The 144,179-nt window shown below is 43.7% G+C and overlaps 3 protein-coding genes across 7 annotated transcripts; 2 read left to right on the top strand and 1 right to left on the bottom strand.

The window, feature by feature from the left end:
* Positions 1 to 25,431: 25,431 nt before the first annotated feature.
* Positions 25,432 to 50,751, bottom strand: bspry (B-box and SPRY domain containing). The gene is made up of 6 exons (XM_052036991.1): positions 49,986 to 50,751; positions 38,515 to 38,613; positions 37,084 to 37,314; positions 36,971 to 36,996; positions 33,585 to 33,709; positions 25,432 to 28,043 (listed from the first exon to the last, which is right to left on the bottom strand). Exons 1-6 carry the CDS (start codon positions 50,271 to 50,273, stop codon positions 27,520 to 27,522), a joined length of 1,293 nt encoding a protein of 430 aa, XP_051892951.1. The 5' UTR covers positions 50,274 to 50,751; the 3' UTR covers positions 25,432 to 27,519.
* A 14,600-nt stretch (positions 50,752 to 65,351) lies between these two features.
* LOC127582043 (ganglioside GM2 activator-like) lies at positions 65,352 to 79,880 on the top strand. The gene is made up of 4 exons (XM_052036992.1): positions 65,352 to 65,464; positions 67,889 to 68,044; positions 69,323 to 69,505; positions 77,302 to 79,880. The coding sequence occupies exons 1-4, from the start codon at positions 65,357 to 65,359 to the stop codon at positions 77,455 to 77,457; spliced, it is 603 nt and encodes a 200-aa protein (XP_051892952.1). The 5' UTR covers positions 65,352 to 65,356; the 3' UTR covers positions 77,458 to 79,880.
* A 6,502-nt stretch (positions 79,881 to 86,382) lies between these two features.
* wdr31 (WD repeat domain 31) lies at positions 86,383 to 120,573 on the top strand. Of its 5 annotated transcripts, none has more exons than XM_052037105.1 (10): positions 86,383 to 86,590; positions 87,878 to 88,009; positions 90,301 to 90,430; positions 90,833 to 90,907; positions 93,459 to 93,603; positions 94,795 to 94,895; positions 97,853 to 97,920; positions 104,766 to 104,907; positions 108,112 to 108,274; positions 120,474 to 120,573. In XM_052037105.1, the coding sequence occupies exons 2-10, from the start codon at positions 87,963 to 87,965 to the stop codon at positions 120,548 to 120,550; spliced, it is 948 nt and encodes a 315-aa protein (XP_051893065.1). In that variant the 5' UTR covers positions 86,383 to 86,590; positions 87,878 to 87,962; the 3' UTR covers positions 120,551 to 120,573. The 5 variants fall into 5 exon arrangements, with proteins under 5 accessions (XP_051893065.1, XP_051893061.1, XP_051893063.1 ...); XM_052037101.1 differs by lacking the exon at positions 120,474 to 120,573 and adding an exon at positions 112,593 to 114,567; XM_052037103.1 differs by lacking the exon at positions 120,474 to 120,573 and adding an exon at positions 112,593 to 114,567 and having other exon boundaries at positions 86,383 to 87,549.
* The last annotated feature ends 23,606 nt before the right edge of the window (positions 120,574 to 144,179 follow it).

The raw sequence follows: 144,179 nt of genomic DNA, 5'->3' as shown, positions 1-144,179 counted from the left end.
GGAGCAGGCTAAAATGATCATGTCTGATTATCCAAACTCAGAACCCTGTTCCAGCTTTCTTCACATATCACTTGATCCCTCAAGCCCTGTCAACAATGTAAATTTTTTGAACAAGAAATCAAACTTGTGGAGGAACTCAGAAGGTCAGGCAGCATCTATGGAGGCAAAGAAATGGTCGAATTTTCAGGTCAGGACCCTGCATCAGGACTGAAGGTGTAGAGGGGAGAGAGCCTGGACATGGAGGTGAGAGGGAGGGATGAGACAGAGGCTGGTAGGTGATAGGTAGAAGCAGGTGAGGTAGGGGAGGATGGACAGATGGAGCCAGGTAGGAGAAGGGGAGGTGGAAGATGATGAGTGGAGCCAGATAAGGGAGAGATGATGGTCAGAGGAGGCAGCTGATGGATCTAGGGAAGGGGTGGGGGGGGGGTGCGGGTGGGATGGTGGTCAGTAGCAAAGGTGATAAAATTGATGAGTTCCACATGAGTGCAGGAGACAGCACCAATACACTCCTCGATGTAGCGGAGAGAGAGTTGGGGAGGGGTACCAGAGTGGGTTTCGAACATAAACAGCTTTACGTAGCGAACAAAAAGACAGACGTAGCTGCGGCCCATGTGAATCCCAGTGGCAACACCTTTGATTTGCAGAAAGTGGGAGGAATCGAAAGAGACTCCAGATTCCAGCATCTGCAGTCTCTTGTGTCTCCAGTCAACTTCTTGAGTATATTTAATTTTTCTGTGGCAGATATGTTGATGACAGAGATGTCCAACGTTACAAAGGTGTCAGTACATGGTCTTTGTAATGGATGGGACACGGTATTGTAAGCTCAGGGTGAAGATCCATCTTTCTTGTTTCTTTTACAATATTTTTTATTCATTTCAGATAGAAAATACAAAGTACGTGAAACAAAGGAAAAGACAAAATGTTACAAAATACATTGTAATGAATCACACTTGGAATCACAATACCTCATATTGATATACAGAAATGATAACTAATTAATATTAATAAATTGGAATAATTTTATTATAAAAAAATCTAAACCCACTACCATGACCATAGCTGTTTGGTTAAAAAAGAGACAAAAAAAGAGCCCTGAAGTCATAATAGTATTAGCCAGTATCTGTACTTTATGCACCAAATGAATGGTTTTGAAAGTACTTCAAAAAAGGTCCCCACAATATTTGGAAGTCCAGATAAGATCCAGAAATTGATCAAAGGATCTTCTCTTAATTTAGATGTGACATAACATCCCGTCGCCTTTGATCATGAGTGGGGGGAGTAACTTCCTTCCATTTAAGCAACACAGCCCTCCTGGCTATTAGAGAAATAAAGGCCAATATGTGTAATTCGGAAGTCTCCAAAATTATACCTTTTTCTCCAACAATCCCAGATAATGTAGTTAAAGGATTAGGCTTAAAATTTATTTTAAAAAGCACAGAAAAAGTTTGAAATACCTCTGTCCAGTATTTTTGAAGACTCGGACATGACCAAAACATGTGAATTAAAGAAGCCTCTCCATTATTGTATTTGTCACGACAAGGAGATATGTCCGAATAAAAGCGGGATAACTTGTCTTTGGACAGGTGAGCTTCATGGACTACTTTAAATTGAAGGAGGGAGTGACGTGCACGTAGTGATGAAGTATTAACCAGTTTCAAAATTTCATTCCAAGTTTCCTCAGAAATTGAAATCTGCAAATCATGTTCCCAAGCATTTGTAATTTTGTCTAAAGGAGCCTTATTCGTTCCTGATAACCTACCATAAATCTTAGATACTGAACCATCATAAAAAGGTTTCAAAATAAAAATTGCATCTAGTAAGTCCTTATCAGGACTTATAGGGAATGTATGTACTTGAGATCGGAGAAAGTCTCTGATTTGCAAATATCAAAAAAAGTGAGTTTTTGGTAAATTATATTTAATTGACAATTGTTCAAATGTTGCAAAATTTCCTCCAACAGATAGATCCTGAAAACAAGTAATAGCCAATCTATCCCATTCTTTAAAAACCACGTCAGTCATAGAAGGTTTAAAAAAATGATTAGCAAACATGGAACTAGACAAAGAAAATCTCGATAAACCATAACATTTTCCAAATTGTAACCAAATCCCCAAAGCATGTTTAACTACCAAATTGGAAGTGAAGAGCCAAGCAAAGAGATAATAGAAATTTTTTTTACCAGAATGAGCTTCCAAAGAGACCCATACTGGACAAGCCTCATGATTAATATAATGTAAACAAAACGTAAGATTTCATATATTAACTGCCCAGTAATAAAACCTAAAGTTGGGTAAGGCAAAGCCTCCATTATTTTTAACTTTCTGAAAGTGAACTTTATTTAATCTAGGATGTTTGTTTTTCCATATGTAAGAAGATATAAAGAGAATCTAAAAAAGACTTAGGAATAAAAACAGGTAAAGCCTGAAATAGATACAGCACATAAATTTAGGTAAAATATTCATTTTAATAGAGTTAATGCGGCCAATCAACGATATAAGAGAGGGTTGACCGATTTAATAAGACCCTTTTCACATAATTCAATAAAGTAAGGAAGTTTTCTTTAAATAAATGTTTATAATTTTTAGTAATTGTTACACCCAAATAGGTAAAATGATTTCTTACAATTTTAAAGGGAAGGTTAGTATCGAATAACATCAGCTTGTTCAAAGGGAAAAGTTCGCTATTGTGTAAATTCAGCTTATATCCTGAAAATTGGCTAAAACAGGAAAGTAGAGAAAGCAGAGAAGGTAACAAGTTCTCAACATTGGAAATGAAAAGCAGTAAATCATCAGCATAGAGCGAAACTTTATGGATAATACCTCTCCTAAAGATACCAGTGATATCTGTAGATTCTCGAAAAGCAATAGCTAAAGGTTCTAAAGCCAGGTCAAATAGCAAAGGGCTCAAAGGGCATCCCTGTCTGGTCCTGTGTTGAAGTTTAAAAGGTTTAGAAAATTGAAAGTTAGTAAGAACACCGGCAGGAGATAAATAAATTAATTTAATCTATTGAATAAAATCGGGCCCAAAATTAAATTTCTCTAAAGTTTTAAATAAGTAACTCCATTCGACCCAGTCAAAGGCCTTCTCAGCATCTAGACAGATCACACATTCCGATATTTACTTAGAAGGAGAGTTGATAATATTCAGTAAACAACGAATATTAAAATAGGAAAAACGATTTTTGATAAACCCAGTCTGATCATCGGATCTAATTAATGGTAAAATATTTTCCAATCTACGAGCCAAAACTTTAGATAATATTTTAACATTGACATTAAGTAAAGAAATTGGTCTGTACAAAGAACATTCCATTGGGTTTTTATTTTTCTTAAGAATAAGTGAAATGGAAGCTTCATAAAAGGATTGTGGTAACCTTCCCAATTTAAAAGAATCCGAAAAAACAGAACTTAAGTAAGGTATAAGCAAAGAGGAGAAAGCCTTATAAAATTCTCCAGGAAATCCATCAGGACCCGGAGTCTTTCCAGAGTGCATTGACCGTATAACCTCGGCGATTTCCTCACAAGCAATAGATTTATCCAATTGTTTTCGGTTATCAGCAGAGAGTGCAGGAATATTTAATTGGTCGAAAAAGTTGTTCATTGCGGTATTGCCTTTAGGAGAATCAGAACTATAAAGTTTAGGATAAAATTCTCTAAAAGTATCATTTATTTCTAAATGATCCGTTGTCCTTTCCGCATTAGCTTTGCCAATTTCTTTAATTTGCCGTCCAGCTATAGAGGCTTTTAATTGGTTAGCCAATAATTTACCTGTTTTATCTCCATGAATATAAAATTGACTTTTATCTTTTAAGATTTGATTCTCAATTGGATATGTTAAAAGGAGATCATATTTAGTTTTAATTTCAACTCACCTTTTGTATAAAGTAGGATCTGGATCCAAGGCATATTTTTGGTCTAGAAGTTTCAATTGATTGGCTAAATCAATCCTCTCTGTGTTAGTTTTTTTCTTAACGCTTGCTGCGTAAGAGATAATTTGTCCTTTCATGAAGGCTTTAAAAGCATCCCATATAATAAGACTAGAAGTCTCTCCCGGCGTATTCTCTTTAAAAAAGAAAGTGATTTTTTTTCTCCAGAAATTTTAAAAAGTCTTTATCAGATAGCAAAGTTAGATTAAAGTGCCAGGATCTGTTTATTTGAGGGATTCCAGGGAGGTTTAAAGATAAAAACACAGGAGCATGATCTGAAAGAACAATCTCTTTATATTCACAGGATCAAACTGATGGAATCATTTGACTATCAATAAAAAAATAGTCAATCCTGGAATATGTATGGTGAACATGAGAGAAAAATGAATATTCCCTATCTTCTGGATGTAAAAAATGCCAAACATCAGTAATGCCAAATTTCATTAAAAACGATTGAAGAAATAAAGCTGATTTATTACGAGCTGCTGGTTTAGTAGATGACCTATCTAACCTTGAGTCTAACCAACAATTAAAGTCTCCTCCTAAAACCAGAGAGTAAAGATTCAAATCTGGCAAAAGCGCAAAAAATCGCTCAAAAAGTCCTGGTCCATCCGTATTCCGAGCATAAACATCGGCAAATACCATTAGTCTATTATCTAATTTTCCTGACACTACAACAAAATGACCATTAGTATCCGTTATTACCTTACGTTGAACAAATGAAACTGTATTACCTATAAAAATTGAGACGCCCCTACACTTAGCTCGGAAAGAGGAATGAAACTGCACCCCTTTCCATCGACTGAAAAAGCGTGGAATATCACAATTGCGTATATGAGTTTCTTGTACGAAGATAATTGGAGCCTTGAACTTTTTAATATAGGGAAAAACCTAATTTCGTTTCACAGGGTGATTTAACCCTTTTACGTTAAAACTAATTAAAATAATAACTCGATCCATTTTAATATTAGTTAAATGTGAGTAGTAAGAAGGATAATAAACAAGCCACACTGGAATGTAGATTCAAACTAAACAGTGAACTTTCCGATAAGGTAACTAAGCAACAGACTTGGCTGAAAGCTCAAAACAGCTTCCAAAGAGAGAACACAACCCGCCTCCCACCACCCAAAGACAGAAAGCCGACCAATAGAAAGCTGACAGCTCTAACTACAGACGGGGTTTACCCAAATAGTCCTGCTCCCTATGTTTCAAGGTTAGGTATCTCCAACCCAGTCAAAACAGTAACTTGAAAAAAAAACACTGTTTCAAAATCATAGAAGAACAAGTATTCTTGTTAGTTTATTAATTAAAAACCCCAAAAGAATATAAATGAAATAACATATCAAAAGAAAGATCAAAAATCAAAATACATAAACATTCAAAGTATTAATAAGCAGTTATCAAAAGTAAAGAAACAAATGTTCATGAAGAAAATTACAGAGTCGTTCAATCGTCAGATTCCAGAAAATCTTGAGCATCTCCAGGCGAGCTAAACCACTTGTGCGAGCCAATTTTTCAGAATAATTCTAAGCTTTGCAGGGTAATGGAGGGAAGACTTAAAACCTTTGTTGTAAAGCTGCGACATGACCTTTTTGAACTTAACACGTTCATTCATAACCTCGGGTGAGAAATCTTCAACAATTCTGACCTTGTAATCTTGGTAGTTAATCATTCCTCTTCGACGGGATTCACGAATTAGAAGGTCCTTAATTTGAAATTCATGCAGAGAGATAATGACTGACCTGGGTTTATCTTCCGTAGGAGGTTTGTACACCGGTGATCTATGTGCTGTATCAATTTAAGGCAAAGATTGTAAAATAAGAAATAATTGAGCCAAAAGGTTTGCAAAGAATTCCGTAGGCTGGTTACCTTCCATCAGCTCCTTGAGACCCAAAATACAAAGATTGTTTCTTCTACTTCTGTTTTCTAAGTCAATAATTTTCTGCTTTAATTTTTCCATTGGATTTAGTTTGCTTTTTACAAAGCTTTTACAAATCATCGATTTTCTCATCCAAAGCCGAGAGAGTTGCTTCATCCTCTTTAATCAGTTCATCGTGATCGTGTAAAGTTTCTTGGACAGAGTCCAATTTAGAATTAATCTGTTGAAGTTGCTTTTGAAATTGTTCCAATTTCTCGGAAGAATCATCTATATGTTTATGAAGCAATTGTAAAATAGATTCCAGAGATGCAGGAGGTTCATCTTCCTTAGTAGTTTTAGTACCTTTGGCACTCCTTGTAGTCATGGTAAAGTAATATTGCATTTGGAGGAAGAGTTTCAAACCGGGTTGAAAAGGTTAGATAAATAGGGGTAACGGCAAGTAGCTGTTACTCCATTAACGACCAGCAGGCTTCTCCCAAGATCCATCTAATCCACCCATCTTTAAGGGGGATGAAGGTTCTTCACGCTGTCAGTATTTAATTCCACCGTCAGTCCTTTCTGTGGCTCAGGCAGCTGAATGGGCCTCCTGCTCTACACACCACTTCTTCAAATCCTCAGGACTGTCACTGACTCTCGCAGAACCTCTCCTCCAGAGTGCATATTCCTGTTATTGTTGGCCTGCTTAAACCTCCATATGCTGTAGAGAGGGGGAGAAATTTGGATACTGCCTGTTGGTCCACTTTATCTCATGTGTATTTGAATGGCAATTTCCCCCTTAATAGAGAAAGAAATTGAGCTTTTAGAACAAGGCAGGAAGCTGACAATCTGTAATGAAGACCATAGTTAAGACTACATTTGGGCAAAAGATTTTATTATTCATTCCTGTGGGTGTTAATTGCAAACACAGCATTAATTGTGTCTCCCCGGATGCCCTGCTGAGTATTTTGCCAGGACGTTCCAATGTTGTATCAGGAATGACATCCTACACAGGCAGGACCAGCTAAGAACAGCAAACTCTCTTCTCTAAAAGACACTGCTGAACCCATTTTGCTTTCTGAGATTTCAGTGCTTCATCTTCATTTTTAATGAATCTTGTTATTTACCTCTGAATTGATGTTTGTAAACTGCTGTGGTGAATTCCAGTCTGGATTATTAGGCCAGGAGAAAATAAAGCACATCCCCAGTACTATTTGAAGGGCAGGGAATTTTCTGTGCCTTAGGCACCTTTCTTCCCAAGCACAACCACATGCAGGTTAGCTGGTCAATTCCCCAACAATTTGACATTTGTATTACACATTAAGTGCCTTACGAAGTCCACAGTAACTCAGTGCATTTTGTTAAGGTGGAACACAGGCATTTTTCAGAAGGCATTTTATTCACACATGTATTGTCCTACCACTCTTCCATTCCATCCTCTTCAGCATGGGTTTGCAAACTACAAGTTACTAAATGTTTCCAGGCAAAATTTGTTATCTCACGTTCTCTCTGCATCATTCCACAGAGTTAGATTGTACAGACACTGATCTGAAGTGCAATGTGAATAATAACATACTTTCACATAGAATATGAGAAACTGATTAAAGAAAGAACCATTTTCAGAAGTGCAGAATCTACCACAGCAGGATGTTAACCTCTGGACTCTTGATGATAAATGTGATCAACTGACGACAGATTGCCGGAAATTTGCAGACTTCCTACGCTATTTGCTTAGACAGAGAGCATCTACTGGGGCTGTAGACATGTCCGTCCGCACATTACTCCAGTTTGCACAAGCTCACACTGCTAATTCCCTCAGTTAGGAAATCCTACCTGAATCTTTCAATAACTGTCACAATTCTGAACATCAGGGATTGATCAGCTGATGGTCACAGTAAAAGTACCAAGTTTGGACATGCACACCGTTAGGCATTCATTTAATAAGAAAACACAACTGCTGCAAGGAGCGGAGGATGTGGGCCTTGGGCACCAGCCCCTTTGCACCAGAGGGTTCCTCTTGTCCTCTGCAGATTAGGTAGCTTTCCATTCCGATGGCCCTGGCTGCCAGATAATCCATCCGCACGTCATCTCCAATGTGCACGGCCTGGTTGGGCTCCACTTGGGCAAGGCTCAAAGCTGTATTGAAGATCCGTCGATCCGGCTTGGCAGCTCCAATATCTTCTGACATCAACACAAACTTGAAATACAGCAGAAATAAAGGACTGCAGATTCTGGAATCGAGATGAAAAATACTCTGATGCTGGGGGAACTCAGCAGGCCAGGCAGCATCCGTGGAGAAAAGCAGGTGGTCAACGTTTCGGGTCAGGACCCTTCTTCAGGACTGAAGATAGGAAAAGGGGAAGCCCAATATATAGGAGGGAAAAGCAGAGCAGTGATAGGTGGACAAAAGAGGGGAGGCGGGGTGGGCACAGGGTGGTGATTATCTAAAGTGGGAGAATTCAATATTCATGCCATTAGGCTGCAGAGTTCCAAGATGGAAAATGAGGTGCTGTTCCTCCAGTTTGTACTTGGAATTCTCCTGGCAGTGGAGGAGGCCGAGGACTGACATATCAGTGATAGTGTGGGAGGGGGAGTTGAAGTGACTGGCAACAGTAAGATGAAGGTCGCGGTTACGGACAAAGCGCAGTTGTTCAGCGAAATGGTCATCAAGTCTGCGTTTGATCTCAGCAATGCAGAAGAAGACATACTTGGAGCAGCGAATGCAGTAGATGATATGAAGGGAGGTGCAGGTGAATCTCTGTCTCACCTGAAAGGACTGTTTGGGTCCCTGGATGGAGGTGACGGAAGTGGTGTTGGGGCAGGTGTTGCACCGATGGCTGGGGCAGTGGAAAGTTCCTGAGGTGGGAGCAGGATGGGTGGGTGGGGGGAGGAGCGAATGAGGGAGTCGCGGAGAGAGTGGTCCCTGCGTAACGCAGAAAGGGGTAGGGAGCGGAAGGTACGCTTGCTGGTGGGGTCCCGTTGGAGACGGCGGAAGTGGCGGAGAAATACTGCCGCAGGTTACAATTGGCTAAAATCTGCTCCAGGTGGGGATGAAAGCTGGAAATCACTGCCGTGCTGATTCCGTCTTCCTGCAGTGACTCAGGGTGTCCTTCACATCACCAAACACCTGCCAGTTGCCAGCACTGAAGAACTGGCGATAAAGGTTCAGTGCCAGAAGGGACAGTACGCGCTCATCGCTCACTCCACAGAGACAGAAGGTCTTTGGAGATCCATCACTTCCCCCACCCCCTGCACCCCTCCCAAACTCAGATGCTTCCCTCTATTGTTGAAATGCAACTTTAAACAAACATTTGACCACCTGTGTCTTTGCCTCAGTGTCCGTACACATTCACAATGAGCATGTGCAACAATATATTTCATGAAAAGGAACTATGTTGAAGTTGCTGTCATAAGACGTTTCCTTGAGTGATCAATACAACAAGTCATTACCCAGTGTTGTTTCCTACTGCTCCTTGTTGAGGTAGTTTTATATCATAAGGTAGAAAATAGGAGCAGGCTAGTCAAATGATCATGTCTGATTATCCAAACTCAGAACCCTGTTCCAGCTTTCTTCACATATCACTTGATCCCTCAAGCCCTGTCAACAATGTAAATTTTTTGAACAAGAAATCAAACTTGTGGAGGAACTCAGAGGTTAGGCAGCATCTATGGAGGCAAAGAAATGGTCGAATTTTCAGGTCAGGACCCTGCATCAGGACTGAAGGTGTAGAGGGGAGAGAGCCTGGACATGGAGGTGAGAGGGAGGGATGAGACAGAGGCTGGTAGGTGATGGGTAGAAGCAGGTGAGGTGGGGGAGGATGGACAGATGGAGCCAGGTAGGAGAAGGGGAGGTGGAAGGTGACAAGCAAGGTATAGAGAGGAATTGACAGCAAAGATGATGGGAAGCTGTTTCTTCAGAATCTAAAACTAAGTTGTCCCAACATGAGTCATTACCCTTTTAGGACAGAGTTGAGAAACCAGAGCACCCAGAGGAACCCCACACAGTGACAGAGCGAACATGTAAACTCCAAAAGGACTGCAGCCAAGGTCAGGATTGATTCCAGGAGAAGAGAGAAAATGACTTGTACTCACTCAGTGCTGGTGCACGGCTTCATCTTCCAGTGATGATGATATCCTTGGTAGTATGTCCAGTGGTGATGGTGAGGGTGGTGGTAGTAACCGTGGTGATGGTGGTGGTGGTGGAGCCCTGATTTAAAAAGAAAGGAGAGAGAATTACATCTTTCTGCCATTTGTATTTTAGAATTTTTATTCCAAACTTGTGTTTCATCAATTCATGATCCATCACTTGCATCTCTGAAAACACCTTCTGTTACTCTCGACTACAAACACTGCCTTCACATTTCTGTGCAGAAATCAGTCTTGGACATTCCACTGTGGGAACCATATAAAAATGGAAAAGGCACTGTCGGTTTCACTGCTCTATTACCGGCGCTAAGAGTCAGTTGTTATGGGAAGAGGGAGACTATTCGATCTTTGGAATTCAAAAAGTCTCTTTGCAGAGAAATCTTGTCTGTCACATTCCCTTACATTTTCCTCATTGCCCTGTAAGTTATTTCCCTCCAAGGTCTACCTCTTCCTTTCTTGGAAGCTCTGGTCGGCTGTTTCCACTCACTTCCAGGCAGGGAGTTACAGATCATCACTGACCTCTGAGTAAGACAGCTCTTTCTCACATTCCCCTGTATCTTTTGCATCTTACTTTAAATCTCTATCCCCTAATCTGTGAGCTATGTGATGATGGGAGCAGCTTCTATTTATTGCATCGAAAACCATCGGCTTGTACAGCTCTATCAAATCTCCTCTCAACCTTCTGTCTTCCACGGGGAAAAACCAGATCTGTTCCAGACTAAACCTGTAGCTGGAATATCTCATCCCCGGAAACTCTCTCCTTGTTCTTTTCCCCTGCACTTGCTTTCTGGTGACCAGGATGAGACACAAACTCTGATAATTCTCTAAATTTTGTGAAAGTTCAAAATAACCTCCCAACCTTTGAAGTCCACGAATCCCAATATATCCCGTGCTTCACTAACTCCTCTCTCAACATGTTATCCCACTTTCAATACTTGTGCCTAGGACCCTTGTTCTTTCAGCTGATATGTAATGTATAAATGCTGGAACCATTCATCAGGTCAAGCAAAACAGTAAACAGTTCATGTTAATGAGGAACAATCATTGGTTAATTACGCAAGTGTCATATGGGGAGTCTGAAACAATTTTTTTTGCCACAAGCCAATCTTAAAGGAATTTAATTGCCTGAAGTATCAAAGGTTATGGGAGCAAGTGGGATCAGCCAGGGTCTCCTGTGGAGAAACAGATTATATCAACATTCTACCTCAAAGGTGCAGAGTTTTGGGTACAGCATCATTAGCACATTGAAAGGTAGGTTAGTGACTGTTCGCAGGAGAATTGTAAGAATAATTGGGTTATTTGTTGCATGAAAATATTATAAACATGTTGTACACATAACGGAGAAGATACTGTGATCAGGAGGCATTTCCCAAACATCCTTTGGGGCACCAGCCCTCAAACTGAGTCACATTCCATGGGTGGCAGAAATATCTGATCCCATTGTGACGCTGTCAATACTCCAATATTGTCCTTCTGACAGTCATTTCATTTATATTTTGGTTTATTCATTTCAAGGAAAAACTTACAATGGAAGAATCGTTTCTTCAAGTCCTCTGTAAACAGAATGAGAATAGTTCTGGTTAGTATATGGGACTCTCTGTTTTGTAAAGAATGATTTCCATTTCTACACCTTACACGTCGTTCCATAGCACCTCAGCTCCCCTTCCAGTAAATATCTATTTAAGCGCACACAGTTAGGATGCAGAAAACCTGCAGTAAGCTGCCCTGAGCGAGGTTTGACGGAAGTGTGATCATCACCAGGGCATTTATTTCTGGAAAGTTGTTTGAGGGATGAATATTGACTCAGATACTGAGGATAATTTCCCTGGGAGCAGATGGGTCACAGTTTACTGTCTCTGGCAAAAGACAAAGGTGCAATGTTCCTACAAGACTGCACTGGATTGTCAGCCAAGATCTTGCAATAAATCAATAAATAGAAGCTGTATCACAGTGCCAGAAACCCAGGTTCAATGCTGTCTGTGTGGAGTTTGTACTTTCTGCCTGTAACTGCGTGGGTTTTCTCCGGGTGCTCCGGTTTCCTCCCACATCACAAAGATGTGTGGGTCAGTAGGTTTATTGGCTACTGCAAATTTCCGTCGTCTGCAGGTGAATTGTAGGATCTGTGGGCAGTCGGTAGAATGTAAAGAGAATGGTATTAATGGAGGATGAGTGTGAATGGGTGGTTGATGATGGGTGCGGACTAGATGGGCCAAAGGGCCTGCTTCCATCCAATATCTCTCTGTAACTCCATGACGTGTCCATTAACTGCAGCGTAGAGTGTGGAAGATTTCCCTGCTCCAACACACGCACAATCCTTCAGCTAATGAAATCATGGAGAACCTTTCAATCTCTTCACTGGGCTTTCCTCAGCTTGGTGGGCCGAAGGGCCCGTTTCCAGCATCTTTCACCTGGGAGGGAAGCAAGTGATGAAGAAATTGGTCAGTGAGGCCTGACCTGAAGGAAACAACAGGCCTGCTGCTGAGAATCCCTCTCAACCCTGGGGATGAGTGGGTGCAGCAGAGGGGGCAGGCACATCATTGGATTATTATTCCATTGGAAACAGCTTTGTCCCGGGATATAAATCAGAATCCTGAAGATTCCTTCTTTTCAGTTGTTTACAATGGAAGCGCTCCCACTTCTCTCACTTGTACAGCAGTCTGCACCAGCAGTTGTTTATTAGTGAGCGACACCTCGACCGGCTGATGTTCCAAATGCTTATCTGCATCTTGATTCAATGAATCCAAGGGAGGAATCCTCTTTTCTGAAACAGAGAGACAGCGTTGTATGTCTGTGATGTTATCAGTACTGATGAGTTCCTCACATTGTCAATTTTACCCACAATTCCCCAAGATACAGAGAACAGAATGGGCATCTTTGTTGCTTCATCATTGGGGGCCATTCAGCCCACCTGCTCCAGATGGGTTCATGCTCCATGTATGTCCTGTGCAACCCTGCTTCACCAGGTTCCCCACTAATGGAAACCCCAGAAACTCTCAATTCTCAGCCCATTGAACACAGTGAATAGAGACGTGGCCCCACACTTCAACTTCAGTCCATCCCATTCCTTGCCTTCTCCACAAATATTATCCCAGGATGACACACGAAGCCTTGTCAGTATGTCAGGTGTTTCTGCATCCTAGCCCAGTGCTGAAGACACTGGGGGGCATTCACTGGCATTGGAACCCCAACCTCCAGAACCCAGCCTGGGACTGGGCAGAAAGTGATGTCAGGCTGTGGCAGTGGGGAGAGGGTCCCACCCAGGGTGCTGGCTCTGACAGGGTCCGTCAGTAGGGGAGGTCAGTGACTGAGATGAGAAATATGCTCAACCTGTCTTTTCCATATCGAGCTCTGCCCTCAAGTGTGGTTCCCAGAGTGAGAGCAGAGCCGGGGAAATGGTGGGAGGGGATCCTCACCCAAAAATGGTCAGTGCAGAGAGGTACAGAGTGAGGTGTGAACACTTACCCAGCTCTCGCATCTCGACCTCCGTCAGGGTGGCATCAGGAGCATCCTCCGCAAGTGGGACCCCCTCTGGAATAATACAATGGGCTGTAATGTATCCTGACCTCTCAGTGTAGCAGTACTGTTCTGGGGTTGGGTTGAGACCAGACTGCCAAGGAAGAGAATTAGTGTTGGAGTCACTCACCTGCCCCGGCAGAATGGAGGGCGACCACAGACAACACGGCCAACAGCCCGAGAAGAGAGAATGCCTTCATTTTTGCAAGCTGAGATGTCGAGTGGTGAGCTGCCGTTCCTCCTGCCCTTTAAATACCCTCTTATCATCACATCTCAGAGCTGCCCCCCCACCCCCCCCACCTCAGTTCCAGGAATACCTTTGTCTGTTGTCACTACGGTGATCACCATGTCGGTAATCGGGTTCCAGGTAATGACCAAAAAAACATCAGATATCAGACCTCACATTGTTAAAGCTTTTATTGTTCTTTCACTTCTTATTTCCATTCCTGTTATTCAAACGCAGAAAGCTGCTCATCTGAGAAAGTCAGGGTGAGACGTGCAGATCCGAGGGTGTGGAGTCGCTGAGGGCAGAGGGGGAGTCAGTGGTTAAAATAATCCCAGTCCAACACTGAGACCACCTCCACACCAGTTCCAGCAATGCTCCCTTTCCTCTCCCAGTGCTGCTGGATTCAGAAATGGATCCAGAGGACAGGAAAACCGCAAAGCTCACTCCACTCTTTGAGAAGGAAGTATGGCAAAAGAAATTCTGGGCCAGTTAGCCTGACTTCAGTGGTTGGTAAGATGAATCCATTATTAAGGATGAGGTATCAGGGTACTTGGAAGCACATGATAAAACAGGCCAAAGTCAGCATGGCTTCCTTAAGGGGAGATCTTGCTCAACAAATCTGTTGGAATTCTTTGAGGAAGTAACAGGCAGGATGGACAAAAGAGAGTCAGTGGATGTTGTTTACTTGGATTTTCTGAAGGGTTATGGCAAGGTGCCTCAGATGAGGCTGCTAAACAAGATAGGAGCCCATGGTATTACAGGAACAGTCCTAGCGTGGATAGAAGATTTGTTGACTGGCAGAAGGCAAAGAGAGGGAATAAACGATGCCTCTTCTGGTTGGCTGCTGGTGACTAGCGGTGTTCCGCAGGGATCGTTGTTGGGTCTGCTATTTTTATATGTTGTTATATGTTACTGATCTGGATGACGGAATTGATGGCTTTGTGGCCAAGTTTGCGGACAATACAAAGATAGGTGGAGGGGCAGGTGAGGTTGAGAAAGCAGGGAGTCTGAGGAAGAACTTGGACAGGTTGGGAGAATGGGCAAAGAAGTGGCAGGTGGAATACAGTGCATGGAAGTGTAGGGTCATGCACTTTGGTGGAAGGAATAAAGGCATGGACTATTTTATAAATGGGGAGTGAATTCAGAATTCGGAGGTAAAAGGGACTTGAGAATCCTAGTGCAGGATTCCCTAAAGTTTAACTTGCAGGTTGAGTCATTAGTAAGGAAGACAAGTGCAATGTTAGCACTCATTGCGAGAGGGCTTGAATATAAAAGCAAAGATGTAATGCTGAGGCTTTATAAGGAGATGGTCAGACCACATTTGGAGTATTGTGAGCAGTTTTGGGCCCCACATCTAAGGAAGGACGTGCTGGCATTGGAGAGGGTCCAGAGGATGTTTACAAGACTTATCCTCGGAACGACAGGGTTAACATATGAGGAGCGTTTGAAGGCTCTGGGCCTGTACTCACTGGAGATTAGAAGGATGAGCAGGGATCTCTTTGAAACCTGCCGAATATGGAACGGCCTGGATAGCGTGGATGTGGAGAGGATGTGTCCAGCAGTGGGAGAGTCTAGGACCAGAGGGCACAGCCCCAGTAGGACGTCCCTTTCGAACAGAGATGAGGAGGAATTTCTTTCGACAGAGAGTGGTGAATCTGTGGAATTCATTGCCACAAACATCTGTGGAGGCCAAGTCATTGCATACATTTAAAGCGGAGGGTGATGGGTTCTTGATCAGTAAGGCTGTCAAAGGTTATGGGGATAAGCAGGAGAATGGAGTTGAGAAGAAAAAATGAATCAGAATCAGACAAGATTGAATGGCAGAGCAGACTTGATGGGTCAAATGGCCTAACTCTGCTCCTATGTCTTATGGTCTTCCCCAGAACCATTCCCAGGTCCCCAGTTCCCCACAGCTTCTCACCATCCACCCCCGAGCCCACCACTGGAACCTGCTCAACTCTTGGCCATTCCGTGTTTGCTGCCTGGACCCTGCTCCTTCCATCACTGACAGCTCGCCGTACTGAAGGAAAGTGGTTTCTCAGCTCAAACCGAATCCTCACCTCTCCTCAGAACACCCTTGGCCAAATTGATTCTCTGCAACAAATCTCCTCACACGTCCTGCTCCTCACTTAGATCCTCAAGCGTAGCATCCCCCCACACCCATCCCCAGCCCATCCTATGCTCTCTCAGTGAGATCTGACGACCCATCCCACAGCACAAAGAGAGATCTGGACATATTTCCAAGTGTGTGCTCATTTTACAGAATCCCTTCTTGTCCAAGACCTTGATCCAATGAGACCCATCATCACCAGCTCCACTTCCTCCCCACTCCCCCCATCCCCAGTCTGCCCACATTCACACTGCACCAGGCCACGCAGAAGCTCGGGACCGTGTGTGACTCTGGACCAATCTTCAACTCCCAGTGATTTGAACTGCAGAGGCTGGAAATACTCAGTGGGTCAGGCAGCGTCTGTGGTGGGAGAGACACTGTTTCTGGGCTGTGATCTCACAACAGAATTCTACACACCAGACCCTTCCCACCTCCAGGACCAAGTATTTCCCCCCAACATTATCAGCAGCCCCACCTGCTCTTTAACTTCTGAAACGATTATTCCTGATCAATGTCTGTGCTTTTGTCTGGAGGAACCCAACCTCCACTTGAGGAATGTATCTTCCCGACCACTGTCCCACATATTTTGTAGTATTTTCTTAAAACATGGAAGGAGGCCATCGAATAAACGCCGGCTCTCATAGAAACCCCATCAAGCCCATTCTGCTGTAACCTCCTCTCTCAACTCTGCCAGATTCTCCTTCCACCCACTTACACCAGGGGTGATCTACAGGAAACGATTAACCTCCCAGCCTGCACATCTCTGGGATGTGGGAGGAAACCGGAGCACCCGGGGCAAACCCACACAGTCACAGGGGGAACATGCAAACCCCACACTGACAGCGCTGAGTGTCAGGATCGAACCCGTGTCCCTGGAGCTGTGAGGCAGCAGAACTAACTGCAGTCACTCTGCCCATCACTGCTTCCTGTTGGATTATATTCATTTGTATCAGATTTGAATCCCTGTGTTGGTCTTCAGCTCCCTGCTGGCTTCACCCACTCTGCCTCTACAACCTCCGACAGCCTTCACTTCCAACTCATCCTCAGCCCGGCAACTCTGGGCTGTGGGTTTTATTCATCGCTTCGTGGAAATCAAATCCCAGCCGCAAGGAGTCAAAACTCTCCCCAAAGCCCAGAGGAACCTTCTTCTGGCCCCGTGTTCTGGTGAGCAAAATCACTCTGTGAAGAAGACCAGAGTTTCCGTGTTTGACCCTGAAGTATGGAGGAACAGTGAGTGCACTGGATGGCTCACAATAACACACTCTGAACGATGCTGCTGGGCATTCATTCCTTGCAGGGCACTTTACATCGTGGGCGCCAAGGTCTTCTCATGTCCCCTTCTGGCTCTCCTAATCACTTTCTTAAGTTCCTTCCTTTTAGCCTTGTACTCTTCTAGATGTCTAACATTACCTAGCTCACTGTACCTTTTGTATGCTTTTCTTTTCCTTTTGACTAGATTTATTATAGCCTTCATACACCACGGTTCCTGTATCCTCTTGTGACTCCCCTGTCTCATCGGAACATGTCTATGCAGAACTCCACACAAGTACCCCCTGAATATTTGCCAAATATCTTCCGTACTTTTCCTAGAGAACATCTGTTCCCAGTTTAATCTTCCAATTTCCTGCCTGAGAGCCTCATAATTCCCTTTACTCCAAGTAAACGCCTTTTGGGTCTGTCTGTTCCTATCTCTCTCCAGTGCTAACGTAAAGGAGATAGAATTATGATCACTATCACCAAAATGTTCACCCACTGAGAGATCTGACACCTGACCAGGTTCATTTCCCAATATCAAATCAAGCACAGCCTCTCCTCTTGTAGGTCTATCTACATACTGTGTCAAGAACCCTTCCTGAACACACCTAACAAACTCCACATCTAAACCCCTCACTGTCTGGAGATGCCAGTCAATGTTTGGGAAATTAAAATCCCCCATCACAACAACTCTGTTATTCTCACACCTTTCTAGGATCTGCTTCCCTATCTGCTCCTCAATAACCCTGTCACTATTGGGCGGCCTATAAAAAACACCCAGTAAAGTTATCGACCCCTTCCTGTTCCTAACCTCCACCCAAAGAGACTCCGTAGACAATCCCTCCACAACGTCCACCTTTTCTGCAGCCGTGACACTATCTCTGATCAACAGTGCCACTCCCCCACCTCTTTTGCCTCCCTCCCTGTCCTTCCTGAAACATCTAAAACCTGGCACTTGAATCAACCATTCCAGCCCCGGAGCCATCCAAGTCTCCATAATGGCCACCACATCACAGCTCCAAGTATCGATCCAAGCTCTAAGCTCATCCGCCTTGTTCACAATACTCCTTGCATTAAAATAGACACATCTCAAGCCTGTCTGAACACTTCCCTTCTCTATCACCTGCCTGTGGTACTTACTCCTAGCTTCCTCTACTTGAGAGCCAAACACCTCTTCCCTAGTCTCCCCAGTACAGATCCCACCCCCCAACAATTCTAGTTTAAACTCTCCCCAGTAGCCTTGGCAAACTTCCCTGCCAGTATGTTGGTTCCCCTGGGATTCAAGTGCAACCCTTCCTCTTTGAACAGGTCATACCTGCCCCAAAAGAGGCCCCAATGATCCAGAAAACTGAATCCCTGCTCCTTACTCCAATCCCTCAACCACGCATTTAACCTCCACCTCATTCCGTTCCTATACCCACTGTTGCTTAGCACAGGCAGTAATCTGGAAATTACTACCTTTATGGAAGTTATGTTGATGCTGTGACAGAGATGTCCAACGTTACAAAGGTGTCAGTACATAGTCTTTGTAATGGATGGGACACAGTGTTGCAAACTCAGGGTGAAGATCCATCTAATCCACCCAACTTTAAGGGGGATGAAGGTTCTTCACGCTGTCAGTATTTAATTCCACTGTCAGTCCCTTCTGTGGCTCAGGCAGCTGAATGGACCCCCTGCTCTACACACCACTTCTTCAAATCCTCAGGACTGTCACTGACTCTTGCAGAACCTCTCCTCCAGAGTGCATTTTCCTGTTATTGTTGGCCTGCTTGAACCTCCATATGCTGTAGAGAGGGGGAAATGTGGAATAGTGCCTGTTGGTCCACTTTATCTCATTTGGGCAAACATTAAAGATTTTATTATTCATTCCTGAGGGTGTCAATTGCAAAGCTCGGCAACCCCTCCATGCAACACTCGAACTGGGCAAGCAATGGCTTGGCTCTTTATGAAACAAACTACAGAATCATCATTCACACAACTAGCATCTAAAGTCAGAATTAATATAATTAGCTTAATGTAAAATCACTTGCAAAGTAAAGAGAGAAAGGAAGATGTTTTAAAATGAGAAGCAAAGACTCAAAAGTCAAATCTCAAATTGTGTAGAAATTAGACTCAACACTTGTAGAAATAAACTTTTCATAGCCAGATACACTGTTTTGCACCTGCCCTAAATGTTCCCAGCATGTTATCTGGGTAACCACAAGTATTTACCTTCCTTGCATGGATTTCAATGCCGAATCTCAGGATGAGGAGCAGATGGAGGGAAGATTGTAAAGGAACACAGCAACATCTGGACTTCCTCTCTCAAATTCACATCTGCAACTCAGCCAACTGTAACCCTGGTGCTGGATTTGAGGTCTTCATCTTTGAACACATTTTTCTCAGGGCAAAAGATGTGCTCATCTATTGGAACTGGGAGTAATTCACATGAACCGGCATCTTGGAATGGACTTTGATTATCATGGGATGGTGTCGTGTGGCGTGGATGGGCTGATGGGTTTTGTCTTCTGACTGCTTCGTGGAAGACCCATCCTCTCACACAGTTCAGGGAAGGAATCAATGATAGTTTGCCGCTCAGTCACCAAGTGTACACATTTGCAAGAATTGCCTGCATGTTGGAACTCAATGACTAAAATTGGCATGATCTTAGTTCTGTTGGGGAAGTGATGAATGTAGAATGGTGCCTCTCATATTGTCGATCAAATACACTCCAATCAGTAAATATCATTGAGGAAAGGGTTGGTGTGATATCAGTGCCTTGCTAGACCACAGTCTGTAATGATCCCCACCCTCCTGTTTGCATCAGAAACTTGTACAACTTACAGCAGACACTATGGAGAACTACCTCCTGCAGAATGTTCCAATCGACTGACAAAATAGGCAACCGCTGTTACCATCATCTCCCTGGTCCCAGATCCACATCAACAGCAATGAGGCTCTGATCAGACTCACCCAGCATTGAGTCATACTCACCACCTTACTTTAGACATAAATGGAACAACATGTTTTGTATCATCACCAAACTTGGATATATTACACTTGATTGCCTCATGCAAATTACTGACAAAAATAGTAAACAGCTGGGTCCCTCCAGTGATCCCTGCAACACCTTCCTGGTCACAGCCTCCCAACCCAATAATGACCCATTAATTCCTGCTCCATTTACAGTCTGTTAGCTTATCCTCAATCTATGCCAATATATTACCCATAATACAAAGTACACCAATATTGTTGATTAACCTTGTGTAGACCCTTGTCTATGGCCTACTCAAAGTCCACATACACCACATCACATGGTTCATCCTTATCTTGATACACCCTCAAAAAAATTTCAACAGATTTGTTGAATGCAATTTCTCTCTCAAAAATCCATGTTGACTCTGCCCAATCCTGTTTATATTTTCCTCATGCCTTGTTAACTCTTCTTTAATAATAGATTCCAGCATTTTCCCCTCGATGGATGTCAGGCTGTCTGAACTACAGTTCCCTGTTTCCTCTCTCCCTCCTTTCTTCAACAGTGCAGTTACATTTGTTACCCTACATCTGTGGGAAACATCAACGCCTTGGTCCTCCTTTGCTGAGATCTGGAATTTTCCCGGTCTTCAGGATTACTGTGTTGTTTTGACAGTGTTAGCAGCCTTTTCCTTTGATCTAACACTACCTGTAATTTCTCAATAGCCATGGCTGGGGTGTTTTTCCTGTGTCCTTTTTTGCCTTCAAAGGGGATATTTAAACTGTGTATTAGTTCTTCCTAAGTCATTCTTCACTTGTTTATTGTCATACTTCCTAATGTCGTTTCCTAATCTACCATGGCCCTCTCACACCTCATGTCTTCCTCATTTGCTTTGTTTAGATACGAGGCCCTGATTTCAGATGGAACTGAATCTCTTTCAGTCTTTACATAAAAATCTGGAAAGTTGTGCACACTGTCCCCTGAATACTCCTTAACTAACAGATTATCATTAACCCTTTCTCCTTTACACAACTGTGGATCTAAAGTAACATGTTCCCTCATTTGCCCCTCAACACACTGAACTAGAAAATCATTTCTTTACCACTCCATGGATTGCATGGTTTTGCAGCAGTTAGTGCTGCTACTCACAGTTCCAAGGACCCAAGTTCAATCTTGAAATCGGCTGCTGTCTGTGTGGAACCTGCACGTTCACCCCATAGTGGCACGGGTTTCCCTGGGACGCTCTGGTTTCCTCCCACATCACAAAGAGTTGCTGGTTGGTTGGCAAGTATAATTACCCCTTAGTGTAGGTAAGTGGCAAAAGAATCAAAGGGCAGTTGATGGGCATGAGAGGGAATTACCTGCAGGATTACAGGGAAGTAAGGGGGGGGTGGGTGGGGGCAGGGTGGAATGGGATGGATGGCATCGCTCTTGTGGGAGCCAGCAGGGTTGAATGGTAGGCAATAGTAAGTAATTCCACACTATTACTCCTCATGTGATTCACTGTCTGTAAGTTGACTGAAGTCCCTCTTGATCACTGTATCACCCTTGTTACATTCACTTCCGATTCCCTGATTTCTACGTCTCCCTCTATTACTCTTAAAGTCTGGGGCCCATATACAAACTCCACCAATGTTCTACCCCTGGCTATTTCTCAGCTCCTTTCTGAGCTACAATCCTTCCTCCCTGCTGACTCTATCCCGATCTTCAATATCAGCGCTCCCCTGCCTCCTGGTCCATTTTGCCGATCTCTTCTAAAGGTTATACCTCCTGTATTGATATCGGTATTGGTTTATTATTGTCACTTGTATCGAGGTACAGTGAAAAACTTGTTTTGCATACTGATCGTACAGATCAATTCATTACACGGTGCAGTTACATTGGGTTAGTACAGAGTGCATTGAGATAGTACAGGTAAAAACAATAACAGTACAGAGTAAACTGTCACAGCTACAGAGAAAGTGCAGTGCAATAAGGTGCAAGGTCACAACAAGGTAGATCGTGAGGTCAGAGTCCATCTCATCATATAAGGGAACCATTCAATAGTTTTATCACAGTGGGGTAGAAGCTGTCCTTAAATCTGGTGGTACGTGCCCTCAGGCTCCTGTATCTTCTACCCGATGGAAGAGGAGACAAGAGAGACATTCAATCCCCAGCCTTGGTCACTTTGTAACTACCTCTCTGCAGTGGCCAGCACGGCAGTGTAGCGGTTAGCGTAACGCTATTACAGCGCCAGCGACGTGGGCTCAATTCTGGCTGCTGTCTGCAAGGAGTTTGTATGTTCTCCCCGTGTCTGCGTGAGTTTCTCCGGGTGCTCCGGTTTCCTCCCACATTCCAAAGATGTACTGGTTAGGAAGTTGAGGGCATGCTATGGTGGTGACATTTGCAGGCTGCCCCAGTACATTCTGCGAGAAAGATGCATTTCACTGTGTGTTTCAGTGTACATGTGACTAATAAAGATACCTTATCTTGTTTCTAGTTGTGCCATTAATTCACCTACCTTGTTCCGAATGTTGCTTCCAGTCAGATATTGGGCCTTTAATTGGTGCTCAATGGAAAATGAAACAGTGAATCCTAGACATCAAAATTAGGGTTAACATTGAGTCATGCCCAGTGAACAAAGGGTTAACACTGAGCCAGTGGGACCAGTAAATAAATGGTTAATACTGAGACAGTGGGGCGTGAACAAAGGGTTAACATTGAGTGCGGCCTAGTAAACAAAGGGTTAACACTGAGAAGGTGGGCACGGTGAACAAAGGGTTACCGTGGAAGACAGAGACGCCCGGTGGACGATTCGTCGCCCGGGAAACGCGCGGAGATTTTGTCCAATCCCCGCCTCGGCTGTCGTGACGTCCCCTCGCCAGGTGAAGGTCGGGGAACCATGCAGCGACGGACCTTCCGGTTTGTGTCCGCAGTCCGTCGGCCAAACACCTTCCCCACCCACCCACCCCCCCCCCCCCCCCCCACCCACCCCCACTCTTCCCCGGAGAGCTACTGCTCCCTCCTCGCTGTAATCGGTGTCCGGGGTGGCCGTGGATCTGGGGAAACGCGTGTGTTCACGGCGCCGGTGCCACTGAATCCATGAGGTGCTGGTTGTTGACACAGGGTCTCCCACTGGGGTCCCCGCAGTTCCAGGGGGCCGGGTCACACAGCTGCTGCTCCCCTTCCCCAGCCCACGGTCAGCAGTCCTCAGCCAAGAGGCTGCAGAGATTCTGCCCAGAAATGCACTTCTTAAATAGTATTTACTGCGATATGACACTGTACCTTCATACATTTTGGATGTATGAACAGCACCAACCTCCTGTCCTCAGGGGTGGACATTTCCAATTTTTGTTTAAACATTAATTTTTGTGGATCTTGACAAGGCCAGCATCTATTGCCCACCCCTAATTGCCCTTGAGAAGGTGAACCCGGCATTCCTTCTTATGTAAGTGCTTTCATAGTGCTGTTGGATGGGAAGTTCTGCAATTTAGACCCAGTGATGATGAGGAAGGGCTGGCGATATATTTCCAAGTCAAGATGGTGTGCTCATGTGCCCACTGACTTTATCCTTCTTGATGGTAGAGGTCATGGTTTATACTAGCCACTCCCAGGATATTTTTGCAGTTCATGTCTTCAATCTTCAATCCTTTAAGACTCCAAAATGCCTCTGGAGGATAGGCAACACTACATTTTAACACTTATGCATCCACCCCTCCACTCTGAATCTGGGGCGATTGTCCAGCACCAGTCCATTGTGATTACTGGCATGCTCGGGATAATCAAGAGAGTGCAACTGTCTCAGACAGTCCTGTCCCACTGACACACTTCATGTGAGTACACAAAATACACCTGCACTCTCACAATAGGTAGAAGCTGCCTTTGAGAGATGAAACATAAAATCAACTCTTCCTGGCTGTGAGGAAAATACAGTAGGCTTATTAAAATACACAAATTCAGAAACAATACATCTTTCATTTTAATTCTTTATTCTTAATGTGGTAAAGAGTAGGCAGTCAGCAATACTCAAAACCAGGTGTCTGAGGTGTACAAGGGCACAAGTTAGGTTGGTTAATGAATTGAATATTTCAGAGCAGCACAGCTCCAGAGACCCTGGTTCAATCCTGACCATGTGTGCTATGTGGAGTTTGAATGTTCTCCCGTGACTAGATGGGCTTCCCCTGATGCTCTGGTTTCCTCCCACACCCCATAGATGTGCTGGGAGGTTAATTGGCTGCTGTAAATTACCCCTCAGTGCAGGGAAATGGCGAAAGAATCAAAGGGAAGTTGATGGGCATGTGAGAGACAATAACTGCAGATCCACAGGGAAATGACAGGAGAATGGGACTGATGGGATAACTCCCCATCCAATGGGCTAGTGGTCTCTAAGATGCTTTGTTTCAACATCATTTGATTGCTACTAGATAGCTCATTGAAGAATGTACTTGAATGCCTCTAATTCACTGAACATACCGACAGCAGGAAGCTGGAAATGACACGATGCCTCTGCTTTCTGCTATTCCATGGTGAGTTGCCTTGGGTTGTTCAATGGGCAGCGCCTTTCATAAGTAGCAACCCTGTGAAAATTGCAGATTCTGTTCTATCACATTGCGACAGTGGCCCACCACACTGAGGCCATGGTCTCTGACCTCCCTCTCAACCACTTCCTCATAGAAAATGAATATTATTTCTCTAGTTTTGTCTGTCTTATCTGCAAGTCAGCTGCACCTTTTTTGAAGTTTCTACCACAACTTAGGTGAACTCTTATCAATTGCCAATCAGAAGCCACACACACCTTGATTTATGAAAGGGATGAGGGGTTATTCTAAAGAGAAAAACTGCTGAATAACTTCTCTCCGTGCCTCTCCCCTGCTCTTCCACATTTTGTCTCAGTTTCCTCGGAAGGAAGAACTTGGCATTGTGATGGGTGGGGTCAGAGAGCGCACAGGGCTGTAAAGGCTGGGGGAAGTATGGGAAGGACAAACTGGTTTTGAATGAAGTTATATTCCTATGTCAAAAGTACAAACATTAGATTAAATATTTTAGTTAATTACAGCAGACTATTGAATAAGTAATACATTCATCATTAAATATCAAGGTCTAGGCAAGATACACTTCCAGAAATTCAGCCTCGTGAACCTCTGAATAGCGATGCTGTAACAGGCTGAGGATGTGATCCAGCTTAGGATGTGTAACGGAGACACTCAGGTCAGGCACTGGAACAATACATGTCCGAAGCATATTACGGAGGTCAATGGGAACCAATAGAAGACCACTGGAGAGTTCAGAGAGTAATTTCAGGTAAACTGCTCCCTTTACTCTCTGACCCTTACTCCCTCTGTCCCCTTACTCTCTCCTCTGATCTACTCAGTTCCTCCTGCACCCACCCCAGCCCCCCCATTACCCCGTTTCTTTCCCCTCCTCCACCCACTCCATCACCCAGACACTCCTCCCACTGGGTCCCCAACCCCAACTGTTCCCACCTCCCATATTTGGTTCCGTGCTCCACCTTCCCCTCCTATCAGACTCCATCACCTTCAACCCTCTGTCACCTCCACCCATCACCTCCAAGCCTCTGTCACTATTTCCACCCTCCCCTCCTCCATCTGCCTGTCAGCCTTCCTCACCCGGATCCACCTATCACTTGCCAGCTCTTGCTCCACCTTTTCCCTCCACATTCTTATACTGACCCTCTCCCCTCTAGCTTTCGGTCCAGATGAAGCATCTACTGTCCGTTTCCCTCCACAGATGCTGCCTGGCCCACTGAGTTCCTCCAGCATCTTGTTTGTTGCTCCAGATTCCAGTGTCTGCAGTCTCTGGTGTCAGCATCAGAGAATGTTTCAGATGATGACATGAAAGGTGATGACAACTCTCCTGGGCATCCCCTGGCCACCCCTTTTATTCCCCTATATGTCCTGTGGTGGGTGACAATCTCTTTCAGTTATACAATCCGCCAGAACCTCGGTTAGCGTTCAGACTATCTGCCTAGTCCTGCCAACTCTATCCCACCTACGTGCACAGCATCCCACCACACCTCCCTGCTCCTGCTTCCTGCCTCTGCCCACCAGCCCCACTCACTGCCAGATTCTAATACTTTTACAACTAAGAAGTAAACCTGTTTAAAAATATATTTTAGCCGCTCCTACTAACTTTTCGCTTGAGTTGTGCATAGTATTACATTAATTCCTGGAGACTCCTGTTCAATCCCAGAAGGTTGGCCTCCTCTGGCCCCGTCCCTCTCTGAATTCCTTTAAAGGATCTGGCAGTGTGACAATAGCAAGAAGTGAAGGGAAAGAGAGAGGGGCAGAGAGGGAGGAGTGGGGAGACACGGAGGGGCAGATAGAGGTAGAGGTGAGAAAAGCAACAGAACACGAGTTCACATTGTAATTCTCTCTACAGGGGATCACCATGTCAGCCCCACTGACTTAGGGCATACACAAGAGAACAGGAGTAGGGACAGGTCGTTCATCTCTCTTGCCTCTTCACCTCAGTATCACGTGGTCACACTGTACAAGGAAATAAGACCCTCTGAACTCTGCACCACCTCAAAAGGGTTTGGAGATCCTGAGTTCTAGACTAACAGTGACCTTGTCTGAGTATCAGACACTGACTTTCCTAAACTGCCAACATTGAAAACTTCATGGCTATTGCCAGCCACAAGGTTCAGATTAACCATCTCCAGCAGTTACCAGGTGACACTAGTAGGGTTATCATTATCATGCCAAGGTCATTTTAGGAGGAATCAACTTTAATTGATGTCTGTTGTCCTTATCCAAAGACACCTCTTTCCCAGAAGTCCCTGACAGTGAAATGTCTTGCCAATATTTACCTTCAAAGATCTACCAATGTTACCACTGAGGCAGCGTAGTAGATATGTAACTGGATTAACTATCTCATGAACAAGTGCATTTCACATAATGGTGAACTAACTCCTCAAAGTTGGTCGTTTCTAAACCCTGAAAATAAAAAGCTGGTAACATAAAAATAGCTTTGGAAATACTGGAGTACAATAAAAATCCATCAGTTCACTGATGTCCTTTAGGGAAGGAAATCTGTTGTCCTTGTCTTGCCTGGCCTGGTGGTGGGAGGAGCTCCTGCCCACATCATCACTTGCTTCCATCCAACACCATTAGTTCAATAAAGCAGTCCACCACCACCTTCTCGGGGCAACCATGAATGAGGAGGACATCCTGTCCTGACCAGAGACGCCATGTGCCAAGAATGACTTTTATTAAAAATTACACTAACAAGTTCATCTTTTTCAAGAGGGAACATAAGATCAGAAAGCAGGTGAAGCAAAACCCACGTACCCAACCTTTCCATGGTTAACTACAATGTCAATTGACATTGTCAACATCTTATCCAAACTCTGATCCATGAATGAAACATCTGTATGTTGACAACTCATCTTGGTGGTCAGTTGAAACCAGTGTTGGTACAGTTGCTGACTTCCAGACTACTAGATTGGAGTGTCTTCAAGGAATAAGGGAATTCTAGAGCCAAAATATGAGGTGAGAATCAGAGATATCGCTCAATCCAATGATCCACCCACCTGCATTTACATGATTGTGATACTTTCATTTGCCACAGCCAATGCTGCATATATGGGTTGGGTGAACTTTGTTCTATAACAGTGCAGTATGGCACAGGTGTCAGGGTCATAGAAAAGGATTTCACCCCCTTCATAGTCTACAAGCACACCGATCACTGTCGGGTGCCTCAGCAGATCCAGGCTCTTCGTCTGCCCATCGTGGGCCACCGTGTATTGTTCATCATACCGGGAGAACACCCAGGAGGATGGGTTATATCCGAGTCGGCACTCATGGCCGGCACCTTTGCGTTGAAGACAGCCGTATGCCAGCCCCACCTTGTAGGCACCACTTTTCTCCACGTCCACCCTCCAGGTATGAAGTCCGCTTTGGATAGACTCTAGTCCCATGGCGTTGGGCCAGTGGTCAAAGCGCTCGGGACAGTCCGGGTACAAATGGACCTTCTTGCTTGCAAAGGTCAGCCTCTTTTTATCTTCCGACAGTGCCAAGGATGAATGCAATGTCTTCTCATCAATGTGAAAGCTTTTGGCACCTGAAACGGGATTTGGTTTTATTTCAACCAACTTTCAACATGGATTCATGAAAGGGAAATCATGCTTGACAAATCTATTGGGATTTTTAAGGATGTAACTACTGGAATTCATGAGGAAGAACTAATGAATCATACATATGATGTATACAATCGTACACCAAGGCATAGGATCATACAGCCAGGAAACAGGCCATTCGGCCCAATTCGTCCATGCTGACCAGTGGGCACTCTTCCATATTAATCGCTTTGCCCAGCACTTGGTCTATAGCCATCTATGCCTAAGCGATTTAAATGCTCATCTAGACAGCTTCAACCATTCTCTCAGACAGTGTATTCCAGGTACCTGCCACTCTCCGGGTGAAGAAGGTCTCCCTCATACCCCCTCTAATCTCTACCCCCTTACCCTAAATCTATGTCCTCCAGTTTTATCTATCTCTGATGTGGAGGAAAGTTTCCTGCAGTTTACCTATCTATATTTTTATACACCTCAATCATGTCTCCTTTTAACCTCCTCCACTCAGACTTAGTTTGTCCGTCTCTCCTCAGAAATGAACTGCTCCATCCCAGGCAACATCCTGATGAATCTCCTCTCCACCTTCTCCTGTGCTATCACATCCTTCCTACAGTGAGTCATGGAGTTACAGAGTTATACAGCACATAAACAGGCCCTTCGGCTCAACTGGTCCATGGCGACCAAGATGCCCATCCTAGCTAGTCCTATTTGCCAGTGTTCGGTCTATAACCTCCTAAACCTTTCCAATCCATGTACCTGTCCAACTGTCTTTTAGAAGTTGTTTTGTACCTGCCTCAACCACTTCCTCTGGCAGCTCATTCCACATAGACACCACTCTTTGGGTAAAAAAGTTGCCCCTCAAGTTCCCTTTAAATCTTTCCCCTCTCACCTTAAACCTGTGCCCTCTAGTTCTTGATTCTCAAACTCTGGGAAAAATCATCATTTTATACGCCTCTATAAGACCACCTCTCAGTCTCCTACATTCTAAGGAATAAAGTCCTAGCCTGTCCAACCTCTCCCTTTAAATCTGTCCCTCAAGTCCTGGCAGCACCCTTGTAGATCTTTTCTACACTCTTTCCAGTTTTATAACATCTTTTCTATAGCAAGGCGACCAAAACTGAACACAATACTCCAAGTGCAGCCTCACCAGCGTCCTGTACAACTGCACCCTGACCTCCCAGTTTTTATGCTCAGTGCCCTGACTTATGAAGACAAGCGTGCCAAAAGCCTTCTTCACCACCCTGTCTACCTGTGACTCCACTTTCAGTAAACCATGTACTTGTACGCCAAGGCCCCTCTGTTCTACATCACTCCCCAGGTCCCTGCCGTTCACAGTGAAAGTCCTGCCTGGATTTGACTTCCCAAAATGCAACGCCTCAAACTTTTCCAAATTAAACTCCATTTGCCATTCCTGGGCCCCTGTAATTTTTGATAACCTTCTTCACTGTACACTGTACCACCTAGTTTAGTGTCATCTGCAAACTTACTAACCATGCCCTGTACATTCATTGATATGGATGACAAACAACAATGGGCCCAGCACCGACCCCTGGGGAACACCACTAGTCACGGGCCTCCAGTCCAAGAAACAACCTTTCACCATCACCCTCTGCTTTCTACCATCAAGCCAATTGTGTATCCAATTAGCCAGCTCGCCCTGATCTAACCTTCCAGAGCAGCCTACCATGTAGAACTTTATCAAAGGCCTTACTGAAGTCTATATAAACCATGTCTACCACCCTGCCCTCAACAACTTTCTTGGTCACCTCATCAAAAAAGTAATCGTTCGTAAGGCATGATCTTCCATGGACAAAGCCATGCTGGCTACCCCTACTAAACCCTTATTTCCAGATGTACATATATCTTATCCCCCAGAATACTCTCCAGTAACTTACCTACCACAGATGTTAGATTTACTGGCCTATAGTTCCCAGGTTTTTCTTTGCTTCCCTTCTTAAATACGTTATAGGTAAAGTTAAATAACTTAAATAACACAACGTTCACTACCCTCCAGTCTACCGGCACCTCACCCGTGGCTAACGATGATGCAAATATCTCAACCAGGGCTCCCGCAACTTCTTCTCTAGCCTCCCACAGTGTTCTTGGATATGTTCCAGTCAGGCCCTGAAGATTTGTCTACCTTCATAACTTTTACGACATCCAGCACCTCCTCTACTATAATACAGACGATCCCCAAGACCTCCCCGTTTACTTTTCCTAGTTCTGAAGTCTTCATGTCTTTCTCTAAGGTAGAAAACAGAGGAGAAATATCCATTAAGGACCTTGTCCATCTCCTGCAGGCCACACAACAGTGTGCCCTTTGGTCTTTGAGAAGCTCTATTCTCTCTCTATTTACTCTTTTTCCCTTAATGTACTTAAAAAATCTTTGGATTTTCCTTAATCTTCTCTGCCAAAGTGGTGAACAGAACTGTATGCAGTACTCCAGCCAAGGTCTGAACAAGGTTTAATAAAGTTGAATTATAACCTACCTACTTCTGTATTCAATGCCCTGACTAATGAAGGCCCGTATCCTATATTCCTTCCTAACCACGTTATCTACCTGTGTTGCCACCTTCAAGGATCTATGGACTTGTATACTTAGGTCCCTTTGTTCCCCAGTGGTCCCTAGGACCCTACCATTCTTAGTGTATGTCCTAGCCTCACTGGTGCTCCCAAAATACGCCACCTCACATTTGTCTGGATTAAACTCCTTCTGCCATTTTTCAGCCTATTTCACTGACACACCAATTATCTCTCTGCAGTCTAAGACTACCTTCCATACTCACTGATTTTGCCTCACACATCCACATCCAAGTCATTCAAGTATATTACAAACAGCAAGGTTCCCAGCACTGATCCTTGTGGGACACCCCTAGTTACAGGCATCCAACTGCAAAAATAACCCTCTACCATCACCTTCTGTCTCCTATTGCCAAGCCAATTTTGGATCCAGTTTCCCAACTTGCCCTATGGGCCCCTAACCTTTTCAACCAGTCTCCCATGTGGGACCTTGTCAAACTAAAATTGCATCTACTGCCCTGCCTTCATTGATACACTTCAAAGAATTCAATCAAATTGGTCAGACAGGAACTGCCCTTGACAAAGCCATGTTGTGCCTCTGATTGGTCCCTGCCTTTCCAAGGGATCATTAATCCTCTCCCTCAGAAATGTTTCCAGTATCTTCCCCGCCAATGGCATTAGACTCACAGGCCCATGGCTGCCAGGCTTTACTCTGCTGCCTTTCTTGGAAAAGAGGACTACACTTGCTTGTCCTTCAGTCATCTGGCATCTCATTTGTATCCAACGAAGATTTAAAGGTCTCAGCCAGAGCCCCAGCGATCTCTTCCCTTGCCTCCCATATTTACCACCTTTGTGGCATCGAGTACCTTTATTTATGGAGACCCGCACTATACTTTCACCTACCCCTCAACTGAATTCTCCAACGACAAAGTCTGTTTCCTTTGTGAATACTGATGAAAAGTATTTACTTAGGACCTCAACCAAACTCACTGGCTACGCACAGTTGCCTAATGGTTATTTTCCCTGGTTATTCTTTTGCCCTGAATATACTTACAGAACTCCTTTCTATTTACCTTAATCCTGTCTGCCAATATTCTTCATGACCCATCTTAGCCTTTCTAATTTCTTTTTTAAGAGCTTCCCAACACTTTTTACATGGTTGACGGGCCTCCCCTGTCATTAGTTCCCTACACCTGCCATACGCTTCCTTTATTCCCTTTTTCCAATCCTCAATATCCCTCGATATCTAATGTTCCCTATACTTGCTACCCCTGGCTCTTAACCTTACAGGGAAATGTTGTCGTTGAAGTCTGGCTATTGCTCATTTGAATGCTCCCTACTGTGCAGATACAGATTTACCTGCAAGTAGATGCTCCCAATCTACCTTTGCCGGGCCTTCCCTTATGTTAATGAAATTGGCCTTACCCCAGTTTAAGATTATTACTGGTCTACCTCTATCCTTTTCCATAACCATATGAAAAGAAATGAAGTTATGGTCACTATCTCCAAAATGATCCCTCCACCTGACTGGCTACCTTCCACAAGATAAGGTCCAGTAATGCTCCTTCCTTCATTGGTCTATCTGCACACTGTGTCAAAAAGCTCTCCTGGACACACGTAGCCTTTAACGCTAGGGCAATCCCAGTTAATAATTGTGAAATTGAAATCTCCAGTATGATAACTCTATTTTTATTGCATCTCTCTGATATCTGCCTACATATCTGTTTCTCTATCTCCTGTTTACTGGTGGGAGGCTTATAATACACCTCCAGCAAAGCCACGATGCTCTTTTTGTTTCTAATCTCTATCCATATGGCCTTGTTTCAGGGACCTTCTTGGACATCCTCTCTCAATACTGAAGTAATGCAGTCTTTGACTCATAGTCCAATACCTCTTCCCCTTTTACTCCATCCTCTGTCTCACCTGAAAATTCTCTACCCTGGGATATTGACCATAAGATATAGGAGCAGAACTAGGCCATTCAGCCCATCGAGTTTGCTCCACCATTCAATCATGGCCGATTTATTTTTCCCTCTCAACCCCATTCTCCCCGTAACCTTTGACAACCTTACTAATCAAGAACCTATCAACCTGTGCTTTAAATATACCCAATGACTTGGCCTGCACAGCCGTTTGTGGCAATGAATTCCACAGATTCACCACCCTCTGGCTAAAGAAATTCCTCCTTATCTCTGTTCAAAAGGGACGTCCTTCTATTCTGAGACTGTGCCCTCTGGTCCTAGACTCTCTCACTACTGGAAACATCCTCTCCTACTCCACTCTATTCCAGGCCTTTCAATATTCGGCAGGTTTCAATTAGGTCTCCCCTCATCGTTCTAAACTCCAGCGAGTACAGGCCCAGAACAATCAGGGCTCTGATGGCTCTGGACCTGGAGTTACCTGTCCTGCCCATCCTTCAACCATGTCTCAGTGATGGCAATAATAGCATAGGCACCTGTGTTAATTAACTGAGCTAATCAGTTTTACTCATAAACATCCTCTGCACCCTCTCTAGTCCCATTGATCCCTTCCTATATTGTGTGACCAGAACCATCTGGAATCCTCCAGCTGTCACTTAACTAGTGTTTATGCATTGCTAGCTTGACTTTTCCACTCGTATTCTACGCCTCAGCTAACAAAGCAAAGTATCCCGTCTGTTCTGTTAACCTCCTCATCCACTAGTTCTATTAACTTTCAAGATCTCTGACACACACTCCAAGGGTCCTCTGTCCCTTTGCATTCTCAGTACTTGTCTAATATCAGTGTTAGTGACAATGGGACAACCAAATTATCATAAAATGCCACTACTGTTCTTCAGGAAAGGAAATTTGATGTCCTTATCTGGTCTGACCTATATACTACGAGAGACCCATCAAAGTGTAGTTGACTCTGACCTGTCCTTTGAAATAGTCCAGTGACTGCTCAGTTAAAGCAATTCACTTTGTTGGAAACAGCTGGCCTCCTATTCCGAGTTACCAATGTATTACTGTGGCTGAGCTATTACTGACCTGCGACACAGATCATGACTGCAGATGCCCATAGGCTACTAAGGAGGTCGCTATGAGCACAGGCAAGGTTGAAGTTCAGCTTGTTTGAGTCCTTGGGTTCCAGAATCCCCTCTGCTTCCTCCGCTCTGGAAGAAAAAAGAATCCCATTCAGAACAAGAGCAACAGAAAGAAGGACTTGCATTATTGGGTGGCTTAGAGGACATCCCAAAGAGCTCTACACCCAATGAAGCAACTTTGCAGTGCAGGTGGTGTTGTAATAGAGGACACAAGGCAACCAATTTGAGCACATGGTCTCATAAATACGGTGAGGGCCAGTTCACCCATTTAACCAATGTTGATTGAATGATGAAGATTGGCCAGAGCATCAGGAATGACTTTCCCTGCTCTGCATAGGATCTCGAGTTAATCTCTACAAAACAGCAACTCTGTTAACACGACATCTCCACCGTCTTTCGAGCAGGACTTTTAACTCATATTTGCCTGGCATGTCCCTACAATCTTTCTTGTTCAGCTCTTTACATTTACGGATACCACAGATACAAAGAGCCACTGCACTGGGGAGAACGTGATGATGAGGCAAGCTTGCTCTGTCTCATTCCAGCCTTGACTTGGAGAGTAAGAGGACGATGGTAAATACAACAATAATTGACAGGGAAGGCTGGGCCATACTGTGCAGCTTAAACTGCAGGAGGGAATTTTCAAAGGAATAATTCACAGGATTTGAACTGGCACCCCGAGGAAATACTTAGAATGTGTAATTTATTCAGTCAGGCTACAGACTCACAAATCTACATTCAAGTTTACTACATAGTTCAATGTAACGTGTTTTCTTTATTCATTCAGGGGATGTGACTGTTGTGGGCAAGGTCAGCATTAATTGCCCACCCTCAGTTGCCTTTGAACCTTTTAAGCCATTTCAGCAGGCAGCTGACAACCTCTTACAAGTTAGACCTGGTAAGGATAAGAGATTTCCTCTACAAAGGGTTTACTAATTAGGTCCAATTATTGTCAGGCACCTCCCTCTCCAGAGACTCTGCCGCGTATGGCTGTTTCCAGCATTTTCTGTTCTTTTTCCAGTTTCTAATTTCTGCAGTATTTTTGCTATGATCCCGGTGAATGCAGGGTTCAAACAAAGCACAACACTAACACGTGTGTTGATCAATGCGCTGCACCCCTCACGAGTTACTTAAAATTCAGTTATGGGGTGTGGGTGATGCGGGACAGTCAGAACGTTCCGTCCCTGAGGAGGTGGTCATCATCCACCTACTGAAAGGCCGCAGTCCTTCTGGTGAAGATGCCCCCACAGTGGTCTTGAGAAGGGAGTTCCATTAATGAAGGAACAGTGTTCTATTTTCAGGTCACACAATCGTGCACAGCTTGGAGGGTACCCACAGCTGGTGGTGCTCCAGTGCACCTCCTGCCCTGATCCTTTTTGGGAGGTGCTGTTGGAGTATCCCGGGCAAGTAACAGCAGGATACACAATGCAGAAACAGTGCTTTGGTAGTGGGGAGAATAAACACTTAAGTTGGTGTATATGAGGGTCAGTCACAGGCTGCTTTGTACTGGATGATGTCAAGTTTCTTGACTGCTGGAGCTTCACTTATCTGGGAGAGCACTCTATCGCAATCCTGATACGTGTTTTGTAGATGGTGGCAAGGCCTTGGGGTGTAAGGAGGTGAGAATTTCTCACTGTAGGATACCTACCCTCTGACCCCTCTGGAACTACAGTATTTATGTGGCTAGTTCCATTAATTTTCTGGTCAGTGGTGAGATCCCAAGATACCTATGGTTGGGGCAGCAATGGTAAGGGCACTGAATGTTGAAAGGGTAAGGGATTATACTCAAGCCTGTTGGAGACTGCTATTACCTAACACTTATGTAGTGCAAATATTATTTGCTACTTAATAGCCTAAGAGTCTAATCACTAACCCCCTCAATATTCAATGGCCTTACCATTGGTATTGCTGCCCCCACCATAAATATCATGTGAAGTCACCATTGACCAGAAAATTAATGGAACTTAATTAACAACACAGAATCAGTGTAGTTCCAAGTGCTGTCTAGGCACCGCTGCATCCAGGAGTGGACTGGTTCATTTGCTGAGGAGTGGAATTGATCATCAGACAAGATCTGATCTTATGATGGAAGGAAGGTCATTGGTGAAGCAGCTGAACGTGATTGGACCTATGACACTGCCTTGAGGAACTCCTCCAGCAAAGTCCTGGGGCTGGAATGATTAACCCCCCAATAACAAGTGTCTACCTTTGTGTGTGATGACTCCAGCCATTGGAGTCCTTCCCCCTTTGGTCACAGAGTGATACAGCTCAGCCAACAAGGCCACACCTACCATCCAGCACCCATTTACACTATTCCTAGACTACTGCCATTTTATTTGCCTCACATTCCCATCAACTAGACACTCAGGACAATTTATAGTGACCAATTAACCTACCGAACATCCCATCTTTGGGATGTGGAAGGAAACAAGAGCATCAGTGAAACCCATGCAGTCACAAGGAACACGTGCAAACTCCATGCAGACAGCACCTGAGGTCAGGATTGAATCCATATCACTGGAGCAGAAGCTCTGTCAGCTGTGCTGAGCTCTGATTTATCAGAACACCCTGATACCACACTCAGTCAAAAACTATCTTGATGTCAAAGGCCATCCCTCTCACCTCATCTTGGGAATCGAGACCTTTGGTTGACTTTTGAACCAAGGGTGTGATGAGATCTGGAGACAGGTGCTCTGAGGAAAAAATGACCTGGGTTCAATATTTTACAGCACTGTCAACACCCTCCATTACCTTACTGGTAATCGAGCAAATACCAACTGGCCAATAATTAACTACAATGTCTTTGTAATGGAGCCCAGTTCTGAGGAAGGGACACTGACCCAAAATATTGATTGGTTTCTCTTTCCACAGATGCTGTTTGTTTATCTGAGTTCTTCTGTATTCCTACTTTTGCTTCACAATGTGGTGGTCCCACTTTGTGGATGGGACTGACCTGGGCAATTTTCCACATTATCAGGAGATGACAATGTTGAGTTCAGACAACCCACAGCTCTAAGCTCAATGTAAGACAAGGCACAGCACAATTCAGGAGTTCAGTAAAGGTGTGGCATTGTTTGAGAGCTCAGACAGAGGGCGGTGTTAGTTGAGAGTTCAGATGAGGTCTGTTGTTATTAAAGAGAAGAGAGAAGGCAAAGCTGTATTCAAAAATTCTGACATGGAACAGCGCGACTTGAGAGTTTGGGCAAAGCACAACACTACCATTAGTTCAGACAAGGCACAACATCAGCTTCTGAGTCTGGAAGACATTCATAAACTGCACAAGAATTATTTGCAGGGTTAGTTGGGTTCATTGTTATTGGTCGGACGTACCTTTCAAATATTTCCTTCTGCTGTTTCTGCAGGGAAAGAAAGCGAATTCAGTTCATTTGAAATAGAAGCAAATCAGAAATCTGATTGGACAGTAATGGAAAACTTCCACTAACCATAAGCGCACCATCATCCATTTTGGTCAGTGTGTCCACCAAATAACTTTTAATGTCCACTAGCTTTTTGTGGGCCTCTGACCAGTAGGTATTTTGGGTTAAGATGCTCTGTTGGGCTCGCTCCTCTTCCTCATGGATGACATCCAGCAATCGCTGCTCCTCATTCTCACATACCTCACGTATAAAGTTCAAGCGCTGGATGATCACCTCCCTGGAACCGCTAGCATTTTCCTGTCAGCAGGGAGGAGTGAAGCTCTCAGTGAGGATAAGCTGTAACTGTTCTCATTAATTAAAGCAATGATAACCTTAATCACTGAAAGTCATCCAAAGCAAAACAAAAACATCATTGCAGCAACTTCAAAGCCGTTCGCCAATGTCCCGCTGGAGCACTTCCACACAAAATTGAAACAATTAGCTTGATAAGACATCATTGGGGTAGGTGACTTAAAATCTGGACAAAGGCTTTGGTTTTAAGGAGCTTTGTAAAGGGGATATGGAGATGAGAAGGGGCAATGTCAGAGAGTTTGAGCACAAGGATGGGAATTTTTAAATCTATGTGTTTTAGGAAGAACTGCCAATGCAGAAACCGATTGCAGTCACTGCAATAAGCAATAACAATGAAAAGCAGCTACTGAAATCAATGGAAGCCACAGTCATTGACAAAGAGAAGTGCCACATCCTCCTACCTGTGCTATTAATGTGGTGCTGGATATTCTAGCAGGTAAAGGCACGGGTCAGTGTTCTCATAAAGCACTGAAGAGTAGAGAAGCAGCCATCATGGTCTCAGGATAAGCAGCTGGATATTTAGAACTGTGATGAGGAGGGCTTTACTCACTCAAGTGGACGTGAATCTTTAGAATTCTGAAGTCCGAAGGTCTGAGGGTGTTCGTCCAATGAGCATCTTCAAGACAAAGACCAATAGATTTTTGTGCACTGGGGGAATAATGGAAATAGAGATTGGGCAGGAAAGTGAAGCTGAGTTGGAGGGTTAGCTAAGGTAGGTGATCTTACTGGAAGGGCAGAGAGGGTTCAAGGGGCTCAGATGAAAAATCATGGAAATATTGGGCAATTTTAAACTTTTCAACCTGTCAGGGGGAACTGGCTTTACCCTCTGCCTGCTGATGGAATTCCTTTAAATAACTGACCGGCATTGCACCCAATCACACAGTTTTCCTGCCCAGCGAGCTGGGTTAAATTGCCCGCACGGCACAAGAAGCCAGCGTGAGCGGGGCTCTTGAAAGAATTATCCACCAAGTCCCACTCCTGCTCTTTCTCATGTCTATTTTCAAATCCCCATCAGAGATCATCTATAAAAATCCCTTTAAAAGGTACGGAATAATTGCATTTTGGCTCGTGAAGGTAACATTCTCACTACCATGAAGAATTTTGCCCGCAACAAGAGCCAGGGTTTTGTTGAACAAAGGTACTCACCTTAACACTGTGGTCTTTACTCTTCAGAGTCTCTGCCATGAACCTCTGCACTGAAGCTATTCTCTGCTGCAGTTTTTCACAAACATCAACCAGCTTATTCTGTGGGCAAGGGAAGGCGATGTGGAAGTAACAAAAGGGAAAAGAAACCAATTATTCACCAAGTTCTACAGAAAAGGTGTTTAAACCACAAGGGAGAGGCTTGGCTTAATTCACCAAATGTCCTTTAATTTGTGGAATGGTACCTAATTTTGTTTAGCAGCATCTGTAAAGTGTTATTTTCCTCATTAAGATTTTAATTATGTCGTATAAAAGAAAGACGGTATAGTGGTTCAATCACCGTGCAAGTAATCCAAGTGCCTGGACAAATAATCCAGAGACCCAGGTTCAAATGTGGAATTTAAATCTAACTAATTAAGTAACCTGGATTAATGTCCCTCAGGTATTGGTTGATATTGGCATTGGTTTATTATTATTGTCACTTGTACTTCTTCAGTTAAACCAGGTACAAAATATTTGTTCCACTTCTCTGCCACTTCCTTACTCCTCAGTATATCTTCTGTCTCAATCTGTTTGGGACCCTGGTTATCTTCCTGTATGTCTACAGAAGTGTTTACAATTTGTTCTCACTGGCTTACTCCCATATTCTACTTTCCCTTTCCTTATCAGTGCTTCAGCCCGCCTTTGCTCTTTTCCAGAATTTTCTCAGTCCCAAGTTTACTGCATTTTTTGGCAACTGTTCATTTGATCTAAAACTCTCTTTTGATAGCCACAGTTGGACCATTTTTTCAGGGTTTTTTAAAAGAGATAAACCTGACCTCTGGACTCTGCATTATTTCTTTAAATGTTAGCCATTTCTTGCTTGTTGTCATACCTTTTAATATAGTTTCCCAACCTACTCTTGGCAATTCATGCTCCGTATCCTCACAGTTTGCTTTGTTTAAATTTGCTCTGATTTCAGGCTGCACTAAATCATTTTCAGTGTTTAAATATAACTCTACCATGTTATGATCACTGTTCCCTAAAAGCCCCTTAACCATCAGATCATCAAATGACATTGTTCCCATTGCATGAAACTGGATTTAAACTATCCTGATTCGCTTTGGTTCATCAGTGTACTGACATGGGAAACCGTCTCATATACACTCCATGAATTTGTCCTCTACACTAATACTGATTAATTGATTGAAGGTTGATTTTCTGAACAAAGATCCTTTCTCTTTACTACCTTTACCCCATCCTGTAATATCCAGGTTCCTCAGCCTCCAATTCCATTTTCCTACCTCTTCTAAATGTTAAGATTCCTGGAACATTTAATTCCCAAACTTGGTCACTTTGTAACTGCATCCTGTCACCCACTTAGTTCGATTTGTTCCATTAATCCACCATTGAAATGAATGTTGCATGCATTCAGATATATCTTTTTACCATCCGTCCTTGCTTGGACTAGTTCCAGGTATACTCTGCCCCTTGCTAATGGACTCAGGTTACTGTTATCCACTCTGCTGCCCTGCACTGTCACTTTGTCCTTTTGTTTAACCTTTCAAAATTTTCTCTCACAGGAGCCACCCACCAGTCCCATTTGGTTTAAATCCTTACCTACTGTGCTAGTTACTCAATCCCCTTGGTCACTGGTCAAAGGTCACTTCAAGTGAAGCCCATCTGAACAGCATTTCTTCCACACCAATCTTTGACCCAGCCATTCAAAGCCTCTGATCTCACTGACCACAGCTCAATTTGTACCTAATTCAGAGACTCATCCACAGTTTGCTGCTTTTTTTATTTGGACTCAGACTGTCCTCTCCGTGTCACTGGACTCTGACACCTGGATGCTTCCAGCCCCTCTCCAAGCCCCAAGGGGACACCCTCAAGCCTGGCATCAGGCAGACAATGTCATCTCTTGGACTCACACTCACAGCTACAGAAAGCAGTGTCTATCCCCCCCAACTCTACTGTCCCCCATTACCACTGCGTTCCTCCTCACTCTCTTAACCTGAACGGCCCACTGTACTGCGGAGCTCCAGTCAGTTTGCTCATCCACCCTGCAGTCTCTGCTCCCTCCCATCCACACAGGCTGCAAGAACCCGTTGGCCACAATGGAGGGTGGAGGTTCCTGCGACACCACCTTCTGGGTCCCCAGACTTGCCTCACTCATAGTCACCCCCGCCTGTCCTCCTTAACTGGCCAATCCAGTACTTATTGTGAGGGCTGTGACTGCCTCGTGGAACAAAGTATCCATCTCCCTAGTACATTGCAGTGTCTGTATCATAGCTGAAGCTGCAGAAACTTACTGTGGATACTGTATGCTCTCTGTGGACTTTAATGGTTTCCAGCAACTACAACACATGTTATGCCCTGCCATGCCTATTATATGCATTTAACTTGATCCATTTATTTAAATCTGTCTCCATTATCCTATCTTTGTCGAAGTTCTACGCAGCTGGGGCTTGCAGATTTGTCAAGAGGTAACAGTACTTGAGTCACCTGGCTTCAATTTTTTTATATTTTATTAACCAATTGTAGCTGGTTACCCAGTTTCCTGAAGGATACTAAAGGCTATTTGTTTTACCACTTTATATCGCTACAATTTGTATGAAGGATGCTTGATAATGATCAGGAACACAATGGGTGTCAGTAATTAAACAAAACTCCCCACCCCCACTCCCCGCCAGGTTGACTGTGGATAGGGAAGAATTCTCCCTATTTGTTTCTGTGTATTCCACAGCAAGTGGATATTTTGGATATAAATGTTTACTGTTTAAGGAAGTAGATCTTGAATTTGACCAACAGAATAAGAAGGAAGGTTGTTAATCGATAGATTGTTTTACATTTCTCTCAATTTTTATTCTATTAAGTCAATAAAGAGATACAAACTGGGCTACACGTCCGTGGTCACCTGCTTACACCACAGGACAGTCATGCATTGTTCCAGTGGCCTTGTAAACAGACCAGTGACTGCATTAGAAAGTGGTTCATTGATTGAGAAACATGTGAGCAGGCACTACATAAATCCTGCTCTCCCTTTGTTTCTAATGTTTTCCGAGTACTTTTCAAACCAGGGGAAATGACTGATAATCCTAGAGAAAGCAGATTGTATGGAGAAAGCCTGATAATGATAAGGAACACAATGGGTGCCAGCAATGTGAATAAAATTCCCTCCTCCAAGTTGGCTGTGGAGGGGAGAGGTGCTGGAGAGAGAATGTCTATTGTCTGAATAAATCTGTCTCCAATTTCCTGCTCTCTGGTATCATCTAGGCTGTACACAAACACACTGAACTATTGTATATCACTGTTAATGTGATAATGATTCAGATTTTCACACTGTACATGAGTGCACTTCCTCAACGAAATCTGGCTCATGTGACTTCTGTTATCTGCACATAGCTGACAACCTCTGACCCAGATTCCAAAGTCAAATTTGCCTGCTCACTATCCAACTAAATTATGTAGCCATGGCAACTAGTCTGAAACTAAACTTCTCAAGTACAGATATGGTAACCTTACACACTTGTGCTTTATCCATAACTAATTTTATTTGAATTATACTGTTTCAGAGTATGATGTGCAATTTACAGATTTCCTCTTCATTATGGGTTAGCAGTTCATTGGATACAGTCACATGGCCACAGTTGAACCACACCTTCTGCAAATTTATTCGGCCATCAAAAGCAGTGCAAGACATTCTCAATGTTTGCATTGGTGGCTCACGGTGAGATCTGGTATCCCATGGAGACAGAAGTGGGAGGGTCAATAGCTTCTTTCTGGTCATTCATAATTAGCGCAGTCCCGTCAACTCAAATCTTCTGCGTTGCAACTTGCTCGGAATATGAACCAATAATGGGGCAATGGGCATTAGGTGGATAAATAGTGGCAGTGTGGTGGTGAAAATGCTAAAATCTATCATTAAGAAGGTGGTAACATGACACTTAGAAAATAAATGATAGAACTGAGTAGAGTTAACATGGATTTATGAAGGAAAAGATATGTTTGACAAATCTGAGAGAGAGTTTTGAGGTTGTACTTAACAGATAAAGGTGAGCCAGTTGATGTGGTGTATTTGGACTTACAAAAAGCCTTCAATAAGGTGCCACATGAAAGATTATTAAACATAATTAATGCACATGGGATTGAGGGGAATATACTGGCATGGCCTAATTATTGGTTAACAGACAGAAAACAGATTAGGAATAAATGGGTCTCTTTCATGTTGGAAGGCTGTGACACCAGTAGTTCACTTCCTTGTACATGATCACTGGAAGTTAACATGGACATATAGAAAGCAAAGATGGTGTTGGCCTTTATGGCAAGAGGATTTGAGTACAAGGGTAAAGATGTTCTACTGTAATTATACAGAGTCCTGGTAAGACTGCATCTGGAATATTGTGAAATAAAAACATAAATGCTGGGAATATTCAAGAGATCAGACACCAGCCATGGAGAGAGAAACAGAGTTAACATTTCAGTTCAATGGCCTTGTAATTCAGATTTCTGGCATCTGCAGTTTTTTGCTTATTGTTCCTGGAATATGCAGGTCTGGTCTTCCAGCCTTATGAAGAATATCCTTGTAATTGAGGAATGCAACAAAGGTCCACCACATTGATTCTTAGGATTAGGCTATTGTTCAATGAGGAGTGACTATGTAAACTGGATCTACTTCTCCATAATTAAGGTCTGAACAATGATCTCATCGAAGCATACAAGTTCCCCATGCCATGTCAAATTCAACAATTTCAAATAACACACTTTTTCTGTTGTATCAACACTACCAGTTCTAGTATTAGGTTATTCAGGTTCAAAACTGCCTAATCTGCAGGTCATTTCCAGTGCCCTCCTTTTGATTTCTGCTCTCAGCAATGGACTACATTTCACAGCTTTAACATGTCCCTTTATTTGTTTTCTCTCTCTTTCCTACTACCCTTATTAATGAATTGACCAAATGTTTCCAAAATAACATCGAGATCATCTTGGTAAACCTGGCCTCACCCTACCACAAGTATTCCCTTTGTCCTATCCATCCCACCACCACCCTCTCTGCAAATTAAAACTAACTTCTTTTCTCCCTTTTCAGTTCAGATGGAGGGTCTTTGACCTGAAACGTTAACTCTGTTTCTCCTTCCACAGATGTTGCCTGACCTGCTGAGTGTTTCCAACAGTTTTTCCTGTCAAAGTACCTAACAGGATTATACATGCAGTAAGCTGTTTCCTCTGACTGTGGCATCTAGAACACGGACCTGCATTTTCAAAATCAAGGGCTATCCATTCAGGACCAGGATAAAAGGAAATTTCTTCACCCGGGGGTCTGACCCTTTGTAATTCTCTACTCAACCAGGCTTTGGAAACTCAGTTGCTGAGCATATTCATGACAGACAATAATGTAACGTTAGTTATTAAGGGAATCAAGAAATATGGGGTTAGTGTGGTTAAGTGATGCCGAGGTAAAATATCAGTGACAAGTGGTGAGTGGCCTACCCTTGCTTCTAGTTCTTTTCTTATGCAGATGATTTTGAAGTTCTCATAGAATTATTTTTTTAATAGATTACATTTTAGGAGTATTGCAGACTAAAAACAATGATAGCTGGCACCAGCTCATGCAAATCAATGTAATTTGTGCAAGTTTTAATGTTTAACTGAGCAACTCGTAACGAGCATCCTGTGGTGTGCTTTGTTGTAAAGACTTCTTAAGGCAGCCTTGAGCACAATTTTTTTCTGGGCCATAACTTACCGAGAGTGTGAATAGACTAAGGTGCAGCAAGGGCAAAATGACATCTGGAAACACCAGGACCAACAGTTTATTGCCTTAATCATTGTGAGTTCAGGATTGAAACACAGGTGAATAACTAAGAAGGAAAGTGAAGCAGAGTCAAATCATGTACAGAGGAGGAAAATCATGGGAGAAAAGAATCAGGAGGGAAGCAGAAGAAAAATATAAAACATACATTTTGGAATTTTTAGAACTGCTAAGAACAATTTATCGCCCCAACAACAATGTCCCAGGGCAGGGAAGCCTGACTTCTGACAACCACAACCAGCCTCCTTTGCACGAGATATGGCTCTAACCGTTGGAGTGTGTTCTCTTTGATTCCCGTCACTAGAGTGCCTTGATGCCAAGCTCCATCAAATGCTATCTTAATGCCAAGGCCAATCACTCTCACCTCAGCTCTGGAATCCAGTTCTTTGGTCAATGTTTAGACCAAAACTGTGGAGAGGTCTGGAGCCAAGTGGTCCTAGCGAAACCCAAAATGGGCAGCTGTAAGTTTTTCCTGATAGCACTGTCGATGAGACCTGCCATTACTTTGCTGCAACAGAACTTTGTCTGCATTCCTTTGTAATTGCCTTTGCTTAAGTTTAAGACGTTAGTTTTGGACTTAATTCTCACTCTTAAATTGAATGTGAAATTCTCTCACTTAATGATCATTTCTCCCCATAGGATCCTTCACTATGAGATAATTAATCCTACCTCCTTACGCATGATTGGATCTAACATGGTTGGCTCAATAACATATTGTTTTAAGAAACTTTCTCAAATATATAAACAATTTTGAACATCTTACTTTCAAACAATTCTGAAAGCTTAAAGGAGTCTTGTAAAGAATGGAAGAATCAGCTTCTGTAGCTTTTGACAACACATCTCAAAGCTCTTCACAGCTACACGGTAGTGTTGCGGTTAGCGTAACACTATTACAGCGCCAGCGACCTGGGTTCAATTCCGGCCACTGTCTGTAAGGAGTTTGTACGTTCTCCCCATATCTGCGTGGGTTTCCTCTGGGTGCTCCGATTTCTTCCCATATTCCAAAGACGTACGGGTTAGGAAGTTGTGGGCGTGCTATGTTGGCGCCGGAAGCGTGGCCACACTTGCGGGCTGCCCCCAGAACACTCTACGCAAAAGGTGCATCTCACTGTGTGTTTCGATGTACGTGATTAATAAAGAAATCTTATCTCTTGGTACTGAAATGTGGGAGGCACAAAGACTAACTTACACACAGCAAGATTCCACAAACTGCAATGTAGCAGTCACCAGGTAGTGATGCTGGTTGAATAATTAACAGTGTCCTGGATAGGGGAACACCACACTGCTGCTCGCTGGCTGATATTTACTGCTCCTTGAAGGTGTCATCAACCCAACCAGACATAAACAATTCCTTGTAACTTAAGGGAAAGGGTTATAACTTCCATATAAATGAAAACATTCACTTCTTTATCCATTTACAAAACAGGCATTTATAAAGCTACCACCCGCTGGTTGATAATGATACAAATATCAACATTCCTGATTCACTTGATAGCAATGCTCTGAATGAGTGCACTATGTAGAACAGGGCTAGTGATCTCCCTTGACCCGTCTATCACATGGTATTGCCATCCCACAGAACGGCTCCAAGCCAGACAGAAGGGAGGAGGCAGCATGCAATCAGATCCAAGAGAGTGAGGAACAAAAGATCAACGTGCAGCCCTGTAAATTGTAGGAAAGGCTGCAACTGGATTGGAACCATCTGTTACAACATAAGTTCCTCAACAGATTGGGGAGAGGAAACTCAGTGCCCTTTCCCGCTTGGTGTGGTGCCATAAGCTGTCTCTGACACATTAGCAGTATCAGCACTGTGAACGGGTAATCCATGCTTGCCAAATGGAGCTCTGCCAAAGCTACACGGTCAGAATACCATGTGCTTATATTGATTGACAACGCAGTTTATTTGGCTGCATTAATGATAGAACAAGGAAATCTACAGCACTGATGCCTGAGTGACTGCATCTGACAATACGGAGATGATGAGACCATGATACTTTGGAGACCGGCTGCTGGTCTGTGCCAACAAGGCTGCACCAGAATATTACTTTCCTCCTCTCACTGGGGAACTAAAACCCATCGTCCTGTGTGTGGACATCAGATCAACCTTAGCCGCAATCCACCCCTCTGCGGTAAAACAATCCACGATACTCAATGTCTAGGCTCACAGGAAGAATGGTGACTGGAGTTATCTTAGAAAATAAATCCATGCTGAGGCTCAGCTGTACGCCAGCAAAGACCAGAATGCTTCCAAGGAAGAAAATGACTACCAGCGATGAGGCAGCAAGAAGCTTACTGTATCCGATAAAAAGGGAAGATAGGGAAGGGTGAAAGGAATGAGAAAGTTTCTACATTTCCTGCCAGTCTCAAAGGTACTGGAGAAAATACCAAGAAGATTTGCAAGGACCCTGTTCCTGCTCAGCCCTCTCTCCGCTACTCCCATCTTCCCTGTCTCCTGCACCCACCTCCACCCCCCACACCCACTGCCTAGAATCACAAAATTATAACTATCATGATGCTCTTTCAAAAGGAAACAGTAGGCTGAAGGATGACCTCTAGATTTCAAGATCATGCGCTGTTCTACTAGGATGGTTCCCTGTCACCATTTTTCCTGTGTGGGGCTGGAAGCTGAGCACGACGGATTGTTTTACCGTGTTTCCCATTTGGGAGAGAAAAACCAGGAGTCATACATGAAGTGGAATGAGATGTTTACCAATAGCTCCAGTGAAGAGTTCCTGAAGAACCTCTTCAATTAGTGTGGCCAAAATGTATTTAGTGACAACATTAATAGGCATACAATTAGAGGGCGTTAATGCTAGACTGTGCACAATACAAGTTAGACCATTGAGTACAATTCTGATGACCACATTTCAGGAAAGACATGATTGCACTGGAGAGGGTGCGGAGACAAACAAAGATATTGCCAGGACTGGGAGATAGTGGCTATTAGGCAAGATTGGATGGGTTGGGGTTGTTGTCTTTGGATCAGAGGTGGCCGAGGAGAGACATAGATGAGCTGTTTAAAATTCTGAGGGACCTACATTGAGTATCTAGGCAGAACAAATTTCCTCTAGCTGGGTGGAGGAATAAGGATTAGAGTCATAGGGTCATACAACACAGAAGCAGGCCCTTCAGCCCAACTGGTCCACTGATTCCCATCTAAACTACTTGCAGAGAGTTGTGGACATAGCCCAGCATGTCATGGAAACCAGCCTCCCCTCCTTGGACTCTTTACCTCTTGCTGCCTTGGTGAAGCAGCCAGCATAATCGAAGACCCCACTCACCCAGGTCATTCTCTCTTCTCTCCTCTTCCATCAGGTAGAAGATACAGGAGCCTGAGGGCACATACCACCATTGAACAGTTCCCTTATGCAATGAGATAGACTCTGACCTCACCATCTACCTTGTTGTGACCTTGCACCTTATTGCACTGCACTTTCTCTGTAGCTGTGACACTTTACTCTGTACTGTTATTGTTTTTACCTGTACTAACTCAATGTAACTGTGCTGTGTAATGAATTGACCTGTACAATCAGTATGCAAGACAAGTTTTTCACTGTACCTTGGTACAAGTGACAATAATAAACCAATACCAATACAATTTGCTCGCATTTGCCCCATATCCCTCTAAACCTTTCCTATTCATGTACCTGTCCAAGTACCTTTTAAATGTCCTTATTGTTAGAGAAGATGAGGGAAAATATTTCCACTCAGAGGGTGGTCGGGGTCTTGAACCCTTTGCCTGATAGTGGTCAAGACAGAACCCTCTTATTTTCCCAAAATTAGTTTTATTTACATATTGACAATATCGACATTATTCTCAGTTCATTTTTTTTTTACAAATATATGTATCAAATTAAAACATCAAAACTAAAACATAATCATCCTTGTTCAGGATGCACTCCAGTCTCCGTGGTGCCCACTGGTCCTGGAAGGGCTCCAAGGAACCAGTGGACACCACGTCCTCCCTCTCCATGGACACCCAGAACATGGATATATCCTTGGAAGAGGGACGAGCAGTTGGCTTGGATGGAACTCCTGACAGCCCACTGCCTGGATCTGTGAATGGTCACCTTGGCCAGGCCCAGGAGCAAACCAATGAGTAGGTCCCCCAACTGACTCACCAAACCACCGCCCCCCCCCCCACACCGGGTGCCCAAAGATCAGGAGCGTGGGGCGGAAGTGCAACAAGAACTTGAGGAGCAGCCCCACAAACAGGGGCTGCAACCTCTCACACATGAAGGACAGACTCCTGTAGGCCGCAGAAATGGCAGGTGGCCTGGGAGTCCACGAACCACCTTAAAAACCTGATGCACGGCACAGCTCTGTGCATCAGTCTCCACCCGAGATCCTCAATGTAAAGGGGGAGGACTCCACGTAGAGAGACCTCCACTGGGGACCCTGCTCGCTGCCAGACCCCACATCACACTTAAACAGTACATGGATGTATACTTGAAGGGCAGTGACCTGCAGGACCACGGACCCAGTGCTGGAAGGTGGGACCAGGCCGTGGGCTCTTCCTCAACTATCACAGACGTGAGTTTCTGGAAGTGGTTGAGGCAAATAGCATGGAAATATTTAAGAGGAAGCTAAATAAACGTGAGATGGAAAGAAAGTAAAATGTAAACAAAAAGAGATGAAATAGATTGGGAGAACACTGGCACAGAACACACAGATTCTGTGTTACACGTCACACCTGTAGCCCATAAACGTCACTGCTGACAGCTCTCCTCCTCTGCTGGAATTGCAATATCAATCAGTTCAGGGCTCGGAACCAACTCACAGACTGAGCCCAGCACTGGGAGGGGAGGTGGAAGGAGGGGCAGGGTTAGCGAAAGGCAGTGGTTACCTGCAGAGTCATCAGCAACTCATGCATGCCCTGATTTAGGTTCTACGGGGACCAAAGGCACTGATCAATCTCAAAACAACTCTGGTCAATCCAGGATTCGCATTTCATACTCAGGATTTAACACATGATATTAACCTATTCCAGAGAACAAATTCAGGCCAGTATTGGTATTCCAAAATAGGCTGAGGCTGCCACAGGCTCCCTCTACATTGAGCCCTGTGTCTGATAACCTGGGCATTCTGCCTATGATGGCTCAACTCACCCTGACACTCCCCTGTATCTAATGCCCTGAAGCATATTCCTCCTGTACCTCATTCTCCTTGTACCCTATTCCCCTGTACGCTAATCCTTCTGTATCCAATCTCCCAGTACCACAATCCACCTGTACCCAATCCACCTGTACCACAATCCACCTGTACCACAATCCACCTGTAGCCCATTCCACCTGTACCCAAATCCACCTGTAGCCTAATTCACCTGTACTCAATCCACCTGTAGCCCAATCCACCTGTACCTGTACACCAATCCACCTGTACCCAATCCATCTGTACCCCAATCCACCTGTACTCAATCCACGTGTAGCCTAATCCACCCGTAGTCTAATCCACCTGTATCCAATCTACCTGTACCACAATCCATCTGTGATTCCCTGTACCTGATCCCCCGCCCCAATATTTGAACCCTATACCCCCTGTACCCCGTTCAGCCTGTACCCGCTGCCTGTACCCCACTGTCTCCGCAGCTGCTGCCTGTACCCCGCCTGCCCCGACACCATCCCCCCCTCCACCTACCGCCCACCGTAACCCATCGCCCTGCCCCCGACGCCCCCTCCCCACTCACCCTTATGCGGTTGGCCGCCTGTCCGATGCCTGTGCCCAGGTGGTCGCTGCAGGGCCCCGGGATGACACAGCGGGCGCACACCGCCTTGCCCTCGGTGAAGCAGAACCAGTCCGCCTGGGCTTGGTGAAGCGGGCACACTCCGCCGTCGGGCGGGGCGCCGGGCTCCGGGCTGCCAGCCGGCCGGCAGGTGCACGGTGGCCGGCCCGATCCCTGCGGCTGCTGCCCGGGGACCAAGCACCTGGGGCAGACGGGGGGAGCCGGCCGCTTCTCGGTGCCTGGCTGAGACATGGCCGGGTACAGGTGAACGCGGAAACAGTGATCGCTGCAGAGGTCACTGTGGAGGGAGGGGGCAGGCAGCCCAGGCAAGACAGGAAATACTGGAGCAGGCGCTCCCAACCTCACCTTCAGAGGTGGCTTTTTCCAAACATTTACAGGCAGATCCGTCCAGAGTTGACCCTTGGGAAGCGCAGGGCTTAAAAGTAATGGGAGAGGTAGCCAGGTGCTCGCCCTTAAAGCGGACAAATAAAGCAAGGATTTGTGCGGATAAGAATGAAAGAATTTGCATTTTAATAGCGCCTTTCAAGACCTGAGGACGTCCAAAGACACTTCACAGAGAATTGCGTGGCTGGGTTTCTCTGTAGCTGCAACACTATATTCTGCATTCTGTTTGCTTTTTACTACCTCGATGTACTTATGAACGGCATGGTCTGTCTGGCTGGCACGCAAAACAGAAGCTTTTCACTGTATCTCGGTACGTGTGACAATAATAAACCGATAACCGAAATATCACCTCACAAAGAAATCTGCTATTGAATCTTATCTTCACGGGCACAGCCGCTATATTTTTCCATGTTTTGGAACCGGACCTTCGTTCTTCCCGGGGCAAGTCATTGACGACAGGGACAGGGTGCAGGGAAAGGGGTGGAGAGGGGGTCAGGGTGTGGGGAATGGGGCTGGGATGGGGACAGGGGTGGGGGATGGGGCTGGGGTGGGGACAGGGGGTGGGGATGGGGCTGGGGTGGGGACAGGGGTGGGGAATGGGGCTGGGGTGGGGACTGGGGTGGGGAATGGGGCTGGGGTGGGGAATGGGGCTGGAATAGGGACAGTGGGTGGGGGATGGGGCTGGGGTGGGGACAGGGGGTGGGGGATGGGGCTGGGGTGGGGACAGGGGTGGGGAATGGGGCTGGGGTGGGGACAGTGGGTGGGGGCTGGGGTGGGGACAGGGGTGGGGAATGGGGCTGGGGTGGGGACAGGGGTGGGGAATGGGGCTGGAATAGGGACAGTGGGTGGGGAATGGGGCTGGGGTGGGGGGTGGGGACAGGGGTGGGGATGGGGCTGGGGTGGGGACAGGGGGTGGGGGATGGGGCTGGGGTGGGGACAGGGGTGGGGGATGGGGCTGGGATGGGGACAGGGGTGGGGAATGGGGCTGGGGTGGGGACAGGGGTGGGGATGAGGCTGGGGTGGGGACAGTGGGTGGGGGAACAGCCCTACATATTGACGGAAGGACCAGCTTTTGGAGGGTGAGTGGAAAACTCTCAGACTGGCAGCTCCTACCACAAACCATGACAATGTCCCCAACTTCCTGAGATGGTCCACCAATGTGAAAGCTTTTCCAGCGACCACCTCCAGCCATCTGGCCTTGGCATGCGATCACTGAGCCCCCCAACCATTAATGTCCTTGGTTCACCATTGGCTGGGAATTCAGCGGGACCAACCACATGAACGTGGTGGCCACAAGAGCAGATCAGAGGCTGGGTACTCTGCAATGAGTAGCTCACCTCCTGACACCACAGTCTTTCCATCTGCAAGGCACAGGTCAGGAATGTGACCGAATCTTCTCTACCTGCAGAGTGGCTGCAGTGTGAACCATCTGAAAAGGGCTGCTCCGGCAGAACCTCCCAAGCCCACGCCCTCCACCAAGAAAGGACAAAGGCAGCGGGTGCATGGCCACACCACCACCTGTAGATTCCCCTTCAAGTCCCGCATCTGTCTGATGTGGAGAAGTATCACAAGTCCTTCGTCGTCACTGGGTCTCAACCCTGGAGTCCTCACTCCCCAAAATCATTGAGGCACCACTTTCACCAGGAGCACTGGAACAAGAAAGCAGCTTCATGGGGAGAATCAGGGGTCAGCAATAATTGCTGACTTCAGCAGCAACACACAGATTCCAAAATATTAATAAATAAAAAGTTGGGTGCTAATCAGAAATGGAGCCTTGTATTTCCCAGACTCGTCCCAATTAAGGGATCTACCAGTTAGTTCCAGATCAGCACTGGTGAGAGCGTGGGAGTGGTTCAACCCCCTCCCCCCACCCCCCCTTCCCCCCTCCCCCCCCCCCCCGTCTCTAATCCATGCACAGAGCTTGTCAAGGCAAAACCAGGTTAATGTAAAAGCAGAGAAGTTTTTGGAAAATGAATTTTTAACTATGTTGAGGAGTACACGGGAGTTAAGATTTGACCATTTTTGGACCAAGACATAGTCAGCTCTTTTAATACGTGGAGACAAATCAGTAAACACCTTTACACCGTATATGTGTTTGCATATACGAGCAATATCTTAATGGATCAAATCTAGAGTCTGCTTACAAATATATTCAGTAAGACTAGGAAGCAACATCACAATATCCTTTAAAGTTTACCCAGATTTATTCTGTAAGAGGCATAAGCCAATTTTTTCATTTGATTCTCCAGGTTGTCAGAAACCTCAGAAAGACAATTCACACTGCTGTACCCCTTTGGTTTCCATGGGTCCCAAAACAAATTACAGTGGATGATTAGGAAAGCTTTAGTAGAAATTTAATCCATACTCCAAATTTAGGCAACAATCTAAGTTGACCTATTTCTTGGTTCTTTGTAAAGAGGTAATGCAACATGTCTTAGATGTCTTAGATTTCTGGGAATCCACGATATTTAATTATAGGCTTCATACGTTGGCCCTGTAAAAAAGCTCGCATTCTTTGGTTGTGTGTCTGAGTACTGTGTGCTTTCTGGAAATATACTTCTTAAACAAAATTACATCCTGTTCAGCACTCTATATTTTGGCAAGTATTTCACACATTCCCCTCATCACTCCTCAGTATTGCTCTGGAGTGCCTGCCTAGACAATGCAATCAAACTTCTGGAGTGGGGTGTCAACAAACACCCATAGAGACAAGCCTATTGCCACAGAATAGTAGCTGACAAATGAAGCCGTCACAGGTTTTTGCTTATTCCTTCTCCAGCTGGGAATTCACAAAAGCACTGGAAATAAAACCTAGTGCCAGAAATACTCAACAGATATAATTCAAGACTTATTTACTTTGGGCTTTATAAATGTTTCTGATTTGCTTCACATCCCAATACCGAGAGCTCTTGGCTTGCTCCAGTTCATTTACCTATCAGCTCATCCATTTTCAGGAATCTGCCCACTCAAGAGTAAATTGAGTCACATGGTAATTAATTATTTCAGCTTTCTTTTCTAATCTGTTACTGACGGTGATCTTCTTCAAGTGTTTTTTACAAAATTCATTGAGTGGAATCGAAAACAAAGTCAGAAACGGGCCTGTACCTGTGTGAGAGGAGCACTGAGCTGTAAACTTGCCCAGAAGGTTTGCCCTAAGACTCACAAGGGAATTAAATTAAAAACTCTTTAAGATTGTTCACACACTGTGGAGTCCAGATATTGAACTGAGTGCTGGGAAGCAGGTAGTTAAATTAGGCTTCCAAATATTGAATTTGCCATGGGATTATGCCATGGAATCATCACTCTGGCTTAAGTCCAAGGAAGAAGCATTTAGTTAACAGTAAACAAGTCACAACCGCTGAATGTATAGACTTAATGACACTGTGAATGCACAGAAAACCATGTTCTCTTTTATGTTTCTTATACTTATTCAATCTATTCTTGAAATAACACAAAAGCCCCTTGATCTGTGTGGATCCTTTTACAAGGTTGGGGGAGCTAATCTGGAGCTCCAGTCCTAACTGCTTGGGAAGTGATTGACACGGAGAGCTTCCACTGTGGGTGGATCATCAAAACGCTGAAACTTTTTCTACTTAGAAGACACCAGTATTCAAATTGGAACTAACTGTGAAATAGGACCAGGTACCACAGTCGTCTCGGCATTACAGCTGCCGACTTGCTCACAGTTTTGTTTCTGACTTGCAGCTATGATATGACTTGCACCTCTCGTTATAGTGAGTTGCAGAATTGCAATGGCATTGTGCGTACACACTGGGAGTAGGTGACGTCAATTCTGCTGCCATGCTGATGACGCCTGTCTGAACAAAGTGGGACACATCTATTCAGCCAACGCACGGTGTAAACCACACACAGGAAACCAAGTCTGCCTAACCATAGCTGCACCTTTCCACCCTTCCCCCTGCAATCTCTGGATACTCAAAGGGCTCCTAAGTACCCACCAGTTTGTTGGGTAATTGAGGAGGAAGTCAAGTAGCTGGAGGGAACTGTGTTGAGTAATCCAAGATGCAGAAGCCCCCTTGTTGACCCAAGAAAAGAGTCTGGTTTTAGCCCGACTGGCTGAGAGCAGGGCTCAAAGACAAGGGTACTTGCTAGAAAAAGCCAAAGGAGGGCCTATCCTACAAAAGTCTTTTGGGGACATCATCCTAGTTCCATCAGGTGGAGGGAGTATGAACGATATCTGGAATTTGTATCTGGAAACTAAGATCCTCTAAGTTGCTGGTCATTTGGATCTACACACACAAAATGCTGGAGAACAGTGTGTGTGTGTGTGTGTGTGTGTGTGTGTGTGTGTGTGTGTGTGTGTGTGTGTGTGTGTGTGTGTGTGTGTGTGTGTGTGTGTGTGTGTGTGTGTGTGTGTGTGTGTGTGTGTGTGTGTGTGTGTGTGTTGCTCCAGATTCCCGCATCTGCAGGGATCTGCAGAACCTGTTGTGTGGCGGTCATTTGGATCTGCCACCTTCTGCAGGAAGAGCTCCCACTAGAACCCATATCTCCACCATTATTCCTCTGGCAGCCAAGTCCATTGTCTCTGGCTCATTTCATATCACGAATGCTCTTCACTGAAGGAGAGGGAGCCTCATCCCCTTCCCCTTATCTAGGGAGCAGCATAAAGTAGCAGGACATGTATTATTTACTCCAATATAAGCTCCATACAGATACTCAGTCTGTTCAGGAACCAGTTGAGGTTTACTCCCTTAAAGTTCAATTATTTACAGCCATCAACAGAAAATAATGAAGCCCAATGGTATGCACCCAGGCAGCTTGCGTGAATATTTACTCTCGGGCATCCCTTGATTTGGTGAGGTTAAATGACTCAGCAGAATACAGGTGATCTAATTGAGGGTGAGTAAAGCAAATTCATTTTGATACAAGTTTGTAAGCACCAAACCGTGGCATTCCTTCCGACACCCACACTGGGAGGCAAGAAGATTCTTTAGTAAGGAGGAGACAGTTAAGGATTTGATTGAGTACCTGGCAAGTTCCAACAAACTTACACTGTCTTTCCCCACATCACACATTGACCTGGTTCATGATGAATGTGCTGGATATTTTTATATGTAATATTTCTACATTTGATTGACTATAAATGAGTGCCAGCAATCCAGGTTTGCCCTGAAGTCTCTATTAATTAACAGTAATCTAAAAGACAATGGTATAAGCAGTACAGGAAAAAATATTGGGCCATTATTTTCATTCTATTTTCTTTGAATATCTTTGCCTATGAATTAAACGCTGGAGTTTATACTAATGATAGATGAAGGAAATGAGTCGGCTGTACCCACGTTTGCTGAAGATACAAAGTTAGATGGGAAGGTAAGTTGTGAGAAGAACACACAGAATATAGAGTCATAGACTCATACAGTGTGGAAACAGGCTCTTCAGCCCAACTGGTCCATGCCGACCAAGATTCCCATCTAAGCTAGTCCCACTTGTCCATGTTTGGGCCATATCCCCCTAAACCTTTCCTATCCATGCGCCTGTCCAAGTGTCTTTTAAGTGTTAATCTACCTGCCTCAACCACTTCCTCCGGCAGCTCATTCCATATACGGACCACACTCTGGGTGAAAAAGTAGCCCCTCAGGCTCCTATTAAATCTCTCCCCTCTCACCTTAAACCTATGCCCTCTGGTTCTTAATTCCCCCGTTCTGGGAAGAAGACTGTGTGCATTCACCCTGTCTATGCCCCTTATGATTTAGCTAAAGTCAGTGGGCAAAATATGGCAGGTGGAGTAAATGTGGGGAAATGGGAGATTATTCTTTTTGTAAGAATAGGAAAACGGTGTGAATGTAATGAATGTTGACATTCAGAGAGCTCTGGGTGCCCTTGTCCAAGAAACACTGAGAATTAGCTTGAAAGAAAAGCAAGTAATCGGGAAGGTTATGGAATGTTGGCATTTGTTACAGAAGTGGGGAAGTCTTGACACAACTTAACAAGACATTGGTGAGACAACTGCTGGAGTGCTGTGCACAGTTTTAGTCTCTTTATTTATGGAAAGATATATCTGCCTCAGAGAATGCAGAGGAGGTTTTCTAGATTAATTCCTGGGATGAAGAGGGCTGATATTCTTTGGTTTAGAAGAATAAAAAGTGATCTTATTGAAACATGATATTCTGAGGTGGCTTTGCAGAGTAGATTCTGTGAGGACTGTTGGTGAGTGTAATCTAGAACTGGGAGAGGGGGCATGTATACTTTGATGGCCTTTGGGAAGTTGGTGCAGCTGGTAAAATATATTGCAAAAGAAATGTCCCTGTTCTATCAAACAATTACAGAAGCCAGATCTGACTTCAGCTGGAAGGCTAAGGACTTAATTGACCTGCTGGCTCAAGATGGGATGTTTTCTAGCTCAAAGGGGGCAACAAGCTGATTTCTAAAGTCATTAACCTCTGTAGGAATGAGAGAGAATTGATGGCTTTAGTTACCAGTATATGGTTACTAATAAAATAATATTTACAAATGAACCTTGAAAAGACGTAACATTGATTGGTTGCAAGGTAGTAGCTAAATTCTGAAAATTGGTCAAAGATTGCCTGATCCATTATGTGTAACAGAATTGGATGATAAAAGTCACATGTAACCAAGCAAAGGGGATAATAATCACTGTACAGGTTGTACATACTGGAACTCTGAGTGACTTCCTTGAAATGTGCACGAACAAATCAATGAATAAAGGAACTTTAGTTGTGAGTGTTTGTTGCAGGGTTAGAGGAGGATTGAGCTCCTAAAACTGGATGCATAGTCTCAAATAAATGGACTGTCATTAAAGACTGAGGTGAGCATGAATTTCTTTTCTTAAATGTTTGCAACCTTAGGAATCCTCTATTCAGAAACCTAAAGGCACTAATTATTTAGTATATGCAAAGACTGAGGTAGGTGGATTTTTGGACTCAGGGGAATTCAATAGTTATGGTGATCAGATCAGAAGGTGGAGTCGAAGCCAAGATCAGCTAAACCATGAAGAGACAAAGGGACTGCGGTTGCTGGAATCTGGAGCAACACACAAGATGTCGGAGGGACTCAGCGGGTCAAGCAGCACCTATGGAGGGAAATGGACAGTTGATGTTTCAGGTCAAGACCCTTCATCGGGACTGAAGGATAGGAGAGATAGCCGGTATAAAGAGATGAGGGAAAGGGGTGGAGCAAGAGATGGCAAGGGCTAGGTGGATCCGGGTGAGGGGGGGGTGATAGGCAGATGGAGGAGGGAAGAGTAAATTTCGCGACAGAGGCTGGGAGGTGACAGGTGGAGGAGACAAAAGGCTGCAGATGGCTGGAATCTGATAGAAAAGGAAAGTAGAGCATGGAACCTAATAAGGAAGGTGGGGAGGGCAGATGGGAGCAGTGGGGAGAGGGGAACAAGTGGGAGGAGGTGGGCACATGGAGTGGGTGGAAGAGGGGAAAGAAACTGGGTGGTGGGAGGGGGTGTAGGAGGAACTGGGTAGATCAGGAGGAGAAAGAAAAGGGACGGAGGGGGAGCAGTTTACCTGAACCATGATCTTACCAAACAGTGGAGCGGGCTCGAGGGGCTGTAGGACCTGCTCCTGTCCTGGGGTCTTAACTGGGATTGGAACAGGGCAACTTAACAGTCAAGAATCACCAATTGATGTCACAAGATGGTGAACCCTGAGGATGGGTAAACTGGATTACCAACAGTGAAGCTGAAGAATGGCGGGGAGTTATAAGTGGGACATGGTGTGAAAAAAACACAGGAAAAGCCAGTTTAGTGAGAAATGACATCTGGCATACAAACAGTTAACTCCCTGGTGTAGACACAAGAATTTCTGCAGATGCTAGAATCTTGAAGCAATACACAAACAATGCTGGAGTAACTCAGCAGATCAGGGAGCATCCATGGAGGGAAATAAACAGTCGACGTTTCGGGCCGAGACCCTTCATCAGGACTGGAAAGGAAGAGGGCAGAAGCCAGAATAAGAAGGTGGGGGGGAGGGGGAGGAGCACACACAAGCAGGTGATGGGTGAGATCAGGTGACAGGCGAGTCCAGGTGAGAGGGGGAAGGTAGGTGGGTGGGGTGGGGGAGGAGATGTAATAAGCTGAGAGGTGATAGGTAGAAGAGGCAAAGAAGGAATCTGGTAGGGGAGGGCAGTGGACCCTGGAATAAAGAATGGAGGAGAGGAGGCGTGTAATGCCAGAGGCCTTCATTAATTATGCAAAGCGGAGGTTGGAATGTAAAGTCTCAAATAAATTGGTAAACCTGCTGATCCAGTGTCTTCTTAATAGGGAGACATGTTAGAACCAACCTCTCCCACAACTTGTCGCAGGAATCCCTTAAACTGCTGATGAAGCTTAACCTTGCAGCCTAAAGGCAAAGGAGGGGCAACCCAAGAGTGAAAGAACAGAAATCCAGTGGGTGAGGCAGAGGCACAAAGAAGCAAAGGTAAACAATCAGAATCAGAATTGGAATCAGGTTTATTATCAGACTTTTATATTGTGAAATTTGACAGTTTAGCAACACTATGACCACTCTGATCACTTTGCACTGAAATAGACTTTGTTTTTTTTGTTCTAATTGTGTTTAGTTTCTAGTGAAAATTGTGTATAATTTATGTTTAATTTATGTTTTTCTTGTGAATGCTGCTTGTATGCTGCTATGTGCCTGTGATGCTGCTGCAAGTAAGATTATAACTGAGGAATTTAATACTGTTCATGCAAACATCCTTGTCTCCAGCCTGTCTAACCTTGACAGAATTTTGTAAATTTCCATTAAATTCCCTCTCATTCTTCTAAACAGTAGTGAATACAAACCTAGTTGACCTTTGCTCACACAACACCACTTTTCTCCAGAATAGGCCAGAAGCCTTGAACCAGTCTGGTTAAAGGGAGGAATATTCCTTTGCTATGTAATAGGGCAGTACTAGAACCACTTAATGTATCTTAATGACTTGGATTTGTGCATAGAAAGAAAAACTACTAAATCTGCAGAGGACAAAATTAGGAGCTGCAATGAACTGTGAAGTGGATAATAAGAGACTTTAAGGAGATATAGACAGGCGGGTGGAGAGAGCTGATATACAGTGGATGAAATTTAATGTTGAATAATCCCAGGTGTTACACCTTGGTAGAAAGAATGGGAAGAGGCCATTTAAACTAGAGATCACAATTCCAAAACATCCACATGAACAGAGAGACCTTGTGGTACATGTGTAGAGTTTGTTGAAAGCGTATGTGATCCTGGGTTTTATAAATGAAGGCACAGAGTACATGAGCAAGGAGGTCACATTGAGCCTTTCAAATATTGGTTGAGCCACAACTGGAATATTGCGTCCCCTCCTGGGTGACCCACTTTAGGGGAGAGGTAGATTCTGCAGAGAGTGCAGAAGAGATTTACCAAAATTACTTCAGGGAGAAGGAGCTTTAGTTATGTGGATGGACTGGAGAAACTGGGGTTGTTCTCCCTGGAGCAGAGGTTGTGAGAAGATCTGATGGACGTATTTTAAATCATGATCGGTACAGGCAGAGCAGATAGAGACGAACTGTTCCCATTGGAAGGATCAAGAGCCAGAGAACATCGGATGAAGGAAAGTGGCAATAGAACCAAAGGTGACATAGGGAAAACATTGTTATGTAGCAAGTGGTGAGGGTCTGGAATGCACTGGAAACAGATTCAAATGAAGTGTTCAAAAAGGAGCTGGATAACTACCTGACAGGGCTGCTGGGAGAGGACATGAGACCAGGACCAGCTGGATTCCCTCCTATATAGACCTAGCACAGATTCAACGGGCTGAATAGCCTCCTCGCATGCTATAAATATTCCACGATTCTGTGACAAGAAAAAGAAGACCAACTTTGTCTGAGACTAGCACAATATTGTAGTTCCTGAAAATCTGAAATAAAAACAGAAAATGCTGGAAATATTCGGCAGCTCGATGCTACCGAGCTCTCCTCAGCAGCTCGGTGGCATCTGTGGAGAGAGACGCAGAGTTAACTTTTCAGGTTAGTGACCTTTCATCAGAATATTAAAAATATTGATTGGGTCACAGCAGATCTGAATGCACCACTACAGGAAAGACATTTGAGCCATGTTAAAAAATCCAGTTAAACTTTGCATTAGAATTTGCATTAGAACTCAAGGTTGAGAGTGATATATGTATATCCTAAATAAGGGAACTTAATTAATGCCAGTCACAAGGTTACGAGTACAGAATGGTTGATGCAGATTAGGAAATTTGATTAAAAATAATAGCCACATTCAAAGAAAATATTCATAATTCATAGCAGATGAATATTCAATTGAGAAAACTCCAGAGGTAAAATAATCCATCCATGGCTAACTAGAGGATTGTATTAGATTGAAGGAAGAACCTTCTAATATTGGTGACAGTAGTAGCAAACTTTGGATTTGGGAGATTTTTAAAAACTAGCAATAGGGGGATAGACCAATCACAGACTACCTCATCAGGCGCCAGAAGCGTGGTGACACTTGCGGGCTGCCCAAGAACATTCTATTGCAAAAGATGCATTTCACTGTGTGTTTTGATGTACATGTGACTAAATAAAGATATCTTATCTAAGTGGCTCCTGGGCTTGGCCGCTGTGGGCTCAGGTGACGGATATCGCACATTTTCAGGAGGGTGGGGAGTGGAGGTGTGTCCATGAGTCATACCCATTTCTGAAGCCCTGCTTGTGCCCAAGTATTTCTGGAGATAGCACGCCACGTCCACTGGTACTTGTGAAGCTTTCGACAACTAGTGGGCGCAGGAGGGATCACAATAAATCCTCGAGTATGAGGACATTTTAATTTAAGTATGTTTCCTTTATTTTGTTCCTTCATTTTTTACTTTTTTTTCTCTCTGGGAGTAGGGAACATGTCCAGCTGACCTATTGGGCATGTCCTCCTGCTCTGCATCTTGCAACTCCCACATTCTTTTGGCTCTGTTCCTTTGTCTATGTTCTCACCCTCTAACTGCTCCCGTTCACTCATTCACCAGATAACCTCGTTCACAGCTTATCCCCATGGTCACCACGTTTTACTGTATCAGAAACATCCCCTCTCTCACTCTCCCTGCAACTTTACAAGCTTCTTTTGTCCCCTTTTCAGTTCTGACGATGGATCCCCAACCTGAAACATTGATTCTGTTTCCCTTCCCACAGATGCTGCCTGACTAGCTGAGTATTTCTGGCATTTTCTGTTTTTGTTTCATGTTTCCTTTACATGTCCTTGGTTTGGTGTTAAATAAAGAAGTTGCACAACTGTGAGCTCCAACTATTCACCGAGTTTATGAATGACTTAGAAAGCCATGCATTTAATGATACAAGGTTAGGGACCATTTAAGCAGTTATGGGTGGAAACAACAAGTTAGAAAAAAGATACTAACAGATTGAATGAATGGCAAAACTCTGGCAGATGGGATAACTTGAGTAAAGTTTTCAAGATGTTAAGGGGAACTGATAAAGATGCTCAATTTCCACTCATTGAAGAGTGAAGGACTGGGATGGTCTAAAAATTAGATCCAGGCTCGTCGGGTATGATTAGGAAACAGCTCCACATGCAGAAGGTGGTAAAGAATTTGAACTCTCTTCCAAAAATGCCCACATTTTCGGTCTTAAGATTTACTTAGGCAGCTTGGTGTCAAGGCCTTGTCAATAGGCTTGTAAGTGCTTTGAATGATTCACTGTTCTAATGACACTATACACATGCATGTTGCTGTTATTCCAAGCTCCAAACCCCACGCGTTCTTCCTCCATTCTCAGAAAAAATCTAAATATTCTTTTTAAATCTTGTAACTCAGAACTTAATGTCTGAATTTTATAGTTGCTTTCTCTGTAGGTCTCCACAACTTCAACATTTTTATGAAGGGTTGTTCCAGAGCCTTTCATATTCTGAGTATTAAGTGTTTTACACTCAATGATTAAAGACAGGATATATAAATTTTATTTTTCTTTGAATTCATTTTTCAGAAATCTAAATTTAAATTCTTATCTGAGACAGTCACTGCCTGGCACTTGTATGTTGCAAGAGTTACTGGATACTTGTTCACACATGCCTGAATATTGTCCAGCAAGGATTGAAGTGTGGGCTGCTTCATTGCTTCATTTGCTGAGCAGTTGCCAATGGAATTGAACATTGTACAATCATTAACAAACATCACTACTTTTGACCTTATGATGGAAGGAAGGTCATTGCTGATGCAGCTGAAAATGGTTGTGCACAAGACCATTGCTCTGAGGAACTCCTACAGTGATGTCCTGGAGCTGGGATGATTGACCTCCCAAGTTTTTTTTGTCTGAGGTATTTCTCTAACCATTGAAGTGCTTCCCCTTTATGCCAATTGACTTCAGTGTAACCAGGAATCCTTAATGCCACACTCAATGAAATGCTACCTTAATGTCAAGGACAAACACTCTCATCTCACCTCTGGAATTCAGCTCTTTTATCCATGTTTGGATGAAGTCTGAGGCCAAGTGGTCCTTGCTAAACCCAAACTCGGTATCAGTGTACAGGCTAGTTGAGTGAAGAGCTGCTTGACAGCACTGTTAATGATGGCTTCCATCACTTTGTTGATGATTGAGAGTAAACTGATTGGGCAATAGTTAGCCAGATTGGATTTGTTCTGCTTTTTTTTGTGAGCAGGACATACCTGGGCAAGATTCCACATTGTTAGTGTTAGATCTGGAGATGATATTGTCCAGAAGGTTCTTTGGAAGACAAGAATGAGGCACAAATCTTGTGGTCACAGCCATTTTATTGGATGTTCATAACAAAGAAACAGCAGTAAAGAACTGTGAGCAAGTAACACGAACTCTAACTGTAACTAACTCACTAACACACTCTAACTCATACTAACAGTAACTGAACAAAGAACCTGCCTCGTGGTCTTTCTTTATAATGAAAACTGGTTCAGGCTGGATAGATAAGGAAGTCTTCCCTGATAAGAACAGCCTGTGAGACAACAAGGACAGTCTTGATTTACGCTGCCATGACATCTCAGGCTTACAGACAAAGAAACTACAGAAGTATAGAACCAACCGTACTACAAGTTACTGAAAATCCACTAAACATTTACAAACAGGTGATTATACAAACATATAAGCAAGCATAAAGAAAAGTTGAACTACAAGAAAAATAACAATTTAGATCCTAATCCAACATTAGATAGATGCCAGTGTTGTAATATACTGAGGCAGCCTGGCTAGAGGCACAGCTAGTTCTGGACTGCAAGTCTTCAGTACTGTGGGTGGATGTTGTCTGGTCCCATAGACAATGCTGTATCAGTGCTCTCAGCCTTTTGCTGATATCAAATGGAGTGAATCGAATTGGGGAAGACTGGCATTTGTGATGATAGGGATCGCAGGAGGAAGCTGAGACGGATTATACACTTAGCACTTCCAGCTGAGACTAAGACTCAATATTGAATTCTCCAGCTTTACATGACTCACTACTTCTTTCCGTTTGCATCAGAACTGGCCATTTCTGCCTGCAATCATTTTGGCTCAGTTTTACTTTTTCTTGGTATAGTTTGGCCTTCTGGGCATGTCCTTCAACCTTACCATTAGCAACACTTTACACATTAGAGACAAAGAAGCTTAATCTGACTTTAACTGCCCCTTGACAGCAGTATTAGATCATCTGGTTTCACGCTGTCAGAACTATTCCTTTTGTTCCACCCATCCCCTTCTCCCACCTTCTCTTCTGTATAAACTTATTTAACTTGTTTTCTCTCTTTCCCAGTCCTGATGAAGCATCCCTGACCTGAAACATTAACTATTTCTCTTTCCATAGATGCTGCCTGACCTGCTGAGTGTTTCCAGCATTTTCTGATTTTATTTCAGGACCTCTATTAACTCTTGCCTCAACCTTCTCTGCTCTGAGGAAAACGATCTAGGTTGCTCTCCTAACTCTTGCTCAGCTCTACAGTGAATCTCTTCTGCATCCTCCTCAAGACTCAGTGTTGATCCTGAAGTGCAGTGACCAGAACTGCATACAATGGGCCATGTCGTGCCTTGATCTTGGTTGCACCCACATTATCTCCCCGTCACACTTCCTTTTGCAACGCTGAGGGTGCTGATGTACAGGAGGCCTCACTGCTGCAGCTCCCCACAGTGAAGTGGACAGGCCACAGGAGACATCTGGGTTGTATGTAGGGGCCACCCCTTCTGGGACTGCCCTGATGGTTTCTATCTCATCTTACTGCTGTCAGATATCTTTGAACTGCTTTTAAATGTCTCTAATAAGCAGAGAGATTTTAAAAAACTATTCAAAATGATTTAAATCACAGAAAAACTATTTTAAACACCATTCAGGCCTAGAAATTAATTTGAAAAACACACTTACCTGCACATACCTTTCCATTCTAGGTCATCAACACCATTTGGCCACAAATGGCAGCCATCCCTGGCCGAAAGCTGAAGGATCAGGCAAAACAAAGCTGGCCCCTCAGTGTAGCACATTTGTGCTCCGGCCCAGGTCTCAGTGCCAGGTCCAGCAGCAGAGTGGAAGGTCAGGTGTGCCAACATCTGACTTCCGCTTCACTCCTAAGGTCCACAGTGCAGGGTACAGTGTCAGTGAGAGCACTCCTGCACTGCAGCTCCCCATCACTGAGTACATTCCAACCTGCTGAGTCTTGCCAGTATTGCACATGGCCATCCAGCCCACAGAGGGCGAGGAAGTGTTTCTGCTCAAGTCCTAACCAGGGAAGTGCCGCATCTTGTATCACTCCCTGCTGTCCTTGTTTGTGATTATCTGCAGCCGCTGCCGGACCTGGTCGACAGGCTGCAGACACCAGCCCGCTTGTAGTGCAAGGATTGCCGAGAACCCGCTCCCTCTCTCAGCCCGAACAAAGTCTGCAAGTATCTTTTGTATTTTGTTTCAAAAAAAAAGAATTACAGGGATATTGATGTAGCCCAGTCTTTTATTTTCTCTTTCACTCTTTGCACCTTTCCCACCACAGGATTCGCTGCAATGAAGGTCTTCTTTGCATTCCTCCTTTGTTTGAGATATGGCTCGTCTCAAGCGGGCAATGGAAGAAAATTGCACCTTCAAAGTCTGAGTGGTGAGGACTGGGCGCTGGTACGTCTTCCCCTCTCAGGGCAGCCCGGCACTTTGTAAACAGCCACAAACTTTATATAATACCTGTTACTTAATAAAACTATTACCAGACAACACGTCACATAACTAGGAAAGAAGATATCTGGAGAGGTGACCAAAACTTCCATTAAATAGGTATTTTTTTACGGAACGTGTTAAGGGAGGAAGATGAGATAGAGAAGTGAGCAGGGGCGGAGAGGAGGTTCCAGCAGTCAGCTGAGGAAACTGCACCTATAGCCCCCACTAGTGAAAACATGAAAATCAAACCCAAAGCCGGAATTAGAGGAGCAAAGAAATCCCCAAGGGTGGCGGGGCTGAAGAGAGAGAGGGGGAGGGGATGAGGCCTTGGAGGGCTTTAAGTTTCAGAGAAGCAGAATTTTACAGTGAATGTATTGTCAGACAGGGAGTCAGTGTAGGTTGGCGAACACAGGGTGGTGAGACTTTTTTTTGGTTCGTGCTTTCGAGCTGACACCAGTTTGGTGTGTTACATTTAAAAAGCAAGGCAGTTCCAATGGTGGCGGCAGGGAGTGAACACAAGGCTGCAGCGATGAACAGGGGTGCTGCGCAACCCAAGAGATTATTACATTGTCGGGGTGGCATCTTCCAGATGAAAGTTCAAACAGCCCAGGGGAGAATGTACACATACTGCAAGACTGCTTGGGTTCCTTAGAAGTAACATAGTGGGTTGAGAAAGTGGTTAAAAAGGGTATATGTAATAATGGGCTTTATTTATAAGATATAGAGGTGTGAAGTGTAAGAGCAGGGAAATCTTGATGTGCTCACCCATATTTATTCCAAAAGGAACATTGAAATGTCTAGACTATTTGTGTTTATCTTGCTTTTGTGGGAGCTTTCTGTTCCTATACTGGCTGCCTTGTTTTCCTATGTTTTTGAAGTGGTGATACCTCTAACAAGTTGTTCATTGACTTCCTTAAGCTGTAGAAGGTGTTGAACAAATGTTAAGCTTTTTATTTCTATGTTAATAACACGGTTTTGGCTGCACTGCTTCTGTCCTCTCAAAAGAAAGTGCAAAGTCCAAACAAGGACAGATATCCCTTAACTCCTGAGGTTTATTTTGCCTCAAGGAGACCTACACGCACTGTGCTGGGTGCCAACAAGTCAGTTACAGCTCTTGTGAAATCAAAAGCCTTATTCAGCAATTCATTCTGTTCTTGCAGCGGAAAAGTAGCAGTTATTCTCGTTTGTTCTGTTTGATGGTATCAAGGTTCAGTAAGGTTCTGATAAAATGGAAATGACATTTCAGAGCAGAGAATGATTACAAAATATCCAAGTTTGTAGATGGCACAAAACTAGAAGTGTGGTGAATCCTGAGGCAGATGATAATAGATAATAGAGAATGGGTGATGCTGAAAAATGGAATTTGGATATTTTGGTAATCATTCTCTGATCTGAAATGCCATTTCCATTTTATCAGAACCTTACTAAATCTTGAAGCCATTCGGACAGAACCAGTTGGAGAATAACTGCTACTTCTCCACCACAAGCACAGAATCGGAATTACGGAATAAGACTTTTGATTTCACGGTAGCTGTAACTGACTTGTTGGCAACCAGCACAGTGTGTGTGGACCACCTTTTGTGACACAAGTAAACCTCCGGAAAGGATAAGATAAGGCAATATAAACCATAGGACTCAATTCTAAAAGGCCTACAAAAACAGAGAAACCTGGTGGAACACGTGTGTATTTCATTGAAAGCAGCAGGGCAGGTTTAGAAAGTAGCTAAGAAAAGCATATGGCAGACTGGCTTCATAAACAGAGACATTGAGGACAAACGCAGGGAAGTCATGATGAACATTTATAAAACATTGGTACCACCATAAACTGGAGTACTGTGTTCAGGTCTGAGTACCACACTTTAGTAAAGGTGTGAAGGCATTGGAGAGGTTGCAGAAAAGATATACCAAAATGATTCAGGGATGACGGGCTTTAGAATAGAGAAGCTAGGGTTATTCTTCTTGGAGTAGATCAGATAGAGAAATTTAAAATCTTGAACTGTATAGACAGAGTAGACATATAGAAACTGTTATCACCAGCAGCGGGGTCAAGAACCAGGGGTCGCAGAATAAAGGTGATTGTCAAAAAAACCATAACTGACGCAAGGAAACACTTCTTTACACAATGAGTGATTAGGGTGTGGAATGCACTGCCAGGATAGTGGTGCAGGCAGATTTAACCACAAAGTTCAAAAAGAAGGAATTTGCTGGGCTACAGGGAGAGGGCAAGGGAGTGCTCTTACATAGAGGCAATACAGACTCAATAGGCCAAATGGTCTTCTCCAGGTTCTGATGATTCTGCAAAACATGCTCTTTAAAGTTTGTTGGGGAGATCAAGTTCACATTCAGTAGATATTTGTTCACTCCTCTTTCACTGATTTCCTTATTCAGAATCATGCCACCTTTTCCTGGGCTAATTGTGGGAGTGAGAAGAACCCCGCAGTCCTTGAGGCTCTTTCAATTCAACCGGATCCAATCACTCTTCCTGGGTACCTTCAAGCCAGTGCAACAGGTTCCTCCAATGTTACCCTTGAAGCACCTTTAACGGTAAGAGTCAATCCTCTGCCCTGCACCCAGCCTGCTCAGTTCCAAAATGGACCCTTTGCACTGCACCAGCAGAGATACAAGTCAGTATGGCATGGGACTTGGTGTGGAACCCAGATGTGATAGGGTTCCTGTCCATCTGTTGACTTTGCCTTTCTACAAGATGCAGCTCCTGGGTTCGTGGGATGCTGCCAATGAACCCTGTTGTTGTAGTAGTTCCTGTTGTCAGGACACACTACAGCCAGGGTATGCAGATAGTAGCATAAGGTAGTTGATGGGCTAACAATGAAGCAGCCTGCTTTGTCCTGGATTGTAGTGAGCTTCAAGTGTTGGCCCTGCACTGTTACGGGCAAGTGGAGACAACTCCACTACACTCCTGACTAGCTGCAGAATATCCAGCTTCTGATTTGCTCTAATTGTCATGTTATTTATATTGCTGGATAATGGTGACTGCCAGGAATGTTACTGGTGTGGGAGGTTGTTGCATTCTGTCCGTGTAGCAGTGATCCAGACGCAGATATTTGCTGAATCATTAGTTATGCTTACTTGTTCCACTTCGATCTCTAGTGTCAGCTGATCTGTTGCTGAAGCCCTCATCCAAGCCGTTGTTACCTCCAGCCGATACTATTTCCAATACTTTCCCAACTGCCACCCTCCATAAACGTGAGTGCATCAAAACAGTGATATTCATAACCTTACTGGCAACCCCATTCACCCATCACCCAATTCGGAGCAATCTACCTTTGCTCCTTATCTGATTTCACCCTTCTTCAAATGCCTCCAGAATCTGCTCTACCCACCCCTCACACAACCCCACTCTCCAAATTCTGTAACTTCTTTCAGCTCTACACCCTTCTATGTTGCTCCAGTCTTGGCCTCTTGTGCATCCCTCATTTTTAAAATCACTCCACCACAGTTGGCTGTGCCTTCAGCCGCCAAGGCCATAGACTTGAATTCCCTCCTTGAACTTCGCCACCCTATGAAACTCCTTCAGACATGCCTCTATTTTTGTCATCTTCCTAATTCCTCCTTAGCTGGAGACACAAGAGACTGCAGATGCTGGAATCTGGAGTAAAGAACAAACTGCTGGAAGAAATCAGTGGTTCGACCATCCCTCTGCCTCCACAGACACTTCCTGAGCCGCTGAGTTCCTCCAGCAGTTTGTTTTTGTTTTGCTTCTTACTTGGATTGATGCCACTTTTTGTCTGAAAGACAACTGTGAAGCCTCTGTGGATATTTTATGTTGCAGTTGTTATATAAATTCAAGTTTTTGTTTGACAGGTTAATTTATCGTTGTACAAGGAAGAAGCTGGAATCTGGTTAAAAATTCCATGTGTGGCTGACATTGGAAGCTGCGTTTACAATGATGTCTGTGCACTGCTGAATATGCTCATCCCACCTGGACAAAGCTGCCCAGAGCCGTTGTTTACATACGGACTCCCATGTCACTGTCCTTTTAAAGCGGTAAGATACCCTTCACTTTTCCTGCAGTGCGGTCACGTTTCAGATTTACAACCAGATCAGCCACACAAATGCAGGAGCTGGGATAATTTACACAGCTGTAATTGCTCCATCACCTGCGCAGTTAGAAAACAATTCATTTCATCCATCACCAGCTCCTGAACTTACTTTAGCTTGGGTCCTATTGGTTCATCACAAAGCACTCTAGAGGTAATTAGATGCTTCTGAAGTGTTGTCACGAGAGTGTAACATACCTGTCAGTTTCCACATATCCAGCTCCCACAAATGACAAACTGATAATACGTGTTCGATGATAAGACCATCAGACACAGGAGCAGGGTTAGGCCTTCGGCCTTTCAAGTCTTCTCCGCCATTCGATCATGGCTGACTCATTTTTCCCTCTCGACCCCATTCTCCTGCCTTCTCCCAGTAACTTTTGACGCCCTTACTAATCAAGAACCTGTCAACCTCTGCTCTAAATATACCCAATGACTTGGCCTCCACAGCCGTCTGTGGCAATGAATTCCACAGATTCACCACCCTCTAAAGAAATTCCTCCTCACCTCTGTTCTAAAGGGACATCCTTCTATTCTGAGGCTGTGCCCTTTGGTCCTAGACTCTCCCACTACTGGAAACATCCTCTCCACATCTGCTCTATCCAGGCCTTACAATATTTGGTAGGATTCAATGAGATTCCCCCTCTCATCCTAATAAACTCCAGCGAGTACAGGCCCAGAGCCATCAAAAGTTCCTCATACATTAACCCTCACTCCCAGGATCATTCTGGACCCTCTCCAATGCCAGCACATCCTTCCTTAGATATGGGGCCCAAAACTACTCACAATGCTCCAAATGTGGTCTGACCATCTCCTTATAAAGCCTCAGCATTACATCCTTGCTTTTATATTCTAGTCCTCTTGAAATGAGTGCTAACATTGCATTTGCCTTCCTTACTACCGACTCAACCTGCAATTTAACCTTTAGGGAATCCTGCACTAGGATTCTCAAGTCCCTTTGCACCTCTGATTTCTGAATTCACTCCCCATTTAGAAAATAGTCTATGCCTTTATTCCTTCTACCAAAGTGCATGACCCTACATTTCCCTACGCTGTATTCCATCTGCCACTTTGCCCATTCTCCCAACCTGTCCATGTTCTTCTGCAGACTCCCTGCTTCCTCAACACTACCTGCCCCTCCACCTATCTTTGTATCGTCTGCAAACTTGGCCACAAAGCCCTCAATTCCGTCATCCAGATCATTAACATGTAACGTGAAAACTAGCGGACTCAACACCGACTCCTGCAGAACACCACTAGTCACCGGCAGCCAACCAGAAAAGGCATCGTTTATTCCCACTCTTTGCCTTCTGCCAGTCAGCCACTCTTCTATCCATGCTAGGACCATTCCTGTAAGTACCATGGACTCCTAACTTGTTTCGCAGCCTCATGTGCAGCACCTTGCCAAAGGCCTTCTGAAAATCCAAGTAAACATCCACTAACTCCTTTGTCTATCCTGCCTGTTACTTCCTCAAAGAATTCCAACAGATTTGTCTGGCAAGAATTCCCCTTAAGGAAGCCGTACTGACGTTGGCCTATTTTATTATGAGTTTCCAAGTACCCCAAAACCTCATCCTTAATAATGGACTCATCTTACCAACCACTGAAGTCAGGCTAACTGGCCTATAAGTTCCTGTCTTTTGCCTCCCTCCCGTCTTTAAAGAGTGGAGTGACATTTGCAATTTTCCAGTCCTCCAGAACTATTCCTGACTCTAGTAATTCTTGAAAGATCACTAATAATGCCTCCACAATCTCTTCAGCTACCTCCTTCAGAATCCTAGGGTGTAGTCCATCTGGTCCAGGTGACTTATCTGCCTTCAGACCATTCAGCTTCACAAGCACCTTCTCCTTAGTAATAGCAACTACACTCATTCCTGCCCCCTGACTCTCTTGAATTTCTGGCATGTTGCTGGTGCCTTCCACAGTGAAGACTGATACAAAATTATTATTCAGTTCGTCTGCCATTTCTTTGTTCCCCATTACTACCTCTCCATCATCATTTTCCAGTGGTCTGATGTCCACTCTTGCCTCTCTTTTACACTTTACATATTTGAAAAAAACTTTTTGGATCCTCTTTTATATTATTGGCTAGCTTACCTTCATATTCCATCTTTTCTCCCGTTATTGCTTTTTTAATTGCTTTCTGTTAGTTTTTACAAGCTTCCCAATCCTCTAGCTTCCCACTAATTTTTACAATATTGTATGCCCTCTCTTTTGCTTTTATGTTGTCTTTGACTTCCCCTGTCAGCCACGGTTGCTTCATCCTCCCTTTAGAATGCTGCTGCTGCTTTGGGATGGAATGATCCTGCGTCTTCCGAATTACTCCCAGAAACTCCTGCCATTGCTGCTCTACCGTCATCCCTACTTGGGTCCCCTTCCAACCAACTTTGGCCAGCTCCTCTCTCATGCCTCTGTAGTTACCTTTACTCAACTGTAATACCAATACATCCAATTTCAGCTTCTCCCTCTCAAACTGCAGGGTGAATTCTATCATATTATGATCACTGCCTCCTAAGCTCCCTCATCAAATCTGGTTCATTGCACAACAGCAGATCCAGAATTGCCTTTTCCCTCGTGGGCTCGACCACAAGCTGCTCTAAAAAGCCATCTTGTAGGTATTCTACAAATTCCTTCTCTTGGAATCCAGTATCAACCTGATTTTCCCTATCTACCTGCATATGAAATCCCCCATGACCACCGTAACATTGCCCTCTTTACATGCCTTTTCTATCTCCTGTTGTAATTTGTACCCCACATCCTGGCTACTATTCAGAGGCCTGTATATAACTCCTAACAGGGTCTTTTTACCCTCGCAGTTCCTTAACTCTACCCACAAGGATTCTACATCTTCTGATCCTATGTCACTTCTTTCTAAGGATTTGATTTCATTTTTTACCAGCAGAGCCACCACACCCCCTCTGATGTGTATCCTTGGATGCTTAGCTCCCAGCTGTGACCTTCTTTCAACCACGATTCTGTGATGCTCACAATGTCATATCTATCAATTTCTACCTTTTACTTTATCTGTACTCTTCCAATCTGTTGAACCCACCCCCCTACTATTTAGTCTAAAGCCCTGTCTACAGCCCTAGTTATGTGATTCGCTAGGACCCTGGTCCTAGTATGGTTCAGGTGGAGCCCGTCCCATTGGAACAGGTCCCTCTTCCCCAATACTGGTGCCAGTGTCCCACAAATTCAAACCAACTTCTCCCACACCAATCTTTCAGCCACGCATTTAACTCTCTCATCTTATTTACCCTGTGCCAATTTGCACGTGGCTCAGGTAGCAATCCAGAGATTATTACCTTTTTGGTTCTGCTTTTTAATTTAGTCCCTAGCTGCTCAAATTGCTCAGCAGAACCTCTTTCCTTGTTCTACCTACGTCATTGGTACCCACATGGACCACGACAACTGGATCTTTCCCCTCCCATTCCAAATTCCTCTGTAGGTCAGATGAGATGTCCCGAACCTGGGCACCAGGCAGGCAGCACAGCCTTCGGGACTCTTTATCCTTGCGACAGAGAATTGTGTCTATTCCCCTGACTATACCATCCCCAATCACAACTACATTTCTCTTCTCTCCCCCCTCTTTAATGGCCACAGTTCGGTTGCTCATCCTTCCTACAGCCCCCACTCTCATCTGCACAGGGAGCAAGAATCTCAGACCTGTTGGACAAACTCAAGGGCTGAGGCTCCTCTAGCACTACCTCTTGGATCCCCCTACCTGCCTCACTCACAGTGATACCCTATATAACTAGATATTGGTAAAGGAACATGCTTTTTAACGTAGTGCCTTGGGATGATAGAGCAATTGGGAGTTGTCTCTTCAGAACAGAAGACATCTCTTCTGAAAGATGGCACTTCTAGGAATAAGGCACTGTACTAGAATGCCAACGTAGATTTTGCGCTCAAGCCTTTGGAATGGAACAGATGTGAGCTTCACGTCTTTGTACAGAAACCATTTGTCCCACACTTTAATTTGTTTATTCACTTTAGATAGGTCAGAAACAGACTTGAGAATTCCATGTTTTATAACTCTTGAGTCTTGAGCACTCTTAGTTCTGAGATGGAAAGTTGGCTTACGTTGCATCGGACTGCTGAAGGATAACAGTACCAAAAGGTGCAGTTTGAACTAAGATGTTAAACCGAACCCCTATCAACTTCTTCAGGTGAAGGTATCATTAAAAAAAAAGGAACCAGTCAGAAAAAGCATAAGATTCCCCAAATATCCCAGTCAATTATCCTTCAATCAATAGCGCTAGAACTGATTTTCTGATCATTTATTCAGAAACAAAATGACATGGCAGTTTGCAGATTAGCTGCCACATTCTTTATACTTTACAACAGTGACCACACTTCCAAAGTAATCCTGAGATTGTGGAAGGCGTTATATAAATGCAAGTTTTTCTTTAAGTTTCTGTAAATGCAGAAAATTGTATTCTTCTAATAACTACTGTTGTTCTGCAGATATCTGCTGAGTGGCTTTGTCAGATTTAAGCCATTACTTTGTTTCTTGACCCTTGTGATAGTAGGAAGAATAGAACAACAAAATACTTATTTTCAAATGGTAACAAAATAGTAAAAGTTACAAATATACAGAAGAAATGCTGCTTTGGTTTATCAGAAGTGGAAAGATACAACTAGCAATTGGTAAGGCAAAGGGTTTGAGTGCCAAAGTAAGCAAGCTTCTAAGATTGTTCAGAGCTATGGTTAGAATTCATTTGGAGGAGCATATAATTCCTTTGGAGCATGGATTCACTTGGTTGATTTCTGGGATGAGGACTTGCCCCATGAAACAAGATTGGTGTATACTCTAAAGTTTTTTCTACGAATGAGAAGTGATCTCATTGAGGTACACAAGATTCTGAGAGAGATTTGGCAGGGTAGATGCTGAGAGGCTGTATCCTCCAGCCAGACAGTCCAGAACGAGGGGCCATGGCTGCAGAAATGAGGGGATCAGCCATTTAGGACCGTGATGAGAAATTTCTTCATGAAGAAGATTTTACAACTTTGGGGTCCTCTACCTCAGAGACGCTTGAATGCTTAGTTGTTGAGTGTATTCACAGTTGACAGATTTTTTTGGGATCAGGTGAAGGAATGTACTGAGATACAAGACCAATGTGACTGTATTGAATAGTGCAGCAAGTTGTAAGGCTTGTTCTTGCTTCTGTTTCATACGTTACTGATGTCAAAGGTGAGCCATGTAGTAGCAGGTAAGAGCTACTGTTACCAAGTACAACTATGAAACACATAAGCTATGCAGTCTTGGGTGGAAGGGAATGCTCCCTTTTGCTCTTTGCTGAATGTACATGGACAGATACTGCCACCAAGCTCAATAGAATTGGACAAGAGGATTGCTTTTTGCTAATTGCACGTCATATGACCAGGATGAAGCTGAACATCACTGTAAGGAGACGCAGCCTTCCATTAACTCAGTATGCATAGTGTAAAACAAAACAGACGAGCTGACAGTACAATCCACACCAGCAAATGGGAGCACAACTTTCTTTTATCCAATATTGCCCATTCCTTGTTTTGTAGGCAAAATTCTCTCTTCAGGTATTTTCACACCATCCTCCTATCCAATGGAGGTCTCTGCACCAATTCCATCTGCTCGTCTCCTGCCCAACTCACAGCCCTCCAAGGTGCTGAAAGTGACAACCAAGAATTGCACAACTTTCTCTTCCATTATCCTCCTCCTTTCCCCACAAGGGAGAAGGCAGGCCTGTAGTTTTTTTTCTGCGGTGGGACCAAGCTCAGTGCTGAAATTAGTGGTCAGCAATCATTTCTGTGGAGCACAGCCCCAATGAATGCAGTGAAGGACACAAGGAACAAGGTCCAGTTCACTTCCCAAGCTCATAATCATGGGAATACTATTAAACCCAAGTGCTTCCACACACCATATGCAACAGAATGGCTGATGTCTCAAAACTTAGCTTTGATTGGAGTGTACGAACACAAAGGGGTAAGCTTTCAGCTCATCAGCCAGAAATGAAGCGGCCGTTGCAAATTAACCATTCCATATAAATGGCCCAGTTCTCATTTCCGATGTAATTGGTGGAAATGAAAAATCATATCATTTCCATAAGCTGGTCTTAAGCTTGGATGACAAGCTGAAGATCTATCACTGAATACTTCCAGATAAACATGAGAACTTGGAGTGGAGGCTCTCAATACTGAGCAGGTTAGGAACTGCTCTGGGCACTACCAGAGCAGTGTCTGAAATCCTTTCATTCTTTTATTATTGAATGTTTCACAGAGTATCAGAGAGAGTAAACCTTCAAATCTAAGTGCAGCATCAATGAAGATGGCAACCAAAGCAACTACAAAATCACATGCCCACTGTGTCTCTGGTGGCTCTTTAGGTCCTAATACATCCACACATTTTTATCTGTGTGTTCGCCTAATTCTCATGTCTGTCATAATTTGAGTTAACTCCACCAGAGTTTTTATCTGCTGAGTGTTTTGCTATATCTAAAATTGAGTTGGGTTACAATTTACCATCCTGGCTTTATATACTCTTGTATCCTACATGGGACTCTCATTAAAAAATCAATTTCCATTACATTCACCTCCTGTTACCACAGCCAGGATTTTGTCTAATAACCACTGTAATACTAGAAACTCTAGTATTTCTCCATTCTAGCCTCTCGTTGTCCTGATACTCAAACTTTTTCCAGCTTTATTGTTATGCATAACACAAAAAATTGACTCAAATATAAGACACACTTGCATCGAGACCCAAGAGTATGGTGTTAAATAACCACTTTTCTGTAGCTGTGACTACAGGGTAGAATAATAAAACCAGGTTCTCTTGGAGGTTGACTGTCTCCTAGGTTATGCTCTAAATGGGATGAAGTATACTGATTTTGAGTACTCTTTGTTTGTGGATGCACATTTGGATGTTGTGTTAAAAATCTGTCAGTGGGATCCAGCCTAATTATGGTGAAAGAGGTGACAGAACATATGTGCTTTATCGAGGATTTACAGGGTTTTGTGTTTTAGATGTGACAGTCTGGAAAAAGGTGAAGAAAACTGATTAATAGAGAACACAACGAGATGTTGTGAAAGGAACAATCAGAAAGTAAACTCAGCAAACTGGAGAGAGTCAACCCCTTGTTAGACAGTCATTCAGTGCTGTTAACATGACTATCACCCAATTAATGGATTAACAAATCTGTAAAGGTTCCTAAAATTACTTGGTGAACCCATTAATGCATTGTTTACAAATACTGCACAACCTGACATAAATTGAGATACATCTTTAAAACCTGCAGAGAGAAAAGTCTTGTTTCATTGAAGTCTACAATGTGTAAATGTAAGCCAAAGTTAGAAGTAGTTGAGGTGTACAGACCAAGAACAATGCTGAATTTGCGTTGTTAGATTTTTTTTGGCCATGGAATGGGTAAGGATTCCTGGATTAGGAAAAATCAGCAAGGGGTGGGGATTGTGACTTGGCTTGGTCTAGATTTTCATGTGAAAAAGGGACACTTGAATGAGGAACTGATGGGTAGCCATGTGCAAAACCTCAGCAAGGATCCAGTGTCCTCAGTCAGGGAAGGGAGTAAGGTGGCAGAAAGAAGTGGTCAGAAAAACATGCAAAATTAGAAGGGAAGGTCGTATTAGGATGAAGACTGTCATTAATCAATGCAAGTAAGAACTGGTAGCTTAAGTCACAGGTATGAGCATTTCCTGCTTGACACTGCTCTCTTTCTTGATACTGCTCTCTTTCTTGATAACCAGGGTAAGTACTCTCTGCCAAGTACCAGCTTCAACATCCCTTATGTGGAATTACCATATTGGATGACCAACGGGAACTACAAGGCCAAGGCAGTGTTGACCAGCAACGAGGAGCAGCTGGCATGTGTCAAAGTCTCCTTTGCTCTAAAAGCAGAATGATCAGATCAAACGAGTATCCTTCCATTTCGTAAGCTGCAACTTCTTGGAAAGGCAGATCAAGAAATCATCCACAATGCTTTTTACCTCTATCTGCCAAGTATTGTGAGAGCAGTAATGTCTGTTTAATTTTTATTCTTTTCTTCTGACAGCAACAGTTATTCTGCAGCAGCGAAAACATTATTTCAGTTCTAAATCTGTTGCTTCTATTCTTTTTGCCAAAATCAGTTTCATTCAGCTTGTGAAAAGAGCAACGGTGAAAACAATACAAATCTGTCCCGGTCCCAGAGTAAAGTCACGTGATGAGGAGTGTGACTTTTGTGCCCCAGATGTTGGTTCATTGAGTAGCTCTTGCACTAATTAACATAACGTTCCTCTTTTTTGGAGGGAAGGGAGAGGGTGGGTCTCCTCATAATTTACAAATTCTGTATAAAATAGGATAGGGAAATCTCTCTTGCTCTCTCTCACACACAGACACACACACAGCTCATAGAACAGTACAGCACAATACAGGACCTTTGGCCCACAATGCTGTGCCGACCTTTAAACCTCACCTAAGACTATCTAACCTCCCACATATCCCTCTATGTTAAATTCCTCCATATGCTTATCTAGTAATCTCTTGAATTTGACCAATGTACCTGCCTCCACCACCGCCCCAGGCAGCGCATTCCATGTCCCAACCACCCTCTGGGTAAAAAACCTTCCTCTGCTATCTCCCCTGAACTTCCCAGCCATTACTTTAAAGCCATCCCCTCTTGTATTGAGCATTGGTGCCCTGGGAAAGAGGTGCTGGCTGTCCACTCTATCTATTCCTCTTAATATCATGTGATGGAAAATTTCTGGTCAACCGTGGCCTTTATTCTGATTTCTTCTTAACTGCATGGGCACCCTGTGGAGCTATAACCAGGAACACTGATAATTTCAAATGACTGAATATATTTGCATTGCAAAATGTTTATGGAAATTCTCTATTTATCAGATGCATTTGAAATAAATTTGTCATTATTGACAGCATCTTGCCTTCCTCCAACACTCACTATTCATGCCTGTGGGTAAAAGTTTTGGGTTAAGTTCCATAGGAAAGGACAGCAGGCAGGGTACAGATGAGATTTTTCTGAACTTGCAGCATCCTTCTGATGTTCAGCATGACAGTGGTGCTGCTCCAAATTTGAATAGAGGCCTGGTAGCAAGAACCAGAAAGCTAGTCTCTCAGTGAAACAGTTTTCCATATAGTAGAGTCATCATAGAGTTTATTTCACGGACAGATTGAAACACCTTCCATTCCGATCAGTATTTTTTTTGTGTGGCAAAGAACAACTGTTCAGAAACTAACCCAATAGAATGCATTTACAGCCTGAAGTGAGTGCACTGCATACCAACAGAGATGGTCTCAAAAATAATTTTTGGCCTTCTGCAAAGTGTTAATAATTTTCTTTGCACTAACCCACCAGATAAGTAAAGAGCTCCCTGCCAACTTTGCACCTGCTTTGTGCCAAGGTCAGATCCCCATTCTTTCTATTAGGTGGGTGCACAAAGCCTGTGAACCACAATGACTGCAGCGACCCACCTAGAATTATGCAATACAGAGGCAGGGCCATTTGCCCCACAATATATGTGCTGGCCCTCCAAAACTGCCTTCCAATTAGTCTCACTTTTCCTCTCTCATCCCACTTGTGCAGTTTCTTTCTTCCTCCAAGTTATGTATCCAAATCCCTTTTGGAAATTACGACTGAACTTCATCTTTCAAGGTCACTATAATTTGCGGCATTAAAAAAAATTCTCCACATCTTGCTTCTGGTTCATTTGTCAATTTTTTTCCCCCTCTGACTAATCTGCTAATGAAGACCCTTAATTAAATTATTACTTTTTAAATTAAACATGTTTGTTTACATACTTACAATATTTACATCATTATCATTTCTGTCTTAACAAAATGAGCATCAAATTAAAACATAGCAACACTGCATAGAACAGCAAGAACTGTTACACAAACTGCAATACAAGTAATTTGTCGGTGAAGGTATGAAGCATGTTGAAATAATTACATGTAACTGATTTACTTATCTTTTCAATGCATTTCATGGACTACAATCAGCACTCCAGCAGATTGGAAGCCTGCTTTTAAAGGTGTGATTTTTTTGTTTTGTATTTATGGCAGAATCTGACAATTTCTATTGGTGGGAAAGACATTAGATACATGTATTTTTTTTTGCTGCAATCAGCAGACATTATGATGCATCTCTAAAATTTAACTTTTCACATACTGTATGCAAAGAAATGGTTTAAAAAAATTCAATAATGATTGCTTAAGCAGGTGCCCAAATCTGGACCTGAAATGAAACTTCTGATTCTAAAATTTCACATTGGATTTGTTGAAATGCCATTTATTCTCTAATAAAGGCTTCATTTGCCATTGTGAAAATTTTCCTGGGACTTTTTCTGTAGTATAATATCCAATATGTGCCCCAGGGAGAAATTCCAGTAAGTAGTGAATGAGTGCTGCACTGTCAGATCTGCTGAATTCTGAATGAGATGTTAAACAAAGACCCTGTTGGCTTTCACCGGTAAACTCTCAGAAGCCATGGTGATACTCAAAGAAGGCAGGGATCTTCTCCCCTAGTTCAGGGCCAGTATTCTCCAACCCACACCACTAAAACAGTAAGTAAAAATAAAAACTGCAAGGTGCTGGAAAACTGAAATGAAAGTAGAAACTGCTGGAAAAGCTCAGCTGGTCTGACAGCATACGTGGAAAGAGAAACATAGATGATGCCTGACCCAGTGAGCATTTCTGTTTTTAATATCACTGAAACAGGTTAACTGGCTAATATATCCTTGTTGTTAGTGGGACCTTGCTCACTGGAAATTTAGCTACCAAATTTCTTATATTACAACAGTGACTGAGCTTCAGATTGAATGGCAAAAGTCACAAAACAAATGTAAATTCTTTCTGTTATGTTACATGTAGTGAGAGAAACATGCAAGAATCAAATGGATCAAATATATCTGTCTTACCTCTGCTTTCACAATTTTCAAGAGGAAAGGCATTGTGATTATTTGTTTCAACCTAAAGCCCAAAATAGCCAACAACAATCGCCAATCCCCCAAGTCTTGGTGTTTGTATGTCCGTTGAATGATTTGTTCAAGCGACATACTTATCTGTAACATAAGACAACAGGATGAGAATAAATTTCTGTCATTATGCTTCAGTACCTAAACATTTCAATTTCAAGGGTTGAATGAACAGATGCTTTTAAAGGAAGTGAAATAACTCCATTGCCATCTCATGAGTTCAAAGCTACATGAAGTACTTAATGTATCATTGACCTGTAGTGCTAAGAGATTAATAATGATAAATATAAGATTACTTAGTTGATCCTGTTTGCTCCAAGCGGACATGGTAAAGCCACATGCTCCTCTCTCCCCCAGCTACTGTCTGTAAGGAGCTTGTACGTTCTCCCCATGTCTGCGTGGGTTTCTTCCCGGTGCTCCAGTTTCCTCACATTCAGAAGACATACGGGTTAGGAAGTTGTAAGCATGCTATGTTGGCGCCGGAAGCGTGGCGACACTTGTGGGCTGCCCCCAGAACATTCTACGCAGAAATGCATTTCACTGCGTGTTTTGATGTACATGCGACTAATAAAGAAATCTTAATCTTAACCCAACCGTCCACAACCTCCCCTCCCTGTGTACCTACCCCATAAATTAGCTGAGTTTAGAAGAAATGGGGCATTTCTATCTGATCCCATAATGCTATAAAATAATCAACTCAGAAATCTCGCTGATCAGTTTACTTCATAGCTTGGAAGGATGTCCTGCCTTGACAACTTGTCCAGCTTCCTTTTGGTGGACTACAAGAAATCTAAACTTACCACACACTTCAGTAATCTGTTCCAGAGGGACACCACTCTTTGTGAAGTGAACTGCTCCACAATAAATACAGGCGACCCCTATGTCAGAGGGATTGCATTCCTAGAAAACCATCCGTATCGCGATTTTCTGTAAAGTGAAACCCTATTTCGCATTGAATCCCACATTATAAGTGGAGATGCATTCCTATGGGATGTTTTTCTCTCAACAGTAATAGAACCGTAGCTGCTGGTTCATGGTGGAGGAGCCACTTAAGAGATTGCCTTGTCAATTTAAGTGGCCAGCAGCTGCATTTAGAGACACAAGTGGCTGCAGATGCTGTAATCTGGAGCAAAAAAACAAACTGAAAACTCTAAGATGATGGTGACAGGTTGAGGTGGATAAGGAGAGAGGTTAAAAAGAAGGGCAGATGGACCCAGGTGGGGCGAGGGGAGGTTGGCGGGAGGTTGGCAGTAGATGGCAGCCCCTTGCGTCTCCACTGATCACCTCCCAGCCTTCAGTTGAATGGAGACATACATTTTTAAACACATATCAAATATAGGTGGAGAGTTTAATGGTATAACTCATAACCAAAACCTCGTGAAAAAATATGCTGGATAGCAAAATGATTCTACTGTGCCATAAAAACTCCAGCACGTTATCTGCGCCTGCATCAAGGAACGTGAGCTGAAAAAATGTAAATAAACAAGATCTGTTGTTTCTTTCACATTTTGTGTTTATTTATTTATTTTTCCCATCCATATAAATTCCGTAAGAGCAAATTTTATTCTGTATCTTGGATTTTTGGGTAGCAATTTGTGGATTCAGTTAGGATGAACTTCCATAATCCGAACAACCCTGTAGAGTCTTAGAGTAATACAGCATGGAAACCGGCCCTTCGGCCCAACTGGTCCACACCATCCTCCCTGCTAGTCCCAGTTGCCCATGTTCATAACCCTCCAAGCCCCTCCCCTCCATGTACCTATCCTAAATGCATCTTAAATATTGCAACTGTACCCGCCTTGACCACTTCCTCTGGCAGCTCATTCCAGATACTCACTACCCTCTGTGTACAGAAGTTACCTCTCAGGTCTCTTTTGTATCTTCCCCTTCTTATCTTGTACTTGTGCCCTCTAGGTTTGGACTCACCAACCCTGAGGAACAGACTGACTGTCTTATCCATATACCCCTCATGATTTTATAAGCTCCTATGAGGTCACCCCTCATTTCTCCTACGCTCCAAGGAATAAAGATCCAGCATGGCCAACCTCTTCCCTAGGACTCAGGCCTTCCAGTCCAGGCAGCATCCTCGTAAATCTCTTCTGCACCCTCTCCAGCTTGACAATGTCTTTCTATAACAGGGTGACCAAAACTGTACACAATACTCCAAGTGCGGCCTCACCAACGACTTATAACTGCAACGTAATGTCCCTACTCCTAAACTCAATGCCCTGACTGATGAAGGCCAGAATGCTACTTGCCTTCTTCACCACCATCTCCTTGTGCAGCCGCTTTCAGCGAACTGTGCACTTGTACTCCCAGGTCCCTCTGTACCACAACACTCGTCAGTGCCCTGCCATTCACTGTAGGCCCTAACCTGGTATGAATGTCCAAAATGCATCACTTCACACATCTAAGTTGAAAACCATTTGCCATTCCTCAGCCCATCTCCCTAAGTGATCAAAATCTCTTTGTAATTCATTGTAACTCTGTGCTCTCATCCATTTGAAATTTTACGTCACCATTCTTGCCTTTGTTTTACAACTCAAATCGCACTTCTCACTGGAGAGATTCTCATCCTCTAAATACTTTGGAAATCTCAGCCGTACTTCTTCTAAAGCTTCCCAAATAAAAACAGCTTCAACTAATTTTGCCTTTGCTGATGAATGTTCAACTCCAGGCTAAATGTTTCTTTGTTGGCCTCCTCTCTTCTCCGTCCTACATCACATATCTCAACCAAGGCTGGAGAAAATATTCCAGGAACAGTTCATATCTGAACCAGCCATTTCTGCTGTCAGACATCCATTTGTGATGTTGGCTCTGTTTTCCTCTCTTCATTAGTACAACCTGACTTGTTGGGCACGTCCCACAGCCCTGCTATTAGCAACACATAATACAGATTAAGAAGCATAATCGCTACCTAACTATCCCATCAACCATTTGACCTGGCCTCACACTGTCACAGATATTTCCTTTGTCCTATCCATTCATTCATCCCTCCCTCCACCTCCTCTGCAACTTAAAACTAACTTGCTTATCTCTTTCCCAGTTCTGGCAAAGGGCTTCTACCTGAAATATTAACTGCTTCTCTTTCCAGAGATGCTGCTTGGCCTGCTGAGAGTTTCTAGCTTTTCCATTTTTACTCCAAAAACCTCATATTCCTAACTGGATTTCTTGGTTTTATCTTCCACAAATCAGAATAACATTCCTAAAACTCTTTTGCTTTTAAGTTCAGACAGTGGATAATAAATAGTCCTATTGTAGCTGCATTATTGTTTCAGAATTCAAAGGTAATAACATCATAAAATCTATTACAAGTAAAAATGCCATTTTACTCTCACTATAGGCAATGCAGTCAAACTATACTCCCGAAGAGATACGAGAGGCTGCTGAGAACCATAGACGATGCCTTTAAATCTACAACAATGCAGTGTTTTTCACTTTTTAAGCAAATGGATTCTATTCCATTCATAATAATCCTATCCCAAATTGTATCCAATATTTCCCTTTATTTCAAACATCAACAAATGGTTTTGTGGTTCGAGAACAATTTGATGGCAGACAGAACAGTTGAACAACAAACCAGAGTTGCCAGAATTAAGGTAAGATGGTTGGCACTTATGGTTTTTGCAAGCGGGGGATGCAGTCAATGAGGCAGTGGGGCTTTACTGTTAATCAGAAGCACAAAGATTCTAAGGAAAGTTAACAGGTAGCCCTAAGTCCTCCGTCATAAGTCAGTGAAACACTTGCAGTCCACCTCTATCTTGACTTGCAGTCCACCTCGATCAGGATTCATAGCACTGAGATACGAGGGGCTACTAAAGTAGGTATGGGTACCTCTGACCAGATGTTCTAAAATAGAGAGGGATAATAATAAAAATGAGGTTGATAGGTCAGTAAATACAATCTGAGATTAAATGGCTTCCCATGGATAATGTGAACAATCCAAATGCAAAAGAACGTGGCATGGAGATTGCTAGAAAGAAATTTTGCATTTACAGAGGAGGCCTCAACTGGGCATTGCAATCAAAAGAAAAAAGTGACAGAGACTCAGAATTTGGAAAAGAAGCTGGGATGAGAAAAATAAAGGCTTTTACTACCTAATAGCAGTCCAGGATTAACTTCACCCCTCCCCCCCAAATTTTATCAAGAAGAACCACCACCTCCTTCCTGGCAATTAGGATTGGGTAACACGTAATTGCCTTGACAGCAATGCCCACCAGCAAGAGCAAACAATACAAATACAGCACAGGAGCTGGATGTGGACCCCAGATGTCAAGAACGCAGCAGGTGAACAGTCATCTGGCAATGGTGGAGTCAGAGTGATGGTGGGAGAAGCACAGCGTGAGAGGAGCAGAGGACGTTTATGGTGTCACGAGGTTGAGCAGAGGTAATTGGAGCATGGAACAGTGGACGAGGATGATTGATTTTGACAGCATGAATTCGCAGAAGGTTGGAGATGATGAAGTCAACAAGGAAAACATCTGTGAAATCAAGGTGAGACAGGAACAGATATAGTTCCAGCAGCAGAATAGTAGAGATGTACTCAGATTGACTCAATATTGTGGTGTGGCAAACCTTAGTGGTAAAAAGAGAGCTAAAGGAAACTAAGGAGTTGGACAGCTTGCCAAAGAAACTGTCCCTAGTAAATAAAGTGCCTAAATTAAGGAAAGTGTGGAGCTATACACAATGTTGGCAAAATCCCAGGTGAATCATAAGTGCTGATGAGTCAGCCTACAGGAGCGAGCTTGGACACCTGGTTGAGTGGTGCAGCAACGATCTCTCACTCAATGTCAGTAACACTAAAGGACTGATTGTTGAGTTCAGGACGGGGAAGGAGGGTGAACATGAGCCAGTCTACGTTGGTGGATCGGCAGTGGAGAGGGTCAGCAACTTTAAATTCCTGGGCATTAACATGTCGGATGATCTGTCCTGGGCCCAGCACATAAATGCAATCACAAGGAAGGTGTGCCAGCGTCCTTACTTCCTTAGAAGATTAAGGAGGTTCAGCTTGTCACCGAACACTCCAACAAACTTCTGCAGACGTACTGTTGAAAGTATCTTGACTGGGTGCAGAGAGTAATGGACTCAGCCCAATACATCACAGGCACATCCCTCCCCACCATTGGTAGTATCTACATGAGGTGCTGCCTCGAGAAGGCAACATCCATCATTAAAGATCCCCACCATCCAGGCCATGCCATCTTCTCGCAGCTACCATCAGGCAGGAGGTACAAAAGCCTGAAATTCCACACCACCAGGTTCAAGAACAGCTACTTGCCTTCAACCATTCAGTTCTTGAACCAACCTGCACAACCCTAATCACTACATCAGTAATGGCAACACTATGACCACTTTGAACTACAATGGACTTTGTTTTTTTTTGTTTTAATTATGCTCTTTCTTGTATAATTTAACTATCATTTATGTTTTCTTGTGAATATTGTGTATCTACGCTATGTGCCTGTGATGCTGCTGCAAGTAAGATTTTCATTGCACCTGTGCATAGCTGTCTTTGTGCATATGACAATAAACTCGACTTCGATCCAATTACCTGTTTTAAATCATTCAGTAATTTGCTGAAAGTCAGGACTGAATACTATCTATCCCTAATTGTTTTCCCCATGATCTTCCCATATAAAAATGAAAGTACTTGAATTGTGTGCGCTCCTTTCTCGCAGCTTCTGGATTCGGGCACAAAACACCACCGTCCTCAAGAGCAAGAAGCGTCCTTCACCCCACGTGTCCTCCGCTTCCCCCCCCCCCCCCCCTTCGGGACGGTGGGAGGAGTTAGGTTGACGGACCGGAAGCAGCAGCGTGGGACAGGTTAGAGGGAGGGACCCCCCTGGATACCGGAGAGGCGTTGCCAGGTGCGAGCAATGGGGAGCAGGTGGGGATACCGAATGCAGAGAGGAAGAAGGGGAAATGCGCGTAGAAATTAATAGAGTGAAGAAATGACAGGAATTGGAATGAAACAGTTCTTCGAGAGGAAGTAGATAACATAAATAGGACGTAGCCTGTGCTGATAATGAACAGAGTAAACAGCCTTGACCATTGCTGTGTTAAGGTAAGAGCTCAGTGCTGTCCTGTAGGTACCCGTTGTTTGACCAAGTGGCCGCAGATCTCAAGAACGTTAGAGATGAGGAATGTCTTCGAGAATATCCATCGTCATTCAGCCAGACAGCAATCCTAACACAACGCATTGAAAGCGACGTTGATCTGATCTGTCCGTGTAAATAGGATTTGCAATGACACACTTTTGTCACAAAGCAAAAGACTTGCTGTGGTTGACATTCTCACATGCTCCATCAGCCAGAAAAATAGTCCAGCATCTGGGTCCACAGTCAATTATTTCCTCAGCCAACTGGATGTGCACTAATCTCCAAATGCAATACATGCAGAATGCAGTTTTGAAGCTATTGTGTTTCCTTCCTTCAACTGGATTGTGAAATTTCTGTACAACCTCCATCACTTTTGGGTTTGAAAATATAAAGTGACTTGATATGCCAAGTTCACTCTGTGTTAGAAGACATCAAGTTTGCAACTATATGTGGCTGGGTTTTATTTTTCTGGATAATTTAAATAAACAAGGCTCAACAATGAACTGACAGTCTTGGTCACAGCATTCTGTAATACGTTGCCAACACTGAATACTTACTTTCTGTGATTACAGTAAATCTCCAAACAACTGACAAGGTCAGGATTTTGACAGTGCTGGACTAGCAGATTTTCCAGACAATTGGATGTTATTCCTATTATTACACAAATACATTTTTAATTCTTTTTTCTAAATGATACATTATATTAGAAAAAATTCCTGGTAACCTGGTAAGTTTAAACAGCGTGTGGAAAATTGGACCCTGCTGTGTTTGAAGAGAGCCAGGAAAAGCAGTGTCCCAGTGAGTTGAAATGGGAGCACAGGAACCCCTGTGAGGTGAATGGGAATGTGGGAAGCAGGGTCTCTGCAAGTTACAAGGAAACATTTGAAGTGGGGCCCTGGCAAGTAGGAAGAGAGCAAACATTAAGGTGAGCCAGATACTGAATCTTCAGTATTTCTGAATGGTGAGATGCGGGATTGTTGGAGTTTTACTGTGTATGAGTTATGGGATAGTTCAACGAAATATACTTTCCCTTAGATATATTCTGATACCTAATTATAGTATCTTTGTTGGCTACTTATAAATAAACCTGTTGTAGAAAGATATTTATCAAAACATTTTTGGAAGCTGACTGTACACTGTATATCAAGTTAAAGCTTTGAAAGGTCTACTTAACTGGTACTTCAATGTAATTCTTGCTCAATTTGATTTTCCTTTCTCATATGGTCCGGACTTCACCATGCATCTGGTCAAAGAATGCCATTAACTACAGCTGATGCCATGTCACCAAGTAAGCTCTTCACCTGACTGTTAGCTGATACCAGTTGATGCTTTGCTGCCATGGGGAAACTGCAAAGTAAACAGAAACGCAACATATCACGATACAGGTATAGTGAGAGTGCAGAGAGCATAAATGAAAGTGGTAGTGATATACAACAATTAACAAATCTATCATCATTCTGCAGGTTACACTCCAGAAATAAGGATGTGCAAAATAAGACTTTATTTATATTTCTTCTTGGAATATGGTTAACATGCAATCTTCCTTGTTTCAAGTTGCTTGGAGCCCACCAAAGGTCAGCCACCTAACTCTGGAGTTGAGTCATACATTGGCCATATATGTTATGTGTGGCAGATCTGTCATAATTTGGAAGCTTTCACAGACATTTCTTTTCATGGTACCAATCCACATTTTTAAAAATTCTTTCCATTTGCCATAGTGATATTTGAACTCTTGGACTTGTGGCCTGCTGCAGAAATACTGTAACCACAAGGCTCTGAATGTTGTCACTTAAGTTGCATCCAATAAATTTATGATAACAAGTCTCTGTGCTCTGGTCCTTTAAGACTTCATATTTGAACACAATCCTCACATATTTAAAAGAAAACCAGAGGGTTACACCTGCTCTGATCCCAATCCACTGTATGTTCCCCATAATCTTTAACATTCTCCTATGTTTATTATCTTTTTCCATTTAAAACACATTTATGGACTCATATAATCTGCATCTTAAAAATCCTGTTTCTCTCTGATTTTTCTCACTTCAGATGAAAACCCATTGACATTAATCATCTCTCAGCTAGTTTTGTCTTATTTAAGGTCTATGTTAATGTTGAGGTTTTGACATTCCACGCCAATCACAGATGTCGTGTAGGTGATGTCAATAACCTGTAGGTTGGCTGTCAATCTTGTGTATGTGGACCTGACATTCCAATTTGCCAGTCAAAGAGTTGGTCTTTTCCTTCTTTTCAATTTTTTTATTCAATGTATTTGGTCCACATATTGAGCTAAGACTTTATTCTCCAAGAGCACATTGAAGCAACTGGAGAGTGGCAAGTCAGGGGGGCTCAGTTCCAGGTGGATGATAGCTAACTGGACACGATGGGAGCAGCCATATTGTCTGTTCTTTACATCACTCGAGTTGGGCTGATCAATTCTAACTGCTGTATCGAGTATTATCTTAATGTTCTACAAATAAAATGCAGTGTTCTGTCTATGTCACAAGCCCAGGCAGAATTTATGGAAATTCTGAACTGCTCACACATCGGGGTCCCATTACCCCTCCTCCACCACTGATCTTCCTGATGGGGTCCAAAGGAATGCAGAGCTCTATGTTTGGCACTTTCTTGGTTGCAGGAGTTACTGAAAATGCATCCAAGGCATTAATCCATGTTTGGATTCTACTCCAGGCTTTTTTGATTTAGTACCTTGGGTTCCCTCCCTCCCCAAGTAAAGACAAGGTAGTAGAGCTTCTTACCCAATGCTGGGGATTTGGTTCATATGTGCCACAGTATGCCTACATGCCAGCTGACTTGTACATCACATGTCTGGGAGCCAAAACCTCTTCTGTATTCCCCCTGTAGCTTTAGCAAGGGGTACAGGAGCCCCCAATATCTGTGTTTTCCCTGTGTAGGCACAACAGAAGACTTGCTGATAGAGAGGTTTACTCATTTGGCTCTCCTTTTCACATTGTCAATAGCTGGGTGTAGGCTGAAAGTGAGAAGCACACCAGCATTTGGCACAGATGCTGGCAGCGAGTGACATGTTAACTCTCTTCAGTGTTAATTCTCTTCATGCACACACTAAAAGCACAACAGCAACCTGTGATACTTTGTGAACTGACAGCCACTCTCACGAATAAAATTGCAGCACCCCTTGCACCATACATAGTGATTTACTTTTAAAGCAATTAAACATCTAAAGCACCAAAAATATGCTCTATAAGTACAAATTCTTTATTTCTATCACCTTTGTGACCAGGAGTTTCTAATCCATTAATTTTCATTGAAATAGATAACCTAGAGTTAAAATAGAAACGTATTAATCCACTGTACTATCCCATTTCTCCAAAGTTTTGAACTGCTTGTATCCTGGTTTGACTTCTGCATAATCTAGTATTCCATTATGATAATAACATTTCTAATCTGTCAAGGAGGGAGAGATTAAATTCTAATCAATGTGGCTTACTCTGGTATTGTTAGGTTGCAATAACAACTGAAAATGTTGAAATACTCTGCTGGTCAGGCAGCATTTGTGGAAAGAGAAATAGTTAATGTTTCATGTCTGAGACACTTTCTGTTTTCATTTCAGATTTCCAGCATCAGTGGTTTTATTTTAGGTTTTCACTTATTGGTAGGTTGAAGTTTGCTTTGAATTTGATTATTGTTTTCTTTCCAGGGTTGATGGACATGCAGACTACAGTCCCACCAGTCAAACAGTGCAGCAATACAGTCCTGCACATAATGATGCTGTGACATCACTAGCCTCCCTCACATCTGAACAATGTGTGTCTGGTGGAAACGACAAGGTGAGATTTTTAACCTTCTGATAGGGAAGAAATGGAGGGAAGGTGTTTGAGCAGGACTTTACACCAGTATGCAATACTGAATATGATATTAAATCTGATATATATATATACACACACACAATCACAATGCATCTCTTTCTCCAATATCTCCCTGCTTAGTGTCTTACTGTAGTATTCTTCCTCATTTGAGAAGGATAATACAACTAGTTCTTTACGTGTATTGTAATGTCAGTTCCATCTTGAAGTGTAAATTCCATTTTATTCATTGTTTGACATGGTTATTCAAAGTATATTGCTGTTATGGCAGCTAAATTGCATGTGTGCATGTCTTTGCAAATATTTAAGTACCAAATTAATTCAGTAGTAGAATCACTCCGTTGTTCCCATTTTCCTGTCCTGTAGACAGTAGTCATATATAACTGGAAATCTGGTGGCGTGCAGCAGAAATTCATGAGCCATGAACGTGATATCACCAAGGTAAGAACACATTAGTGGCAGTATATTTACTAATCAAGATGCACGAGAAGAGAAATGGAGGTATACCATAGACTGTATTTTCTAGGGCCAGGTTTTAAAGCCTAGGGATTAAGTTACCCATTGGTAATAGAATGGTGCAGTCCTATTGTAATGTTTTTTGTTCTAAAGTATGGATCCTAAATAGGTGTATTAAGTTTAAATTCAAAGCATTGAGGGTCAGCCATTTTAATAGACCGTCAACAACAGTATAACGACTGGGAGATCAAGAGGTTGAGGCAGTGTTAAGAGCAAGAGATTGGGCGAGGAGAGAGACACAGGCCTGGTGAGTGGAGAGTGGGAATCTGGGAGAGGAGAAATACACAGGCTCCATTATAACCTGTTCCTCGCTGTCAGTGCTAAAGTGTGATATTATAGAACAGCAGATCAGTGATTGATGGGCATTTCTTTCCTGTGTCTCCTGATTGGCCAAAAGATTTAAATCAGGGACATTAGTACAGTTAAGAAAAGCAAGTTTAAAATAATTAAATCAAAACCAACTTACTAAATAGAACACAGATGGCTGGGCAATTGGTGTGTTGTAGCTGCAATGTCAGAACTGGTGGACTCCATTTATGGTGACCATATCTGCAGGAAGTGTTGGCTGCTCAAGGAATTTTGGCTCAGAGTTAAAATAAGTACAAAAAATATTGGAAATACTCAGCAGGTCAGGCAGCACCTGTGAGGAGAGAATCAGAGCTAATGTTTCGGGGCGAAGACCCTTTATCAGAACTGGGAAGGAGACAAGAGAATCTGTTTAAGCTGCAGGGAGGGTGGAAGAGGGGTATGTGTCTGATGGGGCAAAACCACGGTAACCATGGGGATAAGCTGAACACAAGGTTATCTGCCAATCAGTCAATGGGAGCAGTTGGTGAGTAAGGATATAGACAAGAGAATGTAGGAGTTGGAAACGCAGAACAGGAGGACATGCCCAGCAGGTCAGACAGGGTACGTCCTCACTTCCAGAGATAAAAGGGAAAAAAAATCATACAAGCTGAGCAAATATCACAAATGGACAAGTGATACAGACAAAGAAATCAAGTTACCTGAAGTTGTAGAATTCATTATTAAGTCCAGAAGGCTGCAACCTGCCCGGATGGAAGATGAAGTGCTGTTCCTCAAATGTGTCTGGCCTTGTTGTAACAGTAAAGGAGGCCACAGACCAATGAGCCACTTTAATTCTCATTCCCACTCCCACTCTGACCTGCCGTTCTGTTACGCAGTCTAAAGCTGAAGTACTTGTCACAAAAATACTGCCTGTACTAAAAGTTGTGGTAATTAATCTCATGGGCAGTATTAGTGTCCTCACAATATTTCCAAGAATAGTCATCAACTATGACCTCGCTCATTTTCCAGTTTCTTCAAATCAATTAATATCTAAAAATGGGGATATCCAGGTTGAAAAACTTGTAAGTTTATAACCCTCCACGTGCTCCCTTACTCATTTTATCCATAAAAATGTATGTATGTGTTTTGTTTCCCATGCAATTTTCCATTCAATGGTAATCCACTATTCCAGTCCTGCTTCCCACTTTGGTATACCTTGGATTGTTTCCGGTTACTATGAAAAGACAAAAGATATTACAAATTGGTCAGGCCTGAGAGTTGACCTGCAGCTTTCTGCTGCCTTTACAAACACATGTGGTTCTGCTCTATAAACGTTGATGTACTATGCAGGAAATGTGCACACGACTATTTCTGGCAAATAAAATGGGTGGGGGAGGATATGGCACAGCTTTGTGGGCTGAAGGGCCTGAATTGTGCTGTAGTTTTTCTATGTTTCTATTGGAGGGTTACAGACTTTGGTTATGGCTCCTAACTAAGTATACATAGTTAAAGATCAAACTGCTGATGTCCATACATCTTAATAGATTGTCATCAATGCCTCTCTTTCGAAGATTATAATTAGTGTTAGGACTAATCTTGATTTGGAACAATTGCACTTCAGCCAGCTTCTATACATTTCTCTCTGTTCTCATTTCTATTTCCTATATTGCCCATTTTAAACCATAAACCACAAAAGATTCCCATTGTCATCTCTTAGTGAGTAACTTGGACTAGATTAAGAAAAATATTCCCTCTGCGCTGTTGTCAACTGAGGAATGATTCTCAATGGAAACTTCTAAATGAAGTTAACTGATAGGACAATGGTCGTTTCACCTTGACTTGTATGTGGTCAATTGACTCACGTTTTGTCATTTTCATAGACGTCAAACTTCAAGGTTTTGAACAGTTGTATTGAGCTGCATGACGAAGATGATATGTGAGAATGCGGTCTGGTCCATTCTAATGCATATGCTTTGTCTTTGCATTTGTTGCATCTGCATGTGGCATGCATAAAACTGCCAAATAGTGCAAGGTTCTGTAATTTGTCAGGTGCTATTTCCAGCTGTTTACTAGGAGATTAAGGGGTGTGATGGGGTACATGGTCGGTGGGTGGTACTTTGAAATCCATTCCTGCATTGAAATGACATATATGTGGGTATTTTCAATTATGCCTCTTATTTCATTTCAGGTAACCTGCAACTTCAAGTCAAATAGAATCTTCAGTGCTTCACGTGATAAAACTGCCCTGATGTGGGATGTGGATTGTAAAGCTGGACCACTGCAGGAGTTTACTGGCCATGAACTGGGGGTGACAGGCCTGGCTGTGAGCCCAGGTTTGGATATCGGAAGCTATTGTTCTCTGTAACACCATGGAGTTTTTATTTTGTTGTGGGTGTCATTGCCATAGTATATTTAACTAGGGCAGACTGAAGTCGTGCACTTTGTTTATAGAAAGAAGAGGGTCAGAAGTCAGAGTAGCATTGAATACAAAAATTGGGAGGTTATGCTTCAGTTAGATAAGGCATTGGTGAGACCATGTCTGGAGCACTGTGTACAGTATTGTCTTATTTATTTAAATAACGATGTCAATGACTCAGAAACAATTCAAAAAAGATTTACTAGTCTAATGCCTGGAATGGGAAGGTTGCCATACGAGGAAAGGTTGCCCAGGTTAGGCTTGTATCTACTGCAGTTTTGAAGACCGAAAGGGGACTTGATTGAAATGTATAAAATCCTGAAGAGTCTAGGCAGGATAGATGCGGAGGGGATATTTCCTCCTGGGAGGATCTAAAACTAAGGGGGTCACTGTTTTAAAATAAGGGGTCACCCATTTAAGAACAGGATGAGGAAAAGTTCTTTTCTCTCAGAGGGTCATGAGTCTCTGAACCTCTCTTGAAAGGGCGGTGGAAAACAGAGTCTTTGAATACTTTTAACACAGAAATAGTTGTATATTTGATAAGCGAGGGGATGAAAGGTTATGTAGAGTGGAGAGAATGTAGAGTTGAGGTTATGATCAGAACAGCCATGATCTTATTAAATGGCAGAACAAATGTGGGAGGCCAAGTGGCCTACTCCTCCTAATTTGTATGTTTGAGGCAAGTTGAGCAACGATGACAGAAAGTGAGAGGCTCACAGATAGGGTGAGATAGGTGAAAAATACCTAAAGGGTGTCAGCGAATTAGAGGGATTGAAAGAAAAAGAGATGTCAACAGGATAATTTTTAAATACCGACAGGCAGAAAGGAAAGAAAAGGAGAAACGGAGTGGAAAACTTGCAACAAATGGACAACAAGCAGTGAAAGAGGCAAGAAGAGAAAAATGCTATTTTTATCTGTGAGCGTTCTCAAATTTGTATAATCACTATATTTTGTTAACAGATGTTCAATCTCTTCTTTCCTGGCACTGTTCTGGGACCACAACCAAGAAGGCATTGTACCCATGCGGGGCTTTCATTATGGAAATGTTTGATTGTGGTGCAAAGCTACTTTTTTGTGTGTCATAATATGATATTCCTTCTCTTCCCAGGTGGGTTGCAACTGTGTACTGGATCCCGGGATAACTCCATGTGTATCTGGGACGTGGAAACTGGAATCTGTCTACAAAAATCTTCTATTTCGAGGAATCTGGTAGGCTGATTAACAACTATCGCCGTTTATTCCCAATGCCTATGAATACAATACAGAAGAACTCTCAGTTGTACCATATTTCAGGTGACCTGTTAAACTGAGTCGCCGTCTGCCCTCTCAGATGAATGTAAAAGATCCCCTGGCACCCATTTAAAGAGCAGGTTAGTCCTACCTCTTATATTCTGACACCACAAGGCCTTTTCACTATCTACTAGGCACAAATTGGGAGCATGATGGAATGAAAAGTCTCCGCTTGTGAGAAGCTCAACGACGTTCAAGACAAAGCAATCCACGACTGGCACCCCACCATCCTAAATATTCATCCCCTCCACTATCAGTGCACAGTACCTGTCGTATGCACCATCTATAAAATGCATTGCAGTTACTTGCCCAGGCTACTCCAACAACACCTATCAGAATTTGGAACAGGTTTATTATCACTGATGTATGTTGTGAAATTTGTTGTTCTGAGGCAACAGTACAGTGCAATACATAAAAATTACTATAAATTACATTAAAAAAAATAAATAGTGCAAAAGAGGAATAATGAGGTAGTGTTCATAGTTCATGAACCGTTCAGAAGTCTGATGGCAGAGGGGAAGAAGCTGTTCCTAAAACATTGAGTGTGGGCCTTCAGGCTCCTGTAGCTCTTCCCCAATGGTAGTAACAAGAAGAAGGCATATCCCTTGTTGTGCCCGTGATGGAGCTGGCTGAGCCTACGACCCTCTGCAGCCTCTTTCGATCCTGCACATTGGAGCCTCCACACCAGGCGGTGATACAACCAATCAGAATGCTCTCCACTGTACATCTGTAGAAATTTGCAAGAGTGTTTGGTGACATCCCAAATCTCCTGAAACTCTTAATTAAGTAGAGCTGCTGGCGTGCCTTCTTCATGATTGCTTCAATGTGTTGGGCCCAGGATAGATCCTCTGAGGTGTTGACACCCAGGAACGTGAAGCTGCTCACTTTTTCCACCACTGACCCCTCAATGAAGACTGGAAGTTCTCCTGACTTCTCCTTCCTGAAGTTCACAATCAATTCCTTGGTCTTGCTGATGTGGAGTGCTGGGTTGTTGTTGAGACTCCATTCAACCAGCCGATCTATCTCACTCCTGTACGCCTCCTCATCACCATCTGAGATTCTGCCAACGACAGTGGTGTCATCAGCACATTTATAGATGGTGTTTGAGCTGTGCCTAGCCACACAGACATGAGTGTAGAGAGAGTAGAGCAGTGGGCTAAGCACTCATCCTTGAGGTGCACCTGTGTTGATTGTCAGCGAGGAGGAGATGTTACTACTTATCCGCACTGACTGTGGTCTCCTGATAAGTAAGTCGACACTCCTGCTGCAGAGAGAGGTACTCAGGCCCAGGCCCAGGTTTTGAAGGTTTCAAATCTGCAGTGTCGACAGTCAAGAAAGACAATGGCAGCAAGTGCTTGGGAACATAACTTCCTGCAGGTTCCCCTCCAAGTCAAGCACCATCCTCGTCTGGAAATGTAAATGAGGTGTGTCATCGTTGGGGTCTAAATCCTGAAATTCCCCACTGAAGAGCACTGTGGGAACATCTTACCAGAAGGACTGGCTCACTTCCACCTTCTCAAGGCAATCAGGAATCAGCCAGCCTGTATTTGCCAGCGACCCCCAGATCCCCAAAAAAAGAAGTTACCAAAGTAAATTATTTGACTATATATCTCACTGCTGCTTGCTGTGTGCAAGTTGGCTGCTGCATTTCATGCACTGCAACTGTTTGTACATTCCAAAACAACTCCAAAAGCTGTAAAGTTCAAAAGTCCTGAGGTTATGAAAGATGCAACATTTACTTTTCTTTACATTTCCTACTCTGTTATGACAGTTATTTTTTTGCTCTAACCTAACTGATTACTAACATGCATTAGGCTAGAAATTGCAGTGCACCCAAAAGGATGAGTTAGATAGGTGTTGCAGTGAGGTTTCAATCATGTATCTTCCCACTATAAGTCTCCCTTGGTTTGGGATCCAAGACTTTTATAACCTTTGGGTTGGAGAGGATGATAGGGGTTTAGGGGGGTGCAGAGGGGGAAGAAGGATCAGAAACCTATCTTTGGTCCAAGGAGTACGAAGGAGGAATGGGATCAGAGCTGGGTAAGTGGTTAGTGGTTGTGAGGGATCAGACTGAGGATCTGCCAAGGATCAGGGCTGATCCTGAGCCTGAGAGGTGAAGGGTTTGGAGGACTGTGGGGTGTGGACAAGGTCTTTGTTTGTGGTCACCTTCAGGGGCTTTGCTTAATTGTGGCAGAGGGAGATCATTAGTTTGGGATCTGGGCCTCGGGGAAATTGTGTGGTCAGGAGATCGTGGGATCAGCAACGATTTCAGGTATGGGGAAGGAACCATGAGGAAAAGTATGGCAGTCACCTGGCAAAGATCCCAGAACAGCTGGGCAAAGGTAAGACCCATCTGTCACAGCAGTTACTCATGATATTCATTCCCAGACAACACAGTCTAAATTATCCCTCATAGGCCAAAAAGAGCAACGCAAAGGGATAGGTATCAACAGAAATAGTGTCAGAGATACAAAGATGACACATACCGAAAAATTACCAGAATAATGCTTCATAATTTGGAAAAAGCTGTTGTTTCATTTCAATTCTAGAAAAAGATTGATTTTCAGTTGCATATTGCTGATTGGATTTCTCAACAATATTTCTTTTCCCTGCACTGTAAGCTTTTTCCTGGAAATTAACTCTACATTTCTGATTCAGTCACAAAAAAAAACAGAACACCAGTGTCTGTTAATCTGTTTACTTTTATATGATATCTCAGTGATTGTGGAAAAGCTTGCTGAAAGAATGAACAGAGACCTGTCAACTTTTCAGATGAAGTTAAATCAGTGATCATGTGTATTACTGCTTCACTAACTAGTTGACCTATTGCCGCTTTGTCATGTGAGAGCATTGATTGATTGTTTTGGCTTTTCTAGGTGACACATATCTGCTGGATTCCTACAGAATCACTGGTCATCCAGACTTCAGAGGACAAGATGGTCAGGTGGGTAAACCATGGCTGACTTCAGCCAGGAGCCACTCAGTAAGAATCATTAATCAACTGTCCAGCACAGACAGTCAGCCAGCATAAGTATTCAAGGCATCCATTTGCATTCTACAACCTCAAATGGAAGCAGCTATTGTTTTTATTTATCTATTTATATTTCAGGATGTGGGTTTTGACCATCCCTAATCATCCTTAGTGGTGAGCCAACTTGAACAGCTGCAGATCTTGTGGTGAAGATACTCCTACAATGCTGATTATAAAACTGCAGATGCTGGAAATCTTAAATAACAACAGGAAGTCCCCAGCAGATCAGGCAACCATCTTCTCTGCAACTGTCAATTAGCCTGTTTACTGCCCTTCCCAGTTCTGACAAAGGATCTTGGATACAAAAGGTTCATTCTGTTTCTCGTCCCGCAGATGCTGCCTGACCTGCTGACTTTTTCCCAGCATTTTCTGTTTTTACCCCTACAATGTGGTTGAATAGATTGGGTCCAGGATTTAGATTCAGTAATGATGAAGGAATATTTCCAAGTCAAGGTGTTGCCTTACATGGAAAAGAACTTGCAGGTGATGGTGTTCCCATGCACTTGTACCTCTGTCCTTGGTGGTAGAGGTCATAGGTTTATAATGTTTAATGGGAATGCCCTGGACAAGTAACCACAGTGCATTCTGTAGATGGCATACTCTGTAGCCAATTCTGCTGGTGCAGGAGGGAGTGAATGCTTGGCATGGTAAATGGAGTCTAAGCAAGCAGGCTGCTTTGCCCTGGGTGGTGTTGATGTTTGTTAAGTATAATTGGTAGTGCAATCATCCAGGCAACATAAGAACAAGTCACCTCTAAAGTCACAGAGCCCACAACATGGAAACAGGCCCTTTGGCCCTCTGTGTCCATGCTGATCATCAAGCACCCATTTTACCCATGCTCATCATCAAACATCCCATTTTATTCTCCCCACGTTACCATTAACTTCCCCCAGATTCTACTATTCACCTACATACTAGGGTCAATTTGCAGAAACCAATTAACCTGCCAACCCACACATCTTCGGGAGGAAATTCACACAATCATGGGGCAAAAGTGGAAACTGGTAAGACAGCCCTGGAGGTCAGCATTGAACCGGGCTGCCTCAGCTGTGTGGTAGCTGCTCTACCAACTGCACCACGGTAAGTCACCTGTGGTTTACAAATGGTGGAAAGACTTTGGGAGTATCAGGAGGTGAGTCAGTTACTGCAGGCTACCCAGCCTCTAACCGACTCTTGTAGTCATGGAACTTACGTCGCTGATCTAGTTGAACTTCTGGTCAATGGTGAGCTCCCAGGTTGTTGATAGGACAGGACTTGGCAGTGCTAATGCCATTGAATGTCAGGATAGGTAAGACTTTCTCTTGTTGGAAATGGTCATTGCCTGGTACTTTTGTAGTCTAAATATTATCTCCCACTCATCAGCCCAGGCCTGAATGTTGCCTCGCTCTTACTGCACGCAGGCATGAACTGCTTCATTTGCTAGGAGATGCCGATGCACAATCATCAGCAAACATCTCCACTTTCCATCCTGTGATGGAAGGAAGATCATCAATGAAGCAGCTAAAGATGGCTGGGGCTAGGATACTGCCCTGAGGAACACTGCATAGATGTCCTGGGCTAGGATGATTGACTTTCCACAATCACAACCGTCTTCCTTTGATCAAAATACAACTCTAACCAATGGAGTGTTTTCTTCCTCGTTCCCCTTGACTTCAGTTTTACCAGAGCATTTTGATACTGCAATCAGGCAAGTGCTTCTTTGATGTCGATGACAGTTACTCTTGCCTCCCCATTTGAATTCAGTTCTTTGGTCTGCGTTTGAATGGAGACTGTGATTGCTGTCTAGAGCCAATTCGTTCTGGTGACAGCTAAACTGTACATTAGCAAGCAGGTGACTGAAATTAAGGGTGACTGGATAACAACGTTGATGACTCCTTCCATCACTTTGCTAATGACTGAAAGTAGATTGATTGAGTAGTAATTAGATTGAATTTGACCAGCGTTTTTGTGAACACATTGCCAGGTAGATGTAAGTGTTGTAAATGTGAATTACTTGTAACATTTTAAAGCATCAAAGTGAAAATGTTGTATTAAATGGTACTACCGATAATAGGAGGTGAATTTAAAATGTTTAGAAAAGGGTTTTATTTTGGGCCTTTGCAAGTACTTCTTACCTTTCAACCCCAGCGAGCATGGCGTGAAACCTCCAGGCTCTCAAGGAAACCCACTACTAAAGTGTACAGTTGCCCTCACAATGCTATTTTGGAGACATCAAAACCATTAACTATTTCTGTCGCTTGAGTTTAAGTAGACCAATAGTGTGTCTTGACTGCTTGGTTGCAAAGTGAACATTGAGTGCTGACACATTTAACATTCTTTTTTGTCTTTCCCCTTCCTAAAGTTGACCTCATATTTTCTTATGAAAATGAAGGAAACTATCTGGCCCATTAAGTCTATGCTGGCTATCAAAGAAATCCAATCAATTCCATTCTCCCAAATTTTGCTGTAACCCATTCTCTCTCACATACTGTTCAACCTCACTGCCACCCACCTACACCAAGGTAGTTTACAATAACCAATTAACTTATTAGCCAGCATGTCTTTGTGACAGGGGAGGAAACCAGAGCACCCAGGGAAGTCCAGTCAGACACAGGGAGAACTTGCAATCTCCACACAGGCAACACCAAGGTCAGGATTCAGCCCGGGTTGCTGAAGCTGTGAGGCAGCAGAACTACCTGCTGCATCACCGTGCCACCCCATTTAAGCACAGTCTGCCGTCCACTTGTTGAGGAGCTGGATTAGTGAACATTTCAGCTCAAAGGTACAAAGGAGCTGGATGAACATCAGTAAGAAATGACATTTTCTATAGAAAATATATAAAGAGGAATGCTGAAAGGATGGAATGATGCTCCTTTAGATGGGGAAGTACTCAAGGCTAAACTGAGGAAATGTATGTTTGTTAAGGAGTACAGCAGATAAATCTGGAGATACGCCTATCTCTTTGAGGATGTGTAGAGTATTTTACTGTGGAAAGGAGGATGTTGAATTAGTTTGGGGATGCATGAACCCTAAAAAATTGCATGGAGCTACATGAATTTGCAGAATATCATAGCTCCCCTGTGCATTGTTTCAAAGTATGAAAAGCAAAGATTGCTTAACCTAGCTGTACCTGTCTGGAAATGACCATTAGAAATAGCCCACAAACTATGCGGCATAACACCATCTTTTTCAGTGATCAGTACTGAATTTCAATCATTAACTGAGATTGCAACATCATTGCAGAACTTGCATTGTTAATCAAATAGAACTGCACAACAGGCTGGAAGTAGGCATTTGTGATGTCAATCCGCATGCAGTGCCAATTTCATGCCAGCCAGGCAAATTGAGCTGTGTAATATGCACCTAGGACCCTCTAGAATCAGGGGCAAGAAATGGGTGTAAACACCTTCACCTGCAGTTTGTAAACAGATTCTTATGTATCGGTGTAATCGGGCCTGAATTACAGAACAGCTTCTGCTGTCCACCATGGATGAAACACCTTGCTAATGCATTTGCAATGAAGACAGAATTGTTTTCCAGGCTGACATTCAGCATACCAGGAGCAAGAAGAGACAGGGGTTGCAAAGGCAAATGTTTCTTGCCAAAGAAGGGTAGAGGAGGAAGAGTAGGTCTCTGGCCAGGAGGGACCCAAGACTAACTCTCAAGAGATTTTAGGAGTAATCTTCTATCTGACTGAGGAGCAATCACCTAGAGTCTACAATCTTCCAAGGAAGCGATGGCCATGTTTTCAGACTGCTACAGCTAAAGCCGCAGCCAAGGAATAATGCCAGGAATCCTGCCCGAAGGTTACAGTGCCCCTGAACCTATCCTACCAAACATTTTAAAATTCAACATGTCCCAGTTTGCAGTCCATTCCTTTGTTCATGACTTTATCAAGGCTCTGTTCTGCATTTCATTGAGTAGAGGAGGCAAGCAGCCCAGGTGTGTGGATTTGCCCGTATAGATTGGTTAAACTACACATGTACAGCATTCATAGGCTCCACACAGGAACCCCGGCCTATTCAATAGCAGGGACATGCAGATAGTATGGAACCACAATCTAAAGATCTTTGTGGTCAACCGTATGCACCCAAGATGCTTGCAACACACAATACCTGCAACATTACAGCCTTTTATGCAGGATTGCTGACTGGTTTTTAGGGCCAAGGATATTGCCTGGAACCATGGATTCTCATCCAATATCCTACAAATGTTGCAAAGTGGACTTACAAAAGAGAGAAAGGGGGCAGCTGGGAGCATAGTGGGGACAACTGCTAAAGTCCTCGGACAACAATTTACATACCTGGACCAGTCAAGATATACTGGAGTTCATCCCAGAGAGGGTTTCCTCCCTCTTTATCTCCTGCTCCATCTTACACAGTTTGGTGAGTATGTAGGCACAATGCACTTGCAAAAGCAGGAAGAAGACTGGAAGGAAAAGGCATGACACAACAACAAGGGCCCCTCTCCCAACATATTGTCAGGGCACACTTAGTCACCCTACAATCCAGCTGAGGACCCCACTCCACAGAACTGGAGCAGTCTTTTTCCACATACATCAAGATCTTCACAGAATCAGCTTGAGAACATAAGTAGCAAGTTATATACACTTCACATATGTGACCTCAAATGGGTAATTTGTAATCAATTCTCCTTGACATTCAACAGCATTAGAGTTCCCCCACTATTGATTTTGATGACTGTCATTGACTAGACACCACCTGGACCAGACACTTAATTACTGTGTCTCAAAGAGCATGTTGGAGGTGCTATCCTGGATGGCGCACCAGTAGTCTGAGCCGTTTTCAACATCAGATTCATAATGGCAGCAGACCAAGGTTACATGACTGAAATCTGAAGTAAAAAACAAAAATGCTGGAAACCCTCAGCAAGTCAAGCAGCATCTGTGGAAGGGAACAAAGAATTAACATTTCAGGAAGGAGGTGTGGTCTCTGGCCTTACTCGATACCTAACACTCAAGAGATTTCCAGGAGCAATGCTTCTATCTGACAGAGGAGTAATGTATCCAGAGGATACGATTTTCTAAGTCCGATTAAGGCTCCTTGACCTGAAACATTAACTCTGTTTCTCTTTCCACTGATGTTCCCTGATCTGCTGAGTGTTTCTAGTGTTTTCTGGTTTTATTTCAGATTTCCAGCTCCTGAAGTTTTTTGATTAGTAGAAGCCTGAGTTTGCGTGAGAGAATTCTAGGTTTCAGGTAGAGCACTAATGCACTGGTAGTTTGTACCTGTGCTGCAGCAGAAGCAGTCTATAGCCATCACATGCTGAACCACAGGGTCTGCAAGAGTTGATGTGGTGTAGTTCACTACTTTCATGCTAGAAAGACTGGACATCAAGCTCCAAGCAAGGTTGTGTGTAATATTGAATTTCTCATGTACCTTGACATTTTATACAAGCTTTCAGGCAGCCTTGACAATGCCCCAGGCCTCTTGATTTGCATGCCCATCCACTTCATTTGTAGATTGCCCAATCAAAGTCTTTACCTCAGTCCTCTGCAGCGAAACTTATGAGGTCTTTAAACTTTCTTTGATATGCCATGCAGATCTTCTGGACCTCACCTCTCTCAGTAATTTCCTGGCATCTCCTAGCACATCCCCCTTCAATGCAGGTTTAGATGGTGTTCTGAACTTCTTACCATGGAGAGCTGTTCTCCAGTCTACCTCATCAATTAAGATCTCAAGAGTAGCATCTGAGAGTCGGGGTGTCTAATCTGTTGACTTAAACTTTCTTAAGCTGTGGTTGGATCAGTCAACATCTCCCCTATAAGCAGATTGGACACGATAGCAATAAAATTGTTCCTGTTAGGTTCAGCACAGGCAAAGGATCCATTAGCAGTTCACCCAACGCAACACATTCATGGTCCACAGCAGAGTGCAGTAACTGATTCACGGACTGAAATCTATCAGCAGGTTGAATCCACATACTGTATGCCAATGCCCCAAACTTGCTTGCATATACAGAATAAATGCAAGCAGTTTGCTGTGAAACTGCTGACATTTATCAGCAAGATTCAACCAGTTTATATGCTATGGTCTTATTATTTTAGTAGTTTGTTAAGTTAAATGGAAGATTTCCTGTTAAGCCTCAACTACTACTTGCTCTATTTTATAGCTACTTTTTTAGGCAAAGTTTCTCTTTTGGATATATAAATAACTGCCTTATATTGGTGACTCTTGCTGTAAATGAGTAACACAGTAAATTGCCTGCTGGTGTTTGGTCAGATAAATTTGCTTGATATTTCAAAAGAATTTTCTTATTTGGTCATTGGTTTATTAGACACATGTACCAAGATACAGTGAAGAGCTTTTGTCTGTGTGCCATCCAGACAGATCATTGCATACATGTGTACATCTAGGTAGTACAAATGGGAAAGGAAAACAGAATATAATGTTACAGTTACAGAGAAAGTGCACTGCAGGTAGACAAATAAAGTACAAGGGCCATGACGAGGTAAACTGAGAGATCAAGAGTTCATCTTTAGTGGATAAGGGGCCTCTTCAAGAGTCTTAAAACAGTGATGCCCAGACATTTTTGAAAAACATGAAAATAAATCCACAAACTAAAAGTATTTAGGAAATACAGTTTGCTACTCATTTCACACTGCTGAAAGCACAGTTTGATCTTGAGGTACAGAACAGGTAATTGGGATTTGCCCGTAAAAGATGTGGGAACTGAAATAATCTAAAAATGGGTTCAAAAAAAGCTAGAAATATTAACCAATGGTTTCTGCACTCTTGGTGTTTGTGTTCTGTTTATAGGATCTGGGATATTCGTGAGCTCCAGGTGACCCACACCTTCCCCATGAAGCAGTACATTCAGGCACACTGCGACACCAGTCCAGATGGACGATATTGCATCACCTGTAGCAACGGTTTTGGAGGCGAGGGCTGTGAGGCCACAGTATGTAATTACCATTTTAGCCCAGATAAGGGAATGCATGTTGTCAGAAAGAGCATTTGAAAAAGAAAGCTGTTGTACTGGGGAAAATATCTTCTGAGCCATTTAACTTGCATGATAGGGTTGGTTGGGAATATCAAACCCATATTATAGAAAGAGGTCATTTGACCCTTCCTGTTCATACTGGTCAGCTCTCATCCTTCTCCTCGAAACCTTATCAATATAGTGTCCTTTGTTTTTCTCTCTTGCATATCTAATTTTCTCCTAAGTGCGTCTGTTACTTGCCTCAACTATGGCTTGTAGTACCATGTTCCATGATCTTCCCAGTTTGTTTTTGAAGATACACGGCCTATTCCATCTTTCCTCATAGTTGCTTCTTAGTTATGTAATGTTCTAAATCTTTTTACATATTTTCAAATATCACTACTTCAGTTTTATAATATGGAGAACAGAAATATATTCCATGAAGTTTGATTATAAACTTTTGTGCTATTAATCCTGACCATTGTTTAGAAATGAACTCAGATTCAGGTTTGGTCTCTTATAGCCATTTTATGTGTTCCTCCTATGTCAACTGAAAGAGAACAACACAGTCCTCATACACCACCCTCCTGTCTCAAACTGCTTTGCAGAACACCTCCATTCAATCACAAGGGTGATCCTGAGTTCCTAGCAATTTATTTGTACTTGTAATTTATTGTACTGCATGCTGTACTCACGTTGTGTCCTCCCACAAACGCAGATTGGGGATAAGTTCAGTCCTCAAGGTCACCCAGAGTCTTTATCTCACTTTCACTTTCTCCTGTGCAAGTTTGGCCTCCTACATTGTTCCATTGAGGCCCAATGTCTGCTTAGGTCATTTCATCTTCCTTTTTAGCACATTACAGTTCTCAACATTGAATTCAACAGTTTCAGATAATCCTACCTTGCTTCTGACATTTCTGCCATTGTTTTTTTTCCTTAATCATTTGATTAAGGTCAGGTTTTATTTGTCTCCTATTTATACCTCTCTGAAGCATGCCTTTAGTTATTTTACCACAATCTTTCAGCAGGTATCACTAGCATATGCCGTTCAGTCTATCCGGGTCTCATCCCCATCACAGACCTTTTCCTGTGTTTTCTCAGCACCATCAGAAACAAATGAAAATTTGTTTCATTTATAACTTTTCCCAGTTCAAATGAAACTTCAACTTTAAACTTCAACTTTGTCTCTCTCCCCACTAAAGCTGCATGACCTGCTGAGTATGTTCAGCACTTTCAGTTCTCACTTCAGATTTCCAGCGTCTGTAGGAGTTTGCTTTTGAACTAAAATAAGGGTGGTTTATGTTTCTTGATGGTTGTCAAATTGTGTAAAAATGCCTTTTTATATTTCCTACCACTGATGTTAATCTAGCTGGTTATTTCTTCCCTTGACTTGTTCTATCTTCCTTTCTAAATGTCAAAATCACATTACCTGTTAATCAATCCTCTAGAGTTATTGCCTTTCCAAATGATTTTAACTATCTCTCTGTTCCATTACTTTTAATATATAACTCATCCCAACCAGGAGTTTGATTCTCTCTAAGGCTGAGTAACATAAATTATTTCCCCGTTTGTTTAATAAATCTCTGTACAATTTTTGTTCTCTTCAACTGTTGACCTATTTTCTAAGTCTTTCTAATAAATACTAAGGGAACTTCCATATTTCTGCATTTTGACTGACTGTAGTACTGAGTTTTTATGTAGCTTTTAGTAGCTCAACTCAGTTTTGACTTGTTTTTTTCTTTTCACACTTGAAAAATTTCTGACGTTTTATTTCTCAAAGACGAGGACTTATTTCTAATAGAAATGTGAGGAAGTAGAAGGGAGAACAACTCAGCGCAAGAGTTGCACCAGCATTTCTCCATATAGTGTATTTATTTTAAAGCGTAGAGATGGAAAAGTGGATGTAAAGCAAAAAAAACTGAGTAGACTAAAGAGTTCATACATCTTACTGTTCAATTAATGCTCCACCTGGATTGTTAGGATACTGTTGGTAATAATTTATAATAACAATTTCAACTCAAGAATCAGAAGTATAATATTAGAATTTTCAAGTGGTACTCAATTAACGGTATTGTTAACAAAAGAATCTACAAAACATTAATAAACTTGCCTTTTTTTTTAGTTTTGGCTTCACTCATACATAATTCACCTGTGGCATTTCATTACTGGCCAGTTTTTCTTTGTTTTTTTTCCCAGAAAACTACATTTCTCCTGAGCCTTATTAATCCCCATTTTAATTATACCACATCTACCTATTTGTCAGTTTTTCCCCAAATTACCTTCTCTAATTCCATCCTCAACCCCTTGAAATGAGTTTTTTTTGTCAATCGGCTACTTGGATCTTTGTCTTTACCATGAAATTCCTGCCCCTGTATCCCACACTACAGATTCCTAGTTCCCATCACACCAAGCTCCGGTTCTGCTTGTAATACCAGAGCATCATTCCCACAGTGTGACTGCAGTCTACACAGATTACCCATGCATACAGAAAAGGGAAATGAAATGTCTGTAACCATTCCCAATGACACACAGGCAAATTTTAGCCTTGCTTGTTTGATTCTTCTCTCTCCTTTTTTGATATTCTTCTCCTCTGTCCTGTCGTCCACCCTCCTCACATCTCTACAATTCCGTTTAATCACTCTCCGCAGAGAGAGATGATCAATAATTTACAAAAGACAAGAAAATTGCCCAGATCAATGTATAGTGCAGGAATCTGTGTCTGTCTCCACAGTTACTATTTTGAGCATTGATACACATTTCCCTTTTATCTCTGTCTTGTTAACATTTCAACCATACAAAGAAAATATTGTCTGTTCAGCAAAGAGGTTTTCAGAAATTCACGCCTTGCTTTGTGTAACTGGTACTCTGCACCGAGGCATTTGTTCTGATTTCCCCAACCTCAACAGCAAATTTCTCAGTCTCATTTCTGCCTCCACACCCTCTGCCAGAAAATGCTAATTCTTATCTTCAAGGCAGATTGTAACAAAATAATTAATATTATTATATAGCAAGAAGTTTTCCTGAAAGATTGTTTTAAAATTATTAAACTGTTATTTGCTTATTTTGCTAAGGGATAAAGTCAGATATCCAAGAAGTCAGAGACTTACAAGACTAGACTCTGCCAGTATTAGCTGCAAGAGGGCCGGTAGAGTTGCTAACAAGCAGTTTCCCTCTCTCTTTCAGCTTTGGGATTTAAGGCAGGCAAAACGTAAAGTATGTGAGTATAAGGGACATCGACAGAGTGCTGCAGCCTGCATCTTTCTCCCAGGTGGGACTTCTTCATTCCCTTTGGTGGCCACCTCTGCGCATGACTGTACCGTGAGGATCTGGAATCGTGACACTGCAGGTACGGTCCTTGTGCTGGGTGCCACACTTAGTTATTTGAATCTAGTTCCAGTCTGTCACTTCTCCCTTGGTTGCACTGTAATCTAAAATCTGGAGTATTCCTCGGATTGATCAAGGTGGGATTCTTCTCTAAAGAAAAGAAGGTTGAGAGATGACCACTCGAATTATGAAGAGATTGATATGGTGGACACAGAGAAGATGTACTCAGAAGTGGGAAAGAGAGGAGGTAATAGGAATGATGGATAGGACAAATGGAATATCTAGAATAGGTCAAGACCAAGTAAAATGGGTTAATTGGGACGGTTAGAGGTGATTAAGCTTCCTTGTCTGTGTTATGTGTTACTAATAGCAGGCCCATGGGAGATGCCTAGCAGGGCAGGTGATACTAATGGAGAGAAAAGAACTGAGCCAAAATCATAGGTGGATGACCTGCAGCATACATGGCTGGTTCTGATACAGACAGAAAGTGAGTTACCTAATGTTAGAGAATTTGATATGAAGCCTTGCAGCCTGCAATGCACCATGTTCCTCAAGTTGCCTTGGGCTTTATTGTAACAGTGTAGGAGGCCACAGACAGAGCATAATAGTGAACTAAAGTGGCAGGCAACCAGAAGCTCTGGATTGTCCCTGCAGACTGAGCTTAGGTACTCCACAAAGCAATTACTCAATCCTCCAACATAGACAAGAACAAATTGTGAACACCAACTGAGTACGCTAAATCGAAAGAAGCACACGGGGGAGCCATGCAAACTCCACACAGACAGCACTCCAGATCAGGACTGAACCCAGGTTGCTGGAGCTGTGAGGCAGCGGCTCCTACGTCATGAAGGACATGAATATCAGACTTGGTCCGTAGCTGGCCCTCTTCTGTTTAATTGTAACAGATGCATTTGATCATGGTAAAAGTGACCACAGCATAGTCATTGTGGAAACAAAGTCATATGTTCACAACAAGGTCGCCCCTCATGGCTCTACAGTAGTGCTAAATGGTGTATGCTCAGAACAATCTGATAGCTGAAAACTGGACATCCATGAGGTGCTGTGGATATCAGCAGCAAAGGAGGCATATACCACCCTAACATCATGGCCTGACATATACCCTCCTCTATCATTACTATCAAGTCAAGAAATCAACCCTCCATGCCAGAAGCAGCACCAGGGTTATCTGGAAACATGTTGCCAACCTGATAAAGCTGCAACCCAACACTACATATATGGAATGCAGCAAATACAGCATGCAATAGACAGACATAATCAATCCCTCAACCTACAAAATAGATCAAAGTTCTGTAGTCCCACCACAGAGTGATGGTGGACACTTAAACAGCTAATGGGAGGAGGAGGATCCAAGAATATCTCCACCCAGCATGTGAGTGCTAAAGACAAGGTTGAAGCATTTGCAACCATGTTCACTGGAAGTGAAGAGTGGATGATCCATCTCGCCTTCCTCCCGAGATCCCCACCATCAGAGAAGCCTCTCTTCAATCAATTTGATTCACTCCAAATGATATCAAGGAATAGATGAGGGCACTAGATACAAGAAAGGCTGTGGGATCAGATAACATACCACATGTAATACCAAGGACTTGGAATCCAGAACTAGCCACGGCATGAGATGAACTGTTCCGAACAGTTACAACTCTGGTCCAGTGGGCCAGCAGGTGGTGCTGCTACCTCATGGCTCCAGCGAAGTGAGTTTGATTCTGATTTCCAGTGCTGTCTGCATGGAACTTGCACATTCTCCATGTGACCACGTGGGTTTCCCTCTGGGTGCTCAAGTTTCCTCCCACATCCCAAAGATTTGCTGGTTGGTAGGTTTATTAGCTGAGAGTCAGCATAGACTCAATGGCCTCATTCAACATCTACCCAACATGTGGGAAATTGCCTAGCTCGCACAATTCAAGACAAATCCAATCTGGCTAATTATCACCCAATCAATCTTCTCTCAATTGTCACCAAAGTGATGGAAGTTATCATCAACAGTGCTTTTGTGGTACTAACTCACCAATTGTCAGGACTGCTCTGCCCCAGCTCTCATCCAAGCCTTGGTCCAAAGAGCTGAATTCCAGAGCTGAGGTGAAAGTGACTATTATCAAGGCAGCATTTGATTGAGTGTGGCATCAAGGAACCTTGGTAAAACTGAAGTCAGTGGGCATAAAAGTGGTTGGAGTTGTACCTCCCACAAAAGAAGATGGCTGTGGATGCTGGCAATCAGTCACCCCAACTCCAGCACATCACTGCAGGAGTTCCTCAGGGCAGTGCCCTAGGCCCACCCAACTTCAGCTGCTTCATCAATGAACTTCCTTCATAAAATCAAAAATGAGGATGTGCAGTTATTGGCAAACTGTGTTCCATTCTATTCCCAACTGCTCAATAATGAAACAGTCCACACCTGCATAACATCTGAGCTACAAAATTGTCAGGCAATGACCATCTCCTCCAACCACCAACTCTTGAACTTGAATGGAATTGCCATTACCGAATCCCCTCCCATGAATATCTGGGGATCACCAGTGAGCAGAATTTCCATTGCACCAGCCACATTAATACCACAGCTAAGAGAGCAGGTCGGAGGTTGGATACCCCCTTGCAAGTGACTCACCTCCTAACACACTGAATCCTGTCCACCATCTCAGATGCAGAAATCAGGAATGTGATAGAATACTCTTCACTTACCTGAATGAGTGCAGCTTCAACAACATTCAAAAAAGTCAATACCAACAGGACTAAGCCGCCTGCTTGATTGGTACCTCATCCACAACCGTAACCAGTCGCTTCCTCCACCACCGCAAACTGTGGCTGCAGTGTGTACCATCTATAAAATGCACTGCATTATACTCGCCCAGATGCCACCAACAGCTTCTCCTAAAAGTGCAACTTCTGCTGCTTAATAATGCAATGGTTTCAGGTGCATGAGAGCACCGCTACCTGCATGTTGCCTTCCAAGCCACACACCGTACTTCATTCCTTGCTCTAAATCCTGGAACTCCTAGCCCCACAGCACTCTATCTTCATCAGAAGGACTACAACAGTTCAAAGCAGTTCACCACCACCTTCTCAAAGGTTATTACAGCAGGCTTAAAAGCCCAGATACTGAAAAATTAATTGATTAAAAATACAGTGATAATGTTGAGATAGTTGCCTTGTAATTCATCGGCATCCACCAAGACTTCTAAATGAAGCCCAAGATATTGAGTCGTGCTGAATCAGTTTTACACAAGGATAAGGGAAGTAGGGTCAGGGTGAGTCCGGAGCCTGCAAATGGGAAGGTTAGTGATTGGCAGTGGTAGAAGGGGTTGGTGAGACACAAGACTTTGGTGGTCCAGGGACATTGGTGGGTGGATGTGGGGTGCCAATTGGGGTAATGGGAGTCAGGATGTAAGTGGGGGATGAAGTTGGACAAGAGGCAGCACCTTGGGGAGAGTAAGAGTTGGTACATAAAACATATGAAGTGAGCAGGAGAAGACCACTCGGCCTATCGAGCCTGCTCTGCCATTTCATAAGAATGGCTGAGCTGATTGGAACTTCAACTCTGCATTCCCATCTACCTGTGGTGAACCTTCACCACCTTGCTTATCAAGAATCTATCTATTTCTGCATTAAAATATTCAAAGTCTGCTTCCACTGCTCTTGGAGAAGGAGTTCCAAAAGGTGGCATTGTAAAACATAGCAAAAGATTTCAAAAGACTGTTCGCTACTTGTCAGAAGTATTGACTCTATTAATTTGAAATTAATAAAAAGATTGAAAAAAAAGTATTGACTCTGTATTACCATTATCTGGAACATTTAACTTATTTTGGGATATCCCTAAGTCCTAAAAGATGTTATATCTAAATACAAGTTGTTTGCCTTCCTAATTGAGTTTGGATTTATCAACATCCTCAGAATCTGCCTGTGCCTACCTTCTTTCTTGTTTCCAGAACTACAGCCAGATAGAATGGAACAGCTGAGGCAAACCCTGTCGACCAGCCCTAGAACTAAGAATTTCTCTTCCATTATCTGCGACCCACTGTCTATTTTCTTATCTGTCTATACCGTGCTCTCCTGGTTGAGAGATTAACTTGCACCAGTCTGCTCTCAGCCTGGATGAAGCAGCCTCTTTATTTCTTTCAGTAGCTTTTCTTAGTGGCACAGACATGATTAGCAGTCATCCAGAGAGCTGTGAGAAGTCCAAACCAAAGCACTTTTTTTGTGAGAGGGGAGCCTTTAATTAAAAATTCTGCTGTGAAAGATACAGGCACATTTTTGTGGAGTACTCTGATGGGGGAAGTCAGAAGCTATTCTGTAGATTGACTGAATTTTTTTCTACTTTAATGCAGTCTGTGTTGGCTCCCTTTGCCTGGATGGTGCTGGACCTCTCACATCATTAGTCTCCAGTGACGGTGCCAGCCTCCTGTGTGGCAGCTTTCATACGGGAATCCACCATCTCCAATTGAACCATTCAAATGGCTGCAGCCTGAGTGAGGTGGCTAGATTCTGAACAGGTGAACGAGTTGGAGGTGCAACAACGTAGCAGAGGAGCAGTGGATGGTTTGTGGAAGGTCCCCAACAGAAGAGGTGGCAGTGGAGAGCTGCACAGCCAGAATAAGACAACATAGAGTACGAATCAAGCAATTCAAAGAGCAGTGACCTCTGTTACCACAGTTTCCTCTTATAAATCATGTCTATATGCAACACAGATCCTGTGGATTATATCAGTGTAGTTCAAGTTAATTTACTGCACAGTATTAAATCAGTATGCATTGTTGTAGATTCCCATTATTTAGCCATTGAATAATTGAGCTTTAGACATAGGAATGTTCCTGTCTTTTATTCCCAGTCAGTGCTAAGTTAACTGATCTCAGCTGGGAAGGAGCAGCACTGTTGCAATCAGTCTCCTGGCCCTGGAGTGGGGATGTTCATCAGGGAGCTGGGGAGTGTGAGTCGGCAGGTACAGTAACTCCACAATTTACCAATGTTCTATTTACGAAGTTTAGCTATAAGGATATGGTACCTGATGTGTCCATTTCTGTGCTCTGAATCTTTCACTTCAACACCAGTTGTGGCTCTATTGCTATCAGTGATAGGAGTATGGACCTGCTGAAGGCCAAATAGCGAAGCATAGACCATCTGAGAGGCACAGAGAGATATGGTACAGAAACAGGTCCTATCGCTCACTGGGTCCTCACCAACCATCAACCAACCATTTACATCATCCTTCATTAATCCCATTTTTTTCTCCCACATTCTCATCAACCTCCCCCACTCCCACATTCCACCACTCACCTACACACCAGGGGCAATTTATAGCAGCCAATTAACCTACCAACCCACACATCTTTGGGATGTGGGAGGAAACCGGAGCACCCAGAAGAAACCCACGCAGTCACAGGGAGAATGTGCAAATTCCTTACAGACAGCATCTGAGATCTGGATTAACCCTGCATCTCTGGTGTTGTCAGGTAGCAGCTCTAGCAGCTACGCCACTGTGCTGCATTGTAATAGATAGTATTGGAGGGAAAGACCATGGGATCTTTGAATGGATAAGTTGACATCATGAGGAAGGGCAAAGGATGGTAAGGTGAACTCTGGACTTCTCTGGAGCTCATTATTTTACTATTGCAAACTTCCAACATTCCATGAGGCAATGCCATTTTTGTACATTCCTGACTCGATTACCACTGTGATGTTATTACTAATGTATGTAGCACATTGTGCAAGGTTGTATTGTGATGTAGCCCACTTGATTGGAGTCCTTGCTAAGGGAGCAAAGCACTAGGAGCTCAGGCAATAGCTTTCACTAGTCTTTCGGTGGGTCTCTACAGTGGTGGTATTAGTAAAGGAGAGCAAGCAGAGAAATTAGAACTATGCAAACATCCTGCCAAGAGACCGTAGACTCAATGGGAGAAGCGGCTTCTTACCGTGCTTTAACAATTCCATCGTTCTGTTCTAGTCTGGAGCTGAATCCTGTACAGTTGTGCTGCAGTTTGGCTACGAAATGCCACCATAGTAGGAATCTCCAAATATGAAAGCAGCATTAAAGTGAAGAGCTGGTACTTAATATCTTTCCATACCATATGTATGGGACACATCCACTATGAATTATAGTGTAGAATGCCTTTATGTGACATGTAGTACAGTTGTTGGATTACATTTCTGGCATTTCATTGTGATACACCTGTTCCAGTAGTAGGCACCAAAGTAAATTTTCCTTCCTAGAAACATATTTGTTGAAAGAAAGGTCTAAATAACTTTGTTTTAAAGAACATAGAAACAGAAAATATTGATCTCTATCATAGCTATTTAAATATTTAATTTGTGTAAATGTTATAGCCAAGTTACCTTTCGATTGATTGAATGAGTACTTATAAACACTCTCATGAATTATGAATCTTGTTATTTTTCTTACCTCTGTGATAGAATCAGACTTTCTGATGGTGACCAAGGCAAATAGAGACTGTCTTACACTGATCTGATTGTGTTACTGTGGAATTGTAGTGGAGCTTTTCCAGTGTAGCAAACATGGTGTCCCTGCCTGTCCTAGCCACAGCTAGCAGAATAAAAACCAGCCTAACAATTGCTGTCAAACAGCCTAACCCCATCATCAACAGGATGATGGAATATGCTGGCAACAGTTCTGTCAACTGACACCTATTCATTAGTAATCTGCTCCTGATGTCCTGGACTCAAGACCTCATGAAAAACTTGGTTGAAATATTGACAAAAGAGCTGATTTCCAAAGGTGAGTCTGCACATATGTTCAATGCAACATTTACCTGAGTGTGTCATCAAACAGCTCTGGTATAATGGTCAACTGGAATGGAGGGGTAGGTCTGCACCAGCATGAAGAAAGATAACTGGGGTTGTTGGAGGCTAATCAAATCAGCCTCAGGACATCACTGCAGTGGTTGTCAGGGCAGCATCCTGGGACCATCCATTTGCAGCTGCTTTGCCCGTGAACTTCCTGCCATCATATTGTCAACAACGGGGCTGTTCATATCTGTAGTCCTCAGGTGATAAAACATTTCACACATGAAGCAGGATAAATGGTCAGACAAGTGTAAAGCAATGCCTGTTGTTAACAAGGTGAGGTCTAACCACCGCTTCACAACATTTAATGGTATGCCTCCTTTATCTACATCTGAGGGTCATCATTTGTCAGGCAAGTAAACACCATCACCCAAACACTGACTTTGGCTCCTCAAAATAAAGTTCACGCTTGGGTGTTCTGATCTGGCTTTTCCCATAACCAACGAGCTTGGTTAGGAGTGTAATGGAGCACTTTGCATTTGTTCAGGTGAATACAGGAGCAGCAGTCCTCATGGAGTAAGACTCTGTCAGTACAGGGCATCCAGTTTATTTGTCACGTCATCCACTAATTTAAACATTCATTTCCTTCATCTCAGCAGGGTCATGCAGCAAGTCCTCCTCGGCAGTTCCCAAAACCACAATCACTCCCATCTGGAATGATTTGAGCGGCAAGTGCACGGAAATGCTATCACCTACAAATTCCCCTCTTAAGTTACACCATCCAATTACACTACACTATTACTGAAATTCGGTCGGTATCCTGAAACTTACCACCCATTAGCATTATGGCAGCATTTTACCATAAGATATGGGAGCAGCATTAGGCCATTCGGCCCATCAAGTCTGCTCCGCCATTCAATCATGGTTAATTTTTTTTTACAACCCCATTGTCCCGCCTTCTCCCATATCCCTTGACCCCCTTGCCAATCAGGAACCTATCAATCTCTGCCTTAAATACATGCAATGACTTGGCCTCCACAACTCTCTGTAGCAACAAATTCCACAGATTCACCACCCTCTGGCTGAAGAAATTCCTCTTCATCTCAGTTTTAAAGGGACGTCTCTTTATTCTGAGGCTGTGCGCTCAGGTCCTAGACTCTCTTACTAATGAAAACATCCTCTCCACGTCCACTCTATCCAGGCCTTTCAGTATCCAGTAGGTTTCAATGAGATCCCCCCTCATCCTTCTGAACTCCATTGAGTACAGGGCCAGAAACATCAAATGCTCCTCATAGGTTAAGCCTTTCACTACATCTTGAGTTAGTTAAGGAAAAGCCCTCTATCACACCGTCAAGGGCAGATAGCTTTGGGAAGTACGTGCTGTTATACCGCATTCAGAATAGTGACTTCTTGTTCAAGTTATGCGTCACCCTTGGACAAATGGCGTTCCCTGGCATTCTCTACTAGACTGACTTGTAAAAGCACCGTAACTAGAAGGACTGTAATAGTTTGATGATAAAAATCTTGCACCACCATCATTTTCCTGGTGTAACTTCGAAAATAAGTATGGTCATGCCAATGTCAACCACGTTCTGGTTAGCAAAATGTTATCGGGATTCAAACAATGGACAATAGATTTGGTTTTGTATAGGATGAAGGATTATACTAAAGATGAGCGACTCAAGCTCAAGAATGACCTAATAGAGATCTTCTTAAGAAGGGTTAATAACAATAGTGTTTACAAAATTTAGTAAAATAACAACTGTCCAAACTTAGCAATTACATGGATGAGGAAAAAGAGTCTGGTAGAAATTTGGAACTCACATCTACAAATCCATTCATACTCACAAAGGAAAGGGAAGACTAATTGGTATTAAGAGAGAAATTTAACACCTGGTGGAGGTTAATGTCAGCACGGATATGATGTTTTGTGCTGTAACATTCGATGATTCAAAAGTAAAAACAGGAAACGCTGAAAATTCTCAGCAGGTCAGATAGCATCTGAGGAGAGAGGAACAAGAGTTCATGTTTCAGGCTGAAGAAAAGTCATTGGCCAGAAATGTGAATCTGTTTCACCCTCCACAGATGCTGCCTGACCTGCTAAGTATTTCTACCATTTTCTGTTTTTATATTTCCAGCATCTGATGTTTCTTTTTTATTCAATGATTCTATTTAGACCACTCCAGAGATTTGAACTGCGCTCATTGGGTAAAAACATTTTTGCATGTGGACTTACTCCATCAGAGGGTGTTGTATGTAAATGACGGATCACAAACACCACTGAGCTGATCTGACCCCGGCTAAAGTAAAACTCCAATAATCCAGCACCCAGTTCTTTGGAAATCCAAATGATTCGGCATCTGGCTCACTCATTAGTCCAGAAAATAAATCGGGAGTCCAGAGTACAAGCACGTCTGCGGCCAGGGTTAGGGTCCAGGACACCAGAAGTCAGGAATGTGGGTAGGTTTGTGCCCAGAGCTAGGGTCCAGAGTGCTTGTATGCTCCTGCTCCCACTAAACTAAACTGGAAAACTTGTTATACTACAGTGTAACATGTAAAAGAATGAAATAAAAGTGTGTTTGGGTACTAATAGCAGTAACATCCAATAGTTTGGAAAAACTGCCAGTCCGGCACCACCAAAGTTCCAACAGTGCTGGATTATCAGAGGTCGTCGGGTTCAGGTTGTGATGAGGTATTTGAAAAAAATTAAGATCCGAGATCCACATTGGATAAAACAGTGCACTACTGACAGCTGTTTGACTCCATTCTAAAAAAGTGAATAAAAATTCAAGAAATCTATCAAAATTAAGATCTGTTTATTGGAGGAATCAAGGGATGTGGGGATAGGGTCAGAAAATGTGATAGAAAATCAGCCATGATCTTCTGGAAAAGGCAAACTTGAACTGAGCCAACAATCCCACTGCTCCCTGTCCTGATCTCCCTCCCATTGCTTCCCAATCTCCTCCCTCCCCTCCTGCTCCCTGTCCCCTAATCTCCCTCCCATTGGTTCCCTGATCTCTCCCCAGCCCCCACTGCTCCCTGTTTCCTGATCTCCTTCCCACAGGCCCACTGCCTCCAGTCTCTCTCCCTCTGGCTCCCTATCCCATAACTCCCTCCCATTGGCCCATGGACCACTTACTCATGATCTCCCTCCCAATGGACAAAGAAGGTCCCTTGTAACCCAACATGATGTTGGCCTAGGACCCGGCTCCACTGGGTCAAGGAGCTGTATTGCCCAGTTGGACCTATCACACTGTAGTCACTCGTGAGTGTACGCTGCTGAGCCTGAGGTGGTGAGTGATGAGTGGGTGGCTGAAAGCCATGACACTGGGCTGGAAATATCAATCTCACTCAGAGTCTGGGTTCTGCTGGGACCCTCACACCATACCTTGGGCACCCCAGAATCTGAATGTGGAATATTAGTGTTTGGTGGCAGTGTGAATGTAGGATAGAGAGCTCTGTACACTGCCAGATTGAAGTGAGCACAAAGGAACACAGCCCTGAGCTACACAAACATCAGCAATCCGAGGGTAATACCTGCAGCAAAGCCCACTGAAGGCTGCCGAAGTGGGGTAGCCCCAAGCCAGAACAGCACACCTTCCCTTGCACCTCCCCTCCTGGTTAGTAGAGCATCATCTCACACAGCACAAGAGATTCTCCAGGCTGATCAGTTCTCAGACTGGCTCAGGTCCTGTGCATCCGTGCATGGAGTGAAACTGGTCCAGTAGATCGAGTGCTTTTCCTGGACTGGAGCAATGAATGAACCCGCTGCAATGAGACTGGTGCAGATTGGAGGCAATAAATTCCTTAGTGCGATAAATCCAATGCAAACCACACCTTCAGAATCTTGAGAAGATACTTCGAAGGCACAGGTACTTTCAGCTGGACTGTGGAGGAGCTAGTTTGTATGTGCTGAGTAGAACCTAGCTACTCAACATACACCCAATCAGGCCTGACTTTGTGCTGGATCGGGTCACATATCAAAAAAAAATTATGTCATTGTACTTTGATCAGGTTCGGATTAGCCGTAGACTGGTCTGGCAGAACCTCTGGACCAGTGCTTACTTCACAATATGTTTAATTTCTACAGATTATAATAAATTCCCAATCAGATTTCTCAACAAAAATTACAAGCAATTTTTTACCTCCACCTAAGCCACCTTCTTTCCCTGAAAAGCAGGTAGTGGTGAAGAGAGGGCGTTAAGTGTGTGTGAGAGCCAAACTTTTGCAGTGTTCTGTGGAGAAGGAAACAGTGACTATTTCAGCTGTAGTCAAAAAGCAAGAAACTGCAGATGCTGGAAATCTGAAGTAAAAACAGAAAGTGCTGGAAGTACCCAACAAGTCCTTCCCTTTTGTTAGTTCCTTCCCCCTTTCCCAGCCAGTTGAAACTCGTTTATCTCCGTTTTTCCTCAGTTCTGATAAAAGATCTTCAACAAGAAACTTTAAGCCTGTTTCTCTCTCCAGCGATCATGCCTGATCCTCTGTATTTCCAGCACTCCATGTAAAATGGGAAGACAGGGAAATGGGCAAGAGGCAAATAGAACCACAAAATGCCCAACATTTGGGGTTAATGTAAAGAAACGTAAAAAGGCAAAATTAAGAGCTCTGTATCTAAATGCACATGGTATTGGAAACAAAAATCAGTGAACCAACAGCACAAATAGAGGTGGAGGCTATGATCTGATAGCTGTTATGGAGACATGGTTACAAGGTGATCAAACTGGGAGCAATAATCAGGGATGTTTGACTTGTAAGGACAGATGATAGGGTAGTTCTGCTAGTAAGAGATGAAATAAATAGTTATCAGAAACAAGTTCGAGACGTAGAGTCCATTTGGGTAGAAGTAAAATAGCAAGGGAAAGGAGGCAATGATCGGAATAGTGTTCAGGCCCACAAACATAGGAAAGAATATAAATCAAGACATAATGGAGCTGTATAAAAAGAGAAGTGCATTAATCATAGGTGATTTTAATCTTAATCTCTGATCTCTCCCCTCCCCTACTGCTCCCTGTCCCCTGATCTCCCTCCCATTAGTTCCCTGATCTCCCCCTCCCCTACAGCTCCCTGTCCCCTGATCTCCCTCCCATTGGTCCCTGATCTCTCCCCCACCCCCACTGCTCCCTGTCTCCTGATCTCCCTCTCATGGGCCCACTGCCTCCAGTCTCTCTCCCACTGGCTCCCTATCCCGTGGGCTCCCTCCCGTTGGACCCTGTTCTCAGTCCCTCTCCCATTGAGTTGATCAAATGGAAAAAGGTAGCTACAAGAATGAACTAATCAAGTGCATTCGGGATAGTTTCCCAGATCAATGTTATGGAATCAACCAGGGGATTTTGGATCTGTAACTATGCAACAAGACAGGTTTAATAAATAATCTCACAGTAACAGTTCTCTTAGCAACTGATGATAGAAATTAGCATTCAGTTTAAGAATGAGAAAGAGGTCTGAAATAACTTTGTTAAATTTAAATACAGGGAATTACAAAGAACGGAAGAGAGAGTTGGCTGAAGTGAACTGGGCAAGCACGAGACAAGCAGTGGCAGACATTTAAGGAGAAAATTCATGACTCCCGGCAAAACATATCCATGTCCTCCCCAGGTTACAACTGTTCCTGTGCATTGTTCGTAACCCAAGAAGTTCGCAAGTGGGAAATGTGGGCAAACTGAGTTCCCAAAAGATGCCTGCAGCCCTGCGGCAGCCGGGGAATCCTTCCCCCGGTCTCCCAAACGGTCATTTATATGAACGGGTTGTACATAAGTTGGGTGTTCGGAAACTGGGGACCTGTATCCCAATGAGGAGGAGAGATTCTGAGGTGGGGTTATTATGGTTAACTGAGGAAGTTATGGACTTGGATGAGAGTATACGAGAGGTGATAAGTAAGTTTGCAGATATTAGTGGTTTTGTAGAGAGCAAGGAATGTTTTTTAAGGCTAATATAAATCAGCTTGAAAGTTGAGCGGAGCAATGGCAAACAGAATTTATTCCTGACATAGCAAGGTGATGCATTCTGGGAAGGCAAACAAGGGTAGGACATACCGTACATAATAAATGGTAGGGCCGTTGGGAGTGTTGATGAACAGAGAGACTTTGGGATACAAGTCTATAGATTCATAAAGTGGCAGCACAGGTGGATAAGGTAGTGAAGAAGGCAGATTGGATGCTTCCCTTCATTGACCGTGGCATAGAATATAAGAGCTGGGATGTCATGTTACAACTTTATAAAACATTGGTTAGGCCATACCTGCAACATTGTGCACAGTTCTAGCCACCAGGCTATAGCAAGAATGTGATTATGCTGGAGAGGGTGCAGAGGAGATTTACCAGGATGTTGCCTAGATTGGAGCATTACAGTTATAAGGAGAGGCTGGATAGACAGGAAGCTGTGGGAGGTGACCTGATAGGAGGATGATAGGGTAGGTAGTAAAGTCCTTTCTCCCATGGTGGGGGTGTCTTAGACAAGAGGGCATAAGGTTAAGAATGAGAGGTAGTGAGTTTACAGGGAACCTGAGGGGGAATTTTTTCCATTCACAGAGTTGTTGGAGTCTGGAACATGCTGCCTGAGAGGTGGTGGAGGTAGATACTTTCATGACATTTCAAAAGCACTTCGGCAAGTACTTCAATCACCAAAGCATTACGTATTAATATGGGTAGGTAGGTACAACAGGCAGCCTTGACATGGTGGGCTGAAGGGCCCCTTTCTGTGCTCTACAACTCTATAAGAAACCATAAAGTTGGAGAAGTTAGTAGTACACCCAAAGTCTGGAATTAATTCAGAAACCAGCAAAAAATCATCAAGGAGAAGATAAACCATGAGAGCAAACTAATGAGAACTATAACAACTGACCATGGGACTTTATTTAATGACATGAAAGGAAGAGGGAGATCCAAGTGAACATAGTCCCTTAGAGAATGAGGCTGAGAAATAGTTCTGGTGAACAAGGAAAAGGCAAGGGAATTAACACTATGACGCTGGAGGAACTCAGCAGCCCTGGCAGCAACAGTGGAGAAAAGCAGGCGGTCAACATTTCGGGTTGACCACCTGCTTTTCTCCACGGATGCTGCCTGGCCTGCTGAGTTCCTCCAGCATCATCGTGTTTTTCATCTGGATTCCAGCATCTGCAGTCCTTTGTTTCTTGAGAGGAGTTAACATATATTTTACATCAGTCTGCAATAGAAGATACTACATACTTATTATTAATATAGGCTGTCACCGACTTATGGACACCTCTACATACAAACCAGCTCCCACAATATTATTAAATTCAAAAGTCCGATATACGCACAAACATTCATCCCTATGAGCGGCAGAACTAGATTCCTCTCTCTCTCTCCACTTTTAGTAAATGTTCGTTCTTATCAGTGTGATGTGTTTTAATGCCATTCATTACAATACTGTTAAGGTACAGTTACCATATCGAGTGACTTTTGTGTATTTTCCAACCTCTGCACAAAATCGACTTAAGACTGCTTGTAAAAATGGAACCTGTTCGTTACCCAGTGATGGCCTGTAAAAAACAATACAGAGGAGGAATTAAATACCATCATCATCACCACAGTAGTAGTACTGGGTAACTAATGGTGCTTATGGCTGATTAGTCCCTAGGACCTCTTGGTGTGCATCCTTGGATTCTAAACAAAGTGGCTACAAAGATGGTGGATGTAATGATACCCTTCCAAAGGTGAATGGATTCAAAAACTGTCAGTAATACCCTGGGAGCATATCAGAATCAATTATTGTGGAGATAATAACAGAACATTTGGAAGGTAATAATCTGATCAGCATAGCTTCATGAAGAGGAAATCATGTCTGACAAATTCATTGGAGTTCTTTGAAGCAGCATCAGCCAGAGTGGATAGAGGGGAACTAGTAGATGTAATATATTTAGTGGATAGAGGGGAACTAGTAGATGTAATATATTTGGATTTTTCAAAAGGCATTCAACAAGGTGCTGCACAAAGGTTTAGTCTGCAGGATCAGAATGTGAGGTAATATATCAGCATAAACCAAGGGTCGGATAACTAGCAGGAAGTAGGAAATAGGGACAAAGGGGGTCATTTTCAGGTTAGAAACCTGTAATCAATCGGGTGCCACAGGGATCAGTGCTGGGACTGCAGCTGTTTACAATATGTGTTAATGCTTTAGAGGGAGGAAGCAAAGGCACCGTGGCCAAATTTGTGGACATAACAGAAGTAAAGAGAAAGCAAACTGTGAGGAGAATACAAGGGGTTTACAGAGTTTGTGGGCTAACAGTTGGCAGATGGGAAAATGAGAAGTTGTTCACTGTGGAAGGAAGAATGATAAAAGAGGTTATTACTTAAAAGGAGAAACTCTGCAGAAAGCTGCAGCACAAAGGGATTTGTACGTGAAACCAGGAAGCTAGTACACAGGTACTGCAGGTAATCAGGAAAGTGAATGGAACGCTGGCTTCTATTTCAAGGGTGTTGGAGTATACTAGTAGGGAAGTCTTATGACTAGGGGACAGAGGACAACCAGAATATTGTGTACAGTTTTGGTCCTTTTATTTAAGGAAAGATGAATCATGGTTGGAGGCCATTCACAGAAGGTTCATGGGATAACCCAGAGTACAGAGGGATTGCCTTATAAGAAAAGGTTGAGAGGATTGGATCTGTACTCACTGAAGTTTAGAAGAATGAGAGGCGATCTAATTGAAACATATATGATTCTGAGGAGATGGACAGGGTAAATGCTGAGAGGACGTTTTCCCTCATGGAATTGTCGAAAACAAGAGGACAGAATCTCAGAATAAGGGTAGCCCATTTAAGATTGAGATCAGGAAGAATTCTTAACGTTATCAGTCTTTGGAATTCCTTGTTCCAGCAAACTCAGGAAGTTGAATCCCTCAATATATTCAAAGCTAAGATAGATGTGGAATCAATAAGAACCTTGATAGATCAGTTGGTAGAACATCAGACTTTCAGTCGGAGAGTCCAGGGTTCAAGTCCCTGTTCAGGTGCTGCCTTTATATCAGAAGTTGAACCCCCAACCCCACACCACAGTTATATTGATCCAATGAAACACAATATTTTAGTGCCACACGATGGCGCAGCTGGTAGACCCACTGCCTCACAGCGCTGGGGACCCAGGTTCAATCCTGACCTTGGGTACTGTCTGTGTAGAGTTTTCACATTCTCCCTGTGACCTCCTTGGTTTCCCCGAGTGCTCCGGCTTCCTCCCACGTCCCAAAGATGTGCGGGCTGGGAGGTTAATTGGCTGCTGTAAATTGTCCCAGCTGTGTGGGTGAGCAGAAGAATCTGGGGGGAGTTGATGAGAATGTGGGGAAAGGTGTAACTAGGTGATTGATGGTCAGTGCAGACTCGGTGGGCCGAAGGGCCTGTTTCCGTGCTGTATCTCTGATTCTAAGAGGGCTATGGGGACAGGGCAGGAAAGTGGGTTTGAGGAAAGTTGGATCAGCCATGATCTTATTGAATGGTAGACCAGGCTTGAGAGACTGAATGGCTTACTCTGTCCCTATTTCTTATGGACTCTTGTTTTTATTTCAGATTTCCACTACCTGAAGCATTTTACTTTAGTTTTCCAGTTTACTCCCTTTCTCAGCGTATGGCGCTACCTTCACTGCAACTGATCCTCCTCCCCCAACACGTCCTAGAGTCCATTCTTAACATGAGCATTGTCAATGAGTGCTGGACAGCAATTCAACAATGGTGGCCCAGGTTAATCCTACCTGTACTGTATATCCACAGGGAATTATGGAATGATACAGCACAGAAATCCACTTAACCTCCTTTGTCAAAGCTCTGTAACTCATCCCACACCCTTCTTCTTTCCCCACTGCCAAGTAATTTATTTTCACTTCAGGTGTACAACCAATTCCTTTCCAAATGTTGCCACCAAAAACTCCTGTCCCGACTCTTTAAGGTAATGCATTTCCAGGTAACAAATGTTTTCTCATGTCACCACTCACATTAAGTAGCAAAAAGCACTCTGCTGGAGGAACTCAGTGGGTTGAGCAGCATCTGTGGGGGGAAAGGAATTGTAGACGTTTCGGGTCGAGACCCTCTGTGTGGTGTCTTAAGTAGGTTTGCCACAAACATTTCCTTTTTATTTGCTCGATAAAAAACATTTACGACAAAGGCATTATCTGTTGCCATTGGCGCAGGGTGTCATGATGTCGCAGGGACAGAGACTGTAAATTGAACCGGAATTTCTCTGGCCGAGGTCCAGTGTTTCCAATTGGAGCCCAAACTCTTGTCAGTAACTCCCTGGGAAGAGGATAGAAGTGGAAAATTCACCATCAAGCCACTGTTGTGTTCACTCAAGCTTTAAGGGTGGAGGTTGTCTTCTCAATGTCCACGGGACATGGGGACATTAACGAGCAATGGTTCACAGGAAGGATAAGATATCTTCTTTGGTCACATGTACATCGAAACACACAGTGAAACGCATCATTTTGCATAGAGTGTTCTGGGGGGCAGCCCTCAAGTGTCGCCACGCTTCCGGCGCCAATATAGCGTGCCCACAACTTCCTGACCTGTATGTCTTTTGGAATGTGGGAGGAAACCGGAGCACCCGGAGGAAACCCATGCAGACACGGGGAGAACGTACAAACTCCTTACAGACGGTGGTCGGAATTGAACCCAGGTCACTGGTGCTGTAAAAGCACTACGCTAACCGCTACACTACCGTGCCTGCCCTAGGATGAAGTGCATTTGGAGCCTCAGGGATTAGAATCACAGAGTGTGAAAACAGGCCCTTCGGCCCAACAGGACTGTGCAGACCATCAAACACCCATTTACAATAACCTACATTAATCCCATTTTATTCTCCTCATATTCATGTTAACTCCCCCCAGATTCTCCCACTCACCTACACACCGGGGGCAATTTACACTGGCCAATTAACCTACTGATCTGCACACCTTTGTAATATTGGAGGAAACCAGAGCCCTCAGAGGAAACCCACACGGTCACAGGGAGAACGTGCAAACTCCACACAGACAGCACCGGAGGCCAGGATTGGACACCAGACTCTGAGGCAGCAGTTCTACCAGCTGTGCCATTGGACTGTATGTTTTTTTAATTCTTTTTTTGTTTCTATGTTTCATTACATTCTTCACTTTATTTTATTTGTATTAGGTAAAATACAGCACCTCCCATTTATACCTGAGCTTCAACTTTGTGTCAGTGTGTCACAGCAGCACACTGTGGAACATACGCCCTAAACACTGGCATCAAGTTCAATGTTGGCATTAACAACATTTTCATTTGTAGGTAACCTAACAACACAGCCAGCACTGGCACGTGTTCAAGTGTAGTTCTTGGCTCCCGGCCACAGTGAGGCGTCTTGGCTCCGGTCAAAGGACAATGAATGGCAGTGAGGATTAGCCACAAACGGAGTAAATGATATTTACTGGAAAACAAGGAAACTTGGAAATGATCCTATTGAAGTGATTAAAATATTCACGAGAACTTAAACAGGAATAAGGTTCAATTTTTATATAAGCACTCATGGAATGGAGTGCTAGAGAGAATAAGTATAAATTTAAATGCAACTTAAGATTGGAAATAAAACATTGTCATCAATATGAAGCTGCTGGATAGTTCTTCAAAGCCCAAAGAGTTCACTAAGACCAGTTAGGAAGGAAACCCAACATCTTTATCTAGTCAGGCTTGTCCTTGACTCTTGTCTCATGTCCCATACCTGACTTCTTAATTGAACCAATGAGCTGCTAACTTGAACCAAGACAACATGAAGAGGACAAACCAACGTGTTCTCAGGGCCAACTGGGACTGGGTAGTAAGTACCAGCTTAGCTGTGATCTTCACATCTCAAGATTATATCTTAAAAACAAGCTCGAGGGAAAAGGGACTTGGATTCAAACTTAGGGGAGAAAAAGGAGACTACAATATTAAATTCTAAGCTCCTCCACAAAAAAACTGATGGTGAACAGACTCCCAACTCAGACAGTGGAAAAGAGGGTGGGGAAATATTACCATTTTCAAAAGGATGATGGGTTGTTAGGTAATACACCTAATGGGGCATATTGTGTAACCATAGTCTTCTGGATTATCCAGTAAAAGCATCCTTGACAGAGCAGACAGCAATTGGGAAAGATACAAAGAATATTTACGAGGATGTTGCCGGGTCTCAGGGACCTGAGTTGTAGGGAGAGGTTGGGCAGGCTAGGACTTTATTCCTTGGAGTGTAGGAGACTGTCGAGGTGTATAAAATCATGAGGGGCAGAGATAGGGTGAATGCACGCAGTCTTTTTCCCAGGGGAAGGGAATCAAAAACTAGAGGGCATAGGTTTGTGAGATGGGAAAGATCTAAAAGGAATCTAAGGGGCAAATTCTTCATGCAGAGGATGGTGCGTATATGAAATGAGCTGCCTGCGTATATGAAATGGTTGAGGCAGGTACAACAATAGCATTGAAAAGACACTTTGACAGGTAGATGGATAGGGAAGGTTTAGAGGGACATGGGCCAAACACAGGCAAATTAGACTAGCTTAGATGGGTCAGTTTCTGTGCTGTATTACTCCATGACTCTATAACTGTGGAAGGGAACAGGGTCAAAGTTTTAGGATAATGACCCTGTAACAATGTACTGGATGCAGAAGTGAGGGAGAGGGGAGAAGACAGATACAAGGACTGTTCCAGTATCCCACAAAGGGACAGGCATAACTTGAACCCTTGCAGGTTTCATAGCAACACCTTTGATGTGGAGGAATGAGAGGACTCAGAGGAGAAGTTGTTCAATGTAATGTCAAGGTCACGCAGGCAAATGAGTGTGGTGATGGGGACCTATTGGTTGGGCCTCCGTTCAAGGGAGAAGTGAAGGGCCCTCAGACCATCCTGGTGTGAGATGGAGGTTTGAAGCATTGGACGCCCATTGGTTAGGCCCTGGATACTGGAAACTGTCAAGAGTATTGGGGGGTATCAGGAGGGTTATGATGTACGTGGGAAAGGACTGGACAAGGGGAGAAAGAATAAAGGTAGGAAGAAATAGGTTCAATGGGGGTAAGAGCAGTGTGAAACAATGGGTCCTCTAGGACTGTCCTGTTTGTGGGTCTTGAGAAGGAGAAAGAACTGGGCTTTCTGGTGTTAGGGGACTAAGATGCTGGAGGCTCTGGAGAGAAGATAACCGGAGGAAATGAGGTCCGTGACTGTCGGGAATCAATGGTATAATGCTCGGTGGTGGGGTCGCAGTCCAGAGGGAGGCATTAGGAGGTGCCCGAGAGCTTCTGTGTGTTAGAAATCATAATAATAATAATACTGTTCTTGGGATTGATCCTTCGTGAGCAGAGTGCTGTAAGTTCAGAGGGGAGTAGGTTAACGTGAGTGAGAGCAGTGGAAAAAATTGAGATGGTCAATGTTGCAAGCACAGTTAGTGGTGAATAGACAGAGAGAGGGTAAGAGTCTAGAACGAAAGATGCCGGTGGATCGGGAATTCAGAAGGTGGGAGAAAGGATCCAATGTCTGAGGTGAGGATTCCTGGCCAAAAAAGTGGGATGATGAAAGATCATCAACTTGAAACATTAACTGTTTCTCTCTCCACAGACGCTGCCTGACCTGCTGAGTATTTCTAGCAACTTTTTGCTTTTATTTTAAATTCCAAACACATGCAGCATTTTGTTTTACTTTTAGGATCCTGGATCACATCGATCCTATTGAAGCATACAAATGGGGTTTGAGGAGATCGATGCAGGATTGATGAATCCTCCGGCTGGCGTGTCCAGAACCAGGAATCACCGTCACAATAAAAAGGGTTGGCCTATCAGGACAGAGGTGAGAAGAAATTTCTTAACTCCCAGTAAATCTTTGGAATTCTGTACCCAAGAGAACTGTGGCTCAGTCCACTGAGCATGGTCAAGACAGAGACTGATGGACTTTTGGATGTGAAGGGAATCGACGGACGTGGGTTGGTGCAGGAAAGTGGTGCTGAGGTTAGGAGATCTTGTTGAATGGCAGAGTGAGCAAGGGAGAGTGATTAGACAACACCTGCTATTTCTTATGTCCTTACAATGACTTTAAGGCATCCAGGGGAACTTCTCCAGAAACCTTCCTGCAGTCCGTGGTGGGCCTTTGCTCACTTTACTGCTGCAGAAATTCCCACTGCCCAAATCAGTGATGCGTGGTGCAAGAGGCTGCATCAAGAAGTGGATGGGACGAGTACAGAGAAGTTTGACTGTCACTTAATTTTACACCAACTCTGATAATGACAAATATCTGAAATGCAATCTTTCATTTTTAGTGTCTTTAAGATAAGATTTCTTTATTAGTCACATGCACATTGAAACACACAGTGAAATGCATCTTTTGCGTAGAGTATTCCGGGGGCAGCCTGCAAGTGTCGCCACGCTTCCGGCGCCAACATAGCATGCCCACAACTTCCTAACCCGTACGTCTTTGGAATGTAGGAGGAAACCAGAGCACCCAGAGGAAACCCACACAGACACGGGGATAACGTACAAACTCCTCACAGACAGCAGCTGGAATTGAACCCGAGTCGCTGGCGCTGTAATAGCATTACGCTAACCGCTACACTACCGCTCCTGGAAACGTCCAAGGCACTTTGCAAACAGGCATGAAGCTGGAAAGATGCTCGATTAAAGGAAGGGGTCTTGAGATGGCTGTTAAGAGAGTTGTAGTGGAGAGGAATTGAATGGTGGGATGAAGGGAGGGGAGGAAGAGAAAATAGCTTGAACTCCTAGGGGAATGTTTGAGAAGGGCATTAGGCTAGAGGTGTTTGCAAAACTGGGCAGAGTTGATTTAAGGAGCAGATTTCTTCATTATGAGCCAAAAAGTCAACAAGGACAGTGGAGATCAATGAAGGGCATGGCGGAGAAACTGAGATTTGCCGTAGGAGTTTGGGCAGTTTGGATGATGCATGTCCTTTGTGGAAAGTATTTTCCTCCTTTACAGCTTATTGTTGAGTTTATTGTCATCTGCACAAGTACACGTATGCACAGGTGCAATGGAAAACCTACTTGCAGCAGCATCACAGGCATTAGATAAGCAGCATTCACAAGAAAAACATAAATTAAGCATAAATTATACACAATTTTTACAAGAAAGAACACAATTATAACAAAAAAAAAGCAATGTCCATTTAGTGCAAAGTGTTCAAAGTGGTCATAGTTTTGCTATACTGAGGTAGTGATTAGGGTTGTGCAGGTTGGTTCAAGAACTGAATGGTTGAAGGGAAGTAGCTGTTCCTGAACCTGGTGGTGTGGGACTTCAGGCTTCTGTACCTCCTGCCCGATGATGGTTGTGAGAAGATGGCATGGCCTGGATGGTGGGGATCTTTGATGATGGATGTTTTTCCTTCTTCATTCCCGTGTGTTCCACCGTGTCACAGAACATGCTAAACAATATAATTATGCTCAGATGGGAGCAACAGGAACACAAGCATGGACATTGGATCACCCTCTCCCCTGCCCAGCAAGCCCAGACATGTCCACAGACTTGGCGAGGATCAGCAGCTTCCCAAGCTAGCAGCCACAGAGCTGCCTCCAATGCAATGCCCCTTCACTCATTCTGACTGCCAATGATAATGTTGATCATTCCAAATTATTAGGGCATAAAGTATTACTGAAACAAAACTGCCCATTCTCCTCTGAGAAAGGCTGCACAAATCTCAGTGTGACATCCTTCCAAGGTACAGGCAGAAATGCTCACTGCTCATTCTGTTGTCACAACAAACCTCTTTGTTTGTTTGTAATTAATTTGGCAGATATCCTACTGTAATACAATCGCCATGCACCAATCCTCTTCCTCTCAATCACCTTAATGTAAATCCAAGGAGTTGCCAAAATCCACTTCTGATGAATGCCCATTGACCTGCACAGCTGCATCTGTTTCTCTACAAATGCTGCCTGACCTGTAGGCTGGTTCTATATTTTGATTGCAGGGGTGGCACGGTAACGTAGCGGTTAGCACGACGCTATTACAGCACCAGCGATCGGGGTTCGATTCCCATCGCTGTCTGTAAGGAGTTTGTACGTTCTCCCGTGTCTGCGTGGGTTTCCTCCGGGTCCTCCGGTTGCCTCCCACATTGCAAAGACGTACGGGTAGGTTAATTTGGGTTTAAAAAATGGGCAGCGCGTACTCGTTGGGCCAGAAGGGCCTGTTACCACGCTGTAAATTAAATTTTTTAAAAATTTTAAAATTTTTATATTAAAAAAAATTTAAACATACCAGAAATGATCAGAAGGATTGAGGAAGGCAAATGATTAGGCAAAAGCAAGGTTGTGTTTTGGAAGTGTCTGCTGCTGTGGGAGGAAAATGTGAATGGCCTTAAGAAAATAGAAGCAGGGGCAGGCCACTCAGCCCATCAAACCTGCTCCTCCATTCATTGCGATCTTGTCTGATTTGCCCCAGCAATGTCTCCTTTGCTGCACCAATTCCCCTTTGCCCTCAGTTTCCTGATCTTTCAAAAACTGATCCACCTTCTTAAGTAAGTCCCAGTAATCCAGCCTGCACAACCCTCCAGGATAGAGAATTCCAGAGATTCACCACCTTCTCCAAGATAAAACTTGCATGCACCTCAGTTTTAAGTGACCACCTCATTATCTTGTAACTATATCCCCCTGTTCAGGTTTCTCCCACTACTGGAAATATCTCAACACCTACCCTGTCACATTTTGATGTTTGAGGATAGACAAGTCAGAAGAGGAAGTAAAGTATCCTATCCAGATGCATCACAGCTTGGTGTGGCAACTGCTCTGCCCAGGACCACAAGAGACTGCAGGGAGTTGTGGACACAGCTCAGCACATCATGGACACCAGCCTCCCCTCCATGGACTCTGTCTACACTTCTCGCTGCCTTGGTAAAGCAGCCAGCATAATCAAAGACCCCACACACCCAAATATTCTCTCTTCTCCCCCCTCCCATTGGGCAGAAGATACAAAAGGCCTGAAAGCGCATACCACCAGGCTCAAGGCCAGCTTCTATCACACAGTTATAACACTACTGAACAGTTCCCTAGTACGATAAGATGGACTCTTGACCTCACAATCTACCTTGTTATGACCTTGCACCTTACTGTCTGTCTGTACTGCACTTTCTCTGTAACAGTAACACTTTATTCTGCATTGTTATTGATTTCCTTTGTACTACCTCAATGTACTGATGCGATGAAGAGATCTGTATGGATAGCATGCAAAACAAAGTTTTTCACTGTACCTCAGTACATGTGACAATAATAAACCAATTTGCCAATTCCTTATAAATCACTAGTTAGGTCCCAACTGGGAAATTCTCTCTATTTTTGGACACCAAACTATAGGGAGGTTGTCAGGGAAAGGCAAGCAAGGATGAACACCAGCATTCTGTGGAAAGAATAGGGAAGCTGGGATTTTTTCTCAGGGCAGAGAAGGTTCGGGGGAGGTATACTATAGACGTTCAGAATGTTGATGTGGTATTGGTTTATTATTGTCACTTATACCGAGGTACAGTGAAAAACTTGTCTTGCATACTGATCGTACAGGTCAATTCATTACACAGTGCAGTTACATTGAGTTAGTACAGAGTGCATTGAGGTAGTACAGGTAAAAACAATAACAGTACAGAGTAAAGTGTCACAGCTACAGAGAAAGTACAGTGTAATAAGGTGCAAGGTCACAACAAGGTAGATCGTGAGGTCAGAGTCCATCTCATCGTGTAAGGGAACCTTTCAATAGTCTTATCACAGTGGGGTAGAAGCTGTCCTTAAGCCTGGTGGTACGTGCCCTCAGGCTCCTGTATCTTCTGCCTGATGGTAGGGGAGAGAAGAGAGAATGACCCGGATGGATGGGGTCTTTGATTATGCTGGCTGCTTCGCCAAGGCAGCGAGAAGTAAAGACCTCCTTCCATCAGAGGTCAGAAGTCTTTCCTTCAGGAGCTCGTTTTTTGTTCCAGATTCCAAGCATCTGCAGTCTCTTGTGTCTCCAGTCTGGAATGTCTGCTGCTCAGGCACCACTGGTCTAAGTGTGTCAGATTAATGGAGTTTTACTGTGTCAACAAAAGTAAAAGAAAGCAAACTTTGCACATCAGCATCAGTTCCTACAAATACTGAACAAAACACTTCACAATCAGTGAAGAATTGAGAGGTTTAACCACTGCAGGGATGTAGGAAATCCAGCAGCCAATTTATACAAGGCAACGACCAACAAGCAGCCGTGCAATAATAAAGAGATCACCTGCTTTTAGAGATGAATATATGCAAGGTCATTGGAAAGAATGTCCCTGCAGGTAAGATTTTCAGAATAAAGTCTTCAATCTGAGAGGGAAGCAGGGCTTTAGCACCTTATCTGTGAGCTGTCTGAGATTGCAGAGTTCCTCTACACTGCACTGAAACCTGAGGCTAGATCCTGTTTTTGAGTGTGCTGAGTGAGATATGACCTCACAACAATTTAACTAGTACCATGGCTCCACTTTGCAGTCTATAATAAAGGATGTAGCATCAAGACACTTGGAAACTAATAAAATTATAGAGCAGAGTCAACATAGATTATCTGCACAACCACATCAGCAGGATCACATTGGATAATTGGTTTCTAACAAAATACCTTCATGTGCTCCAAGTGGGAAACTTGCTTGTAACCAGTCAGGCACCAACTCTGTGCATAATGAAGAATAAAGGAAAATCTATTTGGGAAAATGTCATTTTTCATCAGGAAAGAAAATATTGGTGTTCAAGTTGTGATCTCACTCCTGCCCCAGATCTAGGAGCTCCCTGTTTAGTTGTTTTGATTGAAATGAATGATGGAATCTCAGAAAGGGCCAATGGAGAGACCGCAGGTGAGTGAGAAAGACCACAAAAGAGGGATCTAGGTCCTTTGGTGCATGAATCACAAAAAGTTAGCAGGCAGGTCCAACAATGTGTATAAAATCATGAGGGGCAATAGAAAGGGTGAATGCGCTCAGTGTTTTCCTCAGGGTTGGGGAACAAGAACGAGAGGCCACAGGTTTCAGGTGAGAGGGGAGAGATCGGAACTTGAGGGGCAGCTTTTTTGTTACACAGAGGGTGGTGCGGATATGGGACGAGCTGCCAGAGGAAGTGGTTGAGGCAGGTATAATAACAACTTTTAAAAGACAGTTGGACAGGTACATGAATAGGAAAGGTTTAGAAGGATATGAGTCAAATGCAGGCAAATGGGACTAGCTTGGATTGGCATGGACCAATTGGGTCAAAAGGCCTGTTTCCATGCTGTCTGTCTCTATGACTCTATGTAGTTAAGGAGGCAAACAGCATTTCGGCCTTCATTGCAAAGGGGTGGGAGTTTAAAAATAGGGAGGTTTTGCTGCAATTGTATGGTGAGGCCTCACCCGAAATACTGCAGACAGTTTTGGTCCCCCTTACCTAAAAAAAGATATGGTAACGTTGGAGGCAGTACAAAGGCGATCCGCCAGGTTAATTCCTGGGATGAGAGGGTTGTCCTTTCTAGAGACACTAAATAGTTTGTGCCTGTATTCCTTGAAGTTCAGAAGAATGAGGGGTGACCTTATTCAAACATATAAGACCCTGAGGGGTCTTGACAGGGTAGAGGTTGGGATGCTTTCACTAGAGGGAGAGTCTCGATCAAGGGGACCCAACTACAAGTGAAGGGGTCGGTCATTTAAAACTGAGGTATGGAGAAATTTCCTCTCGCAGATGGCGATGAATCTCTAGAACTCCAGTGGGTAATGGAAGCTGGATCATTAGAAGCATTTAAAGTGAAGGTGAATAAATATCTGATAGATTAAGGAATAGAGGAAAAATGGAACAGAAGGAGAGTTGAGGCCAACCTAGATCAGCCACGATCATATTGAATGGCGAGGCAGCCTTAAAGTGCTTGGTAACTTCCTCCTGCTCCTGTCTTCCTGCATACAAACCAAACAATGACAGAATAATCAGCAAGGTTCAACCAGACAACACTGCAAGCATCAAGGAAATATTTTCAGTGCTTAATTAAAGAGCAAAAACAATTTTATTTCCTTGTTTACAGTTACTGTTCACGTCATGGAATTTTCTGAAGCTGAGCAAATCTTTTGCTCAGATAATAAAATGGTTACTTAGCAACAGTATACTAGATCTGATAAGTGATACCTGAAGTTGAGACCCAGGCTTGTAAGGCCACTTTGTGCTGCTGATATAATGGTATGCACACATCACAATGTTTAACTTCTTTTGTCAAGCAAGTTTGGAAAACCAAAGTGACCTTTCCTGAAGCAGTGTTTATTCTCCTCACTAAGCAACAGGCCTTTCACAGTGATACCTCACCACTGGTGTTCAACCCCGCGTGTGGCACATTGTGTTCCAAACAGGAAAGAAGTTTTGGTATTTTTATTGTGCCTCAGGGCCTCCCACGGGACGTTGGAGCCAATTGAAGTTTTTTTGGATGGGAGTGGTTGTTGGCCAAACGCACCCAGCAGATTGAGCAACCGGAGACCCCGGCGATGCACCTGCCTGCCCCGTCAAACCCCACCTGCGGATCCCGCATGGATCAGCAATCGCAGGACCCACCGAATCGGAAACAAGTCATTCTCATCCCCAAGCGATCATGAAGAAAGAAGACAAAGAGCTTTTGAAGGACATTCACTAATGTAAAATAAGGAATGCAGCAGCCTATGTGCTCACAGTGAATAACCAATGTGTTTCCAGATTTTGGTTAGGTATGGGTCAGGGCACCAGGGACCTCCCTTACTTACCCTCAAAATAGTGCCACGGGGGCTTCAACCTCCAGCTGAGAAAGCAGTTTTCCTCAGGGCTGACGGTCAAAAAACTTCAGATGCTGAAAATCAGAAATAAGAACAAAAAATGTTGAAAACACCCAGCAGGTCAGGCAGCATCTGCAGAGAGAGAAACTGAGTCAAGGCTTCAAGTCTTACTGACAGATGCTGCCTGACCTGTTGAGTGCTTTCAGCATTTTCGGTTTTTAATTCCTCAGTACTGCACTGAATCAGCCTGGGTAATGTACCAGGAGACAAGTTATCTGTGCCTAACATGGTACAACTGATACCCTCCCAAACATTAAAGACAAATGGATCAGACCCAATTCCAGCCAGCCGGTGCCTACAGCCCTTTCTCATCCCCTGCACATGGGATTGCCACTGTGAGGAGGGGAAGTGGGCACTTTTCAGATAGATTTCTATGCAGAAGGGAAACCCAGGCTGTTTATACTGCAATGCCAGACATGGCAAGTCTGAAACTCACAAGCAAAGTATCGGCTTTTAACATGCAAGACCCATCATGACATAGTCACCTGGACCAGACTTGAATGTCTGAGGGAACCTGAAAGGAATTTTCCAAAATATTTATTTCTAATGAATGCAGAGTTTTCTGTTTTGTTGCCTCTCCCGGGAGATACTGACTGCAGAGAGTGCTTAGTCCTGAAATTCTGGTCATCATAGGGTACCACTGATAAACCAGCCGGATTTCTCCTCGTCAGTTCAGGTCTGAACCTAAAAGGGTGGTATTACGACAAAATGCCGTGCTTGGTCCAGTGGTTCTGTTCCTTCTTCGCACTGCTGCACTTTGTGGCCGAGTCCAAATCAGGAACCATAACCTCTTGGTTAGACTACTGGACTAGTAATCTGATAACATGGACTGTGAATTTGGAGACAGGTTCAAATTTTACCAAGGTAACTTAAGAATTTAAATTCCGTTAATTAAATAATCTGCAATTAGAAGTTAACAGTGTGACTTGTTGTAAAAGCCACCTGGTTCAATGTCCTTGAGGGAAGGAAGTCAAGTGGTGTGCCCCATTGATCCTCACTGAATTATATCCTTTTATCCTGAAAAACATCCATTTATTCCACCTCTCTGTATTCTATGTGAACCAGTCTTCAAACCATGTAACACACTACCCCCAAAACCACGAGCTCTAATCTTATGTACCAGCCTTTTATCGGGTATCTTCTCAAATGCCTGCTGGAAATCCAAATACATCAGCCCTGCAGGTTCCTAACTATCAACTCTGCCTGTTAGATCCTCAAAGAGCTCTCGCAAATCTGTCAAACATGATTTTCCTTTCATTAAACCATGTTGACTTGGTCTGATTACAAGAGTTTCTCTAAATGGCCAGCTATTTCTTCCTTGATTATACACTACAACATTTTGCCAACAGATGTTGAACAAACTGACCTACAGTTTCCCACTTTTTGTCTCTCTCCCTCTCTCCTTGAACAAGGGCATCTTTGCAGTTTTCCAGTCCCAGGTCTCAGTTTTAAAAAACTGTGACCAATCTCTGCAGCTGCCTCCTTTAAAACCCTCGATGGGGGCTGTTGGGTCCTGATGACTCCTCTGCCTTTAGTCCCAATAGGTTTTCCAATACCTTGTCCCTCCTGATATGGATCATTACAAGTTCTTCCGTACTATTTGAAACTAACCCACCTGTTATCTTGGGATATTTGCAGTGTCCTCCATTGTGAAGACAGATGCAAAGTATTGGTTGAAATTATCTGCCATTTCCTTGTTTCCCACCACTAATTCCCCAGTATCACGCACCACGGGTCCCACACATACCTCAGCCTCTTCCTTTACATATATCCACAGAAGCTCTTGCTGTTTGTTTTGATATTACTTGCCAGTTTACTCTCAGCATCCATTTTCTCCTTCCTTTTTTAGTCTTCCAGTTGGTTCCCATGAAGTTCTCAACCCCCTAATCTACCACTGACTTTTACCATTTTGCATGCTCTCAGTTTCGATTTATTTTCCTTGACCTCCTTTCTTAACCATGGATGGTTCATCTTTCTTACTGAGTCCCTTTTTCTGACTGGGTTGCATTTCTACTGAGTGTTACAGAATAGTTTCTTAAATATCTGCCACTGCTCATCTACTGACCTTCCTTTTCACCTACTTTTCCAGCCCACTCTAAACAATTCCTTCACACTTTTGCAATTTCCCTTAAGTTAAGGTCACAGATTGTAGACTCAAGATGCTCACCTCAAATTCTACCATGCTGTGATCACCACTCACATAGATCCTTAACTACAAGATCTATTAATCCGACTTCATTACACATGAAATCTACTTAGCCTGTTCCTGGATAGGTTCTGTAACATACTGCTCTAAGAAAGAAAATCCTTTCTGAATCCTGCCCTGTTGAGGCCACACTTGCACATTGCATAAACTATTTTACCCTCCTCTATTGTATAATACAGCTTATTTTTCTCTTCCAATAAGTTCTTTCAAACAAGATGCAAAAGAGCTGTCCCTGTCTTCTCACAGTGAATCGACAAGGGTGAAATTGGTTTTGTCAGTAGTGCAAAGTGAAGCATGAAGCTGTTTCACTTCGCACCTGATATTAATCCTGCTTGGATTATGAGCCTGTCTTGCACTCCGGGCATAGGCCAATTTTACTGTCGTAAAAACAGAAAATGCTCAAACACTCAACTGGCCAGGCAGCATCTAGGGAGAGAGAAACCGAGTTAATGTTTCAGGTCAAAGACCCATTATCAGAACTTGGAAACTGAGAAAATATTGGTTGCAGAGAGGATGGGGAATGGATTGATAAAACAATGGGAATATCCCTGACAGGGCATGGCCAGGTGATTCCACAGTCAAGGTTACAGTGATGGTTCAAGTTTATGGAGCTGTCTGGTCAATAGATCGATGAGAGGGGACCTGAAACGTTAACTCGCTTGTGTTCTCCACAGATGCTGCCTGACCTGCTGAGCATTTCCAACATTTTCTGTTTCTCTTTCAGATTTTCCAGCATATGCAGTTTTTGATCCAATTTTACCACCCGTGCTTCTAAGTAAACCTAAGGTTTTGTTCTTCAATCGATTGTTCATGCTGCAGCAAGGAATGGAAATAAATATCACTGTAATATTGAAACCAACACTAGTTTAAAATAAATTTATGAATATAATTCTTGATTCCATTTTGAATATTTATGGTAAACACGGCACAAATATCATTGTGTTTCTTTCACATCATAGGACTTGATAATCAATATATTTAATATCAATGCTATAAACAAGCAGCTGATATTTATAGAATAGGTGTACATGATTAATATTTTAAAAAATATTAATTTTCCATAGTACAGGTAGAGTTTGAAGTCAGCATTAAAACGTTCACACAAACATACATACAAATTAGGAGCAGGAGAAGGCACTCAGTCCCTCAAACTACTCACCATTAAATGATTATGGCTGATCTGACTGCAAATTCAACCCCACATTCCCACCCATCCATGGGAACCTCTCATCCTCTCACTTATCAACAACCTTGCTGCTTCTGTCTTAAAGATATTCATAGGCTCTGCTTCCACTGTCCTGAGTTCCAAAAGCCCTCAACCCTCCAAGGAAAAATTTTGACCTTATCTCTCTCTTAAGTGGGAAACCCATTAATTTTAAACAGTGATTCCCCTGAGTCCAGATTCACCCACTGGCACGGTAGTGTAATGGTTAGCGTAACACTATTACAGCGCCCATGACCCGGGTTCGATTCCGGCCACTGTCTGTAAGGAGTTTGTACCTTCTCCCCGTGTCTGCGTGGGTTTCCTCCAGGTGCTCCGGTTTCCTCCCACATTCCAAAAGATGCAAAGGTTAGTAAGTTGTGGGCACGCTATGTTGGTGCCGGAAGCGTGGCGACACTTGTGGGCTGCCCCCAGCACACTTTACACGAAACGATGCATTTCATTGTGTGTTTCGATGTACATGTGACTAATAAAGAAATCTTATCTCAGCTTAAAGGTAACATCCTCTCCACATTACCTTGTCAAGACCCCCAAAGGATCTTATCTGTTTCAATCAAATCTTTTCTCAGCCTTCGACATGTGACTAATAAAGAAATCTTTAAAAAATTCTTAACCTCCAACAGATACAAGCCGAACCTGTCGAATGTTGTTCATAAGACAACGCGTTTCACTCCCACATTAATCCTGTCAATCCTCTCTGAACTGCTTCCGACATATTACATACTTCCTTAAATACAGCTACCAATGAATAGCACTGGATTGATCTAACCAGTGCCTGAATTTATCTAACCAGTGCCTGAATTTACCCACTCTAAGCTTCACTTCCTTCCTAACTTCACCAGGCCGAGTGGTTAAGGGCACAGAGGGTTGCTTAACCTGTTCACTCAGATCTTGAGTACCCAGTTCTACTGCTGCCTTTATCATCAGCTTACACCGGCGATTGGCCACAAAAAGTGAACAAGCCTAAACGTACAAGGGTGCGGGGCGGAAGGCTGTGTCCGGTGCCACATCACAACAACTTTTTTTTTCCTTTTAAGGATTCATTTTTTGTGATGTGGGTATTGTTGGCAGGGCCAGCACCGATTGTCCGCCCCTAATTTCCCCGATCAGAATGCCTTGCAAGGCTATGGCAGAGGTGGGTACATTGCTGTCAAGTTGGAGTCACACGCGGGCTTGTACGACAGCAGATTTCCTCCTCTGAAGCACATCAGTGAACTAGCTACAATACTTCTTACTGAGATACCGATAAACGGTCTCCGGCCAGAAACATCATCTGTTTCTCGATGATGCTGGAGGAACTCAGCAGGCCAGGCAGCATCCGTGGAGAAAAACAGGCGGTCAACGTTTCGGGTCAGGACTGAAGATAGGAAAAGGGGAAGCCCCGTATATGAGGGTTTCTCTATCCACAGATGCTGCCTGACCTGCTGACATTTTCTGTCTTTATTTCAGATTACCAGCACCTGCAGTTTTTGTTTCGTTTTCCATAACCAAAACTAGCCTGCAATTCCCCCCACACACATACACAATTCTAGATAATTAACCGGATTTAAACACCACAGAGGTCTGGTAGGATTTGACCTCGAGGTTCTAGAATCTCTGGATCACTAGTGCCTGTCTCGGCGTCGCAAGCCTGGTGATCTAACCAATGTAGCACATGGTCCAATGTCTTGTAACGTGGAGGGCTCCAACGCAGGGCACCTGTCTAACCCACCAACTGAGTCGCCTTAGCGTGCATCAGAACTTATTGTCCAATTGTTTGTTTTAGGGAATGTCAAGAGATGAAATTCAGAAGGGGAAAGTGCCTCATAGCCCGTTGATGAGGTAGACAGGGAAGAAGATGATGCCAAAAATTACGAAGAATCCGGCGATCATGGCCAGGGTGAGGCAGCAGCAGTCCCGGGGGGTGATCCCGTACCGAGAGAAGAGGGGGGCGTGCTGGACCCCCACCAGCTGGGACGGGAGGACGGGCTCTGCGTTGGGCCGGGGCACCAGCTGCAGCGTCACCAGGGTGCCCGTCCCCCTGGCCCCGTCCTCCCTGAGGCAGCAGAGGCGGGAGCCCTCCAGCCAGACCCGCTGCGCCCTCCGCAGCGCCGGGGGCAGGGCGTGCATCACCTCCAGGTCGGCGCTGAGCCGGGGCACCCCTCCCGCGGGGATGGAGACGGCGGCCCGGCACAGGGGGCAGGGGAAGGTCTCGTTCTCCTTCCTGAAGACGCAGACCCGGGCCAGGCACTCCATGCAGAAGGTGTGTCCGCAGGGCAGCCGCAGGGGCGTCTTGAGGCCGTTGTCGTACAGCAGGTAGCAGATGGGGCACTCGGTGACGGCCCGCCTGCCCTCGGGCTCCCCCTCGCCCGCCATGGAGCCCGGGACGGGACGCGTGGAGCGGGGGCGAGTCGCAGCGGCCGCCCGCTCCGGGACCCCCGGCTCCGGTCCCGGTCCCGGTGGAGCAGCGGCGGCGCGGCCGACATCCCCGGCCGCTCTCCCTCGCCGCCCTGTGTTTGCTGCCGTTTCCAGGCGGCGGCGGCCCCGGCTCCCTCCTTCCCTCCCTCCGCCCCCCACCCCCGATCCTCACACCGCCCTCGGGCAGTCGGTGGCGCCGCGCTCCTCCCCGGGACCCGCCCCGGGGGCACAGCTACCACCGGACACAGCCCCAGGCTCGCCCCTCCGACCGGAGGCAGCCCCCGCTCCGGAGACACTCCCCGCCCCTGGACGCCGCTTCCTCAGGACACGGCCCCCCCTCCCCCTCCCCTCCCCTCCCCTCCCCGCGCTCGCCCGTCCCGGGGCATCGCTCCAGCCGGACACAGTCCGTGTCCTGGGACACCCTCCCCCCTCCACCCCCCCCCCCCCCCCCCCCCCCCCACCGAGGCACCGCTCTGGCCGTACACAGCCCTTGTCCCGGGGCACAGCCGCAATGAAACCACCAGGCAAGACTATGGGTGAGGGGGTAGGATGAAAGGGTTAATCAGCACCTCGCCAGAAAATCTATTTCTGAATAGAAATCTATTTCCGCATCTGTTCAGCCCATCAGGTTGATGCCAGCTCTCAGGGAGATCCCATTTTCTCCTCACATAACAAGTCATCCACATACACTAGGGCCAATTGTAGTGGCCAAATAATTTATCGATTCACAAACCGGAGCACTCGGAAGAAAGCCGAGTGGTCCATGGAGAGCGTGCAAACTCCAGACAGCATCCGAGGTCTGGATTGAACCCGGGTTGCTGGAACTGGGAGGCAGCGACTCTACTAGCTACGCCACTATGTCACTTAAGGAAAAGAACACTTATATTTAGACAGCTTCTCTCACAACAGGTAACACAAATAAACGATGTGTGGTGCATTGCCTGGTTACAACCGGATAAAGGTTCCAGGCTATAAAGCTTCTGTGAAACAAGGCATGGAGGATGTGGAGTTATAAGAAAGGGTTGGTTAGGAGGTGGTAATGTGGCCTAGATAGAATAGAAAAGGATGTATGAAGTTACTCATAAATTTCCTGGGGGAGCAATAAAGTAGATTAGGTGAGTTTAGAGATGAGAGAAGCTGATAACAAAGACTGTTCACAACCCTGCCAGAGTAGAGAATTGTTAATTCATGTTTTTTGGAATAATGCGCTCTTGAACCATCAAGATAATAGAGCATATTAGAATTAGTAGAACCATCTAACAGTGAGCGTCTGAAATGTGAGGAGCTTCAGTTTGGATTCATTGACTCTGAGGTGCTGATATCTCAGGTTACCAATGGTGGGAAGAGACCCTGGGCATTCTTAGGCAGTAACATTCCTTGGCTAACGACCACATCTCTTCCTGGACTGGCAACCTTGAAGTTGGTTTCTCTTCCTTTCATATCCACAAGTAAGGTATTGAGCTAAACTTACTTCCACAATCCCACCTCTTTCCCTAGCGAATGTCTCCAGCCACGGTTTATCTCCTGTATATCTCTAGTCAAATTCCATTCACAGTTTGGACCACTCAGGATGACAGATATGTCCAGAATTTCCTGAGGCACAGTTTGGACCACTCGGGATCACAGGTATGTCCAGAATTTCTTGAGGCACAGTTTGGACCACTCAAGATCACAGGTAGGTCCAGAATTTCTGAGGTACTGTTCACATTGCATCCTAAGATCCACACTTTAGGCTGTGTGTCGGCACACATATGCTCTTTTTCTCTCTCTGCAACAACACCAACTCGCTCCATCTCAAAGCCACTGTGGCCCGCCGTTCCATTTTATTTGTTGTCACAGTCAGTGTTGCAACAGGTGACTTTATTCTTTGAAAGATAAAAAACTCCTAACAGTTTTAGAAATCCCAATATTCCACCTGACCTATTTGCCCCTTCACTCTCCTCTGACCCCCATCTCTGCTCCCATTCCAACCCCTGACATGTTTTCACTATCTCCCCCCCCCGATCCCGATCGATGCTTCACCCCCTCCCTCCGCACACACTGAACTTGAAAACGTGCACTTGTTGAGTGAATTCTCTTTCAACACTCACTTTCTCCAGATCAAAGGTCAGCAAAGGGAACTCGTGGGCTCATGCTACACCTATCTCGTGGAATATGTGTTTCAGACCCACTCCCCCAACTCTCTTTCCAGTATATCGACAACTGCATTGATGCTGTTTCCTGCACTAAAACAGAACTCCACTTTCATTGCTGCCAATTCCTACCCTGTTCACACCTTCGCGTGGTCCATCCCCAGCTCTTCCTTTTCCTTTCTGGATCCCGGGGCTAGTCACCCACATCCACGACAAGCCCACAGACTCCCACGGTTTGCTTGACTATACCTCCTCCCACCCAGCTTCCCATTAGGAATCCATACCAATTCTTACTGTTCCTCTGTTCCCACCATTCTTGTTCCGATGAGGAGGCTTTCCACAGAGGCACTTCCGAGGTGACTTCCTTCTTCCGGAATCGCGGTTTCCTCCCTATCTTAGTGGACAGAGCCCTTGACCGCTTCTCATTCCCACCTCCGCTCACACCCTCTGCTTCTGGAGAGATCAAAGGTAGCACTCCCCCCGGTCTGCATCTTCCACCCCA

This window comes from Pristis pectinata, chromosome 23 (assembly GCF_009764475.1).
Source record: "Pristis pectinata isolate sPriPec2 chromosome 23, sPriPec2.1.pri, whole genome shotgun sequence".
Lineage (NCBI taxonomy): Eukaryota > Metazoa > Chordata > Chondrichthyes > Rhinopristiformes > Pristidae > Pristis > Pristis pectinata.
Note: the sequence above shows the minus strand (reverse complement) of the source record. Positions and strands in the feature narration are given on the sequence as shown.

What these genes read in the sequence shown, in the direction of transcription:
- LOC127582043 (XM_052036992.1), top strand. Translation starts at nt 65,357, where the DNA reads ATGAAGGTCTTCTTTGCATTCCTCCTTTGTTTGAGATATGGCTCGTCT. An exon ending in GTGGTGAGGACTGGGCGCTG is followed by an intron (nt 65,465 to 67,888) that starts GTACGTCTTCCC and finishes TTCCTTATTCAG; the next exon opens with AATCATGCCACCTTTTCCTG. An exon ending in CCCTTGAAGCACCTTTAACG is followed by an intron (nt 68,045 to 69,322) that starts GTAAGAGTCAAT and finishes TTTGTTTGACAG; the next exon opens with GTTAATTTATCGTTGTACAA.
- wdr31 (XM_052037101.1), top strand. Translation starts at nt 87,963, where the DNA reads ATGGGGAAACTGCAAAGTAAACAGAAACGCAACATATCACGATACAG. An exon ending in TCAGAGGACAAGATGGTCAG is followed by an intron (nt 97,921 to 104,765) that starts GTGGGTAAACCA and finishes TTCTGTTTATAG; the next exon opens with GATCTGGGATATTCGTGAGC. An exon ending in GCGAGGGCTGTGAGGCCACA is followed by an intron (nt 104,908 to 108,111) that starts GTATGTAATTAC and finishes TCTCTCTTTCAG; the next exon opens with CTTTGGGATTTAAGGCAGGC.
- bspry (XM_052036991.1), bottom strand. Translation starts at nt 50,273, where the DNA reads ATGTCTCAGCCAGGCACCGAGAAGCGGCCGGCTCCCCCCGTCTGCCCC. An exon ending in AGGCGGCCAACCGCATAAGG is followed by an intron (nt 38,614 to 49,985) that starts GTGAGTGGGGAG and finishes CCTTGCCCACAG; the next exon opens with AATAAGCTGGTTGATGTTTG. An exon ending in TGGATGATGGTGCGCTTATG is followed by an intron (nt 36,997 to 37,083) that starts GTTAGTGGAAGT and finishes CTTTCCCTGCAG; the next exon opens with AAACAGCAGAAGGAAATATT.